General features: G+C 43.1%; 1 pseudogene; it reads right to left on the bottom strand.

Moving 5' to 3' along the window:
• Nucleotides 1-29,050: 29,050 nt before the first annotated feature.
• Nucleotides 29,051-109,572, bottom strand: LOC108702320 (annotated as a pseudogene).
• Between the last annotated feature and the right edge of the window lie 34,607 nt (nt 109,573-144,179).

Below are 144,179 nucleotides of genomic sequence, written 5' to 3'. Positions count from 1 at the left end.
TAATTACCGTGTTAATTTTACAAAATTTGGCAGGTTATGAAAGATTTTTTTATTTGTTTTTATGTGTTATTACAGTTTTGCTAATGAAGGTGAATTGCCCTTTAAGCAGCAAGTCCCAGTTTCCCCAAGAGACCCGCTTATTTTAAATTGTTACAATAGTTTCGTTGCTTATCTTAAATTGTTACTGCAGCTGCCACGTATTCTGGGCTCTCTGCCAAAAGCCAATTAAAAGTTTTAGAAACTTTGTATCTTTTTTCTGGCTGTTCAGCGCAGGAGATCAAAGAGAAAGTCGGGACATTTCATTAACAATCGGGGACTGCGGGCTGAGCTGTCAAAATCGGGACTGTCCCGTGAAAAATGGGAGGTATGGTATTGGTGTATAAATTCACGAACTGTCGGGAATTCTCCTATATAAGGGCCCATTGGGACATTCCCAGGCGGGTCCAATCTGATTGGCAGGAGGTCCTGGGGTGCAAATAATGGGACCAATATGGTGCCCCTTTAAACCCAGAAACGGGTGCACCCATTAGCTGTAACCGACCTCAGCAAACACTGAACATGAGGGCTTCATCATATCCATCTCTTACTTTCCCTCCCCAGAGTTCTCCAGCCATCTGGCCCCAAGAAAAGGAGGGAAAGTTTTCCCAGCAGCAGGTGAAAAGAGCATTCGGGACCCCTTGTGTGACACACGCACATGTCCCTGCCTGTTACTGGCCTGATTTCATGCTGCTAAATGGGGATGACAGCAAATTCCATGCAATAACTCTGCACATGCTGGAAACACTCTGGATCCTGAGTGTTATGATCACAGATCCCGTGTTAGACCCCGGCTCCCATTGTACTGGGTGGGCAACTTAAAAATCCTTCCTTAAAGGGGATCTATGGCAAAAATGAAAATGTAATATAAGCTTCAGAATACTGAGACAAGAAACTTTCTAAATACAATCAATTAAAAATCCTGTGCTGTTTCTGACATAATCAAGTTTATCTTCACTATTCCTCTCTCAGCACCTGTTTCTCTTCATTCTGTCTTCTTGCAGGTGTTGGGTGTCAGATATTCATTGACGGTTACATCCAATATTTCTTACATACCTCCCAACATTTTGGAGATAAAAAGAGGGACAAAAAAGTTAAATGTTTTGACCACTCCCATTTTTGTGGCTCCACCCCCTAATTACCGTGTTCATTTTACAAAATTTGGCAGGTTATGAAAGTTTGAACATATTTCTGTGTTTTTTTTCCAGTTGTTCCAGTTTTGCTAATGAAGGTGAATTGCCCTTTAAGCTGTGAGTCTAACTTCTCCCAAGGGACCTGTTATCTTATATTGTTACAATTACTTATTTGCTTATCTCGAAATTGTATTGTAAGAAAAGTATCTAATCTGCGGCTGTGGCTGTTCTGGGCTCTCTGCCAAAAGCCAATTAAGTTAGAAACTTTCTTTTTCTGGCTGTTCAGTGCAGAGAAAAACGGGACTTTCCAGTACAAACGAGGGACTGCGGGTTGAGCTGTCAAAAGAGGGACTGTCCCTCTAAAAATGGGACAATTGGGAGTTGTGATCTTATAGGGGGGCTCCTTTTGCCTAGAAGATGTATTAGAGCTCACTCTATTAAAATCATCAGACATCATGTCTCTCTACATGCAGAATTTGTGCAAAAGGCAGTTATTTTGTTAGATTTTGTTTGTACTGGAATCAGTTATTTGAGTGAGCTCTAATACATCTGCTAGGAAAGGAGCCCCCCTATAAGATATATTGGATGTAACTTTCAATGAATATCTGACACCCAACTGCTGCATGAAGACAGAATGAAGAGAAACAGATGCTGAGAGAGGAATTGTGAACATAAACTTATTAGAAACAGATACAGAATATTTAATTGATTGTATTTACAAAGTTTCATATTTTAGTATGATGAAGCTTATATTACATTTTCATTTTCGAGATAGTTCCCCTTTAAACTTTTATTGTGCAGCATTGAAATCTATGATTGATGAATTTCATCTCCCAAGCACAATGGCATATAGATATTCGGGTCATCCGTGTTGGATGGAGCCTCCCAGGGCTCACTCTGTTAGACTATTAGAGTACAAATGTTTTTTATACAACTCTACGGTAGAAATAAGCTCCTGGCAGATACATACAGTGGGGCCCACCGGGACATTCCCTGCTCTCCCAGTAGCCCAGTCTGACCTTACTGTCATAGATTGCTCTGACAAATTGTCGCTATATGTAAAGCAAACTGCTGCACAGATCCGCATCATGAACCCTGACCTGGACCCAAAACCCTCACCATACTGACCCCAACAAAACCTCGAAGGAACAGTAACACCAAAAAATATAAAAGTGTTTTAGAGTAATTAAAATATATTGTACTGTTGTCTTGCTCTGGTAAAAGTTCTATGTTTGCTTCAGAAATTCTACTTTAGTTTATATAAACAATCTACTGTGTATCCTGTGCTTGAATGGCTGCCCCCATGGCTACACAACAGCTTGTTTATATAAACTATAGTAGTACTTATCTGTTATCTACTGTGTATCCTGTGCTTGAATGGCTGCCCCCATGACTACACAGCAGCTTGTTTATATAAACTATAGTAGTACTTATCTGTTATCTACTGTGTATCCTGTGCTTGAATGGCTGCCCCCATGGGTACACAGCAGCTTGTTTATATAAACTATAGTAGTACTTATCTGTTATCTACTGTGTATCCTGTGCTTGAATGGCTGCCCTCATGGCTACACAGCAGCTTGTTTATATAAACTATAGTAGTACTTATCTGTTATCTACTGTGTATCCTGTGCTTGAATGGCTGCCCCCATTGCTACACAGCAGCTTGTTTATATAAACTATAGTAGTACTTATCTGTTATCTACTGTGTATCCTGTGCTTGAATGGCTGTCCCCATGGCTACACAGCAGCTTGTTTATATAAACTATAGTAGTACATATCTGTTATCTACTGTGTATCCTGTGCTTGAATGGCTGCCCCCATGGCTACACAGCAGCTTGTTTATATAAACTATAGTAGTACTTATCTGTTATCTACTGTGTATCCTGTGCTTGAATGGCTGCCCCCATGGCTACACAGCAGCTTGTTTATATAAACTATAGTAGTACTTATCTGTTATCTACTGTGTATCCTGTGCTTGAATGGCTGCCCCCATGGCTACACAGCAGCTTGTTTATATCAACTATAGTAGTACTTATCTGTTATCTACTGTGTATCCTGTGCTTGAATGGCTGCCCCCATGGCTACACAGCAGCTTGTTTATATAAACGATATAGTTTCTGAAGCAAACACCCCAGTTTTACCAGTGCAGGGCAACACTATATTATTTATTCATTACTTGAAAACACTTTAATTTTTTGTTATTTTAACTTAAGTGTTGGCATCAAAAACCGGAAGGTTGGGATGTAAAAGCAAAATAGAAAACATGATTAAAGTAAAATTAGCTCCTCTTGAAAGCCTGCTACTAGGGTTGCCACTGACCTAGCCAGTAAAATAAATTACACATTTATCGCCATTGTATTTGCTGATAGATTTGTAATTATCTGTTGTTCCACCCACTTCAGACTTGGCTTCTTCTGCCCTACTCACGAAATTTCTCTTTTTAATAATGTCAATTTTGGCCCATAAATCTCTCCCTTACTCCTCCCCCACCCCACTCTCTGGGTTTGGACAGTGACAGCAAATACTAAAAAAAAAAAAAAAGAAAACCAGAGAACAGACTGTTTGGGCCAAAATGATTCCAGTGCATGAAGTTGCATGGCGAGGAGCAAGTAGCAGCATCAAAAGCCTGAGCCTGAGGGTCTCTCTGGGGGGATAGAGGACCAATAATAAGGTTTCCAGTAAATGACACTCTTGGCAGACAATGGGAGATGCTGTAACTTTGTTTTCCTGTGACTCTTAGAGTTGTCATGAAAACGTGGCCCAGAGAAAGAGAGAAGTCAAAGGCCAATAAGGGAGCCGTGTTCTATTTTCATTATTCCAGGCCCGTCTGTTATGACAAAAGCTCACACTGTCAAGCACAGCCTCGTTGGCACCCACAGTCCTTATAAATATACGTCTCCCTAAATGCAAAGCAGAGGGAATACTTCAACTTCTCTCTTGAAGTTTCCCAGGATTCCCTCTGGAGATGGCCACCCATATGCAGGGCCGCTATTAGGGGGGGACAGGGGGGACAAGCGTACCGGGCCCGGCAGCGCTGCATTTTTTGAAGATCCGGGCCCCCCTTACGAGCGCCCGAGCCGTACGTCTTGCCTCTTGCGTTGCCGAATGCGGAAGTGCCGAAGCCGATGCGCCGAAAAGACCCGAAGTCACGGAAAAAGCCGAAGCGCCGAAAAGACCCGAAGTCGCGAAAACAGCCGAAATTGAATTCCTGAAGCGGAGAAAAGACCCGAAGTCACGAAAGGAGGCGAAGTTGAAGTACTGAAGCCATGAGTTCAATTCTACTGAACACCAGTTTGTGTGTTTTTTTTTTTTTTAATCCCCTGGCCACCAATGTATTATTTTAATATTCTATAGGCCCCTGCCACCAATCTTTTTTTTAAAACATTTTTTTTTGGCGGCCCCAATTTTTTTTTAACTTGTAAGGGGGCCCCTGCCACCAGTTTTTTTTTTTTTCCAAAATTTTTTTTTTTTACAATTTTTTTGGGGTCCCAATTGTTTTTAACTTATAAGGGGGCCCCTGCCACCAGGTTTTTTTTTTCAAAAAAAAAAATTATTTTTTTTTCAAATTTTTTTTGGGGCCCCAATTTGTTTTTAACTTATAAGGGGGCCCCTGCTGCCAATGTTTTTTTTTTTCAAAAAAAAAAAATTTTTTTCAAATTTTTTTTTGGGGCCCCAATTTGTTTTTAACTTATAAGGGGGCCCCTGCCACCAATGTTTGTGTGTTTTTTTAGGTTTTTTTTACATTGTTTTTTGTTGGGGCCCCAAGTTTTTTTAACTTATAAGGGGGCCCCTGCCACCAATGTTTTTTTAAAGAAAAAAAAAAATTTAATTTTTTTTTTTTGGGGCCCCAATTTTTTATAAGGGGGCCCTGACCATCAATAACTTTTTACAACTTGTGTGGGGGGGGGGTTACTTTTTTAGCGCTGATGTCTGTGTGGTCTTTTAACTGCGATGTGGAGTGGGCGGGATATGGATTGGAGCTTGGTCGTCAGTGTGGGCGGAGCCCAGGGGGCCCCAAAAATTTTGTTGTACGGGGCCCCGTGATTTCTAATGGCGGCCCTGCCCATATGGACCTCCGCCTCACTCATCTGCTGTCAGTAAGGTTGCCACCCATCTGATATTTTACCGGCCTAGCTGTCAAAATACCTGCCAATGTTGGGGTTTAAAGGGATGGTTCAACCTTAAGTTAAATATTAGTATGTTATAGAATGTCCTCCTGTTTCTTGCAACTTTGCAATTGGTCATCATTATTTATTCTTTATAGTTTTCTTCATTCTTTGCCTTACACTGCCATCTCTTTATAGCTTTCATGGAGGCCACTGCTGTCCCCCAGCAGACAAATTCTATTGAATTGTGAAGATAGAGTTTTATTGTTATTGTCACTTTTTATTAGGGATGCACCGAATCCAGGATTGGGTTCGGGATTTGGCCTTTTCAGACAGGATTCGGATTCGGCTGAACCCTTCTGCCCGGATGAACCGAATCTGAATTCTAATTTGCATATGCAAAAGAGGGGCGGGAGGGAAATCATGTGACTTTTTGCGCTTTTTGCAATTGCGATCTCCGCATTAGTGTTCCTGCCTCCCCTCCCAACAGGTAAGTCGGCAAGGGGGGGGCGGCATTGCAGGAGCCGCCTCAGGCGGCCCTTAGGTAAGGATCGGCACTGCTTACTCAAACCACTGCCTGGTTGCTAGGGAAAATAAGACCCTAGCAACCACATAGCTTCTGAAATAAGAAACTAGAGAGCTACCAAACAAAAAGCTAAATAACTGAAGATCCAGAAAAATGACAAAAATGGTTAATAGTCTTAGAATATCACTGTCTATATCATACTACATGTTAATCTATAGATGGAGCTGCCCCTTTAAGTTGAGCCTCTGACCCGCACACTAGGGATGAGCGAACTATTTTGGCACATTTCGGCATGAAAAAACGGCCATCGACTCTAATGTATAGTAAGAAAAATGTTGCGCGGTTTGAAAAATGGCCTGTGAAAAAATGGCCATTAATTTTAATGCGTTTGGTGAATTTTCTGCCATTTCACAAAGAAACAAAATTCAGGGGGTTGTGGAAGCCTAAAGGCTAAATTAAAGTATATTTAAGTATAATGGAAGAAGAAACTCATCATTTCTGTCCACTTAAGCCCCTGATCTGCCCAATATTTTCCTTTCTCTTTACTGATCTCTCTATAAGCCACACCTGTGACCTGTCTGCTGCGCCATCTAGAGTTGCCACCTGTCTGGTTTTGAACCGGACATCCCATTTCTTTTGAATGACTGCCCAAATTAGGATTAGTATTCCCTATGATTGACGTGGCATTGCCACATCATTGCCCTGCCCCTGATGTCACAACCCGCCCTGCAGCTTTACAGCCCACCCCCATTGCGTCATGGCCCTGCCCAGATTCAATTGGGCCAAAAGTGGCAACCCTAGCGCCATCACTCTGTCTTTTGTGCCATTGCCCCTCCCCTTGCATCCCTCCCCACCCCCTTTACATATCAGCCCGCCCCCTTTTAGGCTAGGGAGGGGCAAGCCAATGACAGGCTTTATTAACAGTAATGACCCATTGCCTAGGGCTTTGTACAATAGGAGCTATTTATTTGAGTTTCTATTGCCCCATACACAGACCAATTAGCTGCTGACTTGGTCTGGAAGAGCAAATGTCCAGCCTGTGTATGACCAGCTTTACAATGCTCAATATCCCCTATTTCTATGGGCTGAATGTTGCACATTTTTGCTGAGAGGCAATGCTGTTTCAGAGATTATTCTGTGGCCCGCAGTCATTTCTTCATATAAAGTATTTGTGCCACTCTGCTCGTCCCTGGGGTGGGGAGAGAATGAGACCAATTCCTTATTTGCAGGCGGCTGCCCTGAAAGCTGATTGAATAAAGTTATTTCCAACAGTTGTTCATGAGTTCATCCCATGGAAAGGTTCCCCTCCAGCTGTCGCTGGTCCCATTCTGTAGGCCGGTTAACCCCGGGGCTGCTGGCCAGGCTGTAAGAAGGGAGCCATAGAGCGCAGCCAACTGCTTATTCTGCTTCTATCGAATGCTGCAGACAAAGGCCGGTTGCCTGGGTATCAGGTGGTTGGCTCTCAATGAGCATCTCTTTGTATGAAGTCACTTGCTCCCACTGACCACGCTGCCAGATTACTATTAGATGCGTCTGGTGACCTTCAACAAAACTGTCTGTGTCCCAAATTTCTTGCTGCCCTTGCAGTTTCAGTCTTCCCAGGTGCCTCTTCTTTGTGCTCAGTTTTCTATAAGTGGATTTATAGCAATACGGTCTGGGCACCAGTCATGGTCGGAGATGGTCACCCCATCTAAGCTAGGAAAAAATTTCCATTTTGTGTCCCTGGCACAGGCCCACGGGTGCCTATATAGAAACACATCCCTGCCTCCGTTTTTATTTGTCTAATGAAAAATATTAAGAACTGACTGGAGAATGACTATGTTTTCCTTGTTTTTGGCTCGGCGTTCAGTTTCAGCCTTGCCTGTGCAGCCGTTGTCTTTAAGGTTGGCCACAAGCATATAAAAACCCTGAGATACCAGCAGCCCAATTCCTGACCCCCACCCCTGGTTCAACAGCTGCTGAAGCTTGCCCGGTGCAATATTCTGAGTGAGCTGCTTGGTTCCTATTAAAACAGGTTGTTGAGTTCAATGTTAGCGGCTGCCAAGATTAAGCACCAGTGTATTGTATTGGAGAGCAACTGGGCAGTGCCACTGGGATATATCTAAGTATCTAAGCATTAGTAATGTGTGGGTCGAATTTCACAGTACCGGGACCCTAACCCGCCCACTTCCAACCTGCACCTGACCCCGGCCAGCACCTCCATTTATAGACCTGTACCCACCCATCTCTGACATCACAAAAAGAGAGCGGGTCATACATGTGCCTAATGGAGACTGCCGCCTGCTGGAGTCGACAGCCGGCAGAGTAAGGTCACTGGTGGGGAGTGAGAAAGAAAAGCCCAACCCAAACCCAGTGCGCAAAATGTGTGTGTACGTCGGCTCGAACCCCAAGATAACCCCACGGGTAATGCTGGTGTTGGCCAGATCACTATTAAGCACTGGCACCTCTTAATAGACAAATGTAATCTAATAAATGCAGAAGGGTGTGGAGATCACTGTTGCCATTTCAAAGAAAAAAGACTGTCGAGATTCAGGAATTTATAAAAGATTGAAGCTTGACTGGAATTCTGATTTCCATACGATTCAATAGCTTCTCCTGTCTGATGACTTTATGAAATTATCCATATTGTCCAAAATGTCGGTGCACCGCTGTGTTCTTTATGGTTTTCCTCAAATTTCCAGTTTGCAGCTGAACCAGAATGAGCTTTCTTGATGTCGTTGTTTCATTCATGGTGGGTTTCCATTGCTTTGGCCTTTACTGACAAAAATTCCACCTGATGTCCCTTTTCTACTGACTTTCAAAACAAAAAATTGTGCTTTGATATACAGTTAATCTTATCTTTAGTTGGAAGAACATTGTGTCGAGTGTGGAAAATGGCTCTGTGATGAGTAAGTACCTGTTGTGATACTTTCTGCCAAAGCCAATATGGTGTTACTGTCTGCCACCGACAACGAGAAGGTTCTACTATTTTGCTCGTTGTTGAAGAAAACGAATTACATGGGCAAAGGGATAGGTAGAAGAGACACGTGGAAGTGGGGGGACACTAATCATATATAGTGCTGACCAAATTTGTCCTGTTTCGTTTCATCGAAAATTTTCAAAACTCCAAAAAATTTGTGAAACACATTGAAGTCAATGGGCATCAAAATTATTTTGACGCACAACAATTTTGACGCGAGCGACAATTTTTAAACACGGGACACTTTTTGTCCAAATTAATTAAAGTCCATGGGCGTCTAAATAATTTTCACAAGCGTCGATTTTGACCTGTAACGATTTTATTTGACGCAGCAAATTTTTCCACAGCGAGTTTCAGTGGCGTAGCTACCAGGGGATCAGGGGGTCTGATTGGGCCAGGGCCGGCACCCCCTCAGGGCCCCCCGGCAGCTCATGCGCCTCTGATTCCCAGCGGATTCCGGGCATACGGAGGGGAGTGGGGGCCGGGCCAGGGCCCGCCCCTCTCTAGTTACGTTGCTGGCTGAAGTGTACGGAAATTCTCCGTGAATCTAGGCCTGCCGATTAAAATCACTAGTCATATACCTCATATGCCTGCCTACTGCTCGTTCAGTTTTCTGCAACAACTCTGGCTGACTGATGCGGCTGGAGAGGGTCTCAAAACATTCAGAAGTATCTTGTGTGGCATTGCACTATGTTGGGTCCCAAATCTTTTTCTACCTGTCATCATTCAGATGTAAAAAGAGATGGGGAGCAACACAAGTATGGCAAATGTTTGGGTGGTGCAAAATAAGTGCTGTGATTGGCAATTGGTAGTCCCTGTGTGGGCTGGCAGACTACAGGAGGCTCTGCTTGGCAGTACATCTGGTTTTAATGCAACCAAAACTTTCTTCCAAGACTGGACTTTAAAAATAATCACCTGCTTTGAGACCACCGGGAGCAACATCCAAGAGGTTGGAGAGCAACTTGTTACACCAGAGCCACTGGTTTGAGGATCACTGATCTAGATACACATGACGTCCAGCTACTGCAGATGATCCATTTTTTGTAGCTTGTGCGCAAGCAAGTTGGAGAGTATGAATGCTCCTCATGGATACTTTCCTGGGAAGAGCCATTCTATAGACATTATTTTTGTGGACAATATCAGCTGTCAATTTGGAAGCCAAAACAATTTATTTTAATGTGTAAAGACTTAGTAAAACCTGTAACCAATTGATCATTGCTCAGAAAATGTATCACAGCCACGGCACCTTCTGGTATTATCTAACTGTCATTGTTTCGGTGGAAGCAGAGAAAGGGCTGCACTGAATAATGAATTGTTAGGCTGATAAGCCACAGTGACTTCTTTGTGGGTCGAATCAGTGCTCTGATAGCCTCTTGTCTTATCAACTCTCACTGACTCCTTCACTGGGGCCCCTGCTTATTAAAGAGCCACAATCTCTGACAGATTCTGCAGCAGGGCTTTGACAGCTTCAAGAGCACCCCATGACCCGCTGCTGGTGCTTTTAAGGATCTAGTTGAGGATGGGACAGCCACTTGCACTCATCTACTTGGCACAGCGCTTTGCATGAAGTATGTATTGGGCAATGGTTCTGACCACAGAAGCTCACTACAGTGCTATACATCCCCTGAGCTGCAAAATATATCCTTATTATAAAGTCATTAATTATAACTGGGGCTTAGTGGTATCAGTTTTATCCCAAATAGGGGCAGTTTATTTCCTTTATCTATTATGGTGTGATGTATCCCCAACTAAAATGTGTAAGGATTCCACTTTACGCATAGGAGGTTTTTCTATAGATCAGCAACAACTAGAATGAAACACATTTATCAGATGTCTTCATCACTCCCAAAGTGGCAAATATAGGCCACACAATATTATCAAAAGGGAGCCTCAAGGTACTCTAGGAAATCCACAGTGCCACAGATATAGAGAAAAACAATGTTTATTCAGATTTGATTAAAAACTAATCATCTTCATTGGCCTGACCCATTTTGTGCTTTATATGCACTTAGCCCCTGACTACAGGTGGCCATACACGGGCCTATAAAAGCTGCCGACAGACCGAGTCAGCAGCTTATTGGCCCGTGTATGGGGGCCCCCCGACGGGCTTCCTCGATCAAGATCTATCTCGATCGGATGGGACTAAAGATCCCGTCAGATCACGGTCGCATCTATTCGTTGATGCGGTCCCGCAATCCGACCGCCCGTAAAGCCACCGTTAGGATCCGATCATTGGGCCCTAGGGCCCACGATCGGATCAGCCCGATATTGCCCACCTCAAGGTGGGCATATCGGGGGAGAGATCCGCTCATTTGGCGACATCACCAAATGAGCGGATCTCTCCATGTATGGCCACCTTTAGTGTGAAAGCATAGGGCCAGTGGAAATATTTACTTTTTAACTAAATTAAAAAGTTTTTTTACACTATATCTGTGGCCTGTGGATTTCCCAGAGAACAAGGAGGCCCCCTTTTGATATTATTTCTGACAGTTTTCCGCTACCTGAGGGTCTGGGGCTGGTGCACCTGGGCCACTGATTCAACGTGGTGAGTTATGTACATTAGTTACTTGTGGCACCTTCTCTTTTGCCATTGAAATTTAAACCATCCCTCAATTTGACTATGAAGATTTTCATTCATCCAGGTCATAGTATATCTAGTATAGGTCAATCTAAAAACAACTGGACTTGCTGAGTAATCAATGAAGACGTTTCACTACTCATCCGAGCAGCTTCTTCAGTTCAACTGACTGGTGTGGGAAGTCCTCGGCATATAAACTCTTCCACTAATCCATTTACAATGGCACATTGTAACTCTTCAAAGAGGCGACAAAACAGCAGCAACCAAGCCCAACAGGAACACCAATAGAAATAACCGCCCGGAGACACATAGTAGGCGAAACATAGTCATCCCATATGTAGCTGGAGTGTCAGAGAAACTCAGGAGGATTTTCAACAAACACCATGTATGTCCCTGTGTTTTTCAAACCTAGCAACACACTGAGACAAAAACTGGTACACCCAAAGGATCAAACACCAAAAGAAAAACAAAGCAATGTGGTATACGGAGTCCAGTGTAGCGAGGAGTGCACAGATCTATACATTGGGGAGACAAAACAACTGCTCTCCAAGTGAATGGCTCAGCACAGGAGGGAGAACTCTACAGGGCAAAACTCAGCTGTCTTTCTACACTTAAAAGACAAGGGACACTCCTTTGTAGACAGCAAGGTCCAAATCTTGGATAAAGAAGACCGCTGGTTTGAACGAGGCGTGAAAGAGGTGATTCATGTCAAGGTGGAGAGACCATCTCTGAACAGAGGTGGGGGCCTTCGACACCACCTGTCTGCTACATACAATGCTGTTCTGACATCTGTACCCCGGCGGATTCAGAACACTTCACACATCCATTCATGCAACTCTCACAAGTAACACCTGTATCTAGGAGTTGCATGACACATCGGATAATCCTATCACAGTAACTACACAGAATCAACACCTCTGTGAGTTTCTTCAGATGTCACCTCTTTGAAGAGTTACAAGGTGCCATTGTAAATGGATTAGTGGAAGAGTTTATATGCCGAGAACTTCCCACACCAGTCAGTTGAACTGAAGAAACTGCTCGGATGAGTAGTGAAACGTCTTCATTGATTACTCAGCAAGTCCAGTTGTTTTTAGATTGACCTATACTAGACATCCCTCAATTTGCCTGAAACCCCACCTACCGTACTTTTCCATAAATCAATGTTTTTGGGTTCAGGATTTGGGACGGTACAGTGGAAAGTGGGAGCATGGAGGCACATATAAATTCCCACCCATTTGCTTTTTGAAGGCTTTTGGTTTATTTACTTGTAACCTAGAGCAGGACAATCCAGCTGGAGGACCATGGGACAGAGTATTATTATATGGCCCCTTGCCTTCCCATAGACTTTTTTGTAGGACACAATGATTTAAACATAATCCAGCCAGGAGAATGTTATCAATCCGCTCCCTATATCTGGAAGAATTTAGACAGAAGAACTGCTTGATCCTAATCTGATATGAATCCTGATCAAGAGCTTATTCTATACCAGAGCACTAAGATCAGTCCATTCGAATTATCTAAACTCAAAGGATCTTCTTGTCCATCTGCTCATACGTCCCTTGTGCAGAGATGTCAACCCAATCCCAAGATTTAAATCCAGTCGTTTTTGTTCATGCCCACATCACACTGTGCCCAAGCCCTTTAATCAGCTCCTACTGGGGGTATAAATAGGGGAGCAGGAGGATTGACAGGTCTGTCTGTATCATGCATTAGGGCATTAAGTAGCAGATGCTGCTGCCAGAGCCGACATTGTGGCACAGTGTGTTAGAATAAACAGACGGCTAGATTTCCCATATTCTGGCACACGCAGGACTTGAACACTTGTCAATACGGGGGCCTACAGTAAGGTGTGAGCTTACTCATTGGCACAGTGGCACGTAAAACTTTAAATGCTCACAGCCTTACTATGTTACATACTTGGAAGTAGCGTTAATGTTTTCATAATTAGCGATCTTTCCCAAAGGCATTGGACTCCAGCATGTAGACCTTCCCTAATGCTGCCCCTCTGCACCCCATAGTGCTCTACAGAAGCCACTGAAATGCCTCATTGCATAATTCACCAATGAGCATTCTACTGACCATACATTATAGATGCAAGAATATCCACCAATGAGCATTCTACTGACCAGACCCTTCATTATAGATGCAAGAAAATCTACCAATGAGATTCCTTGCTGATATCTTACATCTTACGTCGAAGATGGGTTCTCTTTGGAGGGCTATTGGCGTTCCTGACCCCTCATAGTCCTTTTGACTTGAGGGAGAAGGAGAAAGGGACCCCCCAAGCCTTGTGGCAAAGAGGATCTGAAAATCATTGCCTACTGCAGGCCTTTTGGCTGGGGAGGCTGAGGATTAAAGGAGAACTAAACCCTAAAAATGAATGTGGCTCAAAATGGCATATTTTATTTACTGAACTTATTGCACGAGGCTAAAGTTTCAGCTTGTCAATAGCAGCAATGATCCAGGACTTCAAACTTGTCACGGGGGTCACCATCTTGGAAAGTATCAGGTAATATTGCAATGCAATGATATATAAAAAAAAAACTGTTTAAGGTCATCAGCGATGATCTTATGAAAACAAGAAAGGAAAGGTCGTTAAATAGGGTCATTGGCCCTTTAAGTTGGAGTTTAGCTGTCCCCGTGCATCAGATGGCTGAGTTAGATATGAAACCAGTTGGGTCCAGCACTTTGGGAGCGAAGGTTGGACGGCTCAGTAAAGTAATACAATGTAATACCCCAGAGCTGGAATGACTTTTGGGAAGTGGAAGCCAAATCGAGGCTTATTTGGAAAGGGAAAGGGACAGCTGGAACCCAAAGCACAAATGTGATAAGTTTTGTTTTTCCCAGCGCTGGCTGCTCTGGAATCACAGGGACGGTGGCTGGCGCAGCTGCTCGTGTCTGAGTAGAAACAGGTGACGGGGACAGCTGCCATTGTGATCTCACGTGCCACATATCGGCCATACGCGGGGGGGGGGGCTTATTCAAGCGCATGCATTCGGCATAGCTATATATGTAGATCAATGGGTAAAGGTGCCCTGTCTAAATGTACTTATCAGCCATTGAGTACAAAGGACATATATATGGGCAGCATGGTGCGGGTGAGGGCACTATCTCCTAAAACATACAGTTTAATTAGTTCTTGAGGAATATGGGTGCAAGGCACACTGGATACTCACAAAACAGCCCATCCAAACAGTGGAAAAAGGTAAAGAAATGTATTCATAAAGCCTTATGCGTTTCATGCCACATGGCACATAATCATAGGTGTGATATGTCTTAGCTTTGTTTATTTAAGTTAGCCCTAATGGCTCTTTACCTGGTTGCATTAGCATAAACATATATTCAGTGTTGGACTGGGGAGCCCAGGGCCCACCGGGCCTGAAGCCTCAGCCCCCCCCACACCATCCTCTGGGCCTCCCAGCCACAAGCTTCTCTATGCCGCCGATTTGCTTCCCCCCTCTGCACGCATGCGTGTGCACGTTTTTCTGGAGCTGAGGGAGCGCAGGAGTGGGTCTGAGCCGACAGCGCCCAAAAAAGCCGGGGCCCACCGGGTTTTTTCCCGGTGTACCGCCGGCCCAGTCCGACCCTGCATATATTTATATACTGAATATATATATATATAGAGAGAGAGAGAGAGAGAGAGAGAGAGAGAGAGAGAGAGAGAGAGTTGATGAATATTTCTGTACATGGGAGTTACCCCTTTAACCAACATAGAGGGTTTGGTGCTGAGACAGGGATATCAGACATCGCCATAAGGTCCTTTTTATTTTGTAACAAATACACAGACATCTGCCTCTATAAATATGAATCAGGGGCCCATTCATCAGCCAGAGGGGAGCCCTGCAGCTGCAGGGGGGTAGCCAATGCAAAGGCACAGTGTCCCACTCAATAGTGATAGTAGGGGTGCAGGTGCAGGGCTCTATGGGGGGGGTTGAAGGACAGTGATCTTGTCATTAAAGCAGTGGCTTTTTACATTTAGCCCCCCCCCCGATATAAAAACGCTTAATGGAATTTAGCAGCACAGATAATTGACAGCCTCTCTGTGTCTATAATATATAGTGAATAAAGCAGTAGCAGAGTGATTTTATACAGGTCATGGAACTCCGAGGTGACTTTTAATATCCTCATATTTTCCAACAAGGGCTACTTTATTTATTATAATACACAAGTTTAAGTGAGTCATGTGACGCACTAAGCTCCGTTTATAACTGATGACATCACTTAGAGCCCTTTATAAGGATATCGTTTACAGGATATATTTTGTCTATTAAACATACCTCCCAACTGTCCCTTTTTCGGAGGGACAGTCTCTCTTTTGACAGCTCAACCCGCAATCCCTCATTTGTACTGGAAAGTCACGATTTTCTCTGCACTGAACAGCCAGTAAAAGAAACAAAGTTTCTAACTTAATTGGCTTTTAGCAGAGAGCCCAGAACAGCTAACAGGTGCAAATAAGATACTTTGTAACAATTTTGAGACACAAAAAAAACAGTTTAGATAAGGAGAAATATTTTCAAACTTTCATAACCTGCCAAATTTTGTAAAATGAACATGGTAATTAGGGGGTGTGACCACATAAAGGGGTGTGGTCAAAAATGTTGCTGCGCTACGTGCGAAAATTTTTTTTTACTTGTTACTTCCAAAATGTTGGGAGGTATGTATTATATACAGTATAGATATAATGTATAGCATTCTCCCCCTTATTTTGTCTGATTCTGACTACAAGTGCCATGTGAGTTCTCTTCAAGCCAAGACACCAATCCCCACAATGCCTTGCAGGTTCTGCGACTTATAAAGAAGAAGAATCACAAAGGAAGTGGCTGCGGGAGAGCTGAATAATGCAGTGGAATGTTGTGCAGTCAGGACCAGCAGTGAAGGGAATTGAAAGGGACAGACAGATACTGTACCTTTGGGAGTTGCAGTCCAGCAACATTTGTGTAAATCTGTAGCTGGGCAACGCTGTTGTGGAAGGTTTATTTCTTTTTTAATGTATTTTCCCTTGTGCTGAAAGGGATTTATTTGCAGAGAAGCCTCCAATCAGAACATTTGGAAGAGCTATAAAGGGAAACTGCAGAATAAAATGCCCATCCTGGCTTTAGTGGGTCTCCTCTGAATCCAAGTTCTCCACCCGGAAACCTTACTCCCCAGTTAACCCTTTCCCTCCTGTCCTTATTTGGATAAGCAATGGGGCTTGTCCATCACTCCGCTGGCAACGTGGCCCCGGGTCCATTTATTACAGTCTTTAACCTTAATAAAAGTGTCGGGATATTTAAGGGGTGATGACAGGCGTATTTACTGTGCAGTCTGGCCCAGTGTTATTGCATTACCCATGTATTTGATTTGTGCCACGGACAGAACCGACAGGCTGACAAATGCAATCGATGTGATGGTGACATTCTCGTACCCAGCGCCAGGTGAGGTGACTCGTGAGCTGAATCTCAGGAGTCCAGTTAGAAGGATTTATTAAAGGAGGTTGGGGGGTGGGGGGTGGAAAGCTGCCCTTATAATAATCAACCTTAGAACCACCACTCTTGCACAGTGGACTTGCAGTTAGCTATCAAACTACAACTCCCAGCATCCCCAGGCAACAGTTCCTAAAGCTATGCTTGAGGAGATTGAAAGGCCCCCTCACCACCATATCAAATTAATAAAGTCTGTGGTCTGATTTTCTCTGAAAATATATGGTATCTTATGGCCTTATTTCTTTTAAGAAAAGAGGCAGACCACTGAATAGTGTACTTAAGAGACCTGGACAGCTAACTGACCAGTGGACCTGCTACTTGCCGGCCCCTATAAAACTGGGAGTCACCTAATCATAAACCTGGAAGTATTGTGATCAGAGGGCAGGGGAAGGTGGCAAGTAATGTGGGTAGCCAACTTCAGTGTCGTTGTGGGTTGGCAGGCACTGAGAGAAAACTGGGTGGCCCCTGCTAGCCCAGATAATGCTATTTAACCGGCAAACACAAGCAGCATTGTGGCCTGGTTTAGAGGTACGAGGTAGGGAGGCAGGTGAAGAAAGGAAGTACATGTTGTGGGGGGGGGGTCAGCTAGGACATTCCCAACAATGTTGGGGCCTCCAAAGCTAGGGTAGTAGGCACTGCACAAGCAAGTCCAACACTGGCCAACTGTGAAACCACGACTTGATCCACAACCTGCAGACCCACATGATACCCACATTTTCACTGCTTTGGGATCTGCATATGATCTCCCTGATATTACCTGAATTAACATTATAGGTACAAACAAAGGAGATCCTTTTTTTGGACTTCTGCTTCAGACGTTGACCACTCTTTTGATGGATATGGTGCAGACAAGAGATTGAGGACACTAGCCAAGATACACCTTGGTTTCCGCTTTCTGTGCCCTTAAAGATGGAGAACTCTCCAAAATGCTTGCACCCCACCTTGTATGCTAAAGGACGGAATGTATCTAACACGAGATAAAAGAGAAACCAACTGATATGGCTCTGATTACACAGATTTATTTGCTATTGTGTTCATCGCACACTGTGTTTGGCTCCTGCTCTGGGAAAGATGATAAACAAGTCCACCGGCGGTTAAAGGCGAGAACATCAGTTCACACATTAATAACAGACCCACCCAGAAAGCGCTGGATATGATGAAAAATTATACTAGTTATGACTTGCATTTTACAAGCGCAGATGTCTGCACAACCCACGATCTGATTGCTTCGCGCTTGGTAAGATCTTCCATGGGATTTGGCCTTGTGACACCCTCATTACTCTATGATATCAAGTCCAGATGCAGGTCGTGCCTTGAACTGGGTGGTCAAGTGAGACGGTTTTCCCATTTGTCCAGTTGGTAGCACTTTGTTTTTCTCTGACGAGTCTGTTATTGCAGTGGTGCTTCTCCAAAAACCACCTCTTCTGGCTGGTTTTCCAAAAGGACTGGACTTAGAACACAGATGAGGACATGACCAAATCCAGTCAAAGGGTTCGCCATTACACAGAAAATTCTCTTCTGAGCAAATACTAGGTATATTTGTGCCATGGCGAGAAAAGCATCTCATCTGGCACACTTATATGTGAGAAACCAGAGACAGTATTAGTGTATAGTCCTAGGGGGAGCCTTGGTCTTAACATCTGCTCATTAACATCTACTTTATTCTGTTCATACTTTGCACCTTGCATGCTATATATAAAAATGGACAGGCAAATTGGCACTGGGTGCAAGTTGGAAGCAATTTGCATTCATGGTCACAATTGAGATCATAAATTTCTAGGAGGAGTCGCACCTGATGCAGTTGTGGCAGACACAGGACTGTAGGCTCAATTTTGCTATAGGAATCTCTGACATGATGAGTGTTGGCCTTCATTATTATCCTCTAGAATTGTGTTGTGGACAATAATCTTCATGTTCCATAGGCATTATCTTTCATTGTATCTCAGGCAAACAATTCAGTATCCCATTTGAGGCAGAGCAAACCAGCTGGATCAGAATGAGTTTTCCTGACAGCCCCTAGTGTCAGCACAAGAGAAGATCTGAGATCAGCACAATAGCATCGGCTGGCTTTCCCCTCTGTAACCTCACAGTGAGCTCCCAAGAGGACGAGTTCAGGGGAATCTGCAAGACGGCTCAGGAGGTCACCGGGTCTTCCTCTGAAATCACTAGAGGGTTTTTTTTGCTCCAGATGCTGAAACCCTGGTGGGAGGGGGTTAAACCGCAGGATCCAGCCAGATGGAGAAGTGTAGGCAGGGGTGAGACCCAAGAAAGATATTAGAAGAGGGGATAGGGGTGTGTGGGAAGGGTGCATCATTCATCAGTAAAGCTTCTTAACCCATGTGCTGCTCAACTACTTCTGTTTTTCCCATCAAATTTTGAAAGCTCCACATTAGTTAAAGGGACACTATCATTAGAAAATAATGTTTGTATGTTTGACCATACAGTGCAAAGCCTTTTGAAAACAGAAGGTATTTACATGCCTCATGCTACACACATAGCACTGCCTAAATACCAAAAATGAGATTTTAGATCTCACATAACGCATTATAGGCAGAGCCATGAAAATCAGTCACTCCTTTATTTCCATTTGGCCAACTATACATCTAGAACTGCTGGTTTTATAGCACATACACAGCCTAATGGTTCAGAGACATATATCCAAAACTTGCAGACAGCCTGTTTCGATCTTGTTAGATCTCACCAGAGCAAGATAGTGAAACATGGCTTCTGAGTGGATAGGATTAAGAGATCAGCAGTGAAACCGACCTGGTTAGGGTGAGATGGGCTAAAAGGAACAAAAAAGCCCTTCACAATGCAAGACATGTAGTGTAAAGTCTTCTGAAAACAGAAGTTATTTTTGTGACCAAAAACAATCTTGAAAAGGTTCAGATAGTGCTTGATCAGTAAAGGGGAATCCGGAGGAAGGAAGAGAGCTAAAGCTCAACAAAGACTTAAGGTGGCCATACACGGGCCGATAAAAGCTGCCGACAGACCGTGTCGGCAGCTTATTGGCCCGTGTATGGGGGCCCCCGACGGGCTTCCCCGATCGAGATCTGGCCGAAAGTCGGCCAGATCTCGATCGGATGGGATTAAAAATCCCGTCGGATCGCGGCCGCATCTGTTAGTTGATGCGGTCCCGCGATCCGACCGCCCGTTTGGCGAACGCTAGGATCCGATCGTTGGGCCCTAGGGCCCACGATCGGATCAGCCCGATATTGCCCACCTCAAGGTGGGCATATCGGAGGGAGATCCGCTCGTTTGGCGACATCGCCAAACGAGCGGATCTATCTGTGTATGGCCACCTTAAGGCAAGAAGCACTATACCTTATGTGACTGACTTCTATTCCAGCCACAAAGCCACCAGAGTCCTTTAGCAGGGAAGATCTGTGCCTCAGAAGGAGCCCCCAGTAGCTCCCCATCTTCTTTTCTACTGATTCCAAGAAAATACGCTGTGCTGCTGTCACCAACCCCTCAGTACACTGAGCATGTGCAGTGCTGCTGACACACAAAAGATGGCCTAACAAGGTCCAAGATGGGGAGCTGCTGAGGACAACGTTGAAGGACTGAATTATTATTGCTATGGACTATAGAGCAACGAAACATCTGGGCTGGTTCAGTATAAAAAAACACAGCAATTATATTCATATTCTTTTTTTAGCCGTTAGTTCTTATTTACGTTTCCTTCCTTTCTCCGATACAGCAGCAGTTATTTCATGCTTTACATCGACACAATTTGTAGGTATGCACCGAATCCAGGATTCGGTTCAGTATTCGGCCAGGATTTAGCCTTTTTCCAGCTAGATTTTTCAGCAGGATTCAAATCCTCGTGCCTGGCTGAACCAAATTCGAATCCTTCTGACTTCTTGTCACAAAACAAGGAAGTAAATTTTTTTTAGCCATGCGGCTGTGCGTGCGGCTCTTTTTTCCCTCCCCGCCCTCATTTGCATATTCAAATCAAGGTTCGGATTCAGTTTAGTATCATTTGGAATCTTTCACTAAGGATTTGGGGGTTTGGCTGAATCCAAAATAGTGGATTCGATGCATCCTTATTCCTTAACAATTTGTCTTTCTATTGTATAACCTTATGAGGGATGGAAATAAAGTATAAGAGGCTAAAGGAACAACATCACTACAATCTCCTGATTCAATTGATTCAACTCCAACTGTTTTCTTTATGTCTGCAGACAATAATAGACATCATCTGAGTCTGTGATTTGTTAAAGACACTGCATGAAATAAAATGTATTAAAGCATTTATAACCAGTGGCGGAACTACCAGGGGTTGAATGGGTGCAGCTGTACCAGGGATCGTACCCCTGCATCCCCGATGGGGCCCACGTCCCTGAAAAAGAGTTACTTGGATTGCGCTGTTTCATGTGGCGCACTGCGCATGATGTAACCAATGGCAGTTCAGCCTGTGGCTGATTGCGTCCAATCGGGCCCGCACCAAGTAGCCAGCAGGATCTGTTCCTCTTAATTGTTCCTCCCCCACCCAGAGCCGGCCTTAGGCCGATTGGGACCCTCGCCAATGGGGGCCCCGCAGGCTGTGCTGCGCAGTGCGCACATATTGGCCGACTCATGATGACGGTGACGGACCATCGGACCGCAACGGCACAAGCACAATGCGACATTGCCGACGTGGGTGAGCTGTCTGTCTGGGACCTTCTGACCATTACCATTTACCAGTACCCACCAGCCTTCTCCCGCCTGCTGCGCCACAGGCAGGGCCGCCATTAGAAATCACGGGGCCCCGTACAACAAAATTTTTGGGGCCCCCTGGGCCCCGCCCACACTGACGACCAAGCTCCGCCCCATATCCCGCCCACATCGCAGTTAAAAGACCACACAGACATCAGCGCTAAAAAAGTAACCCCCCCCCACACAAGTTGTAAAAAGCTATTGATGGTCAGGGCCCCCTTATAAAAAAAATTGGGGCCCCAAAAAAAAAAAAATTAAAATTTTTTTTTTAAAAAACATTGGTGGCAGGGGCCCCCTTATAAGTTAAAAACAAATTGGGGCCCCAAAAAAAAAATTTTTTTGAAAAAAAAATTTTTTTGAAAAAAAAAAAAATGGTGGCAGGGGCCCCCTTACAAGTTAAAAACAAATTGGGGCCCCAAAAAAAATTTAAAAAAAAAATAATTTTTTTTGAAAAAAAAAAAAAAAACTGGTGGCAGGGGCCCCCTTACAAGTTAAAAAAATTTGGGGCCACCAAAAAGAAAATTAATTTTTAAAAAAAAAAACCCAAAAAAAAACAATGGTGGCAAGGGGCCCCTTACGAGTTAAAAAAAAAATTGGGGCCCCAAAAACAAAAGTTTTAAAAAAAAGATTGGTGGCAGGGGCCTATAGAATATTAAAATAATACATTGGTGGCCAGGGGATTAAAAAAAAAAAAACACAAACTGGTGTTCAGTAGAATTGAACTCATGGCTTCAGTACTTCAACTTCGCCTCCTTTCGTGACTTCGGGTCTTTTCACCGCTTCAGGACTTCGGCTGTTTTCGTGACTTCGGGTCTTTGCGCTGCTTCAGGACTTCGGCTTCGGCTGTTTTCGTGACTTCGGGTCTTTTCGGCGCTTCGTGACTTCGTGACTTCGGGACTTCGGCTTTTTCCGTGACTTCGGGTCTTTTCGTCGCATCGGCTTCGGCTTTTCGGCACTTCCGCATTCGGCACTGAAGAGGCAAGACGTACGGCTCGGGCGCTCGTAAGGGGGGCCCGGATCTTCAAAAAAATGCAGCGCTGCCGGGCCCCCCTTCATGCCCGGGCCCGGTACGCTTGTCCCCCCTGTCCCCCCCTGATGGCGGCCCTGGCCACAGGCCCACAAAGGGTTGCCATCTTTATGTCTGGCTGAGACCTTGGCGTGGGGAGGTTCCGTGACATCAGTGGGCGTGTCTGTGACGTCAGTGGGCGGACCCATGCCGTCAGTGGATGGGATATGACGTCAGTGGGTGGACCCATGACATCAGTGGGCGGGGATATGACACCGCGTTCAGCGATTGGCCGATCACCGTGTCAATCAAGGGAATCCTGCCTGGTTTTCCTTATTTGGAAAACCGGGCAGGAAGTATAGACCTGGGCAGCCCCTAAAAATACCGGTTTGTCCGGGTCAAAACCGAAAAGGTGGCAACCCTAGGCCCACATGCACCGCAGCACCAGCATCACGGTCGACTCTGCGCGCAGACTGCTGCAGCCTGCCTGCAGCCAGCAGAAGTTTGCAGACTTGCAGAACAGCTCAAGGCTCCTGAGTCTCAATCTCCGACACCAAGTCTCTGTCTGAACTGCGTCAGACTCAGCTCCTGGAACTGATTTTGAGCTCCCTCCAGCTCCAGGCCTCCAATCTCCACAATTTAAGGAACATCATGATGGCAGAGAGGAGAAAGAAGGACTCTTAATACCTCTCATACCAGACTATAGTACGTAGAGCTTTCATTCAATCTTGAGCTAGTAGAGGCTTATTTTGGCTGGACTGACTGCATAATGCTACAGGCAGTATAACTCATATTTGTAACATTTACTTAAAAAAATTCTATAGAAGTCCTATAGAAGTGTATCTTCGGCATTCAAGCAAGTTAAAGGGAAACTCCGGCTTCCAAAACCAAAAGAGGCCCACATAACACAGAAACTCCTAATATACTCATCACAGTTACCTATTTCTTCAAAAAGTATGAATAAATGCCATTTTCTATGCTGAAATCCAGCTGTTGAACAGTTCTTCTCTTTCTGCATCATTTGAAATCCTGGCAGGGAAGGAGGGACTAAACACTGATGTTACAAATTGTAACAACTTCTCCACAGCTTACAGACAGCATGCAGGAACTACATACCCCACAATGCATTGCACTGTGATGTTCCTTTCCTTGAAATCACGTGTGCAGGGAATTGTGGGGTTTGGAGGATGCAGGCTAAGGACAATTGGCTGCTGATACAAATTTACAGTAGTCAGTCAGCTCGGCAAAGTAGTCAGACAGATCAGCAGGAGCCTAGGCTTTGGGAACTGTCAGAAACCAATAAAAATCATGAAAAGTCTGCATATTTTTAAATTGATGTATATTGAACAGTTGCTTGAAATTATGTTTACTTTTCAAAAAACTTAAATTAAGTTTGTGTTGAGTTTCCCTTTAATGTCCGAAACCCATATACTGAAAATTACATTTGCTGGGATTATTTTCTTAAATAGGCTAGCAATAGAGGAAGCATTTATTTGTGATCTTTTCCCGTAATCTTGAAATTACCCCCCACCCCTGTTATACAAAACAAATGTACTTAATTTCTTTGGTCATTAAATGGAATTATATAATTGATATAACTGAACACAATCCAAACACTTCCCCCCCCTCCCCCAAAAAACTGTGCTGCTCGACGTCTACAAATCTGATCGATTGCTGAATGTTAAATTACATGTAATGAGGAAATTCTACTGTGAAAGCAGCAGTTTGTTATATTAACAGGAACAATTAGGCATAAAAATTTCCCCAGCAGCATCTGTTTAATTACATTTCTCCTCACATTTCACAGTAGAAATGTAAAAAATATTGTGTTATTTTTCAGGAAAAGTTTGTTACAGAAATTAGTGCACAGTAAGTAATGCCCTGCTGACAAAGACTTAGGTGTAGACGGAAAAAAAAATACAGCTATCTGTATCCGGAAACCCGTTATCCAGAAAGCTCTGAATAACAGAAAGGCTGTCTCCCATAAACTCCATTTTATCCAAATAACCCTAATTTTAAAAAACTATTTCCTTTTTCTCTGTAATAATAAAACAGTAGCTTGTACTTGATCCCAACTAAGATATAATTAATCCTTATTGGAAGCAAAACCAGCCTATTGGGTTTATTTCACGTTTACATGATTTTCTAGTAGACTTAAGGTAGACTGTAGACTTAAGGCTATTCAATAAGGGATCCCATTCTCAGCCTCAAAACTATAGACCAGTTAGTCTGACATCAGTGGTAGGAAAGCTTTTCAAAGGGTTAATAAAGAATAAGATACTGGACTTCATAGCAAATCATAATACTATGCGTAATAGATCTTGTGAGACTAACTTAATTTCTTTTTATGAGAAGGTAAGTAGAGACCTCGATTCTGGGATGGCAGTGGATGTGATTTACTTAGACTTTGCTAAAGCATTTGATACAGTGCCACACAAAAGGTTACTGGTTAAATTAAGGAATGTTGGCCTGGAACATAGTATTTGTACCTGGATAGAGAACTGGCTTAAAGGAGAAGGAAAGGTTAAAACTAAGTAAGCCTTATCAGAAAGGTCCATCTAAATATACCAGTAAACCCCCAAAGTAATGTTGCTCTGAGTCCCCTGTCAAAAGAAACACAGCATTTCTTTCCTTCTATTGTGTACACATGGGCTTCTGTATCAGACTTCCTGCCTTCAGCTTAAACCTCATTGCCCTGGGCAAGAGCATGCTCAGTTTGCTCCTCTCCTCTCCCCCCACCCCTCCCTTCTCTACTGTAATCTGAGCCCAGAGCAGGGAGAGACTCAGACAGGAAGTGATGTCACATCATGTTAATACTGCAGCTCCTATTCTAAACAAACAGAGCGTTTCTAGAGCTTTTTACTCAGGTATGGTAAAACATTCTACAGAATAAATATAGCATTCTAGCTTGCCCTATTGCAGCTAATCTATTGGCAATAAAATGCCTCTGTAGCTTTCCTTCTCCTTTAAAGATAGACTACAAAGAGTAGGAAGGTAGGAAGTTTAATTTCGCCACAAATTTGGTGCTGGCAAAATGACAACGACGTCCATTAAAGTCTAATTAACGGGCGTCAAAAAATTTTTTGCCGCTCGGCAAAATTATTTTGACGCGCGTCTTTTTAATTTTTTTGACGCACGACACCATACAAGTCTATGGGCATAATTTCTGCGAAAAACAAGGCGAAAAAATTCACCCATCCCTAGTAGGAAGATCCAAGTTACAGAAAGATGCACTATCTGGAAAATCCCAGGTCCCGAGCATTCTGGATAACAGGTGCCATACCTGTATTTATTTAAATGTACAAAAAAGTATGGACTGTTTGGGGTAATATCTATATTTATAGAGAGAGGCTATAGTTTTCCTTAAGAAGTGTGCTTGTACCCCCGACCAAGTCCTCCATTCTCACAGCAACCACTCCATAGTGCTTTCCTCCCTCACTCTCACCTCCCTTGTTTTTTTTTTCTTTTATAATTAAGAATTGATTTGTGACCTTTACGTTAATGAGGTGACAGAAGTCTGAAGTTTTTTTGGAGTAATTCCAGCGTTCTCTGGCACCATGACCCCCTGCTTTAAACAGCCCCAAATGCTCATTTGTTCTCTACAGCACCCTGGAGAACATTGTGCCCCTTCCATCTCCCCTCCCTTACCCAAAAAAAATAGAGGAGAAAATATGGAGACTGATATCGCTTAATAACTGGTTGTTTACTTAATATTAGTGCAAAACCCATTATTAAATATTCAATGCCAAAACCACCCCCCAATTGCTGCATACAGAATTCATTGTATTCAATAATCAATGACATTCTATAGATTATATAATGCCATCATTTGGAGTTGGAAAAAGATTCTGCTAAAATGCCCCAAAACCACTGCCCTACAACAACAAGTTGGGTATATTGATGATATATTCTCCCTTCAATAGCCAGTGTGCAGGTTGTCTGCCTATTGCTGTTGATGGATGCTGGGATGGTTGCTGCTCCAGAAGTTAGAGAGTCGTCTCTGCCATGCGCAGCAAATAACTGCCCCCTGCTTAGTTTAAGAATGGAATTCCTGTTTTTTTTAAAATAGTTGTTCGTCTTTAAATAAACTTTTAGTATTACGTAGACCAGTGATCCCCAACCAGTGACTCATGAACAACATGTTACTCACCAACCCCTTGGATGTTGCTCCCAGTGGCCTCAAAGCAGGAGCTTATTTTTGATGGGCGGTATTGATGGGCGAATTTATTCGGCAGGTGCGAATTGTCTGCGAATCTCCTCGCTTCGCCGCTGGCGAATAAATTTGCAAAATTGCCGGCGACTATTAATAGGTGCCCATTGACTTTAATGCACATCAGAATAGTCGCCTGCATCGGAATTGTCACCGGCATCAAAATAATTTTGATGCAGGCGTCAAAATTCACATTTGCAAATTTTTCGCTGTTTCCCAAATTTGACGAATTTTCAGGCGAAGCGAAACGGGAGAAATTCGCCCATCACTGCTCACAGGTGAAAAAGGTTGGGGATCCCTGATGTATAGAGTGAAATTTATAACTGGTCTTTTTTTTTTTTACTATGTATGGTTTTTGAATTACTGTATGTAGCTCTTTGTTCAGCTGTACTTCTGCTTGGAGCCTTAACAGCTATCTGGCGGCTAGGGTCCAAATTAGCCCATCAAATTAGCCCATCAACCAGGTAGTGGTTTGAATGCAAGACTGGGATATGAATAGTTGATGGAATGAATACACAGATAAGTAACAAACAATATCAATAACAGTAAAACTGTCGGCTTACAGAGAAACAGTTTATGGGCTTTCTGGGTTAGTGACCCCCATTTAAAATCGAGAGTCAGAAGTACAAGGCAAATAATTAAATTACGAAAAAATAAAGACCAACTGAAAAGTTGCTAAGAACTGGCCATTAAGGTTGAAGTGAACCATTCCTTTAAAGGAGAACTTAACCATAAAAATGAATAAGGCTAAAAATGCCATATTATATATATAATTTATTGCACGAGGCTAAAGTTTGAGCTTGTCAATAGCAGCAATGATCCAGGACTTCAAACTTGTCACAGGGGGTCACCATCTTGGAAAGTGTCTGTGACACTCACATGCTCAGTGGGCTCTGATTGGCTGTTGAGAAGCTAAGCTTAGGGCTCGTCACTAATTATCCAGCAGAAAATGAGCTTCCCTGGCTGTAATATAAGCTGATGCTACAGGTTTGCTGATTATTCAATTCTGATGCTAATTGCACTGGTTTCTGTGCTGCCATGTAGTAATTATCTGTATTAATTACTAATCAGCCTTATATTGTGACATTTCTATTCTATGTGTACTGTATATTGTGAGTGGGTCCCTAAGCTCAGTAAGTGACAGCAGCACAGAGCATGTGCAGTGAATCAGCAGAAAAGAAGATGGGGAGCTACTGGGGCATCTTTGGAGACACAGATCTTTACTTCTAAAGGGCCGTGGTTGCCTTGGGCTGGTAAATGCCTGAGAAAAGCAAAGTCGATCCATATATGGCTCATCATTTCAGGGCTAAAGCGCCGCATACCAGGGAGAGAGAAGGTTTAACTTTTTATGATTTGCACAGAAACAGAACAGCTGGGATATGTTTTGCAAGGAATTCCTGCACATCGACCCGCCGCGCATTCATTACACACACAACTGCTCGCTATTGTAACCAGTAAGTTGAAAAGAATTACAAATCCCAGAATGCACAAGCCTCCAGGAATGGCTCCAATCCAACAATGTACCACGGCAATAGCGCAGATACAGGGGCCCGAGACGGGGTAATGGTAGAAAACAGTGGGAGACGGTGTGTAGACTGAAACAAAATGGCTTCTCACATGTCAAAGAACAAAATGTACATTCTTTACTGATGGAGTCCTTTAAAGTGACAGATATGGCGTGGGTTTTACCATTGCAAAGACCTCGGAGGACTAGAAATGCATTGGCTCAGATTATGCATGTAAACGTCTGTGCTTTTCTATAAGTTCTTTTTCTATATTTGATTTTTTTTTATACAAAGGGCAATAAGAACTATATTTCTTTTGCACATATTTACTAAAGCCTTAAACACTGGGCAGAGGCAAACTTATTTGTGGTAAATCTCTAAACCTGGAGGCCTGGGCTGGTGAGCCTCTTCCATATAAATCACATTGATTCAGGGTATTTTTTTCTATAGTGTCCCCAGTCACTATTTATTGGGCCTGTGGGGACTATTTAGGCATCTGTGTACTTGAAATGCCAAAGCCGATTTTGAATTCCAGTCCACACCTGCTCTCCACGTCTCTGATGACCTGGTATGAAGAAAGTGGAAGAACTGTCTGCCATCTTTTGGTTGATTTAGAATGCACAGAAGATGTCTAATGGCTTTACTCCTGAACATACAAAAGGCACCCCGGTATTTCCCACTAAGGGTGCCCTACGTGTGCAATTATCACCCCAACCCATGAAGACTAGTTGACATTCAAAACATCCCTAAAGAAAGTCACATACTACAATCCAATAAATTGTGCTGTAACAGTGGTTTTGGCTGAAGGAACAAGGGCTTATGGGAAAAACATTATTGACGTTGGTCCCTTTTGGAGACTGGCCATGACCTCGACTGGAAGAATTTCTTGAGCCCAGAGAGTTTGAGGGGTCGAAAGTACGGCCCAATTTGTTTCTGGATTCACCACTTTGGACGCGTGTTTTCCCCAAGGCCGGCTGAATTTGTGCTCTTCCCTTATCCACCTGGAGAGGGCAGGAGAGAACAGTCAAGGCTTATATCATTGCACCTTACAGATCTATAGATCCAATATAACAATACTGTAATACAATAAGATCATGAATGATGTCAGATAGTTATATCATTTTAGGGGGATGCTGGGAGTTGTTGTTTGGCAACAGCTGGAGGCTTCAGGCTGGATTGTCTTGATAGTGATACCCTCTATACACAATGTCCTACAATTACACACATCATCTTGCCCTAATACTAGTGGTACAATTGGAAGTTACTGGGCCTCACATTAAAATCATTTTAGGGCCCTCTAGAATTTGAGGAACAGGGACTTAACTACCAGGGAGCAGACAAACAAGTGCGGGGAGAGCTGGTAGAGGATATGGAAGCAGGTTGTGTCCAGGATCGCAGCAATGAAATGTAGGGGCCCCAGTTTGTTCCTTTGCCTGGGTGCTGGGGTCCATGAAGCTGCGCTCCTGGTTGGCCTGTCCCAGGATGTTATTCTACCTCCTAGGCTGGTGAAATACTGGCCAGGTGGCAATCCTGAAAATCAGTCAGCACCCCACTGGGCCACCTATACCTCCTGGTCCTGCTTTTTCTATTGCAGCAATCCCCAACCAGTGGCTCCATGTTGCTCACCAAACCCCTTGGATGTTGCTCCCAGTGGCATCAGAGCAGGTGCTTATTTTTAAATTCCTGGTTTGGAAGTAGGGTTGCCACCTGGCTGGTATTTTTTCCCGGCCTTTTCCAGAAAAGGTGGCAACCCTATTTGGAGGCAATTTTTGGTTCCATAAAGAACAGATGTACTGCCAAACAGAGTCTCCTGTAGGCTGCCACTCCACATAGGGGCCTTTTTGGCACCCCCCATTGAACTATTTTCATGCATTTGCTGCTCTCCGACTCTTTTTATGGCTCATGGGAAAAAAAGGTTGGGAACCCCTGCTCTATAATAACGCTCCTGCTCAGGGCTGGGCCAAGCCGGACAAGACTTTATTTGCATAGACGGCAGGACAGGGGACAGAGGGGAGACGACAAAGGTGGAATGCAATAGAGGTGGGAGAGCGACGAAGGGAAGGGGATGAAGGAGAAAACCAAAGAGGGGAATAGAGGTAGGCAGAAGACAATTTAAGCGGTACCTGCTTAGCGATCCATGATCATTGCGCCCTAGGTGCCTCTTCTGCCTACCCCTAGATCCTGCTCCTCAGGTCCAGACTGAGAACTAAAATAGGCCCTGGCATTTCAGATACACAGAGGCCCGATCAGTCCACTAAATACTGACTTTCTATGGCACCTTATAGCTGCCCCTATGGCATTTGCCAGAACCCACAGATTGCCAGTCCGCTGGCTCCAGCTTGCCTTACTATACACACAACCCCTAATTTACAGGTATGCATCTCTGAGGGCAATGGAGATCCCTCTACAACTTCCCTTCAGGGCTCAGGACAGTTGCTCCTGCTTTAGCCCACCCCTCCCAAGACAGTTCTGTTGCCCGGTAGCAGCTGTGAGAGGAGAAGACCTTGCCGGGTCCATTACATACCAGCCGGGTGTTATGACATCTTCCAACTGTATGCGTTAAAAATCAGAAGTAATATCTGCGTTGTACAGGGGGGGGCTAAATCTCTCAAGACAGCTGTAATTAGTTCCAGAGGGTCACAGCTGTCCCCCCGCTAACAGCTGAGAGATTTTTTGGAGGGAAAAACAGGAACTGTATTTTCTGTCAGAATTAACGACCTGACAAGGGCCGGCGAGGGTGGGGAATATGGCGAAACATGAGTTTTATGATTCCATACGCGCTTTTCATATACATGATTGGCTCTTTCCCTCTTAATTGTAAATCAAAGCATACATTCATTAAAAGCCATAAAAGTCTCTCTCGCCAGTCTCTTCTGTATCAGGGGCCCCATTGGTCGGCACGTTAGCCGCTGGCTATAAAGCCATCCCAACGCACAAAACTCTCTGGCAATTAATGGATGGAAAGTACTATTTCAGCGAGGAGCGAGGTTACTCTGAGGATTAGGCGAGAGGTTTCTGAAATATTAATGCAAGGCCGTATTTCAGGGGTGCTAATAACGGGGTGTTAGGCTGAAGTGACTGATTAATTGATGAATAAATATAGAAGAAAGCGTGGGATCCGTTAGAAGTTGCACATTCTGGGAAAGGAAAAAAAAAATATATAAAGGACAATATTCCATGGAACTGCTTAAAGGGAACTAATAAAAATAATGATAATAAAACGTATAAGAAGATGATGAGTATATTTATAGGAAAAGTAAACCCAACCTGCACCAGACACCCCCCCCTAAATGTCGCTGCTCCCACATACTTGGACTGAAAAGGAGAAGTTGGCAGCCGCCATGTTTGGCCAAATCACTTCCTGCCTTTGAACATTGAACAGGAAGCTGATTTGTTCCTTGCTTTAAATGCACATTCTTCTGGTCTGTGGTCAGTGTCAGGGAGCCAAACGAAAGAGATGAGTTGTCTGTGATGGGAGGGGATCCTGTGCAGGGGCCCTTTGAGACACGTAACTATAAGTAGGTACAAACAAATTGGCGCAAGCTAAAATACCGTACAGAATATGTTTGATTCCAGCCATTCTTGAGCGAAGTGTTGACAGATGCAGAGCTGCCAACAAACAGGGGCATAGGGAATAGTGTCAGGAGGGCAGCGGCAAAGGGGGGCCCCAGCATAGACCCAAAGTTTGGGTTCAACTGTTATAAAGAGGATGGGGCTTGTGGGGAAAAGGCCAAGGTTTGTATGGATTGTGGGCATTATTTGGATCAGGTGGATCGGAGCAAGTGGCCACGCATCCAATTTAGGATGACATTTTGTTTTATTGGGGCACCATTGTACTTAACTGACATTCTCCATATGGCCCAGGCTGTAGACTAACAAATTAGGCTCCTTGGAGCAACTTCTACTAGAAAATATAGGGCCTATATTTTTTTAATGGTGGGCCTACACTAATGCACAATACAGTGGATTAGAAACAGGGGCAAAGTACAGCGATAAGGGAACCCGTACTTTCTAAGTGACCAGGTGTAACAACATGCCCCTGTTTGCTTATTATGCCCCCCGCCATCACACCCAACTGAAGAAGAGTAATAAAATGGCAGCAAAGAAAACACCCCGGGCCCATGCTGCTGTTTACTAGACTCACTTTTTACCTGTACATTCACAATGGTCATTTACCAACACCCCTAATGAATAACCAGGGGCTGTAAGATTTATTGTGTCCTGTGTGGCTGCTCATGCCCCGGTGCCAGGGATGTGAGAGCGGTGGTACCCCAGCTGCTGTGAAACACAACTCCCCGCGGCTGGCTACAGAAGATGGGGACTGTAGCTGCAACAGCTGGAGGGAGCACGAGTTTGTCATGTGTGACCTATGCTTTGGCCGGCTGCGCTTTTCTGTCAGTGCCTGGTGAGAAGGTGACAGTTGCACAAAGGGCCCCTTGCTGAACGGACCATCATGTCCTCACTGTGTTTAATAAGGGGAGAGCGGTGTAACCTAATACCCGCTAAGACTTGGCGCGGCCCCAGCCTGTGATTATCTGACTTGTTGAGCAGGCCGGACTATTAGGTAATAAAGCTAAATGAACAATAAACTGGAAAGCGCTTTCATATTTGCGAGCCCTTTGGTAATTAGTTTTTATGTTGCAGTAGCTCAAATGGTATGGCCTGGAAGTGTAACCCATTCACTACCTGTACGGTGCCCAAATGGTACAGCCTAGAAGCTTAACCCATTCACTGCTCAAATGGTACAGCCTGGAAGCATAACCCATCCACTGCCTGTATGGTTCCCAAATTGTACGGCCTGGAAGCGTAACCAATTAAATGCCTGTATGGTGCCCAAATGGCCAAATGGTACTGTCTTGAAGCGTAACCCATTGGTAACTGTGGGCTCATATGTAAAATGGGGTCAGTAACATTTCATGTCAAGTCTGTGCAACCTGAAGCCTCCAATAATCTTGTACACTGTATTACAAATGTTTATTCTGGCTATTTCACTGCTAAAGCCTATCTAACAAACTGTAGAGACTCCCTTTCTCTCTGTTGGTGACATCATTGCCATCCACAGACTTTGCTCTCCTTGATTCCTTTATCAGGAAAACAATCCCTAAAAGAAACCCCCAAAACTGTGCTACCCTCCAAGACTCAACAGAGTTAAACTGACAGTCGTGATAGAAATGTTTGTCCCATGTGATCTCCTTCTCGTTGAACGGATTCATGGCTAAAAGTGAGGACACTGCTCTGTCATTGGCTAAAAGCTTCCCAGCCAGATGTATCATTCATCACACGTTCTGCTCATAGGTCTATGGAGGGGGGAAAAAGGGAGAAGATATTAATGAATCCCCCTGTAACACCATACTCAAGACACTTCACTGTAACTATAGGTAAAATATAAAATTAAAGGCTAAATACCCCAAGGCATAAGAATAATAAACCCCCTGATACAATGGTAACGGGTGAGACATCCCGCAGAGTGCTCTGTGTATAACACAAGACTGAGCACAAAGGCTGCCTGTGTTTCCAGGCAAAAAAAATATTATTGCTTTAAACCCAGGATTCCCTGTACCTGACTACCGCACACTATTAGCAGCACGCCCCATATGCTGCTCCGCGTTGGCCACTTGCTCCCCCCCCTGTCCATAAAATCATTTATAGACAGTCTGACAGAGAACTGGGAAAGCAGAGCATGGTGGTGGCTCTGGAAAGAACATAAGAAGCCCATCATGGTGGTGAAACTACATTAAAAGCAGACCCTGCAGAGGGGCCCAGGAGGTGTAGGGGGCCCCATGAGCAGTGGTGCTTCAGGGGCTGCTGCCGCCTGAGACACTTTCTGCACTTTAAATTTTTAGCATCGGAGCAGGTGCAGGAGGGGTCGCATCACTAGTGTAGTGAGCGTTATATGTCCTAGCAGAGCTGAATTTCCGTGTTAGAAAATGGAAATTCGGCTCTTAAAGTTACCCGGTAACTGGCCACTCTTTGCTGCCTGAGGTTCTTATCTTGCCTCATGGCAGGGGCGGCCCATGAGGCCCTAATGAGCAACTTCAATACATATTGGTAAAACAGGGCAACCTTTGGATATGTTCGGGCCATAAAATTAATTTGCTGTGGGGCCTAGTTACACATTGGTGTCAGTGCTCTCTCCTGCGCCAGTTTTGCTGCATGCTGCTGGCCAATGGCGAATCTGTTAGGTGCATCAGTGTTGGAAAAATCCTGGTGGGACCAGATAAGTCCTTGCATGGAAGCCGCTTTCTCCCCAAGCCAGATTGAGGCTCGGAAAGGGGGGGTGGATTGGGGAGGGGGGCAAGAGGACACCTCACGTCTGAAGTGGGGGCCCCAAGGCAGCAGCCCCGGTGGGCCCACCAGTCCGATGCTGGTGCCTAAGGATTTAAACAGAGCATCATTGTTCTGAAGGTTTGCTGGGTCGGCATATACTTAATAATAAATATCATGCATAAATAACTAGGTGCCACTAAAGGTGATTGTGATCTACATCTCCCAGAGTTCCCTGGAAAGAGTTAAGCAAGAAGCACCTACAGAGAGGCACAATGCATCTATATTTACACTTCCTAACACAGACACACTTTGCATACTCACAAAGGGATAATACACTCATGAGTGGAAAAGCAAATACTTTATATAAGCAGAGGTCCGTCTGATCCTTTGCTGTGCTGGGCCTGCTTCAATATCAGAACTAGAGATGCAGCACCTTTACACGGAGAATAACAGGTTTTCAGTAGAGTCCTCATGATCCTGCAGTAGGCTCCCATGTAGATCTGTGCTTTTTGTGTACTTTACTGCAAATCTGCCATGAACAGCAGTGAGACGACTGTGAATCAGCAGGATTTAAAGGGCCGGTGCCAAGTGTGCCCACTCAGGATGGATGAGTCACAGCAGGCAATGCTCAGCCCACTCCCCAGTGGGAAGCAAGAAGTGAGAGCCAGGATGGTAGATGGGGAGGGCGACACAGACTTGTTTATGGCGCGTGCAGATTCCTATTCTGATTGAGGGAGACAAAGCAGAAAAATGTGCCCATTGGTGTGGGATACGTGTTAGGGTGATGCCCTGTAGCCACATTAACAGCAAGGTTGCTGCCATGTTACTTCACTGAGCTACTATCCAAGCAGAGATGTTGTTATTGTCCCCTCAGCCCAAACAGTTTAGATGGACTGAGAAGAAAGTGAGGAACACAGAAGCACCGATTGCCACCGCCAAGCTTGGGAGAAGCTGCTGGTACAGGAACTGGGAACATGGACGACACAATGGTACAGACTTATGCACAGTGGCACCCTGGTGCAGAATTGGGGCTCTATAATGATATATAATACACAAAAGCCATGAATATATATAAGGTGACAAGTGATGTCATCAGTTATAAACGGGGAGTAGTGATGTCATTTTTGTCACATGACTCACTAAAACGTGTGCATTATAATAAATAAAGTACCCCCTGTTGCAAAATATGAGTTCCATGACCTGTATAAAAGGTCATGGAACTCCTCGTTGACTTATAATATCCTTATATTTTACAATAGGGGGGTACTTTATTCACTATATAATTATACCAGTGCTATCCCACCCACGATCTGCTCACACAAGGCTCAAACTCTCCATTTTTATTGCTCAGTCCCACATTTTACTTTTTCACGGTTCAGAAAACAAAGATTTCAATTTTAGTAATTTTTTTGAAAATGTAAAGATCCTCGGTTCTCCCCTGGGCTCCTATAAACAGCCCATTTGGCCCTTCAATCCCCAGTCATTAGACCGGCACTAATATGTCAAAATGTATAACCAGGGGCCACTAATCACCTGATTTACTGCAATATCTCAAATCCTAAACCTTGGGGTAGAAGCCCTGTTTATTGCATTCTTCAGGAATACAAGCAAGTGAGCAGCCAAAGTCCTACCATGAGGTCGACACCCAGCAGTACCCTCATTGTGACGTCAGCAGAAAGTTGCTACAGTAGATACCCTATAATGTAATCATACATATAATCATAACATGTCATCATACATGCAGGTCTAGCATGAGGCGAGCATGTTGCATTGTCTCAACCTCACAGTCAAACACTCAAGGAAGAAAGGGGCAATTAGTATTGTTTCGAGCACAAGAAAAAGATGCAGGAAAAAAGTTTGAAAATCACCATATGCCTAGCCAAGCTTTTAGGGTAAGCAGGGGCCGTATTGGCATAAGGCAAGTCAGCAAAAAGCTGCTCCTGGTAACTTAAAGAGCCAAACTTTTTAAAATCAGAATTTGACCCACTCCGGCACTCAGAAAGGTAAGTACCAAGTGTGAGGGGGGGGGCGGTATCTGATAGGAAGTCTCAGGCAGCGAAAAGCACAGAAACGCCCCCTGAGAATATGGAATCAGGTATATGCTACTGACAGCTAGTGGATTATGCAAACTGTAACAGTCAGGAGAACACAGACTGGGAAACTTAGTCTCACAGAACTATTCACTTACTTCTAATATCCCTTATAATACATGAGTGATACTCAGAGTTCCCTGTATAACTCAGCCTGCAGCCTTGTGCCTTTATATGGTCACAGAACAACCCCTCAGTGACTTCTAATATCCTTATCATTTACAGTAGGGGGTACATTATCCCTTATAATACATGAGTGATACTCAGAGTTCCCTGTATAACTCAGCCTGTAGCCTTGTGTCTTTATATGGTCACAGAACAACCCCTCAGTGGCTTCTAATATCCTTATCATTTACAGTAGGGGGTACATTATCCCTTATAATACATGAGTGATACTCAGAGTTCCCTGTATAACTCAGCCTGCAGCCTTGTGTCTTTATATGGTCACAGAACCCCTCAGTGACTTCTAATATCCTTATCATTTACAGTAGGGGTACATTATCCCTTATAATACATGAGTGATACTCAGAGTTCCCTGTATAACTCAGCCTGCAGTCATGTGCCTTTATATGGTCACAGAACAACCCCTCAGTGACTTCTAATATCCTTATCATTTACAGTAGGGGGTACATTATCCCTTATAATACATGAGTGATACTCAGAGTTCCCTGTATAACGTATTACATACAGATATAACCATAATGTTATTAATCTCCCTCCATATTCTTTGCGTGTGTGTTAGTATAAGTGTGTACAAGCAGACCCCCCCCACGCTGCTCTCCCCGAGGTGCTGGTTTGTGTCAGGGTCCTGATTAGCTGTGGATGTGAGTTGTGATTCAGGCTGGCAGTGGAACAGTGGGGTCATTGTACTGAGCCACGTGTCTGTAGATGCCAAACAGGATCATGTGCCCTGTGTCTGGCTGCAGGGGAATGACTTGCTTAAAGCTACTTACAGTATCACACACAGGGTTAGGCTACGTTATTTTTTGGGGGGCTAGCAACGTGTGACACAATCCTCACCCGGGGCTGATGTAATTCTACTTGGTTAACAGTGGGATGTCAGTCACAGGAGGAATGACTATGATGCCCCCAACAGAGGAGGGACGTCTGACCCCCAGCCCTCCAACTGTCAGTAAATTACCCAGGTTCTCCCCAGAAAACCTTCAGCTGTTCACCACCCACCATCCCAGCTTCTGGTAGAATTGGGGTGCTGTAGCTGGTATCTAGGTTTTCCACCTGGCCGGTATTTTACCGCCCTGGGCGGTAAAAATTATGGTTGATCCCAATGTTATTAATAGGAAAAAAAGATAAATATATACTGTAGGAAGGCCGGTATTTTTTACCAGAAAAGGTGACAACCCTACCACTATCCCCCATATGGATAAAAAGGGTCACAACACTCGATTGTAACTTAACATGCTGCAAATATGCTGAAGCTGCCATAACTCTTGACATCCAGGCAGTTTCTTCTATTATTGCAACTGCATTGGGCAGATCAAAGTTCATTTCTGATTGGCTGGTTAGAATGGTACAGGACAACGTGCGCCGTCCCAATAATGGCAAAAACCACTGAAAACGATCAGCGAGAAAGGAGACCCAACAGTGAAGTGAAAGGTAGAAACGCTGATCTGTGATGGGAAAGAACAAATATTTGGCTAGAACACACCCTCCCTACACAAAAAAATATAATATCACAGGCCTGAGCTGGGTCACAGTTTCCTTATGGATGAAGCTTATCTCCCTGGCCAGGGTTCTTGCTACCCCGCTGTCCTGCAGTCTGTGACCTCAAGTTGCAGTGTTATTGCTGGAGAAGAAGAGCCTGTCCCGTTCCCCAACTCCACCACCCCCCAGAGGCTCCTCATCTATTTTGTTAGAGCAAGGCCTGAAATGTTAATGAGTTTAACCCTATCACTCCGTAGCAGCATTGTAAAACTGTGATCAGAACTGTGTGCTGCCTATACCTGATATACTGCTTAGCCCTGCCGTTGTCTGAATGTTTTAACTCCATGCACTGCTGGCTCTGACTCTTAAAACAATGATGTAGAAGAACTGATTCTGCTACATTGTTTCAGGAGTCAGAACTGGTGAACAGAATGGAATAAAGTGTTTTTGAAAATTCTCATTCATCCAGGTCATGGTATATCTGTAGAAATAAGTCAACTCAACTGGACTTGCTGTGTTTTTTTTCCTTGAAGAAGTTTCACCAGTCGTCCAACTGGCTTTCTCAATTCAGAATAACTGGAAGGTTTGAAAACACCTCAAAGCTCCAATGTTGCTAATACCATCAACACCTAACTTCATGATATCCTTGCGGATTATGATAAACAGATTATACTGATTGGAGCAACATTCCAGAGGATAAATTCTAGAAGAAAGATGCTATTTACAAGTTATTCTGAATTGAGAAAGCCAGTTGGATGAATGGTGAAAAGTCTTCAAGGAAAAAAAACACAGCAAGTCCAGTTGAGTTGACTTGTTTCTACAGATATAGAATGGAATAAACAACGGTACTCTGATTGATGCTAAAATTCTATAGGGTAAATTTATCAAAGAGTGAAGTTAATAGTGAAGTTCCGCCACTAGAGTGAAATTCCACAGCTCTCAATTCATTTCTACGGGATTTTGAAAGGCGTATTTATCAATGGGTGAAAGTTCACCCTTTAATAAATACGCCTATAAAAATCCCATAGAAATGAATGGAGAGTGGCGGAATTTCACTCTAGTGGCGGAACTTCACTATTAACTTCACTCTTTGATAAATATACCCCTATATAGTGAAGAAGAGCGGATAGTTCAACTCAAGATATGGGATATAGGGACAGGGGACACCATTAGTGATGAGTGGAGCGAAATCCTCCTCTACTTTGTGACCTGCTTGAATGTTGACCAGCTACCCACCCACGGCACCTGGGGCCTTCTTCTTGGTGGACCCTCGCCATATGCAGGCCTCGCCACAAATCCGGGCCTGCCCATGTTGGAAACGGACAGCCTGCCTGACCAATATCCAGCTAGATACATATCAGTCAGGTCTAAATATCCCATTGGATTTGGACTGCATTGGCCTACTGATGAGGTCCAATTCCCAAAGAGCCTCCATTGGCCTTTATTATGATCCAATTGGAGCCAAACTACTGAATTGGCTCAGTGATCACCAGAAGAAAGGGCAGATTTAATCCTTGGCTCATACCAATAAAAAATGATGGGATGTTTGCTAGATACATATCAGTCAGGTCTGAATATCCCATTGGATTTGGACTGCATTGGCCTACTGATGAGGTCCACATCCCAAGAAGCCAGCATTGGCCTTTATTTTGATCCAATTTTGTCCTGAGAGTCAAACCATTGAATCGGCTCAATCTGACTAACAGCTCACTGGTGATTTTGGATCTACTTGTGGATGGCCAGCTTTAGAATGAAGCAAAGCTCTTAAGGTTGGGTTCCCATGATGAGTTCTATGAAAAAAAGGAGAATATTTAGTTCCAAAACCATATTTTAAGTCACCCTGATTCAATCTAGGTGCTCCTGAGGTCAATCAACTTATATCGACCATTTAAAAAAAAACAAATTGCGCACTGCTGGCAGGAATGAAGAATAATTTGGCAGTGATCACCAGAAGAGAGGGCAGATTTAATCCTTGGCTCATACCAACACCAAATGATGGGATGTTTGCTGTATAACATTACTCTACATAGTCGAAATGAGTCTCCGAGACTGACATTGCCAACGTGGTTCATTTAGGGGAACAGCATAGAATATCCTGTGATTATTTACAGAAGGCACAAAATACACACGGGCAGTGCGACCATGGAAGAATATTCTCTTTATCCCTGTTTAGCCCCATAAACTCCGGCCTTAAATGACTACCTGTATTAAAGGGGTAAATATGCTCAGCGCAGTGTAAATGTTGATCCGTTTCTTTAAACACATCCTTGAAAGATCCGTTTGTGCGACTGTGCTCTCGGGGGCCACCGATACGAGCGTCGTTAAGCGCCAAGACGCCACATTACAAGCAGAGGGATGGTAGGAGTGTCAGTGCAAAAACATTAATCTAATCCAGGGATTTACCGATCGTTCCTTCTCGGGAGCCAAGAAGGAATATTTCCATTTGGCCACGTTTACTGGCTCGGATACAGTTCCTTTATTTATTTATTTGTGTCTCTTTTTCCCCTCTTCGTTGCATGATGAGGCTGACTGCCTAGTAAAAATCTGATTAGTTTTGTTTAGATCATGGTTGTACAATGAAATATGTAGTTTGTTTCTTTTTGTAGAATGAGGGTCGCTGGAGGGGCTTGTCAAATGGAAATTAGACTGTACACTCGGATTTAAAGGGACACTTGCAATCTCAGATTTTCCTGCACAACCAAGATTACTCCTGAGGAAAGACTATACAGCTGTAGATATATGTTAACCCACTGTCCGTGCTAGAAGAAAAACTAGAGTGTCATCCCTGTTGTTAAGAATGCCATTTATGTCTAAGTTGTGACATCACTGAGAGGAGTGGTCAACCCTTCAAGCCTCTTTCATAAGAAGGCTTATTGGCAGGCAGCTCAAGAGACAACCAATGGCATATTAGGCAAGGCTAATATAACTCGGATTTCAATGATTTAAAGGGACACTTGCAATCTCAGATTTTTCTGCAGAACCAAGCCTACTCCTGAGGAAGGACTATACTGCTGTAGATATATGCTATCCCACTGTCCATGCTAGAAGAAAATCTAAAGTGTCATCCCTGCTGCTAAGAATGCCATTCTTGTCTAAGTCTGAGTGACATCACTGAGGGGAGTGGTCAACCCTTTAAGCCTCTTGCATAAGCAAGCTTATTGGCAGGCACCTCAAGAGACAACCAATGGCATATTAGGCAAGGCTAATATTGCATGTTGAGCCAGTTATACCTTTGTAAAACAAAAGGCAAATAAATCAATAGTTCCATTAATGCCATTCATTTGGAAATGTAAAAATAAATATATAGTGCCCTTTAATCATTGTCTATAACCAGCATAAAAGGACGGAGTGTCCATATTTACCAGGAAGGAAGCGAACTACATAAGCCAATCCAGGTGATAGTGATAAAACATGGTCGCCTTATAAGGTTCACTTAAACTCGTATTCTTACCATACAGTGCCGGGATCAATGGGGTCCAAGCTGGATGTTCCCTGAAGAACAACCTCAGTCCTCTATCTGGTTATGCTGCAAACACACACACATAAAACATCCGCTATGATCAAAGAGGGAAATTCCACAATAAAAACATAATTACTTTATTATAGATCCTCACTCTTCCAGTGCTGCTACCCACACCCTAATTTTGCCACTGGTAGCCTTGAGGTTTTGTGTAGCAATGTCCTCTCTGGTATATTTGCTTGTTTGATGTAATAACAGATAATACTGAATTTAGCTAAGATAAAGGGTTTGCGGAATGATACAGTACAACAACTTGAAGGCCTCAGGCTGGACATCTCTACTTCATATAAATAGAGGAGTGGTCCAACTATTCTATGTCCAATACAAATACAACTAATACCAAGGGGCAGATTTTTCAAGGGTCGAATAGTCAATTTGAATACGATTTTTCGATTTTAAAAATTCACGCATTCGAATGTAAATCCCAATGTGAGATTTATCACATCTCGAACTAATTTGAATATTCACCACCTAAAACCTGCCGAGCTCATGTACAAGTCAAGGGCAGAGGTCTGTTGAGCAATTTGGAGATGTTAATAGCCTTCCTGACAATCACATTTTTTTTCAGGAGAAAAATTTGATTTGTACGAATGAAATGCAAATCGAATACGATTCAATTTTTGGGTTGGAACATTCGATCAAATATAAGCTGAAAATTTTTCTTAAATAACCTCCCATCGAATTTTGAGTATATTGGAATTTTGAAAAACTCTCATGAATTCAAAATTTGACCTTTGATATGGGCCTCCCCATGTGTTCTTTTTGGAGGGCCCAGTAGCATCTTTATTTTAGGGCCTGTCTAAATTTAGGAATAAGCCAATTTGCATTAAGATACTGAATATCAAAACTGCTGATCAGCCACCAGTGCCCCCAATTGTCTGTTTCCTCTATAGTTACACTAATGAACTAAACACAGTGGGATTTCCCAACCCCCCAGTGTTCCATGAAAGATCCATCCAGCCACTGTATCACACCCAGTTAGTACCGAACCAACCAATCAGTCAGTTTGCTGAGACTCCAGTAGTGATGTCACAAGCATACTCCCTTACTATATGAAGATGGTCTTCCCATCATGCCTGAAGGCACTCTTGGAACAAGACTGTCAAAGTGTCCCATTGAACAAATATTTTTTGGTTAAGCAGATATGGGCCACTATGACAATTGCTTGCTCTAAACTTCATTTATTATAAAGGGGAAGTAAAGTCTAAAATAGAATAAGGCTAGAAATGCTGTATTTTGTATACTAAACATAAACATATACTTACTGCACCACAAGCCGAATCAAACAAATGATTTATGATATCAAAGTTGGCCACAGGGGTTCACCATCTTGTAACTTTGTTAAAAATCTTTGCAAGACCAAGACTGTGCACATGCGCAGTGTGGTCTGGGCTGCTTAGGGATCATCATAAATCATCAAAACATCACAAGTCAAATAATATCTGCCAGAAGCCGATACAGCAAGACTGATTAATAATCAGAATATACAGACTGCACTGGGTCCTGTGTTGTCATGTAATCTAATGTGAATCTGATAGTTTTTCTATTGTTTAATACAAACTTTCTCCAACTCTGCAGAACCAGTGGCTGCAGCAAAATAATCCTCCAAATAGAATCCCAGTTTATCTGTTTAAATCTGGCTCCATGATCTTTGTCCCTGCAGCTGGAGTTGGAAACAGTAAAGGGATGTAGAGGCAAAAATAAAATCCAATACAAATCTCTACACAGTCGCCGACTGCTCTACAGGGAAACAAACAAAGCTGCTTGAGTTCTGCATGGCTGGGAAGTAGTGCTGTGCAGTCGGATTTTTCCTGACCCTAAACCTCCCTTAGCCCGTGCCCGCAAGCACCCGATTTGCGGGTTTCTTTTGTAGACCTGCACTGCCCCATCAATGACATCACAAAAGGGTGGGGCAAGCAGGTGCGAGGCTATAAAGCCAGAAGTCGGAAGTCAGAAGCCGGCATTTGAAGGTGGCATGTGGGGAGAGCAGAAGAAGAGCTCAACCCGCACCTGCCCGGCACCCTGAAGAGGAGTGGGAGGATGGCCCGAACCCACCCGCTTTTTTACTCAAATGATCCTAATGTTATCACTTAAAGGACATGTAATCCCCATAATAAAATTGTGCCTAATGCAAGAAAATTTAATTCTAAGCAACTTTTCAATATACACTGATTTCAAATGTTTTTTTTAAAAGATTTTCTTTATTGATTTTCAATTAACATAAGATAGAAGAAGAAGGAAAGAAAAGGAATAAAGGCAAGCAAGATGAGCTTCTCCATTTACATAGTTACATCCCTGTCAAGCCACCCAAAAACTTACATGTGCTCAACCACCGACTAGTTATCGTAACCATTTAAGGGATAGCCAGCCATTTGTCCCAGAGTTTCCCAAATTTCTCAGGGCAACCTCTGGCAGCATACGTCAGTTTTTGCCTAGGGAGGGTATCATCAACCAATCTTTTCCAGAAGCCAAGAGTAGGAGGTTCAGGAGCTTTCCAAGTCAAGAGAAGGGCTTTCCTGGCATAGTGGAGCAACTGCTGCAGGCATAGTCTATCACTAGAGGGTAGAGGCAGACCTTCAAATAGTCCAAGGAGACAAAATTCCGGAGACCTAATGTTAGGTAGTCCCAAAAATGTAGATATAAATCGAAGTATTGCGGCCCAGTACTCCTGAATCTTAGGACAGCCCCAGAAAACATGCAAGTAGGTGCCAGATTCGGCATTGCACTTAAGACATACATCCGGATGCCCCTGATACATACGTGCCAGCCTGTGTGGGGTTAAATACACCCTATTTAAGAATTTGATGTGAATAAAGCGATCTCTGGTACATATATTCGTTTCTGGAATCTGTTCAAGTATATCTGCCCATGTTTCTTCATCTAGTGATGGGAAATCAGAGGCCCATTTCCTACACACCTGACGTATGGGATTAAAGTTCTCTTGGAGCACAATTGCATAGAACCAGCTAAGGGGCTTTGTTAATTCGGGTTTACGGAGGTAGCGTTCAAGGGTAGACTCAGTTACCCGTGGGGACCCCTCTGGAAATTGTGCCCGAAAAGCGTGTCTTAACTGTAAGAATCTAAAAAACATCTGGTTATGGATGCCATATTCCTCCTTGAGCTGAACAAACTGTTTCAGCCCACCAGCACCAATTATATCCCCTAAGTATTTCACCTTAGCATTAGCCCAGAAACTAACTTCAGGCAAGGTTCTGAATTCTCCTAGTGTACTGTTACCCCAGAGAGGGGTCCATCTGGACCAGGTGATTTCAAATGTTTAATAGTTTAAAAGTTAATTACAAATCTTATTGTTACTGAAAGCTGTATCTGTCCTTCCATTTTTGTGTTCCTGATCGCTGCTATTGAAACAGTGTAACATAAGCCAGCTGCTTCTACGTGTTGTTATTTATTGTTTTCAAAAGAACCAGAAAAGCAGAAATGGCGGGATAGGCAGGGCTTTCAATAGCGATTCAATTCATTAATAACTTTTAAACTGCTGTACATTTTTAACGAATGCGTATTGGAAAGTTGCTTTGAATTGCACGATCGTTCACTAGGCCAAAAATAATGTCAATTGTATGTCCCCTTTAACAATATTACGACTCCCCCTACTTCTTTTTAACCCCAGAAGGGCAGAGCTAACCATTGGTGGTCCCTTTGACTGACACAGACGATTAAGGCCAATGACACATTCAGGGGCGATCCTGCCCAATTTGCCGCCCGAGGCGGCTTTTGTTTTTGCCGCCCCCGCCTCCCCCACGGCACTCACCTTCAGCGACAAACGGGGGGGGGGGTGGTCCACGACACTAGTGCAGAGATCGCAATTGCGCTCTCTGCACTAGAAGAGCTGAATTTCCCGGTTGAAAACCGGAAATTCGACTCTTAGTTACCAGAAGCAGCATTTTTGCCGCCCCTGGCAACCAGGGGGGGCGCTGCCGCCTGAGGCGAGTGCCTCAACTCGCCTCATTGGCGGAGGCCCCTGGACACATTAACAAATAAAGAAGCCAAAATCATCTCTGGGGTGAAGAGATGGAGTGCTGTGATCCCACCTGCCACTATAGATGTGCACTTCTCCTTCCCATAGGTGGGTGGAACTGGCCCCCAAAAGAGTTAAACCACACACCCACCTACAGGAAACCCTCCAGGACTAGTCTAGGGCTAGATTAAGCAATGGAACACCGTCCCGCCAGATCTTATAATTGTAACCTATGTTTAATAGATTTCTTTTTTCCCCCCCTGGCTAGCCGAGATGCATGTTTCATATATATCCAGAATGAGTTATGGCTATGGCTGGCGGCCCGGCGGTAAGAAACACTTTGTAAATCAGGGACACCAAATTAGTAATAAAAGTTTGTTCCTACTGTGCAATTTCAGATATGTCAGGTTGCACATACTCGCAGATTCATTAGGGCTCCAATTTTCTTCCTTTTTTTTTTTATCCCGTTTTTTATTGGTATATACAGTTTGAAGTTACACACAGACCTAGGGAGATGCCTCGTATTTGGCTTTTTAATAGGAGAAACCAGAACCAGGGTAGAATAGCAACTGCTAACAGTCTGGTTAGGTTTAACCCCTTTGGTTTACTGGCACCCTAGCACCCAGACCATGATCAGGGTGACTGTTGCCTGAGGATCATGGGAGCTCTAGGAGGAGCTTACAATCTAAGGTCTCTATGATTTACACACAGACTAGATACTATGAAGCATATACAAAGGGAACAAGATCGGCCTGAGGAACATGCCCACCCATTCCTACCATGTACTTTGCCTTTAATCACAGCACCTTAATGGGCCCTCCTATATCCTTTGAAATGATTTCATAGCTGACATTATGGGAACGCTCTTGGTGATTGGCTACAAAACCAAATATCAGAGAGGAGTCACATGTGATGAAGATACAGTGTTTGCCAAAATCACTTGCCCATTGCATTAGTCTGACTGGTGGAACACAATGGAGAAACAGTGCAGGGCAATTGAACAAACTTGGTGCTTAAAGCTCCCCATAGACGCGACGATTCTTCTTGCCGAACGACCGATTTTAGGGAAGTCCGACCAATCCTTCGAAATTATCGTGCGGTTAGTGGGATTCGAACGATCGTACATCTTACGATTTTCGGCCGACATCTGTCAGGTAATTGATCGGCCAGGTCAAAAAATCTTTGTCGGTCCCAGTGCAATGTATCTATGTTTGCAGGGCCAAGCAGGCAGCTCCCCTTTGTTTTCCTGCCAAATTGGTCTTTTTAGTTGATGGTCATTTCGTACGATCATTCTGAGAAGATCGTGGTCTCACGATGAGGATCGGATCTTTTAAAAATCTCAACATCTATGGCCAGCTTAAGGGCTGCATGGGACAAACTGAGTTGATCAGATCATCTAGTAGGGGCTAGAACAGGGGTCCCCAACCTTTTTTTACCCGTGAGCCACATTCAAATGTAAAAAGATTAGGGGAGCAACACAAGAAAGTTAAAAAGTCCCTTGGGGTGCCAAATAAGGGCTGTGATTGGCTACTTGGTAGCCCCTATGTGAACTGGCAGCCTACAAGAGGCTCTACTTGGCACTATACTTAGTTGTTATGCAATTAAAACTTGCTTCCAAGCTTGGAATTCAAAAATTAGCACCTGCTTTGAGGACACGGAGAGCAACATCCAAGGGGTTGGAGAGCAACATGTTGCTCACGAGCTACTGGTTGGGGATCACTGGGCTAGAATATCTAGGGCAGTTGCCCTAGGTGTTCCTTCTCTTCTAGACCTGAGAAACATTGGACCAAACCATTTGTTGATCAAGTTAGCAGCAATTATTGGCCCCGTGAATGGCCAAGTGTAGGCTACAAGAAGACCTGATCTACAGGCAACAACCACAAATGCCAGAGAACATTCCTTGACACCTTCCACGTGTAATTGTAGAAGCTGAAGAAGTTAAATGGCTCATCAGGTAATAGGCATTAATGAGAAGTGGCAGTCACTGAGTAAATAAATCTCAGAGAGGTACAGGAGGTCCCAGCTGATATCCCCTTTGAACTGGTCAGCTGCTGGTTTCTAAGACCCCCCCCCCCCCTCCTGTATTTAATCTCCAAAGTTTTCCAGAAATCCATGAAATAACCTCAGGAATATGTCTCTTATCAGCCGCGGGTCTCGGTTGTGCCTGTGACTCATCAGAGGGTGAGCTAATTCTCAGATAAAGCACGCAGATTGCAGCACATTCCTTCTCTGGAGCGGGCATCTGGACCAGTTTCATTCTGCTCCTTAAAGGGGAGATACAGTCTCACATTACATTCTACTGAGCAGTTTGACCTTTAAGATGCAGCTGTTTGTCAGTTGTAGCACAGACCAGAAAAGATCTATAGGGGGCTCCAGTAAAGGTGTCAATTTGATTGTTTTTAGTCCTAAATCACCATATGTATTTGTTACTTTTGGATATGTGCTTACTGTGACAAATCAGGCACGTGCTGGAATATGTTTCACATACTATTTCTAAATTAAATCTATATAAACAAAATCTTCATCCTAAACACTATAATGGAAGAATGGTTTCATTTTTACATGGAGGGGAGCTTTAAACACGACTTCCTATCTGTCCTTACCCTACGGCCTACACTGATGCAGAAAATAACTTTTAACCCAATGGCTAAATTATTGAAACTGGAAGGATTCCAAATCCTAGGCCCAACTGACGAGCTACAGATTGGGTAACATTAATATCAAGCCCTTCCTGAGACCATCTTGTCCTATTGGCCCCATCTTGTCTGCTAAAACTTCAGGTTGGCCTGCCATAGCACCAGAGATTCTCATGGTGGGCCCCAGAGAAGAAATATCCATAGGCCCTTCTTTATTCCCACCATACCCCTATATAATAATTTATATAATTTAGAACTTACTACATTGAATCCTAGGATGTCTAGTCTGATGCTGTCTATTTGCAGTTTGACCAACTGCATTGCTGCTGGCCCCCCAACATTTGTTGAATCCCTGTTTTTTGGCTCGGGTCTAAAACAGGTCCATGGCAATATTTGTACTGGTTGGACATTACAGTTGACTGGAGACTGAACAAGTCAGTGGGGAATTAACAAATAAAGGGCTGCTGAACCCCCAATAATGGATGTAATCTCAGGGGTAGTAGACAGGTGACCAAAATTTGTAGGGTGTAATTAATGAGCAATTTCAATCTGTATAGGTAAAATAAGTTAAATTCTTGAAGCTTTTGGGAGGGCGACTGTGGGCTTAGTAACATCTAGTTATGCCATTGCCCCCCAACCACCACCAGTGAGGAACCATAGTAAGAACTACTCAAGGTCTAGTTAGCCTTAGTGCTCACCTGGAACATGTGCTAGAGCATTTACTGCCTTCTCTAGTCTAGTATAAAGCAGAGATGATTTTTTATGGTGATGGATTTTGCCAAAAGCTGTTTCTTTTGGTCTAGGGTTTGATTTGGATTAAATTGCTCTCTTGGGCCTCATACAGAATCAGCTTCGACTGTCCAAAAAAATCCCTTAACATGTGTTTACCTTTAGCTGCGGCCAAGAACAAGGAATCAAGAAAAAAAAAAAACAGAAAGAGTGAAAAAATAAAATGGAAAATTTATATATAGGAATATGTCTGCATTTTTCATCACCCAGAATGTCTGTGAGCACCACATTTTCGTGCCGAGCTGTTTGGGGGCGACTTAAAATCCAGCGATATATGATTGGTGGAGCTTTAAAAGAAATAATGCCCATTTCATGATTTCTGGATTATTTTATTATTATTTATTAACGGGTCTTATGTGAGGGGTTGAACGTCACCATGTAGATGGGGGGAGCCTATAGCTTATGTTCTAAAACACCCGGCTGCAACAGGGTAAATGTTTTCGAGCATCTGAAGCTCGGAGTCTTCAAATTTTCTTAATGCGGCGAAAATAAAAAGACTGCTGGGACTTTTAAATTTCCCCACTTAATTCCTAATGCCTGGACCAGCTGGGCTTATTTGGTGTATGTGAGATCAGGAAACAGCCCGGAGCGGCCGTAGGAAAAAGATTGTTCCAGCAGAACATTCTGCAGAATTGTTCCATCTCCCACTTTTTTTAAAAAAAAATTCTGGAGCATTTCTCCTTTCCTGGTCTGAAATACCCTGAATTCCATAGGCAATGCCAATCATCTTCCATGGTCAGCCGGAGACGCTAGATCCTACCCCAAAATGGACGAATTTCATTCTCAACAAAAATGGTGTTTTTAGAGTAAAACAAAAAGATTAAAGATGGATAAAACCCAGTCAATTTGCAACAGAGTACTGTGAAAGGTTTTAAATTCACCCACAATATTAAAGTTGGCTTTGGATCCCCTTACATGAGCTCATATAAATTGTGCTTTAAAGGCAGTGTTGGACTGGCCCACCTGGATACCAGGAAAACTCGCGGTGGGCCCAGGTGTCATTCGGCCTCTTGCTTCAACCATTTGGCCAATTTCATGGTCATTCCCTATTTCTTTATGGCAACCGAGAAGCTTAATAATAGAAGAATAGAGTATAGATGAGATAGAGAAAAGAGACTAGGAGAAAAAAGAGGTTGAGTGAGGAGAGGAGGTATAATAGATTGGAAAATGGGCCCTCAGCCTAAGGTTTTCTGGTGGGCCTTCTAGTTTGACACTATTTAAAGGAGAACTAAAGCTTAACAAATAAGTAGGCTACAAGTGTTACACATCCTCTTAGGCTTTTGTACCAGTCCAAGACCTGCTCAGCTCATTAGAAGGGAAGATCTGTGTCTCTGAAAATGCCCAGTTTGCTCAAAGCAGTTACCACCAAAAATCTTGACACACTGTATTACTGTGGGTTTTATATGGTCTTTCAGACAGAACTTCTGTTTTGGGTGGGAAGGTAGTTCTGCTTCTTAAATAACTCAAAGACAAGAGACCTCCGCTGAGGCTAGAGAACATGAGAAGTACCTGCCAAACGCTCCGTATGTGTTCACAATCTTGAGTGGGTTGAAGGAGGTAGTCATAACTTGCTTGAAGCTCAGTAGGTTCAACACAACAGGGACACTGAGGAAGATGATCAGGACACCCAGGGAGAGATGAGCTAACTGTAGCACATAACAGCCTTAAAAATATAAGAAGGGAATTTTCAGTACTTCTTGCTCAATAGAAATGAAATAGTGGCCATATATATGGGGGGTAGCTGGGCTTATTAACCCTTTATAGGTGCCACTTGACCTCAAGTCATGGCAGCAATGGCTCTAAATTAAGTCCTGCAGTGGGTTAGGTATCTAAAAGAAATGTGAGTGGTGAGCAGGTATAAATATGTGATACGAGTAGGGGTGCAAATCTTGGGTTTGCAAAATCGGCTCCTCCAGCTCCTGCACTCATATGATGTCACATCTGGTTTAATCTTGACCAGTCATGTTGAGGAGATAGCATGGATCTCAGCCATAAAGCATGGTAGAACTGAGGGATGAAAACATATTCTTACATGTATTCTTGAATTTAATGCCCTGTTTGTTATGTGGGGTGGAAGAGGGGAAACAGTCACTCTGGGTTTAAAAATTCCAATGCGCTGCAATAATGCCTTATTGATCAATTTGATAACAGATATAAAGAAACATTGGGGTAACAGTCATTCTGCTACAGTTCTAGGGGTACCCAGGACAGCAAATAAGCACTCACCCCAAATCTCACTATAACTGGCCTTCAGACTGGGCCCCCTTAGCTCATAACAAGGTTACAGATACAGATATATAGAAACATTGGGGTAACAGTCACCCTGCTATAGTTCCAGGGGTACCCAGGACACAAATAAGCACTCACCCCAAATCTCACCCTTACTTGCCTTCAGGCTGGTCCCCCTTAGCTCATAACAAAGTTACAGATATAGAGAAACATTGGGGTAATAGTCACCCTGCTATAGTTCTAGGGGTACCCAGGGTACAAATAAGCACTCACCCCAAATCTCACTGTAACTTGCCTTCAGGATGGGCCCCCTTAGCTCATAACAAGGTTACAGATACATAGAAACATTGGGGTAACAGTCACCCTGCTATAGTTCCAGGGGTACCCAGGGTACAAATAAGCACTCACCCCAAATCTCACTGTAACTTGCCTTCAGGATGGGCCCCCTTAGCGCATAACAAGGTTACAGATATATAGAAACATTGGGGTAACAGTCACCCTGCTATAGTTCCAGGGGTACCCAGGGTACAAATAAGCACTCACCCCAAATCTCACCCTAATTGGCCTTCAGGCTGGGCCCCCTTAGATCATAGCAAGGTTACAGATATATAGAAACCAGAGGTATCCAGGGCAGCAGAAAAGCACTTAAACCATATCTAGCACTCAGCCCTGGACACCCAATCCATTTAGTTGAGCCCTTGTGCACCCAACTATGAATCACTGACATCTTTACCTTGTCATAGATGATATTATTAGAGATACAAAGCTACCAGAGGTACATGGAGAGTTCAAATACAGTATGGTGGAGACTTTTTTATTTACTCTACAATAGAGAGCAGAGACTCCTTTGGAATAACCAAATGTTGGTGTTTCTTAATGATCGACTCAGCAAGTCACTACACCTAACTCCCTCTACCCCTGATGTTCGGCCTGTTCACTGGCCAAATGAAAGTTATATTGTTTCATGCAGAGCAATTCCGCATAGAACACACCGTTCTTTTTGGCCTTCACACACTGTACGAAAGACGACCTGTTCTGTGCAAATGTAGCTGGCCTCCTACATACATGATAAATCCCGATAAGTAAATTAAAGGGCAATAGATCATGTACTATGTGGGGACATGACCATTGGGATTAATAAAGAAGTAATATTATGCACAAATACATGATCATGTTTATACATATAGGCAGGGCTGGTCCTATCAAATGTGGGGCCCAATTGGGACCATGTTGGCGGGGCCCCTAGACAAAGTGTTGCTGGCTACTGACACAGCAAGTATTTAGGAAAATAAGGGCATACAGGCACAAAATAGAAAGGAAAGGGGCAGTGCGGGGCCCCCCAGAGGTGCGGGGCCCAATTGGGCCCAATTGGTCCAATTGGCCTAAGGCCGGCCCTGCATATAGGTCATGCTGGATCTGTGGTGCGCCCAGGATGTTGGAAGGAAAGCTACATCTCTCAAAACCTTGACAGATCTCATAAGGTTCTAAAGTTTGGGGTGTGATTTCCACTACGCCAGTGGTTGTCTGACATGTTTGGTTTGAGTCTTCTTGGAGGAGTAATCTTTGATCAGGGTCCCACTTTGCTCATAACAACATTACAGATATCAGGAAGACATTGCTCTATCGGAAATTTATCAGTTCGTGGATGCTAAGAACATCCACCGAAACTAGGTATTAAAGGCAAATCTCATCCCAACTAACCTTTTAGCTGAGCTATCAGGGGTATCTAGAAGAGCAAACAGGCATCATTTTCAAATATCACCTTTAACAGCTTGAGGCTAATCCCACCCTGGCACAGCTCCTGGACCCACCAGAGATGAACCACTGATGTATACAAATGAATCCCATCCTGTGGCTTCCAGCCTCTTTCATTTTTTCACCCAACCCTTGAAGAGTCCTACTGCTAAACAAAACAGTAGATATTATGCTCTAAAACTAATGGTCTTCAACCTTTTCAAGTCTTCCTGAGCCACTAATCCAAGCAGCCTACCAACAGCCAATAGGAGCTAGAGCTCAGTAACAAAAGGAGAGCTACAGGTTTTGAAATCCATTAACTCATTAATTTTTTTTGTAAATTATATAGCTAAACATGTGACTTGCAGGAAAACCTGTATATGTGTAGACTGGAAAAATAATATTTACCATAAGTCTTTGAAGACCAGCAGATTTTCAGTCTGAGCGTTGAAAACCAGGTGTTTTACCGACCCCTCTTTGGAGCTGAACAAGAAGCCCAAGCTGGCATCATCAAAGCAAGCAATTTAGCAGTTTAAGAAGCTCAAGTGTCCGCTAAGTATCAGAAGAACCTATGACCAAAAGGAAACTGGGTTGTCATAGCTTACCTCTTGGGCAAAGCTAATTATTTGCACAAGAACGCTCCTTCTATGCATACTAGTATTTACACCAATGACTGGGAGCATCCTAAAGGTGACGATACATGGGCTCACCCATATGGTATAAGAAGGAGCACCTGTGGGCAAAAAGGACAGATGGCATATGAGTTGCCCTGGTGACAAAAAACCTGGAATAGTTCGCCACTGATTTGAATTGTAATTTGTTCGACCTTTGGGTGCTCTTGATGGTCAGGGAATTCTTGAGACACAATTGAACCACAAGTGCACTGGCAAAGTTAAGTGATTGCCACTAAAATCAAAGGGACTGATTATGAGTGTTTGTCCTCAGCCCACAGAGCTATTAATTCCCTGGATGATGAAATTCCCAGAATTGCGCCATGTGCCATTGCCTTTAGATAAATAAAAGATAAAGTGAGAGGCATCACCATTGTTTGTTTGATCCAGTAAATCTCAAATTAAATTGCCTTTTTTGTATAAATGACATTGCGTTCCCAACAGCTTGTTTTTCTCCCTGCCAATATACTGCTAAACAGACCCACTCTTGGCATTCCAAATTCTGCAGAGAATCTACTCCAGCATTGATTTCCCTGCAACTCTTTGTTGGCCAAGGACTGGAACATCACATTCCATGCGATCAGATGGGAAACAAATGAGCTGCTGCAAAGAAGTTGTTCGTGTTGACTAGTTATAGTGGTTAATAAACCAAAGACGGAGAGAGACGTCTTGGCCATGTCAAATTTCTTAAGATTAATATAATTCCATTATTTGGGGCCAAAGCAGAAAAAAAATATCTTCAGAAAATGCCAGGGGACCTTGTGGGGCTTTGTTTTTATAGAGGTGTTTCCTGGCTGGAATATGTCACAGTCACAGCCATTAATTTGACATGATGGGAGGAGAGGGCTGGGCAGTTTGTTTGGAATGCCAGCCATCTTTGGCCTAATGTAGCCTTCACAGCAGCCAACAGAGTGGGGCTCACAGAGTACAAAAGAAAAAATTATTCCTCTCTAATGTTCCCACCCTACAACAGGGAGGGGAACACCATTGGCCCCTTGGCAGAGGTTTTGATTCATTAACTATTTCCCAGTTACCCTGTGGTCCATATGGTTAATGCCCTGTTGATTGTCCAATGAAACTTCCTTTCTGGCTGGAAGATGAACAACCTTCTACTCTCTTGGCCTTCATGGTCTTCTTATATTTATCGTAGCTGACTAACCATTGCAAAACAATACTTAATTTTGGTCAATTTTAAGCTCTGTTTACAGGGGTTTTGTTTTACATTAAGAGGAACATATATGGAGAGCAGAGCCTTGGCAAACGGATCTGACCACAAAATGGATCTGAGAGCTGGACACTCCCATGGTTACATTTAATAGGAATTCAGCTGAGAGTAGAAATTGGACCAACTTGTCCTTAAAAATTTGGCTTATGCTCTTCCAAGTGGAAACAAAAGGAAAAGGGCAGAAAGTTGACATTGAAGAGGCAAGCCACAAATTTGTTCATTTTCCAAACGGTGCACTGCTGTTGTGCTTTATTCCTCACCCATAAGCAAGGATACTGCTGTTCTCAAGAGTTGCCAAAGAATGTCTACACTGGTAATATATTTTCCTCTAAAATAAACTGCAGGCTATGCATTAGGAGATGCCTGAATATACTGTGAGATAAAAAGCCTCATTCACCTGCTTGACCAACAACCATCTACATAAAAGAACCAAATACATTATTATTAAGTAGTATGGGAATTACAAATAAATCAAATAAATCCTCAATTTGGCCAACCACATTAAAGGCCATATCAGGCTAATACGATAATTGGCCCATTTGATCAACGACTGGGTAATAAACGAGACTTTGGTTGACCCATGCCAATTTTTGGCAAGTCGTTAGGCCTTTGGAATGGGTTCAATCAGCTTACCTATATTGGACTGTGTACACCCAACTTTAGTCTGATGAGGATGACATCAATTATAGCATGTACTCTCCTCTTTGTGTTAACATTAACATTCTCCTTATGTTCCTACTAGAATTGATTGCCAGCCCTAAGGGCTAGTCCACACGAGGAGATTCGGGGAGATTTTATCGCCTGGCGACTAATCGCCTTGTCTTTTGCGCAGCTATCTCCCCGAACTGCCTCAGCGTTTTTCCCCATAGGCTAGAATGAAAAGTCACCTGCGCTAATGCACACGAGGTGATGCATTTTCAATAGTCGCCCAAAGTTGCCTCAATGAGGCAACTTCGAGCGATTATAGAAAACGCCAGTTTTAAAGTAAGCTCATCTGCTTTTCAGGTACATAATTAAAATTTTCCTGCCAAAACAGGGATCCCAGTGAAATTCTCTTAAGCATGGCAGTGACCTTATTTAAATGTGACCCAGTTTCTCCTTCTCCTAGTGCCCAGTCCCCTTAAACCTACACATACATTCACAAATGAGACATTGCATTTATCTTTCTTTGTTCTTCGTGACCACAGAAAAGAAACCCAGGCCAAGATTTCTAAGACTCAAGGCCGATTAGAGAAGTAACAACCCTTCTGTGCCAAAGAAGTGGGAAACATCCCATATACTGTATGTAACCAGGCACCAGACTGATGCTGCCAAGTCTAATAGTCCCAAAACAAACTCTTAGAGGAATCATCCCTCCACTCACTGATGTTGTTGCCTGTTCTGTGATGCAACGTGTGTTCTGAACAAAACCACAAAATACATTATTTTAGAATGAGAAAAAGATGTCTCTCCCAGAAACAGAACAGGAAAAATAAAACATGACTCTTACTGCTTGGGATGTCCACAATTAGACAGAAATGCTTCATGGGGGGCACAGCTGACTTACTTTAGGTTCAACCCCAGGCGTTATGAGCCATGTGACAAAGCTGTAATTCTAAAATTACTCCAGTTTCAGTCAGATACAATCTGGTCAAAATAGGGATCAAATGAAAGTCAGCAGGTAAGGACGAAATGTTGTGTGGCTGTGAGATAGCAGGTATAGTAGGGAGAGATGCGCCCACTATATGGTAACTTTCTATGGAACCATACAGCAGCCCCTCTGGCATTTGCCAGAACCTACAGATTGCCAGTCCGGGCCTGGAGAGATGGTGTCTATAGTAACAGTGGGGTAATAGTCTCTGGGAAGGGAGTGTGACTGTGGGATAGCAGGTATAGTAGGGAGAGATGGTGTCTATAGTAACAGTGGGATAATAGTCTCTGGGAAGGGAGTGTGACTGTGGGATAGCAGGTATAGTAGGGAGAGATGGTGTCTATAGTAACAGTGGATAATAGTCTCTGGGAAGGGAGTGTGACTGTGGGATAGCAGGTATAGTAGGGAGAGATGGTGCCTATAGTAACAGTGGATAATAGTCTCTGGGAAGGGAGTGTGACTGTGAGATAGCAGGTATAGTATGGAGAGATGGTGTCTATAGTAACAGTGGATAATAGTCTCTGGGAAGGGAGTGTGACTGTGGGATAGCAGGTATAGTAGGGAGAGATGGTGCCTATAGTAACAGTGGGATAATAGTCTCTGGGAAGGGACTGTGACTGTGGGATAGCAGGTATAGTAGGGAGAGATGGTGTCTATAGTAACAGTGGATAATAGTCTCTGGGAAGGGAGTGTGACTGTGGGATAGCAGGTATAGTAGGGAGAGATGGTGTCTATAGTAACAGTGGATAATAGTCTCTGGGAAGGGAGTGTGACTGTGGGATAGCAGGTATAGTAGGGAGAGATGGTGTCTATAGTAACAGTGGATAATAGTCTCTGGGAAGGGAGTGTGACTGTGGGATAGCAGGTATAGTAGGGAGAGATGGTGCCTATAGTAACAGTGGATAATAGTCTCTGGGAAGGGAGTGTGACTGTGGGATAGCAGGTATAGTAGGGAGAGATGGTGCCTGTAGTAGCAGTGGGACAATATACTCTGGGACTGGATTGCAGATGTAGGTCTGCTGTTGTTACAAAATATAAAACAGTGCTGCCTAATCTTTGGCCTTTAAGTTGTTGTCCAAGTATGAGTTGTAATTTAAGAAGTGAACACTCATTGGTTGAGGTGTACTACTTTATGTTTGCTCTGGGCCATGTTTCCACTACAGACAGCTCTCCTGGTATAGAAAAACAAAGTACATATTACACTTGTTGTTTTTTTTCCCAGCATTTTGGGCAAAGCAAGTGACTATTTCCATTTCGCAACTTGTGCGTAAAATAGATTTTGTCCCATGCAAAGAGGGAGGCAACGCAGCAGAGTACAGGCTCCCAGCCAGGAAAGGAGCACAATATAAACAACTATTTAAAGCCAGGTTTTCATTACACCTAGGATGTGTTCATGGAATAAGGTGGCCCCTATATGGGCAATTTAAAGGCATAAGCTAGGAAGTTATACAGATCATGAATCTCTAAAGTGACTTCCAATATCCCTGTTTTTTACAACAGGGAGTAAATGAATGCTGCCTTTAATGATGTAGCATCTTATACTGAGGCTATAGTCTAATAATAAGATTTATTATTCTACACTGCTATAAAAAGGTTAGTAGTGATGTAGTAAATGTCTTTTTGATCAGTGCTGTGGGTTTGTTTAAATAACAAGTCATGGCATAGCTCGGAGAGGCCACCACCAACACAGAACAGGGTAAAGCGAAAACTGACTTAAATGCCCACTAGTAAACCCATGACGGATGCAGCTTCGATTCTGCACCTATCCCTCTACCTCCCCCCACACCACAATTCTCCTACCCCAAATAATACATACACACCACTGGTTTGGAAAGAGATGGCCGCAGTTGTTTATTTAAACACAATAATAACGTATTATTCATGTATAACATTTTTAACCTTTTAACAACCGTTTGTATAACAAACTTTTTAACCTTTAACATATTATTCCCTCACCCGGGGAGGAGGGAATGGGGGTGGGGTGTCTGTACCCAAACTGCCAAGATAGGTTCCTGTTCCATTCTCCTAACCCTAAGCCGGGCTGCATACCATTCTATGAGGACCCAGGCCTACCAGGCTACTTCCACTGACTATGAAAAACCCCCTTTTAACTTTCCCTGGGGGTCCTTGCAAAGATACCCTCTGCAACTGCAACTAACACACATATTACAGGGAGGGAGGGTGGGATGCTGCCTCCTTCTTCCTCCACGTCCTGGCGCCGAATGGTAAGTATTACCGCTGTTCCTTCCTCTGCTCCTTCGCCCGGGACTCACCAGCCAATCAGCGCACCTGTAACAGAAGAAGGGGGAGGGGCAGGGATAGCTGCACTCCTAATGCCCCGTCAAGACCCTGTTGCCCCTATTCAGGCCATGGGGTCCCCAGAGCACCATTAGGTAGTGTTCAATAGTGCCAGCGGCTTTTATGCAGTCAAACACATTCACTGTCTATGGGATGATAATGTTCAACGCCACTCAGCACAGCACTGAGCACTAACACCAGTGATCTACAACTTGTTGCTCACCAACCCCTTGGATGTTGCTCTCAGTGGCCTCCAATCAGGTTTCAATTCCAGGTCTAAAGGCAAGTTTTGGTTTTGTATTATAACCAGATGTACTGTTGAACAGAGCCTCCTGTAGGCTGCCAGTCCACATAGGGGCTACCAAATAGCCAATCAAAGCCCTTATTTATCATCCCTAATTATTTATATAAACAAGCTGCTGTGTAGCCATGGGGGCAGCCATTCAAGCACAGGATACACAGTAGATAACAGATAAGTACTACTATAGTTGATATAAACAAGCTGCTATGTAGCCATGGGGTCAGCCATTCAAGCACAGGATACACAGTAGTTAACAGATAAGTACTACTATAGTTTATATAAACAAGCTGCTGTGTAGCCATGGGGCAGCCATTCAAGCACAGGATACACAGTAGATAACAGATAAGTACTACTATAGTTTATATAAACACGCTGCTGTGTAGCCATGGGGGCAGCCATTCAAGCACAGGATACACAGTAGATAACAGATAAGTACTACTATAGTTTAGATAAACAAGCTGCTGTGTAGCCATGGGGACAGCTATTCAAGCACAGGATACACAGTAGATAACAGATAAGTACTACTATAGTTCAGCTAAACAAGCTGCTGTGTAGCCATGGGGGCAGCCATTCAAGCACAGGATACACAGTAGATAACAGATAAGCTCTGAAGAATCTCACTGTATACTACAGAACTTATCTGCTGTGTATCCTGTGCCTTTTCTCCTTTTCAGTTTCGAATGGCTGCCATCATGGCTACACAAAATACTATAGTAGTACTTATCTGTTATCTACTGTGTATCCTGTGCTTGAATGGCTGCCCCCATGGCTACACAGCAGCTTGTTTATATAAACTATAGTAGTACTTATCTGTTATCTACTGTGTATCCTGTACTTGAATGGCTGCCCCCATGGCTACACATCAGCTTGTTTATATAAACTATAGTAGTACTTATCTGTTATCTACTGTGTATCCTGTGCTTGAATGGCTGCCCCCATGGCTACACAGCAGCTTATTTATATAAACTATAGTAGTATTAATCTGTTATCTACTATGTATCCTGTGCTTGAATGGCTGCCCCCATGGCTAAACAGCAGCTTGTTTATATAAACTTTAGTAGTACTTATCTGTTATCTACTGTGTATCCTGTGCTTGAATGGCTACCCGATGGATACACAGAAGCTTGTTTATATAAACTATAGTAGTACTTATCTGGTATCTACTGTGGATCCTGTGTGTTGGAATGGCTGCCCCCATGGCTACACATCAGCTTGTTTATGTGAACTATTGTAGAGTTTCTGAAGCAAATACACAATTTCTATCAGTGCAGGGAAACACTACATTATATTGTTATTCTTTTACAACCCTTTAATTTTTTGGTGTTACTGTTCCGTTTAGATGATTAATTGCAATGGGCGTAAGAGAAAGCCTCATTTTCTAATGACAGAAGTTGCCTTTGTATCGGCTAGGGCAGTGGCTCCCAAACTGTAGGGTTGGACTAGTAGCATGGGGGCTCAGCTTGAAGGTGAATTAGAGTGAAATAAGGGGAGAACATCTTTTTGCTTCCCTATATTCACCTGGAGGCCCAGCTTGAAGGTCACTTGGGGGAAGATTTGGGATTGAACATTCAGTTGCCTCCCTAGATCTTACTACACCTGAATGACTGATACATAAATGTTTTTGTATATCTGTGACCATTAGCTAAGGGGGCCCTGACCAAAGTTTGGCTTTATCTGAAAAAGTCCGACAACCATCGCTCTAGATCAGGGGTCCCCAACCTTTTTTACCCGTGAGCCACATTCAAAAATAAAAAGAGTTGGGGAGCAACACAGGCATGCAAAAAGCTTCTGGGGTGCCAAATAAGGGCTGTGATTGGCTATTTGGCTCTATATAGCAGTACACCTGGTTTTTATACAACCAAAACTTGCCTCCAAGCCTGGAATTCCAAACTAGGCACCTGCTTTGAGGCCACTGGGAGCAACATCCAAGGTGTTGGAGAGCAACATGTTGCTCGCGAGCTACTGGTTGGGGATCACTGCTCTAGATGAGTAAATCTTGACTTTATTGCCAAGCATCATTCATTTTGCATTCATCTCCATTGTCAGGCTGTGCTACCTACAATAAGGAGGTGTCGGTACCTATACCCGGCACGGTGTTAATGGAAAGTAATTGGCTAGGTAACCCCAGGCCATAAAAGCCAGTGCATGCCTAATGAGGGAGTGGCCACAATGAGGGGAGCTGGGGTTTTTTAATCTAATAATGTCAGTTTTATGGATTATGACTGGACTTTTATGGAGTGTCAAATGAAATGCTCGGGATTCATGACTCTCTGTGGATTAATTTAGAATAGTAGTTTTTCCTGGTTCAAGGCCCAAAAACAATTATTTCTTGTGTACGTCCTTCTCCTGCCACTGGAAAGCACAGAATTGTACCGGGAGACTTCAAACATAATCGTGTTAATGTGTGTATCCCCCCCCGTCCCCCGTCTGGAAGCCCCCAAACAGGAATCTGCATAGGACAAATACAAGATATTCTGCTCTGACATCCTGCATGCAATCTATGGATATGGTCCTAAAACTCCTAGGACTCGCCGCAGAAGCTGACATCAAGCTCTCACAACAATCAGATCTAGACAGTGCTAAATTAAATAGGTGTGACATAGACCTACGGTAGTACAGGTATGGGATCCATTATCCGGAAACCACTTATCTAGAAAGCTCCGAATTACAGGAAAGGCCGTCTCCCATAGGCTTCATTTTATCCAAATAATTTTAAAAATGATTTCCTTTTTCTCTGTAATAATAAAACAGTAGCTTGTACTTTATCCCAACTAAGATATGATTAATCCTTATTGGAAGCAAAACCAGCCTTTTGGTTTTATTTAATGTTTACATTAAATCCAAATTACGAAGATCCAAATTAAGATCTGTTATCCGGAAAACCCCAGGTCCCGAGCATTCTGGATAACAGGTCCCACACCTGTAATAGGAAAAGGCTAACTGAAACTGACCTTGGCAGGGGCAACTGGGTGCTGAAACTGTGGAGGTGCATTGTTAAACCAATAGTGATGACCGTTTGGGTTCGCCCAATTTCCCTCAAAATGGCGAAAAATTCACGAAAAATCGTGAAAGTGTGAAATTCAAAGGCTTTCACAAAAAATTCGTGAAATTCAAACGTTTTCACTAAAAAATCGAGCAATTCGAACGATTTCGCCAAAAAATCGAACAATTCAAACCTTTTCACGGAAAAATCGAGCATTTGGAAGGGTTTCACGAAAAAATTTTCGCGGGAGGTTCACAAATTTTTTCTCCGGCCGCAAATTTGTGCCACGCAAATTTATTCACCCATCACTATTAACCAATCAAAAGGCTGGAAATGTTTTATATACCAACCTTACTGTACAAGTCCAGAGGTTCAGCAACCCTATGACAGTAATGATTCCGGCCTTTAAAGTTGTCCCCAGCAGCTCCCCCATCTTGTTAGGCATCTTTTGTGTGTCAGTGGCACTGCACATGCTCAGTTTGCTCAGGGCTGCTGAGAAGCTGAGCTTAGGGATCTTCGTAGGAAATCATCAAGCAGAAAGTTTATTTAAAGTTGGTTAAAGCTGAGGTTTTATCTGTCCTAGAAGGCGATACTACAGGGCTAGGGTTGCCACCTGTCTGGTTTTGACTTGGACAACCTGTTTTTTTGAAGGGCTGTTCGGGTCCTAATTAGAAAAACTGTCATTTCCTATGATTGACGTGGTAATCGGCCATTTGCTGAGTCATAGCTCCGCCCCTGCCACCATGGCCCGCCCCACCACATCATGAATCCGCCCCATTATGTTGAGGAACCCCGCCCCCTGCCAGGAGTTCCACGGGACTGAAAGTTGCAACCATATACAGGGCTGGTTATTGAATTCTGATGCAGAATGCACTGGTTTCTATTCAGTGTCACTGAATTTATTACTAATCCGCATTGTATTATGTATTTTGTATTGTATATATATATATATATATATATATATATATATATATATATATATATATATATATATATACATATTTTAGGAGTCAGTTCTAAGTCCAGCAGAAGCAGCCCAGAGCATGTACTGGGGATCAGCAGAAAAAAAGTCCAGAATCCTGATTCGGCAGAATCCACTACCACGCAAAGGGTTAAAAAATGTTGACATCATCCTTTCAGACTCAAACATTGCATCTTTTTATTTATCAATTTTTTCTGCTTCCCCTTTAAATTCCTCCTGCCCCACCCGTCCCCGCAGATAGCAGAGGCACATTTTTTATCTGAGTGTTTTAATTTTGTGGCGGAGGCAGACTCCCATGGACAGAGACCCACAGCCACTGCTCCATCTGGTCTTAGTTTAACTACAAGAAAACAAAAATCAGTTCTATCCGTAGTTTCTCCCTCCCAAAAAGATGTTATTGCAGAAAAGAAGTGAAATCTTGTAAAATGACAGTAAGCAAGAACATTTAATTAGCTGTCGTTATTCCTTTAATCTTGGCTTCAGAATTTTTGACTCCGTTTCCTCCATGAGGAATTAATTTTTCAGATGAGTGGCCAATAGGGAGTGTGTGGGACACGGCGGTGGTAACCCTTTCATTGCTAAACCACTCATATCTCATGTTCGGGGAGGGATAGGGTAAATGGGGCACTTCCTATTGGCTCCCAGAATGGCAAAAAAATTAATGAAAGTAGATCAGACACATCCTATGGTATAACCATGTTTAAACTGCATCTGGTATAGTTCAGGAAGAATTAGAGGGCTACAGGCTGGATATAAGGCCCTCACATCCACCCCAATCTCAACTCCCATCATGTCCATCTTCTAGTTTCTGCCCTTGACCCACCCAATCTTATCCAGGATAAACCCACGTGGCATCACTGTCCTTCCTAACAAGTAAAACAATTCAGCAAAGGAGTCAACCCTTTCCAAAATGCATCAATGATATCATAAACTTTGGGGGTACTGGTGCATAACTTCTTACAGTCCCTGTAGCCCCTTATTGCCATCGACCTGTCCGCTCGCTTTTGGTGGGTGGCCAAATTAACTCAGCATTGTAATCCAATTGTTTGGCCCCAGGGCCGAACGTTCGAATTCACCAAATATCGCCCAGCCGTTAGTGGGCATAGTGGTTTAATATCTAAAGGTGGCCATACACTATAAGATCCGTTCATTTGGTTGCCAACGAGCGGATATTATAGTGTTGGACACCTTTAGATATCAGTTGGCTCATCGATTGGGCTGGATGGAAAATTTTGATCGGGCACCTTTGAAGGCACCCAAACATCGGCCATTGTTAGTGCTGAATCATTAGATACAGGTAGAATTCTATTGTTTCTATATGTATATCTGATGATTCAGCTCTACAAGAAGATATTAATGGTTACTATCTATGGCCACCTATAGGCCCAAGGTTGCCACCTGACCAGTATTTTACCGGCCTGGCTGGTTAAAATGATGGTTGATCCCAATGTTATTAATAGGGAAAAAAGATAAATATATAGGAAGGCCGGTATTTTTTTCCAGAAAAGGTGGCAACCATAGGCCCAAGGGATCAGCCCAAGCCCAATATCACCCACCTCAAGGTGCGCATGACAGTAAAAGATCTGCTCAATTGGAATGTATGGGCAGCTTTATAGTTGTAGAACAAAGAAAAAGCATCATTCAAAAATCCAATTGCAATTGATTAGGGAAAGAAAAATTCCAACAGAATGGCCCCTGATCTGAACTTAGTTCCAGGGAAAATATGGAACTCGGCAGGGCAGCTAACAATCTGATAATTCTCTACAAAAGTGACTAACACTTTCTCTGTATCTGAGCAAATATTGTTTTAATATTAAGAGGAATGACGCATTTCAGGCACAAATAAAATGTATTGTACAGGTGAAAGTGTCCCTTGAACAGGGCTAGTTACCATTAAAGGGATACTGTCATGGGAAAAAAAAATTTTTTCAAAATGAATCAGTTAATAGTGCTGCTCCAGCAGAATTCTGCACTGAAATCCATTTCTCAAAAGAGCAAACAGATTTTTTTATATTCAATTTTGAAATCTGACATGGGGCTAGACATTTTGTCAATTTCCCAGCTGCCCCCAGTCATGTGACTTGTGCCTGTACTTTAGGAGAGAAATGCTTTCTGGCAGGCTGCTGTTTTTCCTTCTCAATGTAACTGAATGTGTCTCAGTGGGACCTGGATTTTACTATTGAGTGCTGTTCTTAGATCAACCAGGCAGCTGTTATCTTGTGTTAGGGAGCTGCTATCTGGTTACCTTCCAATTGTTCTTTTGTTTGGCTGCTGGGGGGGGGGGGTGATATCACTCCAACTTGCAGTACAGCAGTAAAGAGTGATTGAAGTTTATCAGAGCACAAGTCACATGACTTGGGGCAGCTGGGAAATTGACAATATGTCTAGCCCCATATCAGATTTCAAAATTGAATATAAAAAAAAATCTGTTTGCTCTTTTGAGAAATGGATTTCAGTGCAGAATTCTGCTGGAGCAGCACTATAAACTGATTCATTTTGAAAAAAAATGTTTTCCCCATGACAGTATCCCTTTAAGCACCCCTGCATATCCCATGAATTCATTAGTCTCTTGCAAATTTAAAATTCTAAATGATATAATGATATTTGAGTGAAAGCCCTTAGTCGCATATGTGGCAGAATAATAAAAACTTGCAGCAGATTTATTGGTTCTTAAGCGCTCGAGTCAGAACTTTCAAAATGTATTTTTATTTGGCTCCAAGAAAATGTCAGGCACGTAACCTAATTATGATTCATATTGGCTTGAGTTGCAGCAGGAGACGGAGGATCCGATTGCTCGATGCAGGTCCCAATCTGACACTGTCTTTCCCCCTGTACTGGCCGGCGAGTAAGATTCACTGGGACACATTTCAAAGGAGGATCGAAAGCTGCATGTGATGAGAAAAGGAAGTCAAAGCAAAGTCATGATTCAGAGAAGCTTTGTTGGGATCCTTATGTTATCTTTGCTGGGGGTGAGAGCTCCCCAATGTGCAAATTCATGCCTGTCCCACCCCATGTGATAAAAAACTGCTTTTTCTTTCCACTGCTCATAAACCAATAAAGGTCAGTCATTGGCTTCCAGCACTGGAGAAGGATCATTAATGCTAAGGGACTATTCAACTTCCTGTTTGTTTCATAGATCTATAGATGTTAAAAAAAGGCGATATACAGTACAGAAAAGGTGGCAAATTTGTTCATGATACCTAAATGACTTCATACACACTGCTATTATACACCATCTCTCTCTACTATACCTGCTATCCCACAGTCACACTCCCTTCCCAGAGACTATTATCCACTGTTACTATAGACACCATCTCTCTCTACTATACCTGCTATCCCACAGTCACACTCCCTTCCCAGAGACTATTATCCACTGTTACTATAGGCACCATCTCTCCCTACTATACCTGCTATCCCACAGTCACACTCCCTTCCCAGAGACTATTATCCACTGTTACTATTGGCACCATCTCTCCCTACTATACCTGCTATCCTACAGTCACACTCCCTTCCCAGAGACTATTATCCACTGTTACTATAGACACCATCTCTACCTACTATACCTACTATCCCACAGTCACACTCCCTTCCCAGAGACTATTATCCACTGTTACTATAGGCACCATCTCTCCCTACTATACCTGCTATCCCACAGTCACACTCCCCTCCCAGAGACTATTATCCCACTGTTACTATAGGCACCATCTCTCCCTACTATACCTGCTATCCCACAGTCACACTCCCTTCCCAGAGACTATTATCCACTGTTACTATAGGCACCATCTCTCCCTACTATACCTGCTATCCCACAGTCACACTCCCTTCCCAGAGACTATTATCCACTGTTACTATAGGCACCATCTCTCCCTACTATACCTGCTATCCCACAGTCACACTCCCTTCCCAGAGACTATTATCCACTGTTACTATAGACACCATCTCTCCCTACTATACCTGCTATCCCACAGTCACACTCCCTTCCCAGAGACTATTATCCCACTGTTACTATAGGCACCATCTCTCTCTACTATACCTGCTATCCCACAGTCACACTCCCTTCCCAGAGACTATTATCCCACTGTTACTATAGACACCATCTCTCCCTACTATACCTGCTATCCCACAGTCACACTCCCTTCCCAGAGACTATTATCCACTGTTACTATAGACACCATCTCTCCCTACTATACCTGCTATCCCACAGTCACACTCCCTTCCCAGAGACTATTATCCACTGTTACTATAGACACCATCTCTCCCTACTATACCTGCTATCCCACAGTCACACTCCCTTCCCAGAGACTATTATCCACTGTTACTAAAGACACCATCTCTCCCTACTATACCTGCTATCCCACAGTCACACTCCCTTCACAGAGACTATTATCCACTGTTACTATAGGCACCATCTCTCTCTACTATACCTGCTATCCCACAGTCACACTCCCTTCCCAGAGACTATTATCCACTGTTACTATAGACACCATCTCTCCCTACTATACCTGCTATCCCACAGTCACACTCCCTTCCCAGAGACTATTATCCCACTGTTACTATAGGCACCATCTCTCTCTACTATACCTGCTATCCCACAGTCACACTCCCTTCCCAGAGACTATTATCCCACTGTTACTATAGACACCATCTCTCCCTACTATACCTGCTATCCCACAGTCACACTCCCTTCCCAGAGACTATTATCCACTGTTACTATAGGCACCATCTCTCTCTACTATACCTGCTATCCACAGTCACACTCCCTTCCCAGAGACTATTATCCCACTGTTACTATAGGCACCATCTCTCCCTACTATACCTGCTATCCCACAGTCACACTCCCTTCCCAGAGACTATTATCCACTGTTACTATAGACACCATCTCTCCCTACTATACCTGCTATCCCACAGTCACACTCCCTTCCCAGAGACTATTATCCACTGTTACTATAGGCACCATCTCTCCCTACTATACCTGCTATCCGACAGTCACACTCCCTTCCCAGAGACTATTATCCCACTGTTACTATAGACAACATCTCTCCCTACTATACCTGCTATCCCACAGTCACACTCCCTTCCCAGAGACTATTATCCATACAGAAAGGAGTCAGGACTTGTCTAAGGGTCAATCCCTTCCTCCCCACCAAGTCTAATTTTTAATTAACAAGATTTGTTTATGAAAATTATCAGAAGTGAAAGAGAGAAAAACAAAAGGACTTTTCAGAATCTAATTTGCCTTTGATCCAACCCTAACTAATGTAGTATATTTTTGTTTCATATTTCTTCCAGTTTTTTCCCCCGTCTGTTTTTCATTATTTTTCTTTTGACTCATTTGCATTTGATTTCTACTGTTGTCATCCATTTTACCAAATCCTTACAGTGCTGGGGACACTGACAAGCCACACATATGAAAGTCCTTAGGGCTCATTTACTAATGCAGTTGTGGTTGGGGAAAAATGGACAAAGCTGTTGAACATGTTGACGCCATTCATTAAAGGAACCAAAGATGCTCCTTGCACTTCCCCATAGTTGTGTTTGGTGCCAGTGTGTCCTGCCCACCTTCTGCCCCAAATCATGTGCATGTGTGCTAATTAATATGGGGGAACCCTGGAGCTACCACTACATTTAACTGGTTGTTATTTCTGAGTTCCAACTGTGGGATGTATCAATTCATGCAGTAGACCAGACTAAAGAACGGGTCCAGATATGATTTTAACGCAGAGTACCGGAAATGACACTATTATGTTGCATGTACTTCTCTGTGGCATGTGATTCTCCATCACAATTGAATCAGATGCCAAACTGTTTTAATAAACTAACATGTTTTTGGTTTCCCATCATGCTTTGGGCCAAGAACAATATATATTTAGCACATTATACCAATTGTTTATGAGGTCAGGTAGGAATTTTCTTCTAAAGTGCAGGTTGGCGAAGCACTGAAGTTTTACTTTTTTCTCCTTATCTAGATACTTCACATATGTTTAGGTCCTCAAGACCAGCATAGACTCCAGGGTGCTACTATGACTCCATTCAGGGTGTTCTGTTATTTGCAGACCCATTGTGGAAGTTTTGTATAAAAGGAAGCAAAGATATCTCAGGCACTATGGGTGATCTAGAGCCATTACTGCCCAAGAAGGGGCAGAAAAAGTGATAGGCAATACTTACCACATCTGTGAGTCAAAATTGAATTAGGTCACCTAATTGGCCACAGGCTGGGCCCCTTTAGCTCATAACAAGGTTACAGATATATAGAAACATTGGGGTAACAGTCACCCTGCTATAGTTCCACGGGTACCCAGGGCACAAATAAGCACTCACCCCAAATCTCACCCTAACTGGCCTTCAGGCTGAGTCCTCTTAGCTCATAACAAGGTTACAGATATATAGAAACATTGGGGTAACAGTCACCCTGCTATAGTTCCAGGGCATAAATAAGCACTCACCCCAAATCTCACCCTAACTGGCCTTCAGGCTGGGCCCCTTAGCTCATAACAAGGTTACAGATATATAGAAACATTGGGTTAACAGTCACCCTGCTTTAGTTCCAGGGGTACCCAGGGCACAAATAAGCACACACCCCAAATCTCACCCTAACTGACCTTCAGACTGGGCCCCTTAGCTCATATATAGAACCATTACAGAAACCTGCTATTGTTCCAATGATGACTACATCAGCAATAAAAATTGTCCCTAAATGTCAGGCTCAGAGAAAGCTTGAGGATGGTCCTCTTTATACCACATGATGTTTTCCTAAAGAGGCCAGTGCCAAATGGGGTAATCTGCCCCTCGTGTCCCTAGGAGATGGGCAGTGATCAATGTTGGTTATTATAGCAGTGTATAGAAGACCGAAAGACCAGAGAAGACTCGTTTTGACAGCACTTATGATAAGGGTTAAGGCCTGTATGAGTGCAAGCAGGGGGGTTGGGTTAATGTGGATGTGGTTAGTGGCCCTAGGAGACTTTCAAGACCAGATGTTGAAGGGCTGATGTTACATGATCCCAAGAAGGAAGAGGATGTGTGTCTTCCAATCCTCCTCCCCCGATGTGCTATAATTGAGTGCAGCCGCTCTCCAGACCCATGTGGAGACAGCAGGTGCTGCTCCGCCGTGATATTTGAAATATCAGCATCCTGGGCCTGTCCCACTCGGATGAAGTTTCCTTACCTTCCTCCTGACAAACTGATTAGCTTCTAATTACTAGAGTAACAATGTCTCCAATTGCCACATGACACCGGAGAGCTTGTGAGGCTACCAGGCCACTCCAGATCCAAATTCCTCCTTCCATGAGAGGGGTTAGTGGAAGGTATTAGAGCTTCTGTGTCAAGGCGTGTTCCTCATGGAATGCTAAGTGCATACAGAAAGTGGATTTTATGGATTATATGAAAACATACCCTAATTTTACGGGTGGTGTGTCAACATTTGGCCATGAGAGGGAAAGTCTATTTCACGGTTTTTTTTCTACATCCTTCATCTTTACAAATCTGTATGTGATTTTCATGTTGGTTTTTCTTCATGACACCATGACACTTTGAAGATGGAGACAGACATCTTGTTCCTGATGAGTACATGTTCTGACACCATTAATGTATTGTTTCATTCACCAAGCAACTTTTATTGGAGCCAATGTTATGTGCTTTTGAACACTCCCAACCCAATGGTCCTTAGAGGCCAGGAATCAAGCTGCCCTAAAAGAAGCAGGTTGTTAGGAACTCCAGGCACTACTCCTCCTGCTTGAGCCACAGGAGGTGGTGTGGTGGCAGACTGGCTCAGAGGAGATGCCTGTTGCTTTGCTGCCTTCAGGTCAGCCTTCCCAAGTACACGCCCTCTATCCAGCTGCGGGCCGTTGCTCGTTTAAGGGCTATTTAAGCCTGCTTCCCCAACACCCCTTGCTGGATTATTGGCTCTACTGCTAACTCCAAGCCTTGTGGAAAATCCTGAATATGATACTGTTTTTTTTCTTGTTTCTGTTTTGATCCTGTTTGGTTCCTGTTTTGATCCTGTTCAGTTCCTGTTTCTGTTTTGATCCTGTTTGGTTCCTGCTTCTGTCCCTGTATCCGGTAATCTTGTCCTGTTTCCTGCTCTGTTCTAATCTGTTCCCTGTCCCTTCTGATTTTGGATCTCCCGGTATTGACCTTGTCTTGTTTTTGACCTTACATGTACTCTACCTATCCCGACCTTTGGCCTGTCCCTGTTTGTTTGTCGCCTGCCCTTGACTTTGGCCTGAATCTGGACTTGTTTTTGCTGCCTTGTACTTTTCTGAAGAGGCCTGTCCCTTTTTGTTTACTGAAAACTTTAAGTTATACAGCACATTGGCTCCTGTCTGTGAATCCTTACAGAAAAGCAAGAGGCATCTCCTCAGAGCCAGGCTGCCACCACACCGCCTCCTGTGGCTCAAGCAGGAGGAGTAGTGTCTGGAATGCAACAGGTCCCTGGCTTGAAACCAGGGAGTTCCTAACACAGGCCGACCTTGTATGACCACTTATATGGTATCCATCCATTTGGCCTGTGGGCCGATCAGTTGTATACCAATGCCTACTGGTCAGTCTCAGCTTCTGCTACTGAGACCAATGGATCCCTTGATTTCATTATGGGGAAGCTAATCCTCCCATAAGTCTTCATTATTCTCAGTCTGTGATCCTCTTGTTGGTTGCAGAAGTCATTGTGTCATTTATAATCATTTTAACCCATGGTGGTGGCAACCAATCAGATGTTTCAAATCTGAAAAGGAACTTCCACTTTAAGGCAGACTGTCCTGTAGTTTTTTTTCCAGGGCATCTGGAGTGCTCCCCCACTTAATCCTATTTTGCTCATTCACTAACATAGGTGGACATTTGCCCCAGTGCAGTAACCTGTACTAACCTGACATTTTTAATTATGTTCTTGGGAATTGGTTAATAATAATATGTTTCCAGTTGTGGTTGCAGCTTAACATCTGAAAGTCTATATGTTAAACAGTCCTGACTGATGTGTTTTCACCCTGTGATCTGGGCCCCAGCCGTAAGCCTGTATTTGCAGGACCCCCTCCATCGAGTCTACTGGTGGACAATGGCAACATCTAGTTAAAATCAGCCTCACGGGATCCCAAAACAAAGAAAACAAGTTATGAGCAAAGAAACCACCCGTATAATGTGCTCCATATGGAGATACTCTGCTAAATTATATAGAAAGGATAATCATTTATATTTTAAAAGAAAATGTCTCCGGGGCCTTAATTAGTTCTTGTTTTTTTTTTTTTGTTTCAAAATGTTTTGGCCCTCAAGCATTAGAAATACATTCTGCCCTATGAGAAAGATGGATTTGAAGGAAAAGAAGAAACAATATGTAACAAGAGGTTTCTAGTGGCCTTTGTGGGAGATACACCATAGATTTAAAAGGCCGCTATAAGCTAAATATTCGTCTGAGAGGATGCCTGCCCAAAGCTATGCCTGGACAATTCCATTACTGGATGGTTTTAGTTGGCCACATCTACAGTTACACTATACCACATGCCCCAAGGCCACTAGTCAATATTTATAACACTGCTGTCAACAATGGAACCCTTCCATTCTAAGCCATGCTCCTGATCAACCCCCACCATCTACTTTTAGCAAATGCCCCCCACTTACAACCCCAATCTACTTCACATTCTTCTTATTGTTAAGGAAGAGTCGCCTTCCTACAGTTACTACCCCAATCTACTCCACACTCTTCTTTCTTTTAAGTAAAGTCCATCCACTTATAGTTACTACCCCAATCTACTCCACACTCTTTTCGCCCACTTACAGTTACTACCCAAATCTACTCCACACTCTTATTTCTTTTAAGCAAGCCGCCCCCCACAGTTACTACCTTGATACTCAATAGCCATCTAGTTCACATTCTTCTTATTCCGAAGGAAGAGTGACCTCTTACAGTTACTACCCCAATCTACTCCATACTCTTCTTTCTTTAAAGCAAGGCCCCCCACTTACAGTTACTACCTTGATACTCAATAGCTATCTACTTCACAATCTTCTAACTCTTAAGGAAGATTCATCCACTTACAGTTACTACCCCAATCTACTCCACACTCTTCTTTCTTTAAAGTAAGGCCCCCCACTTACAGTTACTATCTTGATACTCAATTGCCATCTACTTCACATTCTTCTTACTCTTAAGAAAGAGTGACCCTCTTACAGTTACTATCCCAATCTACTCCAGACTATTGCTTCTTTTAAGCAAGGTCCCCATTTACAGTTCCTACTCCAAGCTACTTAATACACCTCTTCTTCACGTTCTTCCTACTATTAAGTCCACCCACTTTGAGGAGACTGTCAGTGATGCTTGGGTACATATTTGGTGGAGGGATAGGTTCAAAGAGGAGATTTGCCCTTTAAATACCAGGCATCACAAGAGATATTAGAGGAAAATAACTTTCAGTCTAAAATGTGACCATACTCTTCCATGTCTCGGCATTCTTAGTGCTCACCAAGTTGGCTGTCTTGATTGCTGAGAAGAACAGACCTTATTTATCATAGAAAAAATGCTTTTCTGTGCCTAAAAAAGCCACCTTAACCTACAAATCCCATTAGGGTGCTTAATGCCCCCTCACTTAACTTTTTAATAAGCCCATTACAGATTAGATGATTTACAATTAATATCAATGGCCACTGAATACAATTTCTCACCGCGTGGTCATTACATTCTATAACCGTCCTCATAAATTCTAGCCATTAGCATTATTAATAGTCATATCGATTTATCCCGCGCCAGACACAAAAACACACCACCTCACCTTTCCCCATTTCACAGAAGCCAGGGGCTTGAACATGCTGATTGTTTACATAGGAGCTGTTCTAATTAACTGGGGTATATTACACACGTATATTTAGTGGGTGTTGCTAAATAAAGTGTCTGCCTGGCTCCAAGCAGTAAAACGCATTGTGAGTGCGACCTCCATTCCCTTAAGGGTTTCCCTCCAAGGCCTCTCTCCCTGCCTTTACTCAAACCCAGAGGTGCTCTGGATGGGACAGCCGCTAATGAAAAACAAATTGTTATATTACTTGGGAAAATAATTTGCAGGAAACCCAAATTAGCTGCGATGGTGGAAAAAAATTAAAGGTAAAAAAAAACAACATACAGTTCAGACCTGGAAAGGTGTGTTTGGTTTTTGGCCCAAGGAAACTCGTAATCGCCAAAACAGAAGCCGGGTTGTTAGCAGGCTGCGGAGCGTATCTAATTGGGGCCTCTAAAAGGGAAAGTAAACCTTTATTTTAGAATTCAGTCATAATTTCTTAGGTGTACAGAAGATTTCTAATGGATGCCAACTGGGAATGGCATCCTTGGTGCCAGATATTTCAGAGGCACAGCTCTGTTACTTGCTCCATATTTACCCCAAAGAAAGCGGATATAGCTTGTCACCTAAAAGCTGAGCCACAGCCTGCAGAACAAACCTCAGGGGTTGTACAATCATTGCTTTGACATCCTCACGCTAAAGGCCCTCTACTGTGGTCACATCTGCTGAGGGCTGATGAAAGAAGGAGTGGGGATGGGGGGGAAATAAATAATTCTTTACAAAATTCCATGATCAGTGCTCGATCCCTTGGTCCGGGGGTCTGCTTACCCTACACTGTGCCTCCTTAGCTTATAACAAGGTTACAGATATATAGAAACATTGGGGTTACAGTCACCCTTCTATAGTTCCAGGGGTACCCACAAATAAGCACTCACCCCAAATTTCATCCCAGGGTAGCAAACACTCACCCCAACCCTAATTATAGCAGCTGACCTGATAACATGGCCACTTACTGACTATACATATTATAATATCAGGTTATACACACTTCACTTAGGGGCCAATTCACCAAGCTCGAGTGAAGGATTCGTAGTAAAAAAACTTCGAATTTCTTCGACTACGACTTAGAATCAAAGGATTCGAACTAAAAATTGTTTGACTATTCGACCATTTGATAGTCGAAGTACTGTCTCTTTAAGAAAAAACTTCGACCCCCTAGTTCGCCATCTAAAACCTACCGAACCCAATGTTAGCCTATGGGGAAGGTCCCCATAGGCTTGCCTAAATTTTTTTGGTCGAAGGATAATCCTTCGATCGTTGGATTAAAATCCTTCGAATCGTTCGATCAAACTATTTGCGCTAAAATCCTTCGACTTCGATATTCAAAGTCGAAGGATTTTAATTCCCAGTCGAATAACGAGGGTTAATTAACCCTCGATATTCGACCCTTGGTGAATTTGCCCCTTAGTCTTTCTGTTTATTCTATACATTGATATTTGCACATATAGTCACAGCACACAGCAGCTTACTGATGCACATATGAAAAAAAAAAGCCTTGCTGGATTGGCATAATTTATGTGCCAAGCTCTAAACTCTGTTTCCCCCCAGAGCGGGCACCTGGTCCCTTGGCAAGAAGGACGGGCAGCTGCTGATACTGACTCTGTTACAGGGATAAAGGGCTAATGGAAGCCGGCTGGGATGGTTTAACCCATTAGCTGGATCTGCCAGTCAAGGTGACCCCTGCCGAGGCCGTTTTATTGGCTACACATAAAATAGCATTCCATTCGTGGCTTTGTATTGCATTAAACGCACTCCGTGTTAACCCTTTGCTCAGCTACATAATAAGCTGTATATACCAGCTTCCAATATCCCCCTCCTTATTAATTATCACTGCAGGGTTGTAAAATTGTAAAATTGCAAAAATTGTTATGTACTGTATATTGTTGGTACAGGTATGTGACCTGTTATCCAGAATGCTCAGGACCTAGGGTTTTCTGGATAACAGATCTTTCCATAATTTGGATCTTCATACCTTAAAAGGGCCCTGTCATCGGAAAACATGTTTTTTTCAAAACGCAGTTAATAGTGCTACTCCAGCAGAATTCTGCACTGAAATCCATTTCTCAAAAGAGCAAATTATATTCAATTTTGAAATCTGACATGGGGCTAGACATTGTGTCAATTTCCCAGCTGCCCCAGGTCATGTGACTTGTGCCTGAAATGCTTTCTGGCAGGCTGCTGTTTTTCCTTCTCAATGTAACTGAATGTGTCTCAGTGGGACATGGGTTTTACTATTGAGTGTTGTTCTTAGATGTACCAGGCAGCTGTTATCTTGTGTTAGGGAGCTGTTATCTGGTTACCTTCCCATTGTTCTTTTGTTTGGCTGCTGGGGGGGAAAGGGAGGGGGTGATATCACTCCAACTTGCAGTACAGTAGTAAAGAGTGATTGAAGTTTATCAGAGCACAAGTCACATGACTGGGGGCAGCTGGGAAATTGACAATATATCTAGCCCCATGTCAGATTTCAAAATTGAATATAAAAAAATCTGTTTGCTCTTTTGAGAAATGGATTTCAGTGCAGAATTCTGCTGGAGCAGCACTATTAACTGATTCATTTTGAAATTTTTTTTTTTCCCATGACAGTATCCCTTTAAGTCTACTAGAAAATCATGTAAACATGAAATAAACCCAATAGGCTGGTTTTGCTTCCAATAAGGATTAATTATAACTTAGTTGGGATCAAGTACAAGCTACTGTTTTATTATTACAGAGAAAAAGGAAAAGGAGAAAAAGGAAATTATTTTTAAAAATTTGGATTATTTAGATAAAATGGAGTCTATGGGAGATGGCCTTTCCGTAATATCCGGGGGTTGTCCCGGAACTGGCTCTGACCACACCGAGCATCTTACAGCTTAGTTAAAGTTACTTAATTTCCCATAACAACCAACAGCCGTCTTCTTGTAAGCAAGAGCCTATTATTGGTTGCTGTGGGTTATTAGACTGCGTATCTTGTCGGGGCTATATAAATAAATGCTGATGATGATTAGACCAGGAGCAACTTTAAACTCTTTTATAACACTACCCGAAACTCCGCACCAGATGTTCTGCACCCGGTTGGATCCACATGGGGGCCTCCTGCCAGCAGCTGTCCTGTCTCAGTTGTGATGCATCACCTGCAATATGATATAATATACTAATGGGAGGTTCTGTGTATTATTTAATATACTAATGGGAGGTTCTGTGTATGATATAATATACTAATGGGAGGTTCTGTGTATAATATACTAATGGGAGGTTCTGTGTATTATTTAATATACTAATGGGAGGTTCTGTGTATGATATAATATACTAATGGGAGGTTCTGTGTATTATTTAATATACTAATGGGAGGTTCTGTGTATGATATAATATACTAATGGGAGGTTCTGTGTATTATTTAATATACTAATGGGAGGTTCTGTGTATGATATAATATACTAATGGGAGGTTCTGTGTATTATTTAATATACTAATGGGAGGTTCTGTGTATGATATAATTTACTAATGGGAGGTTCTGTGTATTATTTAATATACTAATGGGAGGTTCTGTGTATGATATCATATACTGATGGGAGGTTCTGTGTATGATATAATATACTAATGGGAGGTTCTGTGTATAATATAATATACTAATGGGAGGTTCTTTGTATGATATAATATACTAATGAGAGGTTCTGTGTATGATATAATATACTAATGGGAGGTTCTGTGAATTTGCAGCGAATTTCTGTGTTTCGCCGCCAGCGAATAAATTCGTGAAATTGCTGCAAAAATTTGTTGCCGTTAAAATATATTTGACGCCAAAGACAATTCTGATGCCGGCGACAATTCCGACGCCGGCGACAATTCTAGATGCCCATTGGCTTTAATGGGCGTCAGAATTGTCGGCATCGTTGGAATTGTTGTGGCACAGTCGCGATGAACTCGGCGCGTTGCAGTAGGGGGGTGGGGGGCCCTGGACCAGCAGTCCCGGTGGGCCCTGGGCCCCCCAGTCCGACCCTGGTTCTGTGTATGATATAATATACTAATGGGAGATTCTGTGTATAATATACTAATGGGAGGTTCTGTGTATTATATAATATACTAATGGGAGGTTCTGTGTATTATATCCTATATACTAACCGAAGGCCTATCTATGTCCCGAGTGGAGGGGAGGCAGATGCGCACGCAACTTCGGTTAGGATCTATGAGATGCGCGCGCAACTTCAGCCGAAAGACATAGATGCGGCCTTCGATTAGCAGATGTGCTGGAAGGTTAGGATCAGAACAGGTTAGGATCGGGGAGGCAGATGCGCTGGAAGGTTAGGATCTAGGGAGGCAGATGCGCTCACCGTCTCCTTCTGCCCTCCCGCCGCCTCTTCTTTCCTGCTCACTCAGGCGGCGACCGCTGGAAGGTTAGGATCTAGGGAGGCAGATGCGCTCACCGTCACACTAGGGGAACCGGTTGCGTACCTGCACGAAAGTCTGTATAAGCGTCGGCCATCTTGCTACTCCTCTGCGACTTTGTCATCCGCCCACTGCCAAATCCGCCCACTAAAGTCTGTATAAGCGTCGGCCATCTTGCTACTCCTCTGTGAGTTTGTCATCCGCCCACTAAAGTCTGTATAAGCATCGGCCATCTTGCTACTCCTTTGCAAGTTTGTCTAATGGCGGCGCTAGCGTCACTCTAGGAGGGGAACCGGTTGCGTACCTGCACGAAAGTCTGTATAAGCGTCGGCCATCTTGCTACTCCTCTGCGACTTTGTCATCCGCCCACTGCCAAATCCGCCCACTAAAGTCTGTATAAGCGTCGGCCATCTTGCTACTCCTCTGCGAGTTTGTCATCCGCCCACTAAAGTCTGTATAAGCGTCGGCCATCTTGCTACTCCTTTGCAAGTTTGTCTAATGGCGGCGCTAGCGTCACTCTAGGAGGGGAAACCGGTTGCGTACCTGCGTGGGTGGCCATTTTTAGCAAAACGGGCTATATTATCTCCAAAAAATATTGATGTTGACATGATAAACAACCAAGTGATTGCATTACTTCCTGGACAAAGCTGTGTCTTTCTGAGTACTGACTGTATTGATTCTGAAGACGAAAGTGAGAAACTTAACTTCCCATTAGAATATTTAAACACTATCAACAATGCTGGATTACCACAACACAATCTTATACTCAAAGTAGGAACAATAGTCATGCTGTTAAGAAACCTTAAGGGTAGGGGCACACGGCGCGATTTCGCCGCGATTATGCGCTAAGCGATTTGTCGCTGCGTTTTTTAAGCCGAAATAGCTTTGCTAACTTTGGCGCTGGCGTCAATGCAAATCGCGGCGAAATCGCTGCGCTAATTCACACGCGGCGATTCGTTTTCTATTGTCGTCCGAAGTTGCCTCGCTGAGCGTTTCCGGGCGACAGTAGAAAAAGAATCGCCGCGTGTGAATTAGCGCAGCGATTTCGCCGCGATTTGCATTGACGCCAGCGCCAAAGTTAGCAAAGCTATTTCGGCTTAAAAAACGCAGCGACAACTCGCCCAGCGCAGAATCGCGGCGAAATCGCGCCGTGTGCCCCTACCCTAACACTAAGCAAGGTTTATGTAACGGTACACGGTTGGTTGTGAAGAGCATGAGACAAAATGTTATCAAGGCAGAAGTGCTTACAGGATCCCATAGCGGTGATACTGTTTTTGATTCCCAGAATTGACCTTACCAGTTCTGACCAGGAATTACCTTTTAAACTTAAACGACGACAATTCCCCATTAAGGCTGCATTTGCCATGACAATCAACAAATCACAAGGACAAACATTGGATAAAGTCGGCATTTACCTATCTGAGCCTGTGTTTGGTCATGGTCAACTTTATGTTGCATTTTCAAGAGTGCAGCGTTCATCTGATGTTAAAGTCAAGATTTTAAGTACAGCTCACCAGGGAGAACTCATTCAAGGACAGGAGAACATTTTCACAAAAAATGTTGTTTATAAAGAAATTTTTCAGTAACACTTTACTACCAATAAACTCAAAATTTAAGAATTCTAATAGCAGATAGGTAATAACAAGCAATAGGCACAGATTCACTCTACATCCCACAAATTAGCGTCGCCAGTTGCTGCCTGGGATGCCGAGTGAATCAGCACCCATCGCATTTTGCTGCCTCACTGTTGTTACCATTCTTTCATTAACGATTCTTTAGAGAATCGGGGGTTTACTGGTAATATACTAATGGGAGGTTCTGTGTATTATATAATATACTAATGGGAGATTCTGTGTATAATATACTAATGGGAGGTTCTGTGTATTATATAATATACTAATGGGAGGTTCTGTGTATTATATAATATACTAATGGGAGGTTCTGTGTATTATATAATATACTAATGGGAGGTTCTGTGTATTATATAATATACTAATGGGAGGTTCTGTGTATTATATATATATACTAATGGGAGGTTCTGTGTAATTTATAATATACTAATGGGAGGTTCTGTGTATTATATAATATACTAATGGGAGATTCTGTGTATAATATACTAATGGGAGGTTCTGTGTATTATATAATATACTAATGGGAGGTTCTGTGTATTATATAATATACTAATGGGAGGTTCTGTGTATTATATAATATACTAATGGGAGATTCTGTGTATAATATACTAATGGGAGGTTCTGTGTATTATATAATATACTAATGGGAGGTTCTGTGTATTATATAATATACTAATGGGAGGTTCTGTGTATTATATAATATACTAATGGGAGATTCTGTGTATAATATACTAATGGGAGGTTCTGTGTATTATATAATATACTAATGGGAGGTTCTGTGTATTATATAATATACTAATGGGAGGTTCTGTGTATTATATAATATACTAATGGGAGGTTCTGTGTATTATATAATATACTAATGGGAGGTTCTGTGTATTATATAATATACTAATGGGAGGTTCTGTGTATATATAATATACTAATGGGAATTCTGTGTATAATATACTAATGGGAGGTTCTGTGTATTATATAATATACTAATGGGAGGTTCTGTGTATTATATAATATACTAATGGGAGGTTCTGTGTATTATATAATATACTAATGGGAGATTCTGTGTATAATATACTAATGGGAGGTTCTGTGTATTATATAATATACTAATGGGAGGTTCTGTGTATTATATAATATACTAATGGGAGGTTCTGTGTATTATATAATATACTAATGGGAGATTCTGTGTATAATATACTAATGGGAGGTTCTGTGTATTATATAATATACTAATGGGAGGTTCTTTGTATTATATAATATACTAATGGGAGGTTCTGTGTATTATATAATATACTAATGGGAGGTTCTGTGTATAATTTACTAATGGGAGGTTCTGTGTATAATATACTAATGGGAGGTTCTGTATTATATAATATTGTAATGGGGGGTTCTGTGTATAATATTCTAATGGGGGTTCCGTGTATAATATACTAATGGGAGGTATGATATAATATTCTAATGGGGGTTCTGTGTATAACATACTAATGGGAGGTATGATATAATATACTAAGGGAGGGTTCTGTGTATTATATACTAATGGGAGGTATGATATAATATACTAAGGGAGGGTTCTGTGTATAATATACTAATGGGAGGTATGATATAATATACTAAGGGGGGGTGGGTTCTGTGTATTCCTGGATCAATGGACTCTTTGTAGCTCTTGTGCTTTTTTCCTTGACCAAAAAAAAAACCAGGGGGTTAATGTGGGAAAGAAATAATTAAACCCCACATTCAGACCCGCCACCCTGACTCCAATAACAATTATTTAAAAAAAAAAAAAATACCCTAAAACGTGTATGAAATGTAGGAGATCTTCAAGCGTGCGCATTAAATGGCCTATCAGCATTAAAGTTTACAGCTTCCTCTGCAGAACAGGAGTCTGTCCATAAAGCCCCGGCTGAATGCGGAGACTGTGTGTGCAAGAGAAGTGGGGTTTTGTTCCAGATCCCCCCCCTTTGCACTGCCCTGTGTGCTCCTCCTGCAGAGCCCCTCTCCCCCTGCCAGAGGAATAAATAAGTCCGTAATTGTGAACCGTCAATAAAATAGCAATTAACTCGTGGTTGGACTCGCTTAATTACAAGGTTTTTATGGGAGTTTTCTAAAGCCTTCTGGCTCCTGGCACTCTGACATATTCCAGGTGAGGTGTAATGTGCTGCACTGGCCAGCAGGGAGCGATGTTTCATCTCACAGGAGTGTATGGTACAGCTCACCTTATTAGAAACCCAGCACAAGGATCAGTCGCAGCTCTACGCTTTGCCTTTGGCAGGGAGCAACAGCATTGCACTTACTTGTGTTACTAAAATTCACTGGGACTCTTAGCCAAATATTTATATACCCCCCCCCTCCCCATCCTGAAATCTTGGGAAAGATGTTGGGACCCCCCGCTGGGCTCTTTGTACTTCTGAATGTATTGAATGTATTTCTAAGACAGAAAAGAACATGCACCACCTTTTTTTTTCTTTTACACCTGGCGCACGCATTTCGCTTTTAATAGAGGTGCAGACCCTGGGAAAATGTAGGGGGCCCTGCCCTCTCCAGTTTTTCTGCCCAACCAGCAGGTATTGGGCCTACTTGTGCACTAAATAAGCCTGATTTCGCTACCCACATGCAACCTGACATAACCGACCCAGCCCTTAAAGGAGAACTAAAGCCTAACTAAAGAAGTAGCTATACATGTTGTACATGATGTTTTGTGCTTCTGTACCAGCCCAAGGCAACCACAGCCCTTTAGCAGTAAAGATCAGTGTCTCCAAAGATGCCCCAGTAGCTCCCCATCTTCTTTTCTGCTGATTCACTGCACATGCTCTGTGCTGCTGTCACTTACTGAGCTTAGGGACCCACTCACAATATACAGTACACATAGAATAGAAATGTCACAATATAAGGCTGATTATTAATTAATACAGATAATTACTACATGGCAGCACAGAAACCAGTGCAATTGGCATCAGAATTTAATAATCAGCAAACCTGTAGCATCAGCTTATATTACAGCCAGGGAAGCTCAAATCCGTGCCTGACCCGACTCACTCTGCCCATTCCACAGAATTGCTACTTGACCCTACTGGCAAACAGTTAACTTTTTCCCAACCCGTAAAGCTAAAAGTCACATCCCCGTGGACAGGCAATGATGTCACTTTGGAGGCAGATCCACCACGCGCTGCCCTGTTGTATTATAAGAAAATGAACTGACCATTGGACTGGTTTCAGACCTGGCTAGCATCACATGACCGGAAGAAATCACATGGGCCCATGGCACTCAGGAATTGGGCAAAATTAAATAGCCATATTCATCTCTGAGATTTCATTCTCCTTTAAAACATAAAAGCATTGGAGATATTCCGAAACATGCGTGCCGGGTGACGAATCATGTCAGATTATCAATAAATGCCTGGATTTGAGGGGGGGGGTGGCTCTAGAACACAAAGGCTACAGGATTATTTGTTTTGAGCGCAGTTTGATACGCAACAGTTGTTTCTCATTACCGTTCTGTTTTATTGACCCCAGAACACCCACATCATTTTGGTCTCTGAACCAGCGTTGCCTCCATGCGTTGCCTCCATGCGTTGCCTCCATGCTAGCTCCAGCAGAAACATATGTAACGTCTCCAGAGATCCCTGGATGTGGGCAGGATAAGAGAATGTATCTGCAGAGCTTTGGGGGTATGCCACTTTCCCTAAAGGTGCTGTTTCCTCTACATTCACCCTATGCAGTTATATGCATTGTGACGTCACTGACGGATGCATCCCTCTCTGTTAAAGAGCCCTTGCACCTGCTAAATCAGGATTGTCTATAAGAGAAGCAGCTGGGGGCGCTCTGCGGGGAACCAGCCAATAAGAATTTCCAATATATATTAATGACAGATGTCCTATTAGTGGGACCCTAAAATACATTTTCTGTGGTGCCCAGTAGTTTCCAGTCATACTATTGCTTCTTTCCACATGGCTAAAGGTCTTGCTGAACTATCCAGCACTGGACAACCTTGGGCCAGTTTGGGGTGCCCAACCTCCTGTGTCCAAGAGCAACATCAAAGGAGGGCACAAGGTGGAGGTAGTCCAGCAAAATGTTTTCCTCCTCTCAGGCAGGCACAGGTAATATTTCTGCTGGTGACCATGTGTAGGCTGGGGATTATAATCATTTAGTTGCACTGGCCCCTCTGATAGGAATGCCCTGAATCCACTAATTGGGTATTTGGCCAAATCCCCAAATCCTTTGTGAAAGATTCCGCCGCATACAGAACCGGATTCCTAATTTGCATATGCAAATATTAGGGTTGGGAAAGGAAAAAGTGGAAAGAATGTTTTTACTTCTGTGCTTTGTGACAAAATGTCACGTGATTTCCCTTCCTGCATCTAATTTACATATGCAAATTAGGATTCAGATTTGGTTTGGCCAGGCACAAGGATTAGGCCGAATCCGAATCCTGCTGAAAAAGGCAGAATCCCGAACCGAATCCTGGATTCGGTGCATCCCTAATTTCTGGTGGCAGTCCCAACTCTACCTGTGATAGACTACAAGGTGAGGATGATGGTCATGCCGTCGGGGGGTATAGGCACAGTGGGATTTGCTGGTAACAAAATGGGGTGATGGTTTTAGGGGTGCAGGCAGGATTTCAGAGGATTATGGGTGAGGTTTGGACATGGAACGCAGCCATGCATACAAAGAGCATTTTTTTGCTCCAGTGGGACTCCATTTTGCTTACTGGCAGACCCCACCACCCAAAAGGCCCAGGTGATCAGCAGCAGAGGGCCCTGCTAACTTAGTAGTAGGGGCCTCCAGAGTTACTTATGTGGGATCTGATGGTGTTGCATGGGTTTGGATCTGGCACAAGCAGGTGGCTTTTGCAAAACTCTCACCTGGAAGAGCATCTGCAGGATTCCAGTGAATAAGACGCATAAATCTTCAGAGGAAGACGAAGAAAAGCACAATCAGCTGTATAAAATGGTTGAAGAGGGTCTCAAACAGGTGGAACCACCACAGGTTTCGGTGCATGTAGTTAGCCCAAGGGTTGGGCATAGACTGTGTCTGTAAAGGAAATATAAAGTGCTTAAAGGAAAACTATACCCCTCAAACAATGTAGGTCTCTATAGAAATATATTGCATAAAACAGCTCATATGTAAAACCCTGCTTCATGTAAATAAACCATTTTCATAATAATATACTTTTTTAGTAGTATGTGCCATTGGGTAATCATAAATAGAAAATTACCATTTTAAAAAATAAGCGCCGCCCCCTGGGATCGTAGGATTCACGGTGCACACAAACATACCATACATGTTAGGTCACATGAGCCATCCGATAGTTGTGTTGCATCGGATCAACGCTCATGGTGTCCTACCCTTAGAACTGCACACAGACAGGATAACTGGCTCTGATGTAAATCACCCTCGTGTGGGTGAGTGTGATAGGGGCCTTAGAGTGTAAGCTGTACTGGCGCAGGGACTGATGGCATTGTCGTTGTGTCTATACACAGCATCAGGGCCGCCATCAGGGGGGCACAGGGGGTACTGTTGTACCAGGCCCAGGCCTAAAGGGGGCCCAGCTGTGCTGCACATTTCAAAATAGCCGAGCCCCTTCTTGACAGCGCCGAAGCTATGCTGCACCTGCCGAATTCCCAAATCATCAAAGTCCCGAACCGCCGAAGTCCCGAAGCCACGAAAGGAGCCAAAGTTGAAGTCCCGAACCGTCGAAGTCCCAAAGCCACAAAGGAGCTGAAGTTGAAGTCACGAAACCGAGAAAAGACCCAAAGCCACTAAAGGAGCCGAATTTGAAGTCCCAAAGCTGTGAAAAGATCCAAAGCCACAAAGGAGCCGAAGTTGAAGTTCTGAAGCCGCGAAAAGACCCAAAGCCACGAAAAGAGCTGATGTTGAAGTCCCAAAGCAGCGAAAAGACCAGAAGCCACGAAAGGAACCAAAGTTGAAGTCCCGAAGCTGTGAAAAGACCCAAAGCCACGAAAAGAGCCAAAGCCATGAAAAAAGCCGAAGTTGAAGTCCTGAAGCCACGAAAAGACCCAAAGCCACGAAAAGAGTCGAAGTTGAAATCCTAAAGCCACAAAAAGACCCAAAGCCATGAAAAGAGCCAAATTTGAAGTCCTGAAGCCACGAGTTCAGTTCTACTGAACACCAATGTGTTTCTTTTTTAATTTTAATAAACCCCTGGCCACCAATGGATTATTGTAATACTTTATAGGCCCCTGCCATCAATGTTTTTTTAAAAAAAAATATTCTCTAGGTCCCCAATGTTAACTTGTAAGGGGGGCCCTGGCGCCAGTGTTTTTTTGTTTAACTTAGAAGGGGGGCCCTGGTCACCAATTATATTTTTTAACTTTTTGGGGGGCCTTGAACACCAATTTTTTTTTAAAAAAAAATTATAATTATGGGGGGCCCTGGCACCACAGTTTTTTTAACTTATAAGGGGACCCTGACCATCAATGGCTTTTTATAAATGGGGGGAGATTTACCATTTTTAGTGCTGATGTCTGTGGTGTGGGTGGGATTTGGGGTGGGGCTTGTTGCTCAGGGGGCCCAGAAAATGTTGTTGTATGGGGCCCCATGAATTCTAATGATGGCCCTTCACAGCATTATCACCATTGGGAAAGCAGAGCTAAATGCAGGCCCTGTGGCATCATCAGGAAGTTCTGAGAAACAATAAGGATTTTAGTGGGGCCACAGGGGCCCTGTGAGCAACTTTACAAGGAGTTCAATTCAGACCCAACGTCCCATTTATTGGGGAGATGATTCTCCTTCTCGTGGCAGCCTCTCTCCATCTCTCCCAATCTGCGCCGGTGCCAGATTCCTCCTCTACTGTTATTATTTTATGAGAGGGGCTGGAATGTATCAGCTTGTTCCCCGGATACTGTTTGGGGTTCCATCCATACTCCCACCCCCTGTGGATTGGACTCTGCATGGGGAAGGAGGGGTCGCCGGACTGGTGCCGGGTGGGTGCGGGAGGACACAGGGAGAGGCTGTGGTTTTTTGATTTTGTTTTCCGGTTCAGCACAGTGCCCTCTCAGGGGGAGAAATGTTCCGAATATTTTAACCTCTACATTGCCAGGGAAATTTAAGAACATTGATTTGTTTAAAGGGGATATAAACCTAAACATAAAATGTTGCTTAATGAGTGAAATTCACTCCAAGCAACTTTCCCATATTCACTTATTATACATTTGCAAAACAGCAAAAAAATTGACTCCCGTGTCAATTTTGACGCCCGCATCAATTCTGACGCTCGCGTCAGTTTTGACGCCATCGTAAAAGTCAGTGGGAGTCTGAATAATGTTGATGCGCGACAGTTTTGAACGACTTTTCCGGTGCGCGTCCAAAAATTTTTGACGCAGACGAATTTGTAGCGGCAGTTTTGTGAATTGATTCGCCGGCGGCGAGACGCGGGAATTCGCCGCAAATTCGCCCATCACTAAAGTGTAATTGCTACTGAAAGCAGTGTCTGTCTTCCTCTGTATATTCACTGCATTCTTGGTTCTGAAGCCAAAAACAATGTAGCAGAAGCAAATATCCGAAGCTGCCTTCGGGTTACTTTGTTTCAAGAGGAAAAAGCCAGAGCTGAGCCAAGTAGTTCAACCACCCAATGCAATACCCACCCCCACTGCCTGCTTAAAGGGACACTAACATCAAAAAATGAAAGGGTTTTAAAGTGATACATTTATAATGCAGTGTTGCCTTGCACTGATAAAGCTGATGTGTTTGCTTCAGATACACTACTATTGTTTATATAAATAAGCTGCTGTGTAGCAATGGGGGCAGGGGTTCAGGTTACACAGCAGATAACAGATAAGCTCTGTAGAACATAATGGTGTTATCCGTTATCAACTATTTAACCTGTGCCATATAGTCTTTTTTTTTTTAATTTCCACCATTGCTGCACAGCAGCTTGTTTATATGAACTATAGTAGTGTTTCTAAAACAAACACAGATTTACCAGTGCGGGTAACAGAATATGATATTTTCATTACATTAAAACACTTTCATTTTTGCTGTTACTGTTCCTTTAACCCAAAACTGCCACATGCTCCACCACCTGCCACTCAGTCTTCACGCTTCTCTACCAGCCCATTCAGTCTAATGCAAGTGGTTTGCTGCATATTTCATATTCTGACCCTGGCAGAAAGGGAGACACTCTGCTTTCTATTGCAATTAGATTTACCATTTAAAACATTTAATTAAAGTTTTTTTTTTTTTTTTGGTTTTTTTTATCCCCTTTAATAACCCTCCAAAAAGTAAAAAAAAAAAAAATCTTGCTGTCAAAAACAGCAAGATACAGTCCAAAGTGGGAGGCAGCCTGTGCTGCTTTCCTTGGGCAGTGGAGCTGAGTCGGGGTGAGAGTGATAGGGTGAGAGCAGTATGGCAGTTCTTTGGCTACAGAAAGCAGTGAGGGAAGGAACACAACTGCCTCAGAGCTTTGCTTATTATATATTCGCAGCATACATCATTTGAAGTATTTCTACGCAGGACCCTTTCATTGCAAGTTTATTTGGACAAAAAAAAAACAAACATGAAGGCAGCCATGTTCCCTAGACAGTCCCGCCCCCTTCGTCTGATTGACTACACATGGACTTTAGTTCTTAACATGACACATCCCTTGTTTCCATGGATAGAAATCAGACATCCATGTTCCCTATATCCAGTGGGAGTAGCCGGCCTTGAGCTGCTCTTGGCACATGCCATGGTGACATGACACTTTCCCTTCCCAACTGCCGCTTCTTAGTCCATTTATTTATACGTAGGGCAGTGATGCCATATTGCTTACATATACTTAATAGAAAGTAATGGTCATATTTTTGCTAATTCTATAAGCGATACGGCAGCTCCACTGTATAAGGACTGGGGTTTATGGGGCTTTTTGGCCAATGCTTCACACAAGGACTTCAAGTGCCCCACAGTCGGTGATTATTGATCAAATTTGTGCCTTTTAGGCAATTATCGCAGGACCTGGCACTTTCCATTTTGATGGGTTACAGCTCTGCTCTAATGCAAAGTCATTTGCCCTTTCTGCCTTATCCTGAACCTGATTGCAAGCTTTTGGGGGCAGGCGATGTTACGGTTTCTGTAAGAACGAATGCTGGAAGCAGAGAAGTTGCAGCAGCTGGAGACCCTTTAAGATCTTTAGGTTGGGCCTTTAAGTGCGGCAAAGGGGTTAAGCGCCTTCTCCAGAGGTTAAGAGTGGAAGCCGCGCTACAGAACAACATGTGCATGAAAAGAATCCGAATGAAGGAAGCCCCATGGAACAAAGTGGAGAGAGAGAGCTCAGGGCGCTGTGTGTGTGTTCTAGGAACAATGGCTTCCATATGTGCGTGTAGTGCTCAGGCGGGGGCTCACTTACAATTCCCACATGGGAACCCACTTCATATCTCCCCCCAGAGCAATAGGATTACACCCCGACCCCCTCCGGTTTATAAATCCCACCTGCCTAATCCAGATGGAAGAACAGAGGGCCCGGAACCTGAAATTATGAGCGTATTACCACTTTGCTGCACTTACTGGGCACATGCGGCTAAACTGCAACTGCCGCAACAGACAGTTCTATTTTGAGAGATCAAACAGAGGCTTCTTTAAAAAAAAAATAAAAAAAAATATGTATATATAATATATATATTTGATGGAAATAAGAAATAGTCAACAAGAAATAGAAATGGGCAGGGTTTACTGTAGATGGGGGTATGAAACTGGGTAGAAACTGTCAGATAAGGTACGGCCACAAACAAGTGGGTAATGCTGGCAGGTATATGAGTAACACCCCATCCATAGGCCTCAAAGGGGCAGATTTACTAAAGGGAGTAGTGGCTGTCTGTAGTAGTGATGGGTGAATTTATTCATCAACCGCAAATTTGCTGCGAATTCCCGCGATTCGCCGTCGGCTAATAATTCACAAAACTGCAGCGTTTTGTGAATTTCACAGGAAATGTGAATTTTTCGGCGAAGCGAAACACCCCAAATTCGCCCATCACTAGTCCAAAAATCTCATCCGCAGGGACATCACCAATTTACTAACAGGCGTAGACGACTATTAGTGAAAAAGCCCATCACTAGCGCAGTTTCGTGCCCTATTGGCAGGCGAATTTTCGCTCAGTCGTTCGTTACTCCGCATATTCACTAAAGTGCAAATTTTACAGAACGTTACCACTTACATAGTTACATAGTTACATAGTTAAATTGGGTTGAAAAAAGACAAAGTCCATCAAGTTCAACCCCTCCAAATGAAAACCCATCATCCATACACACACCCCTCCCTACTTTTAATTAAAATTCTATATACCCATACCTATACTAACTATAGAGTTTAGTATCACAATAGCCTTGGATATTATGTCTGTCCAAAAAATCATCCAAGCCATTCTTAAAGGCATTAACTGAATCAGCATCACAACATCACCCGGCAGTGCAATCCACAACCTCACTGTCCTGACTGTGAAGAACCCTCTACGTTGCTTCAAATGAAAGTTCTTTTCTTCTAGTCTAAAGGGGTGGCCTCTGGTACGGTGATCCACTTTATGGGTAAAAAGGTCCCCTGCCATTTGTCTATAATGTCCTCTAATGTACTTGTAAAGTGTAATCATGTCCCCTCGCAAGCGCCTTTTTTCCAGAGAAAACAACCCCAACCTTGACAGTCTACCCTCATAATTTAAGTCTTCCGTCCCTCTAACCAATTTAGTTGCACTTAGTCTCTGCACTCTCTCCAGCTCATTTATATCCCTCTTAAGGACTGGAGTCCAAAACTGCCCCCATACTCCAGATGGGGCCTCACCAGGGACCTATAAAGAGGCAGAATTATGTTTTCATCCCTTGAGTTAATGCCCTTTTTTATGCAAGACAGAACTTTATTTGCTTTAGTAGTCACAGAATGACACTGCCCAGAATTAGACAACGTGTTATCTACAAAGACCCCTAGATCCTTTTCATTTAAGGAAACTCCCAACACACTGCCATTTAGTGTATAACTTGCATTTATATTATTTTTGCCAAAGTGCATAACCTTGCATTTATCAACGTTGAACCTCATTTTCCAGTTTGCTGCCCAGTTTTCCAGTTTAGACAGATCACTTTGCAAAGTGGCAGCATCCTGCATGGAACCTATAGTTCTGCACAATTTAGTATCATCTGCAAAAATAGAAACAGTACTTTCAATGCCCACCTCCAGGTCATTAATAAACAAGTTGAAAAGCAAGGGACCTAGTACAGAGCCCTGCGGTACTCCACTAACAACACTGGTCCAATTAGAAAATGTTCCATTTACCACCACTCTTTGTAGTCTATCTTTTAGCCAGTTCTCTATCCAGGTACAAATACTATGTTCCAGGCCAACATTCCTTAATTTAACCAGTAACCTTTTGTGTGGCACTGTATCAAATGCTTTAGCAAAGTCTAAGTAAATCACATCCACTGCCATCCCAGAATCGAGGTCTCTACTTACATTCTCGTAAAAAGAAATTAAGTTAGTCTGGCAAGATCTATTACGCATAAAACCATGCTGGCACAAACTCATAGTATTATGATTTGCTATGAAGTCCAGTATCTTATCCTTTATTAACCCTTCGAAAAGCTTTCCTAATACTGACGTCAGACTAACTGGCCTATAGTTTTGAGGCTGAGAACGGGATCCTTTTTTGAATAGAGGCACCACATTAGCAATTCGCCAGTCTCTCGGCACAATGCCAGATCTCAATGAATCCTGAAAAATTAAGTAAAGAGGTTTGGCAATCACAGAGCTAAGCTCGCTAATTACCCTGGGATGAATACCATCTGGCCCTGGACCTTTGTTAATCTTAACATGTTCAAGTCTCTTTTGAATTTCTTCATGTGTGAACCATGCATCATTAGTTGTATTACTAGAATTGGGAGTGTTAAGAAGGAAACCTTCACTTACTGGTTCTTCATTTGTGTACACAGATGAAAAATACGAGTTCAGAATCTGCGCTTTTATTTTGTTTTCATCAACCAGCTGACCCCCTCTGATAGTAAGGGTCCCACCCCTTCCTGCTTCATTTTTTTACTATTGACATATTTAAAAAATAATTTTGGATTTTTTTTACTGCTTGCTGCAATATCCTTTTCTATAGCAATTTTAGCTTGCCTTATAGCTTCTTTGCATGATTTATTGGCCTCCTTGTACCTTATAAATGTTTCGGCTGTACCAGCTAACTTGAAAGCCTTAAAAGCACGTCTTTTCTTACCCACCTCAACACCAACGCTTCTATTGAACCAAAAAGGTTTTGCTTTGCAACGACGTTCCTTGCTTACAAGTGGAATATACTGACAAGTATATTTATTAAGCAGCATTTTAAAGACTTCCCATTTTTGTTCTGTGTTTAACCCTGTGAAAAGCATTTCCCACTTAATATGTTGCAGAGATGCCCTTATACTGTCAAAGTTTGCACGTCTGAAATTTAGTGTTTTAGTTACTCCCTTATAGAATTGCTTCTGCAACAGAATCTCAAAGGAGACCATGTTACGCCAGAGTTACCTTCGCCACCTAATACCCGGCGAACTGATAAGATGAAGCTACGTCCTCCTCAATCTTATGTCAGTGACATATGCCGAAAAAGTCATTAAAAATTTTAAAAAAAAAACGCTGGCGTTTTTTCATATTTTAAAGAGGGATTGTCTTTAAAATTGTAGCTATTAAAAATGTTTATTTTAAAAATGTTTTTGCTTACCATTTGAGGGGCGTGCCACATTTGTTTTAGGGTGGGCTCATGTCTGGGGCATTAGAGGATCTCTTTTGTCTTTATTTTGCTTCCTTGGATATTTGTAATAATAAGTGGGCACTTCAAGCATTTGCACCAACATATAAATGATCTATATGTACCCGCCCTATTCAAATTGACCTAAGCGTAAGAATACCAACGAAGTTTCGTTTGGGAGAAATAAACGTTAGTGAAAGTTCGCTATGAAATGCTCGTTCTGACTTTCGAAACTTCGCCAGCATTCGGCTGCAGAGACGCAACTTCACAATTTTAGTGAATTAGCGTCGTGGTAGCGAATTTGCTGCTGGCGAAGTGGTGCGGAGTGTGGCGAAGCCTTCGCAGGCGAAAATATACCCTTTAGTGAATTTGCCCCAAAGTCAATGACACCCAAGAGGGGCAGGAGAGCAATATTTGGAACAAGGTGGTGCTTACCAAGAGTTTAATTTAAGACTCAGTCCCCCTTTAGTAACTCAAGAGGTGGCGGCATTCTCCTTTCCTTAGAACGGGTGTTTTAAAGCTTTTATATTCATGCCCAGACTACCCTACTACTTCCTTAGCTCATAAGAAGTTATGAAGATACATAATACTGTCACAGGTCTAATGTTTTGTGAGTATTTTAAGGTCAGTTATTGAAGTCCTGGCTAATGAATGAAGGAAACGAATGATGAAATAACAATATGTACCAATATTTCTTCAACTGCTTCTTGTATTGCCAGGTATTGGTGGTCGGATCTTGGCTGCGATTGCTGTTGGACCTTGAGTGGGGTCCAGAATTAGAACTTTAACCATAGAAGATAATACACTTATGGCTGACACATGATCCCACAGGCTGAGGGGTATATAGGGGCTAACAGGGTTGACATTGTAGGACATGCACCTGATTCACCTTGGCTACAACCAGTTGCCCAAACCTCACAAACCTCATATCAGGATTCTCCCCTCTCAACAGGTAAAATTGTGAAGTTGGTGGTTGAATTCTAAAACATGGAGGTGCATCAAGGAAAATGAGGCCAATGTCCAAGATTTATGACACTGCTTCTATCTCAACCTCAGTAGTGGTGGGACCTACGATAATGAGATGTATATCCTGTGCTCTGTGCTACCCACTACTTTTGTGCTTGACAAAACCAATAAAAGAAGCTCTTGGGTCAACTACAACGAAGTAGTTGGACACCTCTACCGATCATGAATGCTGCTCCTGATGCACAGCCGTGTTCTGTGATGGATGATGTATAACAAGTGGAGAGAAAAAGAAGACAAGATGGAATTCTCCCAGCTCTCACATGTGTTTGATATGGCGCCAACCAAACCATAAACTGCTGGCAATCTACAAGCGACCCTACGTCCTACTTGCAGTCCCAAAAGGTTTAAATAAACCTCAGATGTCGAGCATCATAGATTGCCTTTGATTTCAGCAAAGGATGTATACAGAGAATGAAATTAGCCTTGTTAACTCATTAAGCACAAGATCATTCTCAGCAATCGCATCTCATCACGGCATCAATACTCTTCACGGGACTCATGATCGTTAATGGGTTCCTCCTGGATTTTCATGGCATAGGCCTACAGTGGTATTTTGGAAAATCATGCAAATATGAAGATGAGTGGGAAATTATAGAGACCATCTCTCCCTACTATACCTGCTATCCCACAGTCACACTCCCTTCCCAGAAACTATTATCCACTGTTACTATAGGTACCATCTCTCCCTACTATACCTGCTATCCCACAGTCACACTCCCTTCCCAGAGACTATTATCCACTGTTACTATAGGTACCATCTCTCCCTACTATACCTGCTATCCCACAGTCACACTCCCTTCCCAGAGACTATTATCCACTGTTACTATAGGCACCATCTCTCCCTACTATACCTGCTATCCCACAGTCACACTCCCTTCCCAGAGACTATTATCCACTGTTACTATAGACACCATCTCTCCCTACTATACCTGCTATCCCACAGTCACACTCCCTTCCCAGAGACTATTATCCACTGTTACTATAGGCACCATCTCTCCCTACTATACCTGCTATCCCACAGTCACACTCCCTTCCCAGAGACTATTATCCCACTGTTACTATAGACACCATCTCTCCCTACTAAACCTGTTATCCCACAGTCACACTCCCTTCCCAGAGACTATTATCCACTGTTACTATAGGCACCATCTCTCCCTACTATACCTGTTATCCCACAGTCACACTCCCTTCCCAGAGACTATTATCCACTGTTACTATAGGCACCACCTCTCCCTACTATACCTGCTATCCCACAGTCACACTCCCTTCCCAGAGACTATTATCCACTGTTACTATAGGCACCATCTCTCCCTACTATACCTGCTATCCCACAGTCACACTCACTTCCCAGAGACTATTACCCACTGTTACTATAGACACCATCTCTCCCTACTATACCTGCTATCCCACAGTCACACTCCCTTCCCAGAGGCTATTTCAGAAGGCCTGGTATACTACAGCCCTTTAAGACATATTACATAGGTAACATGAACCCATACAGGCTTTTTCCAATCACTGCTCATCAGCAGCAACTAAGCATAAAAACACCATTACCCTGAAGCTCCCCAGGAATGAAATGGTTAAAAAGAGGCGGAGCGCCTGGTTGAACAGAGGGACTTTAAAGTGAGGTATCCCATGTGACATGTGGGGTTCTGGCTCCCCTGGTGATGAATCTCATGCCGTACTACTGGCACCAGTCTGAACCACAAGTGGCCATTAAAATAAACATCCCCAGGCTTCACTGACAGCCAGTCTCCAGGAGAGGCCCGGCCCGCAAATGAGGAGGTGGGTGAGGGAAGCCTAACGGCTGTGTATTAACCTGACTGCTTTAAACAAACACTCCACCCTCACCTCCCTGTCCCAGCAGCACCCAGGCTCAATGAGAGCAGTGTCTGGGGCTAAGGCGTTGGCATCGCCTATGGGACCAGGGGCTGTTTACCCCTCTCTATACAAACAGCAGCGTTCTGAGAAGCCCACCTCTCCAGGACCCCATCTGATTATGGGGAGAGCTGTAAACAGGCCTAGATGGAGGTCTAATGGGTGACACCTGAAGGACAGGCCCAATTCTGTTTGGTCGGTTGCTGAGTCCTAAGCCAAGGTCCACCCAAAAACTCTTTCTTTCATAATAAAAGAAATGATAATTTTCCAATACACATTCATTACACTTAACTGCCGTATTACTTTACCCCTAAATGCACTGCTGGTTCTGAATCTTGAAATAACATAGCAGAAGTCACTTCTCCTCCGGGTATGTTAATCACCTGGCTTCAGCTTCATTTTCTGGAATCAGAAACATTAGTGGAGAAAGCATAAACAGTCAGACACTAGTGATGGGTGAATCTGTCCCATTTTGCTTCCGTAAAATTCGCGAAACGCATTAAAGTCAATGGGAGTCAAAATAATTTTGACGCTCGACATTTTTGATGTGATCGACAATTTTTATGCGCGCGACTATTTTGTCCAAATGCATTAAAAGCAATGGGCGAAACGCAAATCCATGCTTGGGGTCAGAGACACGCTCAGATTCGGGTGATTAGTCGCCCAGCGACAAATTTCCTCTTCTTCGGGGGACTAATCTCCCCAAACTGCCTCCTGCCGGCTAGAATGTAAATCTCCGGGGGAGGGTGGCAATCGGTGTGCTTGTTTTCCGGGGGAAACTTGGGCGACTTTGGAAAACGAAGGGCTCAGAGTGCCATGTCACCGGCGATTTCCATTCTAGCCGGCAGGCAGGGGGGATTAGTCACCCCAAAGAAGAGCCGTTTTATCGCCGGGCGACTAAATCTCCCCGAATCTGAGCTTGTGTCTCTGCCCTTATGGCAGCTCTGCTCCTGGGAGAATAATGGAGAAACGAGGGAGAGTTATGGAGGGAGACAGGCTGGACAATGTACTCGTGCCCTAACATAAAGACAGCCAGTGCCCTAGATATACAGTAGAGCCTTACTGTCCTTGGCAGGAAGTTAATGCAACAGGAAGCCAGACGATACAAGTGTGCAGCAGTCATTATGCTCCCCCATGCATATTTTTTTTTTTTCAAAATATCAATTTTTAAAGTGTAACTAAACATGACACAAATTAAAGATTTTAATTTGAAGATGACGTCCCCTTTCGAACAAGCAGTGGCCACAATGACATATATATATATATATACGCTGTGCTGGAAAATGTTCTACAGGATCCTCTTGCATGGCACAGAAGCGGCAGACTTATAGTACTTATAGTGCTCATAGAAGGCCGTGTCTGTGTAGTGAGATCTGGATGGGAGCCAAGTGGAGAGGAGGCTACGAGGGGAGGTGGAGAACAAGGGGGGGCGCTCGGCAAACAGTATATTTCCTTTAGAAATTCCATGTCAAAAATGTAACCTAACAAGTCGCAGGCTCCAGTTTCAATAAATCAGCCGAGCTGGGTAACAGTAGCACACGCCTCGTTCCCCTCCTGCCCCAGGTAAAGTGCTTTCTGCACATCTTTGGGTCACAAAAAAAGCTGTTGCTGTTTAACCCTTGCTGGGCCACAGTCAGAGTTCATCAATGACTTCATTCATAAATAAATGGGATGTTTGTGGTCTACTGGTGGCCATCACCCAAGGGCCCACTACCCCAGCTGTGGAGTTCCTCTTTAAACCCTCCCCCCCGACTGCTGTACCCCCTGAACCACCCTAAGGGCAAGGCCAGACGTGGTGTTTTTACGTTGCGTTTTTACGTTGCGTTTTTACGTTGCGTTTTTACGTTGCGTTTTTAAAAAAGAACAGCCAGGCGTAAATACGCATAAACTGCACTACCACTGAAACTAAATGGAAAATGCAGTATGGCAATTCACACAGGTCGCTTGCAAGCTGAAATCCGCCACAGGACGCCAGTATTGGCGTTTTTTTAGCAGAAACGCCAATACGTCAAGAAACTACCAAATCAATAGACTGTATGGGATCTGCCCATTTGAAACCACACTTTGCATAAATATGCAGCGTATTTTAAATATGGGGTCCAAATTCTCAATGAGAACAATGAGAAGTGCATGTTGGGAAAAGAATCCTACGTGCTGAAAAACACATGAAAAACGCATGTTGACGGTCGCATGTGGTTTCAGTGGCGAATTTACGCCTGGCTGTTCTTTTTTAAAAACGCAACATACAAACGCCACAAAAACGCTACGTCTGGCTTTGCCCTTATGGCGGCCATGATTATTCCTCATCAGAGCAAACAATAGCATCTCATCCACACGCTCCAATGAAACATGTTTGGAGCAGGGGGTTCTGTAGTGGGCCATAAGTTCAATAAATGTGTCCATGGTTTCCCTTTCCGCCCCTAATTTGTATATGTAAATTAGGGTTCGGATTTGGTTCAGTATTCGGGCGAATCTTTCTCAAAGGATTCGGGTATTCGGCCAAATCCCAAACAGTGGATTTCACCGGATATAAAGTTATTTGCAAATGTAATTGCTATTGAAAGCAGAGTCTGTCTGTCCCTATATGTACTGCTGGTTCTTCTGCAGCCAAGACAGGTCTGATCCGGAGCTTGCTTTCTTCTACATTGTTTCAAAAGTCTGTTTATCAGTAGCAACTATTTCTACAGTTTACCTGCGGAGGGCAGTGTTGAGCTCTGTGGTTTGGCAGAGACGGGTGTGAACAGCAGGAAGAATACAGAGCTGACTATATCGCTGGTACCAGCGCCGTTTTCTGCAGCTGTTTTGGGTTGCTGTTCTGTTCTGGTGCCGCATAAGAAAGAATCAACACTCCGGATTTGGATTTGATGTTCCTTCATTAGAGTGAATGGGTGCTGATCTTAGTGATCTGATTGGATGTGGGGATGGGCAAATTTTTTCGCCTTGTTTTGCCGCAGAAATTACGCCCATAGACTTGTATGGCGTTGTGCGACCAAAAAAAAAGAAGCGCGTCAAAAACAAATTTTGCCGCGCAACAAAATGTTTTTGATGCCCATAGACTTTAATGGGCATCGGCAACGTTTTGCCGGTGGCGAATTTTTGCCGACACGAAACGGGTCAAATTTGCCCATCCCTAGATGGGAGATGTTAAGTTAACACTTGAGATGCTGACACAGATTGACAATAAACGCAGTCTAACACAACTAGGGATGCACCGAATACAGGGTTTGGGATTCAGCCAGGATTTGTCCTTTTTCTGCAAGATTCTGAATTTTCATATGCAAATTAGGGGTGGGGAGGGAAATCGCATGACTTTTTGTTACAAAACAAGGAAGTAGTTTTTTTCCCCTTCCCATCCTTAATTTGCATATGCAAATTAGGATTTGGATTCGGTTCGGTATTCAGCCGAATCCAAAATAGTGGATTTGGTGCATCCCTAAACACAACATCTTCTAAATGAGAGGCTGACAATCTATGGGGCTGCCTGGAGCCAGGATATGGGGACAGCGGAAATAAGTTACTGGTCCCCAAAACTAAAATATACAGAATCTCTTATCAGTCAGTGCCCAAATGGACCCCCTATACATCCAGCCCCCCCCCCAGCAACCACAGGGTCTGCTTCTTTTCTAGTTTTGCCCAGTCTTATCACCAACTAGGATAGACCAGTAAACTCATGTATCCCAATATACCTAAAGGTGGCCATAGATGTCGAGATCTGCTCGTTTGTCGATGTTGCCAAAAGAGCGGATCTCTCCCCGATGTGCCACTTTGAAGTGAGTGATATCGGGCTGATCCAATTGTGGGCCATAGAGCCCAACAATGGGATCATAATGGATCTGATACGGGCGGTCAGATCGAGGGACCGTATACACGCAAAGATGCGGCAGTGATCTGACAGGGATTTTTTAACCTGCCTGATCGAGATTGGGTCAACTTTCAGAGAGATATTGATTGTTGAAGCCCGTCGGATGGCCCCACACACGGGGCAATAAGCTTCCAGCTCTGGTAGGACTTGGCACCCCAGTCCGACACAGTCTTAAGGTGGCCATAGACGATCTTTCCTGGAAAAGATATTTCCAGTAAAGATCGTTAGTTTCAATACACACGTGTAGAGCTGAATTGTCAGATATACACATAGAAACAATAGAATTTTACTCTTCAGTAGTAACAACGGCTGATGTTCGGGTACCTTCAAAGGCCCAATCAAAATTCACCAAACACGCACCTAATGTGGAATGAAATGTGTTTTAGGGCTGGGACACACTGGGCGATTTGGGGAGATTTAGTCGCCTGGCGACTAATCGCCGCGACTTTCCACGACCAATCTTCCCCGAATGCTTCCCCTCGCTCTGCGCCTAGCTAAAATGAAAATACGCCTGCGCTAATCACACGCGGCGATTCATTTTCCGAAGTCGCCCGAAGTTTCCTCGTGAGGCAACTTCGGGCGACTTCAGAAAACGAATCGCCGTGTGTGATTAGCGCAGGCGATTTTTCATTTTATCCAGGCGCAGAGCGAGGGGAGGCATTCGGGGAGAATAGTCGCTGCGATTAGTCGCCAGGCGACTAAATCTCCCCAAATCGCCCAGTGTGTCCCTACCCTTATTATTGAATATACTTTTGTTTATAACAGAGGTCTTCAGAGTGTTTGGGTTCAGGCTCCACTTTGTTCGGACCCCTAGGGTTGCCACCTATATTGTGTTGGGAAAATAGGCAGGGGGTGGGACGGGTGACATCAGAGGGGCAGCGTGATGATGTCTAGATGATGTCTAGATTTTCTAATTTGCAAATCCGGACTTTTCACCAGGCAGCTCTTCCAAAACCCGGCTGTCAGGGTGAAATCCGGACAGGTGACAACCCTACGGACCTCCCTAAAAAGGCTCCTGAAAATTGGTTCTCCCACCAGAGGTGTGGGCTAACAGAGATAGTACTCTGCTGGGGTAACAATAATATTTGGGTGATAGGTGACATTTAGTAGCAGCGCCGATTCGGACCTAAGCGCCGCCTGAGGCGGCTCCTGCAATGCCGCCCCCCCTCGCCGACTTACTTGTCGGGAGGGGAGGCAGGAACACTAATGCGGAGAGCGCAATTGCGCTCTCTCGCATTAGTAAAGCCGAATTTCCGGTTTAAAAAACGGAAATTCGGCTCTTAAAGGTGCAGGAGCGGCTTTTTGCCGCCCCTGGAAACCGCTTCGGCGTTGCCGCCTGAGGCGAGCGTCTCAGCTCGCCTCATTGGCGGCGCGCCCCTGTTTAGTAGTATAAGATATATAGGAACCCACTGCCCCCCATTTAAAGAGATGGCTGGTTCACGGGGAGGGTCAGAGCCTGTTACTAGGGCTGCTCCTCCCTCAAGCGGCAGTTAGTGACCAATTACCAAGGGTGGCAAAAAGCCTCAGGCAGCAGCAGCCCCAGAAACACCCTCTGCCTAGGGTTGCCACCTTTGCTGATGGCTAAATCCAAACGCTATTTTAGAAAAAAAACAAAAAACATTCTTACTTTTGATTGATTTGCTTTTTCTGTAACAATAATAAATGAACTGCACTTGATAGTAACTAAGCCATGTTGGGGTGAGTATTTTAGTATTTAAATGTTTTTTGTGTATTGGCCAGATTATTGTTCGTGTTTCATACGGCTGAAAACCGAACAGAAAGTTGACAACCGAACAGGCCTTCCAAAAAAAGAACTAGGGATGCATATAATCCACTATTTTGGATTCGGCCGAACCCTTGAATCCTTAGCGAAAGATTTGGCTGAATACCGAACCGAATCCTAATTTGTAGGGATGCACCGAAACCAGGATTCGGTTCGGGATTCGGCATTTTTCAGCAGGATTCGGCCAAATCCTTCTGCCCGGCCGAACCGAATTAGAATCCTAATTTGCATATGCAAATTAGAGGTGGGATGAAAATTGTGTGTATTTTTGTCACAAAACAAGGAAGTAAAAAATGTTTTCCCCTTCCCACCCCTAATTTGCATATGCAAATTAGCATATGCAAATTAGGGTTTGGATTCGGTTCAGTATTATTTTTGCATCCCTACTAATTTGCATATGCAATTAGGGGTGGAAAGAGGAACAATTTCCCTCCACCCCTAATTTGCATATGCAAATTCGGTGCGGCCAGGCAGAAGGATTCAGCCAAATCCAATCCTGCTTAAAAAGGCCGAATCCTGGCCAAATACTGGATTCGGTGCATCCCTAGTGGCAACTCTACCTCTGCCTGTTACTCCTTGTCGCTTGAACTTCATGTTACTATAAAAGTTACAATTGTAGGGGGGCTTGAACCAATATTTGGCCAAAAAGGAAAGGGTTTTAAACCCAAAAAGTCAGAAGTGTATACAATATAAACTAATACAACAAAAATCTTCCATTCACAAGCCGCTGAGACTGCGTTTGGGAATGGTAGGAATATTTCAGCACTATAATGAGCTATAGCTTATCCCTTATTCCCTTAAATTCCCAGTCCTGTTAGCATTGCACCCCAATGAATAATAACATTGAAATATATTTATAAACATAAGGGGGCGGCCTCAGAAAAAGTAAGGAGGTCAAGGGCCAGGGAAAATTACCTGAAACCTCCTTCCTATAACTCAACACAAATCCATTAGCGGCTCAGCTGTTGCAGAAATCTGCTAATTAACGTGTTTCCTCCGTAATCCTAACGATTACATCCCATGAATACGTCCCCAGTCAGTGCTGAGCAGGGACGGAGAGGGAAAAAAGGAGGAATTTATACATTTTTCCTATTTCACCTTACCCTTGTTGGGTGTAAAGCAAAGCACCATGGCAGCACCCACTCATGTGCAAAAGTGTCCCCAACAGCAATGGGTAAATCCAGTTCTGTGTTCAGAGTGTTTTTCCCGTAATAAAATGTGTAGGAGGGAAATGGTTCCTTATTGATGGGAATTCAGTGAAAGCAGGTCATTGATCTGATTCTTGGTGACATCGATGGGAGCAACAATGGCACCCAGTTTAGGACGTTCTACGAAGTGGCCCAAATCTCTCGGGATAATAACGACTACTATATACTGATATGCTTAAAATGGCTGATTGAATTGCACTACAACTCCCAGCATCCTCTGCTTGTCACTCTATGATGACATTTGTCAACAGCTCGGAAAATTCTGTCTGTTTCCCCGGATAGAAAAATTATTTGTTGGACCTGGTTAAGGAAAGGAATAGGCGAGAACATTTGTTAAAGAAGAAATAAACCATAAAAATGAATATGGTTCACAATTCCATATTTTACATAATGAATTTATTGCACCAGCCCAAATTTTCAGCTTGTCAATAACAGCAACGATCCAAACTTGTCACAGGGGGTCATCATCTTGGAAAGTGTCTGTGACACTCACATGCTCAGTGGGCTCTGATTGGCTGTTGAGAAGCTAAGCTTAGGGCTCGTCACTAATTATCCAGCAGAAAATGAGCTTCCCCTGTAATATAAGCTGATGCTACAGGTTTGCTGATTATTAAATTCTGATGCTAATTGCACTGGTTTCTGTGTGGCCATGTAGTAATTATCTGTATTAATTACTAATCAGCCTTATATTGTGACATTTCTATTCTATGTGTACTGTATATTGTGAGTGGGTCCCTAAGCTCAGTAAGTGACAGCAGCACAGAGCATGTGCAGTGAATCAGCAGAAAAGAAGATGGGGAGCTACTGGGGCATCTTTGGAGACACAGATCTTTACTGCTAAAGGGCCGTGGTTGCCTTGGGCTGGTACAGAAGCATAAAACATAATGTACAACATTTCTAGTTACTCCTTTAGTTAAGCTTTAGTTCTCCTTTAAATGTCAAATTACACAGACCAGAAAGCCACTGGGTCTCTCTGTACCTGATGGAATCTGCAGACTGTGCCCTCGGGTGCACCCGCTGGGTTAAAGGACCTGTAACGCTTGTAAGAAGTGGGGCGCAGACTAGCCGGAGTCAGAGGGGAGGTGCTGGAGAAAGAGGGGCTAACAAACACGTGAACACACACCAAAAAATGTCCCAGCACATTTATTAAACAATTAGATTTTATTGGATTTAAGGGAAAATCCCCAATCTCTCCTAAATCCCCACTGCTACTGCTCTGCCAGTTTATATCCACATAAAAACATATCCTCGGCCTGGGGCTCTGATCACGCAATGTCTGATTGGCTTCTGCAGGGATTGCGGAACGAGCGACACCACTTTTGGGTTTGTGTTTTTCGTGGGACTAGATGTGGCTCACTGGTTAAAGGGGAAGTAGCACCTTCACTTAGCAATGACTGTTTTAATTAGTGTGTAGGGTTGCCATCTGTCCAAAAGTTCCAGTACGGATTTCCAAATTAGGAATGAAGTGAATGACATGGCGATCCGCCACCTGCCCCGCTCCTGACATAACCCGATCTGCGCCCAATATCACCGCCCAGCCCGTGCCCATTTTCATAAAAAAAAAGAAAAGATGGTAACCCTACTAGTGTACCACCTCCCACAGCAATCAGGACAAAGATGGCGCGCCTCTTCTCTTTAAAGGAGTTGTTCACTTTTAAATGAACTTTTAGTATGATGTAGAGAATGATATTCTGAAACTCTTTGCAATTGGTTTTCATTTTTTATTATTCGTGGTTTTTGAGTTATTTAGCTTTTCATTCAGCAGCTCTCCGGTTTGCAATTTCAGCAATCTGGTTGCTAGGGTTCAAGTTGCCCCTAGTAACCAAGCATTGATTTGAATAAGAGACTGAAATATGAATAGGAGAGGGATGGAATAGAAAGATAAAAAGTAGCAATAACAATAAATGTGTGGCCTTACATTGTTTTTTTAGATGGGGTCAGTGACCCCCATTGGAAAGAGTCAGAAGAAGAAGGCAAATTATTCAAAAACAATAAAAATGAAGGCCAATTGAAAAGCTGCTTAGAATTAACCATTCTATAACATACTAAACGTTAGCTTAAAGGTGAACCACCCCTTTAAGCTCCTTCAGCTTTCATGCAAGCTATGGATTCCTTTGGCCTTACTGTATATAGGGTATAACACATACTCACTGGGCCATCTTAGGGGTTGCACAATGTCTGATATATAACCACACTGCTCCCCGGGTGTGCACTGTGTATAAGCTACACCACATTAGGAGGAGATAGTAAGGCCACATTATGATTCAATAGTTGGACCTGAGGGCCAACTCAAGCCTGGCCTGGTAAAGCCATACTCACAGGGATTGCCCCCTCTTAGATGTAAGGCAGACTGGTACCCCCAGTGAATTTCTTTCCTTGTCCTTCAATGGCACAATTAAAGGAGCTCTAAACCCTAAAAATGAATGTGGCTAAAAATGGCATATTTTATATAGTGAACTTATTGCACGAGGCTAAAGTTTCAGCTTGTCAATAGCAGCAATGATCCAGGACTTCAAACTTGTCACAGGGGGTCACCATCTTGGAAAGTGTCTGTGACACTCACATGCTCAGTGGGCTCTTATTGGCTGTTGAGAAGCTAAGCTTAGGGCTCGTCACTAATTATCCAGCAGAAAATGAGCTTCCCTGGCTGTAATATAAGCTGATGCTACAGGTTTGCTGATTATTAAATTCTGATGCTAATTGCACTGGTTTCTGTGCTGCCATGTAGTAATTATCTGTATTAATTACTAATCAGCCTTATATTGTGACATTTCTATTCTATGTGTACTGTACATTGTGAGTGGCTCCCTAAGCTCAGTAAGTGACAGCAGCACAGAGCATGTGCAGTGAATCAGCAGAAAAGAAGATGGGGAGCTACTGGGGCATCTTTGGAGACACAGATCTTTACCGCTACATGACTGTGGTTGCCTTGGGCTGGTACAGAAGCACAAAACATAATGTACAACATTTCTAGCTACTTCTTTTGTTAGGCTTTAGTTCTCCTTTAAGAGATATTAATCATTCACATCAGTCCCAGGGAGAGTAAAGTGTAAGCTCCACTGGAGTAGTGAATGATGTATAATGGCTGTAAAGTGATGGGGCATACAGTATGTTGTGACCCTTTTAGTCACAGGAGCCTACATGAAACCTTGGACATGTCTAGTATTCTATATCCCCCCCAAATATCTCAAAAGAAGGGGTGTTTCCCTTCCCTGCAGAGTGCTGAGCTGGCATTCCATAGCCCAGTGTCGGGCACACCCGGAGCCAGTGGGAGAATCCTGCGTCACTCGGCTACTGCTTCTCTCCGCTCGGACATAATTGTGAAAACACGAGCAGGAGGCTAATTAGGTGGAGCAGACTCCACTCTCCATTCCTCCAGTCAAAAGCAATTAACGGAGAGGTAGGTAACTACACGCTGTGGGACTTACACATGGTTTTAATCATTCAGTTCTACTTATTGATAATAATTAAAAACATTTCTCCTTCGGTTGCAATTGAATATATATATTTATTCAGTGACCGGCCTGTGGCTATTTTCTATGCTCGGGTGCATGTCTCCATCATTACCGACACCCTACTGCAGACTTTAATAGGAGCTGGGGGGGGGGGCTGTGCGTATACGAGGGTCTCAATGGGAAGTATATCTCACTAGTACTAAAGTGAATAGAGAAAGAGAGAGGGACAGCAACACAGACAGATAAACAGACAGCAGTATACACATAGATAGTAGAACCAAAGGTAAATAGGACAATATGGACCGATGTAAGACAGCAGAACACTTATGTTGTTGATATAAGCTGCTTAACCAACATACAAAACACACGTCTGCTGCTTATTGGCCTGTGTATGGTGCCATCCTGACCAACCAATAACCGCCCATAAATCAGTCAGATCTCTATCAGGCAGGTTAGTAAAGTCCATGGGATAAGGATGACACTGGCCTCTATATTCGTTCCTTTTTTTTGCTTGCAATTGATGGGCATGTAAATTGTTTAAAGGAGAAGGAAAGCTACTGAAGCAGTTTATTGCCAATAGATTAGCCACAATAGTACAAGCTATAACACTATATTTATTCTGTAGAATGCTTTACCATACCTGAGTAAACAGCTCTAGAAGATCTCTCTGTTTGTTTAGGATAGCAGCTGCCATATTAGCTTGGTGTGACATAACTTCCTGCCTAAGTCTCTCCCTGCTCACTCTTAGCTCTGGGCTCAGATTAAAGCAGGGAGGGGAGGGGGAAGGGGAGAGAGGAGCAAACTGAGCATGCTCAAGCCCTGGAGGTTTAAGCTGAAAACAGGAAGTCTGATATGGAAGCCCATGAGTACACAATAGAAGGAAAGAAAAGCTGTGTTTATTTTGACAGAGGACTCAGAGGGTTTTATAGGTGTATTTAAATAGACCTTTCTGATAAAGCTTACTTAATTTTAGCCTTTCCTTCTCCTTTATTGACTCCCCCATGTGAAGCCAGCCCACATCTGAAGGGATCCTGGTGTATCTTGCCCCCAACAAATCTGTTTCACCCCAGCCATGATCCCCTGCATGGAGAGATATTGGAAGGGATGCCCCTGGGTGACGATTTTTTGCATTTCAATGGAGCTAGTTTTCGGGTGCAAATAACTGACATGGTACCAGGGCAAAAGGTAGTAGCACCTAAATGCAAGCCCCCTACTTGGGTCCAAGCAACCCACTATGCAATTAGGATGACACCCAAAAAATATGGTGAGTTGAAATATCTGCTTGCGTGCTGTTTAATAACTGGGGCAAAATTCTGTGCCCTGGATTATTAGGCAATGGGTGTAATAAAATAAATTGTGCAAATAAATTGTATGGAAAAATACAAATAAATTGTGCCTTTTTTGCACTTTGTACACTCCATAAACGAGGTCCTGTCTCTCGTGCTTTCTATTGAGTGTCATTTGCTTTGATAGTTTCCCTGGAATCCATCTCAGAATTTGGTCTAGTTCCAAAATCTTATTTACTCATCCAAGTATTTACTCCAAATAACCCCCCCCATGTCACAAGGCGCCCCCCTGGTAATTGAAAGCATTAAACGAATTAGTTCTGGCGAATGCTCAGCATAGCTCTCCATGAGCAGGAAGAGGGGCTGCATTGTCTCTCGTAGCCTCGGGGTGAAAAGCACATGAAGGACCTTGGGCCAGTTCTTTGCTTTAATGCCATTTTTGGTGACCAGAAAACTTTTTTCTCCTATAATAAAGTTAAAAAAAACCCCCAACTTTAAGCAGCACAACTAACTCAGTAAATGGTGTAAAACAGGGCCACCAGGTCTACAAAAGTCATCAACTGAATCATTTCATGTAACTTATAAGGTTGAGGAAACATGCTACATGTATAAAGCTATTTGTTGACATCCAAAACATCCACCCAAAATATTGGCAATTTAATTATTGTTATCTTGTTCATAGAAGATCCATAGAGACTACTCTGAATGTGCCACCCACTCCGGGCCTCCATCAGTATCCTGCTCCTGTGTTGGCAGTTTCAAGCTATAAGAAGACCACCTCAAATATAATGAAAAATAATGAAGGTACAGCTTCCGCATCAAAATCTGAATGGAGAAGACTCCTCTTGGGTAATAAGTTTATTAAGTTTGCTCTTGGTGTTTTCTACAACCCAACGAACAATGAGATTTCAAAAAAATTTCAAAAAGTACTTGGCCAATTAAGCTGCTCGCTGTCCCATTTTGCTTGTTCCAAGTCATAGTTGATGTCCAAGTGATAGTTGAAATCCAAGTGACAGTTGAGGTCCAAGTGATAGTTGAGGTCCAAGTGACAGTTGAAGTCCAAGTGACAGTTGAGGTCCAAGTGATAGTTGATGTCCAAGTGATAGTTGAGGTCCAAGTGATAGTTGATGTCCAAGTGACAGTTGAGGTCCAAGTGACAGTTGAGGTCCAAGTGACAGTTGAAGTCCAAGTTATAGTTGAGGTCCAAGTGATAGTTGATGTCCAAGTGACAGTTGAGGTCCAAGTGATAGTTGAGGTCTAAATGATACACTTGAGAAAGGGCCTTGGTGCCTGAAACATGTTGTGTGGATACATAATAAATCTTAAATGCAGTTATTCTGCCTACAGCATGTGATTCTCATACTTTGACAGAATCGTGATTTATAAGAGGAGGCCAGGGACGGAGCTTCCAGGGAAACACATAGTCTTGCTATATGAAAAGTGCGGCTAATGAGTGTAAACTTATCATAGAGGTCTAAATGATAGTTGAGGTCCAAGTGATAGTTGATGTCCAAGTGATAGTTGAGGTCCAAGTGATTGTTAAGGTCCAAGTAATAGTAATATAGAAAAATAATGAAGGTACAGCTTCCGCATCAAAATCTGAATGGAGAAGACTCCTCTTGGGTAATAAGTTTATTAAGTTTGCTCTTGGTGTTTTCTACAACCCAACGAACAATGAGATTTCAAAAAAATTTCAAAAAGTACTTGGCCAATTAAGCTGCTCGCTGTCCCATTTTGCTTGTTCCAAGTCATAGTTGATGTCCAAGTGATAGTTGAAATCCAAGTGACAGTTGAGGTCCAAGTGATAGTTGAGGTCCAAGTGACAGTTGAAGTCCAAGTGACAGTTGAGGTCCAAGTGATAGTTGATGTCCAAGTGACAGTTGAGGTCCAAGTGATAGTTGATGTCCAAGTGACAGTTGAGGTCCAAGTGACAGTTGAGGTCCAAGTGACAGTTGAAGTCCAAGTTATAGTTGAGGTCCAAGTGATAGTTGATGTCCAAGTGACAGTTGAGGTCCAAGTGATAGTTGAGGTCTAAATGATACACTTGAGAAAGGGCCTTGGTGCCTGAAACATGTTGTGTGGATACATAATAAATCTTAAATGCAGTTATTCTGCCTACAGCATGTGATTCCCATACTTTGACAGAATCGTGATTTATAAGAGGAGGCCAGGGACGGAGCTTCCAGGGAAACACATAGTCTTGCTATACGAAAAGTGCGGCTAATGAGTGTAAACTTATCATAGAGGTCTAAATGATAGTTGAGGTCCAAGTGATAGTTGATGTCCAAGTGATAGTTGAGGTCCAAGTGATTGTTAAGGTCCAAGTAATAGTCGAGGTCCAAGTGATAGTTGAGGTTCATGGCACAATGAGGTCCTCAGATCAATGCAGATGCCATTAGAGGAGCCCATTGTTTAAGTGCCACCCATAGGCAAAAAGACTGGGCCGTCTGGCAAGGCCAAGTTGGAACTCAATGTCAAAGTAGCATTTTGACTGCTGGTTGTTACAAAGCTTCTCGTCCCGTATCTGCTCCCTAATGTATGAGGAAACAAAGTTCCTGAAACACTCCCAGTGGTGACCCGTGGGCCTCCATTCAGAAAGACAGTGAGACCAACTATTGTGAGCACTTTATTTCCCATATATTAATATAACGTGAGGCGGTATCTGACCCCCACAAAATGGAAGCTTAGGTGAAAATGTTACATCTTCCATTAGCTTTATGGTAGGAACTAGTCAGGGGCAATTCTCTTTCTTTTACAACTGGCTTCTTGTGAGGGAAGGTTAGGATGGATGAATTGTAGATCTGTGCATCACTAAGAAGAACCACCACTACTAAACGGACAACAAAGAGGACAGCTCACGGCTTCACCACTAAGGTGTCATTTTCTAAAGAAAATAATAGTCAAACTCTAAAGTTTTTAGTTGAGAAATACCGCTGGGAATATATGGGAATGAATTCTGACCTGCAGCTTAAGGCTATGTCATGTAACTACATATGTCTGCCATTAATCGTGGTGTTAGCCTGCAGGACCTGCTGTGACCTCAGGGGGAAATCACCCATGTGACATATGACAGAACAGTAAAACACTGCTGTGCCATTGTCCCTAACGATGGGGGGTCACAGTCACTTAGATTCCCTCCTCTGCTGCTCTGCCCCGGGAGACAAATTACAGTAACCTTACGTTGCTTGAGATGACCTCTTAGAGTAATTATTAAATCTGTTAACAGAAAATTGCTGGCTAATATTCCCTCCTGAGAAACATGTATCAGCCTACCTTACCCTTCATTTGGCATTTGGGCAAAATCAAAAGGGTAACTCAACCCAAAAACCCATAGAAAGAGACTACTTAAGTTTAGCTAAGCGCAAGAAGCTTGTCTTGTTTGAGAATGTATTAAAGACAGTATAGAAGCCCTTTTTTGTTCATTAAGAATGTTTTCAAGCCCCAAAAATGTCTAGAGTTTACTTGAAATTGTATATGAATACAATATATAGAGCCTCATGGGGCCCCTGTGCCTTCCGGGCCCCCCTGCAGCCGCAGGGTCTGCTTCCTCTGTAGTTACTCCCCTGATCTCAGTGTCACAATGGAGCAGCGATTTTCTTTAGCCAGCAGGGGGAGCAACTGCTTTATTTGCAATCAGGCTAACCAGACAATGATTGCAGACTAAAGTTGGCCATGCATGGACCAATTTCAGCGACTTATGGTGGCCATAGATGTGCAGATTTTATTTTCAAGTACGACGATTAGTGATGGGAAAACGTATTCCCCAGGCACAAATTTGCCGACGAATTTGCGTCAATTAAACGGACGCCCATTGACTTTAATGCGCTTCGGAATTGTCGCTGGCGGCAATCTTGATGCCCTTGAATTGATACCAGCGTCAAAATTCGCGTTTCGTGAATTTTTCGTCTGTTTCACGATTTTCGGGGCAAAATGGGATAAATTCGTCCATCACTAACGATGACCATCCTTTGCAACCTCCCTGGCGTTTCAAGTACACAGAGGCCCAAACACCCCCCCCCCCCAATAGTGCCTGTCTTTGTGAGTGTATAGCAGCCTTTGCCAGAATTGACAGATAGCCAGTCTGGTCCTAGCTGGTTCCCATAAAAATGAGTGGGCTATCATGTGCTTAATATTTGGTCCAGAAAGATCAATCACACAGCAATGCATGACAATTGGCTGGAACTAGTGTTGCTACCTGTCTCCAGCTTAGCCTTTCATATACCAGCCAAGGGGACCAGCAACTGTCCCGTTTTCAGCGGAACAGTCCCGATTTTGACAGCTCAACCCACAGTCCTGTGTTTGTACTGAAAAGTCCTTTCTCTGCACTGAACAGCCAGAAAAAGAAACAAAGTTTCTAACTTAATTGGCTTTTGGCAGAGAGCCCATATCAGCCACCAGGTCCAACTAAAGGTGGCCATGCACGAGCAGATTAAAGCTGCCGACATCAGTTCTTTAGAGCGATTCGGCAGCTTATCTGCCTGTGTGTGGGGGCACCTGAGGCCAAAAATTGTCCAGATATCGGTCAAGTTTGATTTTTTTCTACGTTCCAGGGCCACATTGCAATCATAGCATTGCAATCCAATCGTTCAGCCCCAGGGCCGAATGTTCGGATTCACCCAATATCACCCAGCCGTTACTGGGCATATCAGGTTAAGATCCGCCAAACGAGCGGATCTTATAGTGTATGGCCACCTTTAGATACTTTGTAACAATTTGAGATAAGCAAATAAGTAATTGTAACAATATAAGATAACAGGTCCCTTGGGAAAAGTTAGACTCACAGCTTAAAGGGCAATTCACCTTCATTAGCAAAACTGTAATAACTGAAAAAAAATCACAGAAATATGTTCAATCTTTTATAACCCGTGAAATTTTGTAAAATGAACATGGTAATAAGGGGATATTTTTGGCTATGCGTGCCAAATGTTTTTGTCCCTCTTTTTATTTTCAAAATGTTGGGAAGTATGGGACCAGAATTGCGGCAAATGTACTTTTTAATAACCTGACATTTTGCCCCTTGCCTGCCCCAATCCCTACTTTCAGTCTGGCCTCTATTCTTTACAACCCTTTATCACCCAGACTAACACATAATATTTTATCCTGATTTAGTCCTTTTAAAACATCAGCCAGACTTATGTATATTATTGCTCCGCCCCCTCATGGCCATGCCCCCTCCCCTTTCTATATGGTCGGAATTTTTTTTCATGAAAGTGGCAACCAGAGTTCAGAAAGTGTCCTAAGCATCGAGTTCCATGTATGACCAGCGTGTATGGCCAGCCCGTTTGGCCTCCATTCTGATCTGATCGTTGGGCCCTAGGGCCCACAATCGGATCAGCCCGATATCGCCCTCCTCAATGTGGGTATATCGGGAAGAGATCTGCTAAATTACATCACCAAACGAGCGGATCTCTGCATCTATGGCCACCTTTAGACTTGTGTAATGTTCATGGGTTTGTGTCTGTGTTTATATACAGTATATATTAGTATATATATATATTTAATACACAAAAGCCATGAATAGCTTGTAAATTATATCTTTATAAACGGTGAGTTCTGATGTCATCAGTTATAAACGGTGAGTTCTGATGTCATTTCTGTCACATGACTCACTGAAATTTGTGTATTATAATAAATAAAGTTATTTATTATTTAGTGAATAAAGTACCTCCAATTGTAAAATATGAGGATATTAGAAGTTACCTTTGAATTCCATGACCTAGGTATGCACCAAATCTACTATTTGGGATTCGGCCTGAATCCTTTGTGAAAGATTCGGGCTGAATACCAAACCAAATTCCTAATCTGCATATGCAAATTAGGGTTGGGAAAGTAAAAAGTGGAAAAACATTTCCCCCCCTTTGTTTTGTGATGAAAACTCATGTGATTTCCCTTACCGCACCTAATTTAAATATGCAAATTAGGATTCGAATTCGGTTAGGCCAGGCGCAAGGATTCAGACGAATATGAATCACATGCTGAAAAAGGCAAAACCCTGGCTGAATCAAGTACCGAATCCTGGATTCAATACATCTCTATTATATATATAAGCTCCCAGTTTATAGAAAGCTCCGCTTATTTGGCGACCTCACAAGATGAGTGGATATTATTGTGTTTGGCCACCGTAACACTCTCTAAAACAGGCCCCTCCTCCACAAAGGATTCTTTCTAATAGTGCACTGGCCAGCATTTAAAAAGCTTCAATGTCATTTTTAATTGAAGGGGAACAGTCTTGGATATACACATGCACCAAAATGGTAAAGGATACAAATAACTTTTTTTTTACTTTATTTCCCAAATAATTATTTATTTTTTATACAAATGTGTTAATAATTCACTTCTTCAGCCATTTCCCCCTTACGGCAATCAATCCCACCATGCTGCATGTCAACAGCGCAGTGCTGACTCATGTTTGAATCAACCAATTACAGCAGGTAACATCTGTCCATGACACACAGCATGAGTGTAAAAAATGTTAGGTTGAGCAGTCAATAAAGTTTGTTTGTGAAACTGGTTTCTTAAATATCCTCTAAGGTGCACTGGATTTTTTGTAATAGCTTTGCTGTCTCTTTTAAGTTTGGACATTTGATATATGTACAGTGTATGATTTAGGCCTCACTCCCAAGAGGAAGTCTGGCTGAGATTAAGCATTTGGCTTAGACGTCTCAGCATCCCCTCTTTTAATTCACCTTTAATTTAACTTTTAATATGATTTTAGAGTTATTTAGCTTTTTATTCAACTGTTCTCCTGTTAATTTCTGCAATTGGGTTACTAGGGGCCAAATTACCCTAGCAACCATGCATGGATACGAATAAGAGAATAGGATATAAATAGCAAAGGGTCTCAATAGAAAGATGATTAATAAAGATTAGCAATAGCAATAAACGTGTAGCCTTACAGAGCATTTGTTTTTAGATGACCCCATTTGAAATTAAATTGAAATTAAAAATTGAAAATAGTCACATTAACAGTGAACTACCCCTTTAAGAGACCCCTATATGATCGGTCATTCCTATATTATTGTGCTTAGTACAAGGGAATACCTATACAGAGATTTATTGGTATGTCCCGGCATGTCCCTGTACAGGCTATGAGCCAGCTTACTAAGCCCTGTCTGATAGGCTACCCCTGCTGGTTTCTTGGTGGGGGATAACAATAATATAGGAGGGCTATGGTAGGTGATTAGGAGCTTGTGGTTTGAAAACAATGGATGAAATTGCAAGCTGAGCTAAAACACATGGCAAATTAAAAATTATTATATTTCACCCTTAATAACTCCATTAGTCGAAGTGAATGTTAAAGGAGGGCCCTACAAGAGGCATATATATGTATATATTTCTATATATCTATGTGTATATATATATAGTAATTGTAATCTCTGGCAATGAAGGCGTTAATGTCTTGTCTTCTTGAGTAGGTTCCGAGATCCTGTGCCAGTTTTGGAGGGGAGCGTATAATGTGTCAGCTTTTGTTTGCTACTGCTTGGAAAGTCCAGGCTATAAATTAAATTAGCAGGAGACAAAGGAGCCCATTGTGCCTGTGCAGAGCTGTAGGATTTTACTTATAATGGGCCTGGGAGGTGATTTATGGGCCCACAAGAGAGGTCAGCTCCAAGCACACGACACCGGCAAGAACCATGGGTGCAACTTTGCAAATTAACCCTTTGCTGTAAGGTGCTTTAGGCCACTCACCCATTGAGAATAACAAAAGTATATGCTTGGACTGACCAGTGGGTTAAAGGGGACGTTTGGGGGTTGGGGTACTGAAAAAAAATGTCAAAAAGTACCCGGGCAGATGAAAAATAGTCCTGTTATAGATGCCCCCCTTCTTTGGTCTAATTACTGGTATTGATACATGTATCCTGCACCCTATGGATCAAGTGTAATGACTTTTGCTGAATTAAAATGCTTATGTGCAGGGCTATATAGGCAGCCATGGCCAGGGTCGAACTGGGGGGGGGGTCAGGGACCACCAGGACTGCCACATCAGGGCCCCCCACCCCCTCCAAGGGCCTCCCTCCCCAGTCCTCCCTCCCCAGCAAACCACCCTCTCCCGTCCCCCTCAGAGTATACCTACTTCATGGAGCGAGTGAGCAGGTGGGAAAAGAGGGCAGAGTGGGCGGGGCAAGTAGGTGGATCTAGCGGGACGAGTGTGCAGGGCAAGCGGGCGGAGCTGGCCGAAGGTCAGGAGAGGAGGGGTTCTGGCCGGCTGGGCCCAACGGGTTTTTCCCCGGCATCCCGCCGGGCCAGTCCAACGCTAGCCATATACATAACAAGGGTGGTATTTTAAGGGGCTGTGGCTCTTGGGTGCCTATATGTAAATAAAAAAAATAGTCTTTTTAAACCCAAAAACAGCATTGGACTTTACACCTGATGGGCCCCAGACTATGGCAGAGGGATCCATTTGTGGTGCCGGTGGCAGGTTGGATGAGGGGGGGTTCTTCTGCGGATGGGAGGGTGGGGACTTGATATGGCAGTCCCCAATGGCCCAAGACACCCCATTTCAACAAAGCCCTCAAACATTGAGTAAAAGAGGTGTAAAAGCACGTGGATTAGTGATACACAAACAGGCTTGATAAAGGGCTGGTGAAGTCCGAAACGTTGCCTAGCCTGAGGCACAAATAAATCACATTTATTCACTATATCGGAGTGCTGCTGAAGTATATTTCTTGGAAGATAGTGCGTAGGCACCAGGGAATATTAATCTGCTGATGATGATATGACATGATTTAGCAGTTTAACACTATTTACACCATGAATGTGAAACAAGAGTGTCCCCAACTGTTCCATCCATAATTTATCAAGAAGCATCTCCAAAACACTTCCCTGCTCAGTCTAGTCACTCCACCTGCCGGTCGGACAGCAGGAGGGGCCGCTCATGTTACATTCTTGAAATCAGCAGTGTTAAATTGATCATACTATGAAAAGCACAACCCCCTCCCAAAAAAAAACATATATCTATATTAGGGATATACCGAATGCGCTATTTTGGATTTGCCGAATCCCGAATCCTTCGTGAAAGATTTGTCATATGCAAATTAGAGATGGGAAAGGAAAAAATGGGAAAAAACTTTTTTACTTCCTTGTTTTGTGACAAAAAGTCAAGTGATTTTCCCTTCCATATGCAAATTAGGATTTGGTTAAGCCAGGCACAAGAATTCGGCCAAATCGAAATCCTGTTGAAAAAGGCTGAATCCTGTAACGAATCCTGGATTTGGTGCATCCCTAATATATATATATATATTTTTTTTTTTTCCCTGACAAAATGGAAATTACAAAAGTTTTATAGTAATCTAGACAAGTATGACAAACCATTCGCATATGATAATGCCCATTTATAATATTTTCCAGGACAATTTGTTTTAGATTCCATGCAGATACAATGACCCGTGAACAGAACAGGCAGCAGCTTGGAGAGATAAAAGACAATTATGGGCCGGAGTGAAGAGCTGATTAAGTGACTGTGAAGTGGGACTAGAAGGATTATGTGATTAGCGCTGACAAATCCCAAGTACCATTCGCTGCAGACAGGTGACGAGTGCAGAAACGCAGCGAGCGACTGAATGCCATTGGTTGCTCAGCTTCTTGGAATGCAAATTCAAATACAGATAGGAATGCATTTTTTCTATTAAAGGGTAACTAAAGCTTGCACTGGACATGTTCCAGCTTCAGAGGACTGCTGTATACATCCACAGGTATGGGACCTGTTATCCAGAATGCTCGGGATCTGGGGCTTTCTAGATTACTTTCCATAATTTGGATCTTCATACCTTAAGTCTACTAGAAAATCATGTAAACATTAAATAAACCCAATAGGCTGGTTTTGTTTCCAATAAGGATTCATTATATCTTAGTTGGGATCAAGTACAAGCTACTGTTATATTATTACACAGAAAAAGGAAATCATTTAAAAAAAAAATTATTATTTGGATAAAATGGAGTCTATGGGAGACAGTCTTTCCATAATTCAGAGCTTTCTGGATAACGGGTTTCTGGATAATGGATCCCATACCTGTACAACAGCTGTGCTGTCAGCATTGGGCTTACTAAGTAAATGGACACAGTCCAGTCCTTATTGGAAGGGTAGTTATAATTAGCAAGAACTATTCAAGTTGAGGCGATTGCATCCCTATAGATGACCATAACACTTACCAAGTTACCAGTATAAAATGTTCCATGCCCACTGAGTTTTTAATTCCGTAGTCAGAACGATTTTTACATCTTAAAAAAAAAAAATTCTGATATTTCTACATTCCATGGAATTGATCTTTCGGCACTCTTACACGAGCCTAAGGATCTGGGAACAACCACACGTGCGGGGGGAACACTCCGGTGATGTTTCTCTTTCACTCCCGCTTGCTCCGCCATACATCATCCCATTCACGGCGCAACAAATAAACAATTAAAGTTACCTGTAAAAGGAAAAATGTTGAAAAGGTTTTCCTTCTCCCCCAGTTACATACACATACCCCCATCCCCTGCTCTTTCAGCACCAGTTAAAGGTCTTTTTGTTTAACTGAACTTTGTTTAAAGGGACGTTTTCCTCCACCAAAGCATGTTGAGTATTATCCCAATCCCACTAGCCCCATTTGTGTTGAAGACTTATATAGTGAATAAAGAACCCCCTATTGTAAAATATATAGTGAATAAAGTACCCCCTCTTGTAAATTATAAGGATATTATAAGTTACCGAGGAGTTTCATGACCATATAAAAACACGAGGCCGAAGGCCGAGTGTTTTTATACAGGTCATGGAACTCCGAGGTAACTTCTAATATCCTCATATTTTGCAACTGGGGTAACTTTATTTTTTATAATACACAAATTTCAGTGAGTCATGTGACAGAAATGACATCAGAACTCACCGTTTATAACTGATGACATCAGAACTCACCGTTTATAAGGATATAATTTACAGGATATTCATGGCTTTTGTGTATTATAAGGATATTATTTCACGAAGGAGTTCCATGACCATATAAAGCCACGAGGCTGAAGGCCATTGAACTCCGAGGTTACTTCTCAGTCTGCAAACACCCCGCCTACATTTGACATCACTGGAAGGGGGCAAATTACAACCTTCCACCCCTTTTCACCTCCTCCTAGAGGTCAATAGCTCACACCTGCTGCTCTATGCTGGATGGCACAAACGTGTAAGGCTATGTATGCCCTAAAATCAAGTTTTTTTACAAGCCTGTTTGTGGGATCTGTGAATGCCATGTTCTCTGTAGGAGTGGCTCAAGGTCTACGGTTGGCACTTATCTGGTTTTGAACTGGACAGCCTGGTTTTTCCTAGGGTTTTCTGGTTCAACCTGTCCAGTATCAGACTGGTGCAATGGGATACAGGGAAAACTCCTGGTGGGGACAGGTGTCAATGGGCCCTCTTGCTTCTAACCAATTGGCCTATTTCATACCCAAACCCCATACCGATGTGCCAAATCTGCCCTCAACATCATCTCTCTGTCCCTTTTAGAAAACCAGAAAAAGTGGCAACCCTATTAAGGTTAGCTCCAGCCAATGAATTTTTAAATCTCCTACTAAATCAAAGCCCACAACCTGCCTCCTCCAGTGATGTAAGAACATCTATGACATCAACAGACAGAACAGACTAGACATGGCTCATTCCTGACCCGAGCATCACTGACGCATATCATTACAACATATAACACATATTTTCAGTTATTGTTTCCCATTAATTGACTTATTTATTGCACAAGCATTCCTGTCTGAATGAATACATACCTACACGCCTGGATCCATTGCACACAATATATACTCCTGTGAGTGCTAGAGCAAGCCGTGCATTCATTCCGCATGTTTACAAAAAACAAATGATATCAGCTTAAGTAAATAATTATACAGGGAACATGAGCGGATATTAATCTTTCCTCTGCCTTTGTTTGGAAATAAACCATTGTATTGCGTTTCCACCTCTTGACATGAAGGTAATTAACAATTAAATGGTCACTCCTCAAAGGGGAACATAAACAGAGGGGGGAATAATTTAAAGTATTATAAACAAAAATTAATGTAATCCATCCAAAACATGGGAAAGCAGCAGCCATGTAAGCACCCAATGTCAGATTTCATTTAAATATCCTCACATTAGCCTGCAGAATTGTGCTTAGTACAGAGGAATACCTATGCTGCCATAGTTTTATGGGCTCTCTCTGTACAGACTATGAGCAGATCTATGGGCTGTTCCTGCAGAATTGTGCTTAGTACAGGGGAATATCTATGCTGCCATAGTTTTATGGTATCTCACTGTACAGACTATGAGCAGATCTATGGGCTGTTCCTGCAGAATTGTGCTTAGTACAGAGGAATACCTATGCTGTCATAGTTTTATGGGATCTCTCTGTACAGACTATGAGCAAACTTAGGGGACTGTTCCTGCAGAATTGTGCTTAGTACAGGGGAATACCTATGCTGCCATAGTTTTATGGTATCTCTCTGTACAGACTATGAGCAAACTTAGGAGACTGTTCCTGCTGAATTGTGCTTAGTACAGAGGAATACCTATGCTGTCATAGTTTTATGGGATCTCTCTGTACAGACTACGAGCAGACCTATGGGCTGTTCCTGCAGAATTGTGCTTAGTACAGGGGAATACCTATGCTGCCATAGTTTTATGGTATCTCACTGTACAGACTATGAGTAAATTTAGGGGACTGTTTCTGCTGAATTGTGCTTAGTACAGAGGAATACCTATGCTGCCATAGTTTTATGGGATCTCTCTGTACAGACTATGAGCAAACTTAGGGGACTGTTCCTGCAGAATTGTGCTTAGTACAGGGAATACCTATGCTGCCATAGTTTTATGGGATCTCTCTGTACAGACTATGAGCAAACTTAGGGGACTGTTCCTGCAGAATTGTGCTTAGTACAGGGGAATACATATGCTGCCATAGTTTTATGGGATCTCTCTGTACAGACTATGAGCAAACTTAGGGGACTGTTCCTGCTGAATTGTGCTTAGTACAGGGGAATACCTATGCTGCCATAGTTTTATGGTATCTCACTGTACAGACTATGAGCAGACATATGGGCTGTTCCTGCAGAATTGTGCTTAGTACAGGGAAATACCTATGCTGCCATAGTTTTATGGGATCTCTCTGTTCAGACTTTGAGTAAATTTAAGATGGTCATACCTGGGTAGCTTTAAGATGCTAATTCAGGCCCTTCAAACCACGTTGGCACTTGAGAAAGGGTATGTAGTGACCCGAAACATGTCGTGTAGTAGCCTTAAATAAACACAACCACTGCGTTTTTTTGCTACTGTAAAGCGCTCTCCTCATTTGTAAATTAAATATTGGATATTGGGATAGTGGTAAACCCAGAAGAGGATTTGATGCATTCCTGACAAGCTAAAAAGGCAGTGCGGAGAACGTCTTTTGCTTATTTCACGTTGGCAATTTACCTGTCCATGTGTGGGTCCCACCGATGGGTCTGTCGAGATTTCTGCATAAAAATTGACCAGATATTAATCAGACGGGTTTGCTATTCCTGTCAGACAAGGAGCATTAATACAGTCCTCCTCCAAACATGTCTCCATATGCCCCAACAGATGATCCAGCCAGTGGCCCTAGGGTCAACAATCGGATCATCCTGATTTGGCTCAGAATGTGGGTGGCCAAATTGGGTACAAATCCACTAAGTTGGCGACCTAGACAGGAACACTGCCTATGGATTTAGGGTGTCTCTCTGTACAGGTTATGGACACTTCAGTAGAACAGCCCCCTAAAAATAAAATCAAGTGTGTCCCCCAATAACTGATGAAGCCGTGAGCATGAATAATAGGTTCTATACATGAAAGCACGGCACAGGGTGTCTTATGTAATGGAACTGGGAGGCAATGGAAAGGCTAAGGGGGAGCAGAACAAATTAGAATTAATAACGGGATCCAACGGTTCTGGAATTTGCAATGACATCAATACAATTTAGCCCCCAGGCCTCCCTTTCCTCAATTAACTGCTCAACAAGACACTGTCTCCAGATATCTGTTTGTTTGCTAATTTCTCTTCCACCATGACTGGTATGGCCCCGGGCAATGTCTTCTCTGCATTTTCCAAAAGACTTAGAAAGTATCACAACTTGCTGCTTGGATGTTCATTAAGCAGATCGGGCTCTATTTCTACAAGTGGATTAGAAGAACTGGAGACATGGTGTTAAAGGGAAAGTAAAGACCATAACAGTGGTGTAACTAGATATTACTGGGCCCCACAGCAAATAGTTTTTCAGGCCCTCAAAATGTCTAGATGTTGAGCTGTTTTACCAATATTTATTGACATTTTATTTGAATTAGGGTCTTGTGGGGCCCCTGTACTTCATGGGCCCCCCTGCAGCCACAGGGTCTGCTTCCTTGTTATTGCTACTTTTTATGACTTAACTTTCTATTCAGGCCTCCCCTATTCATATTCCAGTCTCTTATTCAAATCAATGCATGGTTGCTAGGGTCATTTGGACCCTAGCGACTGGATTGCTGAAATTGCAAACTGGAGAGATGCTGAATAAAAAGCTAAATAACTCAAAAACCACAAATAATAAAAAATGAAAACCAAATGCAAATTGCAAATTGTCTCAGAATGTCACTCTCTACATCATACTAACAGTCAAATTGAAGGTGAACAATATTGTTTATATTCTTTTTTATGGAGATCCAAATTACAGAAAGACCCCTAATCTTGAGCATTCTAGATAGCAGGTCCCATATCCGTACATCTTATTAGAAACTGGCGTCACATGGGGCCAATACTGCTTGCCAATGGGCATGCCCTGTATGGGGTCAATGGGGCCCTGTGCTTACTTAGTGGTTACTGTATATAGTGAATAAAGTAAAATATAAGGATATTATAAGTCACTGAGGAGTTCCATGACCATACAAAGGCCATGGAACCCTGAGGTTACTTCTAATATCCTCATATTTTCCAACAAGGGGTACTTTATTTATTATAATACACAAGTTTTAGTGAGTCACGTGACAAAAATGACATCACTACTCACCGTTTATAACTGATGACATCACTAGTCACCGTTTATAAGGATATCATTTACAAGATATTCATGGCTTTTGAGTATTGTATGGAATTACACACAGTTCAGTCAGCAATATTCTAATATATCAACAACTAATTTTAGGTGGTCATGAACTCACATCCAGGGGTCATGTTCTGGCTAGCTGTTCCTTGAATGGGAAGCCAGCAGATGATTACTCAATGGATGACAGGGAGGAAGCAGTTACTTGTATACTAGCCTCATTGTAGCAACGGACTATTTTGTGGCTTCTCTTTGCAATCGGCTGCACCTGGGATCTATTAAGCATCCGCCGGCCATTAGACCGTCCTGTAAAGCCGTGCATGCTAAATCCAGACACTGGCTAATGATATTTATCTGCTAGTGATACTGTATTTGCACCCAGCCACAGCGGAAGGATGCCCGAGGTTACGGCAGCCTGATTATCCTGTCTTGGGATCTTTCATAGGAGAAACAGAAAGATCATGGGGTTTGTCAGGAGCACAAATCAGGCACAACTGGAATTCAATAAGCGTTAATGTGCTCAATTTGTTTGCCACTTGCACTCGGGGGAAGGTTATTATTCACAAGTGCTGACCACATGAATGACTCTCACATGGAGAGAGATGCATTTCCCCCAGTTATTTCCTTGAAATTCCTTCTCATAAACAGACACAAGCCAACAACAAGTAGCCAAGGAAGCCCTTACTGGGCTAAGAGCCTCCTACTGTAGATTCGGGTAGCTCGTATCTGATTCTATAGAGGCAGTGAATCCCTTCCTTTTTGGACCAAACAATGAAATCTGAAATAGTTAACTTAGGCCCGAATTTGCATATTCAAATTTGAGATACATTTTACCCAATATAGGGACTGGAAGATGAGAAGCAATTGGTGAGGTTTATGAGCCGGCAGCTTCCTTGATTTATGGACTGGAGTATAGTGGTGTGCGAGCTGGTCCCAACTATGGCAGATTTGACCCAACATCCTAGCTATTGGGCCCAAATTATCCACAAGGCCATTAACGTAACTAACCGGGGCAGGGCCCCCAACACCCCCTCCAGAAGAGATATTCATGGTGGATATGGGAGTGCGTGAACTGACAGTGGGCATCTGCTCGACCACCTTAAAACTATCCAGAGCCAAAGACTAGAAAGCTCATCCCTCTATAGCATCATCTCTAATACCATCAATGGGACTGGGTTGGGATTGGTTCTGAAGCTCCTTGGGTTGAGCTTGAGTTGGGAAGGGGCAGGAAATTCTCAAACTGCACATCATAGTGACTGTAGCGGGGAGAGCAAATGATTACAAGACTTACAATAGTCAATATGTGATTAAGTGAATATTGGTGGCAACTTGTTAGGGTGAGTAGCATCAAGTATATTCATATATTTATATCCTGCAGGTCATGGCACATGAGTGGAACAAAGGAGGTGGAAAGTGAAGGAATCCAACTCCCCAATCTCCTCTTCTGCTCTGTGAGTGTGGCTGAGGTGTAGCCCCCTCTAGGACAGGGCAGGAGGTTAGGCAGTGATATAGAAGATGGGCAGGTTGGAATTCCAGAGGGCATGGGAGAGTAGGGATGTAGCGAACGTCGGAAAAAAAGTTCGCGAACATATTCGCGAACTTGCGCAAAAACGCGAGCGGTTCGCGAACGGTTCGCGAACCCCATAGACTTCAATGGGAAGGCGAACTTTAACATCTAGAAAAGACATTTCTGGCCAGAAAAATGATTTTAAAGTTGTTTAAAGGGTGCAACGACCTGGACAGTGGCATGCCAGAGGGGGATCAAGGGCAAAAATGTATCTGAAAAATCTGCCTGTGTGTGCTTGGAAGAGATAGTGTAGGGGAGAGCTGTTAGTGATTTCAGGGACAGATGATAGTAAGTTTGCTGGCTAGTAATCTGCTTGATACTGCTCTGTATTGGAGGGACAGAAGTCTGCAGGGATTTGAGGGACATTTTAGCTTAGGTAGCTTTGCTGGCTAGTAATCTGCTGTTCTCTTTAAACAACTGCCATACGTTGACCTTGTAGGCATTGTTTGCCCAGTTTTTTTGGACGCAGCCACTGAAGCACAGTTGCCAGAAAAAATATGCCATATAAATGCTGAAAATAGTCATTTTTCGCCATACGTTGACCTTGTAGACATTGTTTGCCCAGTTTTTTTGGACGCAGCCACTGAAGCACAGTTGCCAGAAAAATTATGCCATATAAATGCTGAAAATATAAATTTTTTTGGTTGCAGCCACTGAAGCACAGAGGCCAGAAAAATTATGCCATATAAATGCAGAAAATATGCATTTTTTTGGTCGCAGCCACTGAAGCACAGTTGACAGAAAAATTATGCCATATAAATGCTGAAAATATAAACTTTTTTGGTTGCAGCCACTGAAGCACAGAGGCCAGAAAAATTATGCCATATAAATGCAGAAAACATGCATTTTTTTGGTCGCAGCCACTGAAGCACAGTTGACAGAAAAATTATGCCATATAAATGCTGAAAATATAAATTTTTTTGGTTGCAGCCACTGAAGCACAGAGGCCAGAAAAATTATGCCATATAAATGCAGAAAATATGCATTTTTTGGTCGCAGCCACTGAAGCACAGTTGCCAGAAAAAATATGCCATATAAATGCTGAAAATAGTCATTTTTTGCCATATACGTTGAGTCAACGTATGGCAAAAAATGACTATTTTCAGCATTTATATGGCATATTTTTTCTGGCCTCTGTGCTTTCAGTGGCTGCGGCCAAAAAAACTGGGCAAACAATGCCTACAGGTCAACGTCGTTGACCTTGTAGGCAATTGTTGCCAGTTTTTTTGGCCGCAGCCACTGAAGCACAGAGGCCAGAAAAAATATGCCATATAAATGCTGAAAATAGTCATTTTTTTGGTCGCAGCCACTGAAGCACAGTTGCCAGAAAAATTATGCCATATAAATGCTGAAAATATAAATTTTTTTGGTTGCAGCCACTGAAGCACAGAGGCCAGAAAAATTATGCCATATAAATGCAGAAAATATGCATTTTTTTGGTTGCAGCCACTGAAGCACAGAGGCCAGAAAAATTATGCCATATAAATGCAGAAAATATGCATTTTTTTGGATGCAGCCACTGAAGCACAGTTGCCAGAAAAAATATGCCATATAAATGCTGAAAATAGTCATTTTTTGCCATACGTTGACCTTGTAGACATTGTTTGCCCAGTTTTTTTGGTTGCAGCCACTGAAGCACAGAGGCCAGAAAAAATTAAACCAGTAGGGTTTGCACCCTAGTTTGTAACGGTGGCGGAGGGAGGAGGAGGACGCTAAAGGACAGCTGTGTGTGGAGTCATGAGGCTTGAAGAGAAGGACAGCTGCATAGAAGTCAGAACAAGTCTTCCGGCGTGCAGTAACCCTCCGAGATCCACCCCTCATTCATTTTAATAAAGGTCAGGTAATCGACACTTTTGTGACCTAGGCGAGTTCTCTTCTCAGTTACAATCCCTCCTGCTGCACTGAAGGTCCTTTCTGAGAGCACACTTGAGGCTGGGCAAGACAAGAGGTTCATGGCAAATTGTGACAGCTCTGGCCACAGATCAAGCCTGCGCACCCAGTAGTCCAGGGGTTCATCGCTCCTCAGAGTGTCGATATCTGCAGTTAATGCCAGGTAGTCCGCTACCTGCCGGTCGAGGCGTTCTTTGAGGGTGGATCCAGAAGGGTTGTGGCGCTGCCTTGGACAGAAAAACATTTGCATGTCTGACGTTACAGACTGGCCAAAGGGCTTTGTCCTTGCAGGTGTGCTCGTGGCAGGATTACTGGCACCTCTGCCCCTGGAATGTTGATGAGTTCCTGAAGTGACATCACCCTTAAAAGCATTGTACAACATGTTTTGCAGGCTGGTTTGTAAATGCCGCATCTTTTCGGACTTGTGGTATGTTGGTAACATTTCTGACACTTTATGCTTGTACCGAGGGTCTAGTAGCGTTGCGACCCAGTACAGGTCCTTCTCCTTAAGCCTCTTGATACGGGGGTCCTTCAACAGGCATGACAGCATGAAAGACCCCATTCTCACAAGGTTGGATGCAGAGCTATCCATCTCCGCTTCCTCATTATCAAGGACTGCATCATCCACGGTCTCCTCCCCCCAGCCACGTACAAGACCAGGGGTCCCCAAAAGGTCACCACTAGCCCCCTGGGAAGCCTGCTCCTGTTGGTCCTCCTCCTCCTCCTCCACAAAGCCACCTTCCTCCTCTGACTCCACTTCTGGCACCTCTCCCTGCGTTGCAGCAGGTGCCTGGGTTCGTTCTGGTGATTCCGACCAGAAATCGTGCGCTTCCAGCTCCTCGTCACGCTGGTCTACAGCCTCATCTGTCACTCGTCGCACGGCACGCTCCAGGAAGAAAGCGAAGGGTATTAGGTCGCTGATGGTGCCTTCGGTGCGACTGACCATATTTGTCACCTCTTCAAAAGGTCGCATGAGCCTGCAGGCATCGCGCATAAGCACCCAGTAACGGGGAAAAAAATCCCCAGCTGTGCAGATCCAGTCCTACCACCCAGTTCAAAAAGGTACTCGTTGACGGCCCTTTGTTGTTGCAGCAGACGTTCCAACATAAGGAGCGTTGAATTCCAGCGAGTCTGGCTGTCAGAAATCAAACGCCTGACTGGCATGTTGTAGCGCTGCTGAATGTCAGCAAGGCGTGCCATGGCTGTGTAGGAACGTCTGAAATGGGCCGACACCTTTCTGGACTGGGTGAGAACGTCCTGGAATCCTGGGTACTTGGAGACAAAACGTTGGACTATTAAATTTAACACATGTGCCATGCAGGGCACATGTGTTAAATTGCCTAGTCTCAACGCTGCCAACAGATTGCTTCCATTGTCACACACCACTTTTCCGATCTGCAGTTGGTGTGGGGTCAGCCACCGATCGGCCTGTGACTGCAGAGATGACAGGAGTACAGATCCGGTATGGTTTTTGCTTTCCAGGCACGTCATCCCCAAGACAGCGTGACAACGGCGTACCTGGCACGTCGAATAGCCTAGGGGGAGCTGGGGTGCACAGGTGTGGAGGAGGAGAAGGAGGACCCAGCAGCAGAGTAAGAAGAAGAAGAAGACGAGGTAGAGAGCGATGGAGGAGTAGAGGTGGTGGCAGAACCGCGTGCAATCCGTGGCGGTGACACCAACTCCACTGTTGTTGTTGAGCTACCCATTCCCTGCTTCCCAGCCATTACCAAGTTCACCCAGTGGGCAGTGTAGGTGACATACCTGCCCTGACCATGCTTGGAGGACCATGCGTCAGTAGTCATATGGACCTTTGGCCCAACACTAAGTGACAGAGATGCGGTAACTTGGCTCTGCACATGTTGGTACAGGTGTGGTATTCCCTTTTTAGAAAAAAAATTGCGGCTGGGTACCTTCCACTGCGGTGTCCCAATTGCTACAAATTTGCGGAAGGCCTCAGAGTCCACCAGCTGGTATGGTAAAAGCTGGCGGGCTAAGAGTGCAGACAAGCCAGCTGTCAGACGCCGGGCAAGGGGGTGACAGTCAGACATTGGCTTCTTACGCTCAAACATGGCCTTCACAGAAACTTGGCTGGTGGCAGATGACTGGGAATGGGAACAGGTGGTCAAGGTGGAAGGCGGAGTGGAGGGTGGTTCAGACGGGTCAAGGAGAGCAGAGGTAGAGCAGTAAGATGCTGGACCAGAAGGAGTGTGGCTTTTAGTTTGCCTGTTGCCTTTGAGGTGTTGCTCCCAAAGTGCTTTGTGCTTGCCGCTCATGTGCCTTCGCATAGAAGTTGTACCTATGTGGCTGTTGGGCTTACCAAGGCTCAGTTTCTGACTGCACTCATTGCAAATTACAATGCTTTTGTCAGAGGCACACACATTAAAAAAATCCCACACTGCTGACTTTTTGGAAGTGTGCGATCTGGCGGTAACAGTAGAAGTTGGCGGAGTTGGCGGTATTGGCGGCAATGGCGGGTGCGTTGGCCGGCTGAACACAGGTGCCGATACATGTTGTTGCCCTGCTGATCCCTGCGGGCTGTCCTCCCTGCTTCTTCTAAGTCTTATTCTCCTACTGCCTCTCTGACTCTCCGTCTCTCCATCTGAACTACCCTCCTCTTGCTCTCTTCTACTAGGCACCCACAAAACATCAATCTCCTCATCATCATTCTCCTCAGATGCATCAATTTCTTCTGACACATCACAGAAGGAAGCAGCAGCGGGGACCTCCTCTCATCACTCATTATGTCCATCTCTATCGTGTTCTCTGCCAGAATTAAATCTGGTGTAAGGTCCTCATCTCCTTCATCTTCTTCTGGCAATAATGGTTGCGCATTACTCAGTTCAAGAAACTCATTGGAAAATAACTCCTCTGACCCAGTGAAGAAGGGGCACCGGTGGTGGAGGAAGTGTTACGTGGGGTGGCCATAGCAGTGGAGGATGAGGAGGATGTTGTGGTAAAGTTAGAAACGGTAGAGGATGGGGTGTGCTGTGTAAGCCAGTCAACTACCTCTTCAGCATTTTGGGAGTTCAGGGTCATTGGCTTTTTAAAACTGGGCAATTTGCTAGGGCCACAGGATTGCATAGCAGCACGGCCCTAGCACGGCCTCTGCGTGGCGGCCTGCTTTGCCTGGCATTATTTTTAAAAAAACAACAACAACAACAAAAACTCAGTTGGTTTTTCTGGAAACGATAATACACACAGCTAGATGGCGGGTTGAAGAAAACACTGTGCAAATAATGCCTACAAAGTCAACGTATACACTACTACAGCGGTGGATACGGATTACGTAAAATATATGAATGCTGCTTGAAAAAAAGTAACTCAAGTGGTTTTTCTAGAGACGATAATATTATCAATATTTAGACAAAATGTGAACAAGGTCACACAGCTCGATGGCGGGTTGAAGAAAACAGTGTGCAAATAATGCCTACAAGGTCAACGTATACACTACTACAGCGGTGGATACGGATTACGTAAAATATATGAATGCTGCTTGAAAAAAAGTAACTCAAGTGGTTTTTCTAGAGACGATAATATTATCAATATTTAGACAAAATGTGAACAAGCTCACACAGCTCGATGGCGGGTTGAAGAAAACAGTGTGCAAATAATGCCTACAAGGCCAACGTATACACTACTACAGCGGTGGATACGGATTACGTAAAATATATGAATGCTGCTTGAAAAAAGTGACTCCGGTGTTTTTTCTGGAGACGGTAATATTATGGATATTTAGACAGAATGGAACAAGTCACACAGCTCGATGGCGGGTTGAAGAAAACAGTGTGCAAATAATGCCTACAAGGCCAACGTATACACTACTACAGCGGTGGATACGGATTACGTAAAATATATGAATGCTGCTTGAAAAAAGTGACTCCGGTGTTTTTTCTGGAGACGGTAATATTATGGATATTTAGACAGAATGGGAACAAGGTCACACAGCTCGATGGCGGGTTGAAGAAAACAGTGTGCAAATAATGCCTACAAGGCCAACGTATACACTACTACAGCGGTGGATACGGATTACGTAAAATATATGAATGCTGCTTGAAAAAAGTGACTCCGGTGTTTTTTCTGGAGACGGTAAATATTATGGATATTTAGACAGAATGGGAACAAGGTCACACAGCTCGATGGCGGGTTGAAGAAAACAGTGTGCAAATAATGCCTACAAGGCCAACGTATACACTACTACAGCGGTGGATACGGATTACGTAAAATATATTATGGCTGCTTGAAAAAAGTGACTCCGGTGTTTTTCTGGAGACGGTAATATTATGGATATTTAGACAGAATGTGAACAAGGTCACACAGCTCGATGGCGGGTTGAAGAAAACACTGTGCAAATAATGCCTACAGGCAATAATGCCTAAAAGGTACAACGTTATACACTACTACAGCGGTAGTAAAATAAAAAAAGTAAAATAAAAAAAATGATTAAAAAAAAAAATTAAAGTTGTGCTGCTTGAAACTACTAGGAGCAGCAGATTAGCACACCACACTCCCAACACTGCTAGACTAATAGCACTGGGCTCTTATAGTAGTAGTAGTAGTAGTAGTAGTAAAACAACAAAAAATAAATAAAAGCAGTCCTTACAAGGACTACTGTTATTGCAGCAGTCAGCAGATGAGATCAGAAGCAGGACAGCTGCCCACTGCAGCTACATACAGAGCACTGCAGTAGAAGGTAGATTACTAGCCAGCAAAGCTACCTAAGCTTAAATGTCCCTCAAACCCCTGCAGACTTCTGTCCCTCCAATAACAGAGCAGTATCAAAACGATTACTAGCCAGCAAACTTTCAACTGTCCCTGAAATCACTAACAGGCAGCAGCTCTCTCCCTACACTATCTCTTCAGCACACACAGGCAGAGTGAAAAAACGCTGCAGGGCTTCGGTTTTTATAGGGAAGGGGAGTGGTCCAGGGGAGAGCTTCCTGATTGGCTGCCATGTACCTGCTGGTCTGGGGTGAGAGGGCAAAAAAAAGCGCCAACAATGGCGAACCCAAAATGGCGAACGTCGCGCGACGTTCGCGAACTTCCGGCGAGCGCGAACACCCGATGTTCGCGCGAACAAGTTCGCCGGCGAACAGTTCGCGACATCTCTATGGGAGAGTAGAGGAATGGCTTTGAGAAAGAGCAGGGTAGGAGCAAGTACAGCGAGTATATCTGGGGCCATAAGATAATTGGGAGAGGAGGTAATAAGTAGTAGAAGACAACTAGATAAGTGTGGGACTGATAGGTGCTCAATTTTTTAGAGGGAAAGAAGCTGTTGAGCACTTGTAGAACCTCCCTGGTGGAGATATGAGTGTGATGGAAGCATGTACATAAGCTACACTGTATGTTGAATAAACCAGGAGGAGATCCTATTCTGTATTCTGGCCACTTGAAAGAGATCTCAGGGAAATAAAAAAAAAACAAGTAGAAGGGGGACTATAAAATAATATAGTAAAAGTACAATATATTATATCATCACTAAAACACTGGCCAGCCAGGAAACACCGTGAATAAATTATGAATAAATAATTCTAAAATTAGTAATAAATACAATCCAGGTGGTCAGTCACTTTTCCTATGGAGAAAATTCAAATGACTGTTCCTTGGTGTTGGTATATGCTTGTAATTTAAAATAGAGGATAGTTGTGAGTTGTAGTTCATCAGATAGTGGCCAAACTCGCACACCCAGGCCTTAAAAGCTCCGCCAGGTGCTCAATTGCTTGGAAGGATAAAGGGGACCACCCCGAAACGTTGCATCGTGTGCAAATAAACATACGCAAGGTTTATCCTGCTTGAATATGCTGTGAGTGCCATTTGCTTTCTTCTTTTGTAGTTCATCAAGACAGAAAGGTTATTTCCCAGGAGTTAGAGCTGGAATTTTAAAGCAGTGAAGTTTGCAGAGTATTTAGTAAGATACATCAAACAGGCTGGCCGATAGATGGCTGAATCCAGGGCCGGATTTGTGGCGAGGCCACATAGGCCCGGGCCTAGGGCGGCAAAAAATAGGGGCGGCATGCCGCCGAGCCACATTATGGGGACATGTGCGTCCCCATTCAATGACACCAGCTGCGCCGGCGCTTCTTCGCCAGCGCGCTGGGAAGGGGTAGTGTAGGCGGGCGCCAGGACCGCGCGGCCGCCTGGTCGGACCGCGCGGCCTAGGGGCGGCCAGGAAACAAATCCGGCCCTGGCTGAATCGAGAGAGCAGGTTATCAAAACTGGTATATTGGGGCTTCCCCCACTCCCTCCTCCTTGCCAGCTGCAAGGGCCCCCCAAAAAGAAGTTGGAATAATCTCACCAGATACACAGTTCTGGAATTTCTCAAGGGCACAGCCGGGTTTAAACTCTCAGCAGCCATAAGCTCCCCATAGACGCTAAGATTCTTCTTGCCGAACGACCAGTTTTAGGGAAGTCCAACCAATCCTTCGAAATTATCGTGCGGTTAGTGGGATTCAAATGATCGGCCAGGTCAAAAAATCTTTGTCGGCCCCAGTGCAATGTATCTATGTTTGCAGGGCCAAGCAGGCAGCTCCCCTTTGTTTTCCTGGAAAATTGGTCTTTTTAGTTGATGGACAATTAGTACGATCGTTCCGAGAAAATCGTGGTCTCACGATGAGGATCGGATCTTTTAAAAATCTCAACATCTATGGCCAGCTTTAAGCCTGTTTCACGAATTTGCTTCTCTGCAGATGTCCTTTTCACGATGATCCAAGATGGCGCACCGTCTGTTTCAGTGCGCGTGCTCCACAGCGGAACACAACCTCTGATTTCTTTTCACGATCTCCCGCTGCTTCTCCGATTCCACGATTCACGAACTAGCGGATCACGAAGAACCGACAACTTGTAACTTTTCGCGATTTTGATTAAAAGCATAAAAAAGGAATGTCCACACCAAGGAATGATCCCACCTGGATACTGCAACGCGTTTCGCCACACTAGGGCTTTCTCAAGCAGTTAAAGATCACAGGGAAACACAGAAGATGAAAACGTAATACCAGTGTTCATTCTCGTAGGATACGGCAAGGATTGATTTACATAGGAAGAACATGCTAAATTTAAATGAAGGAATATTAATGGGAGCTTGAAGGGCTGGTTCACCTTTAAGTTAACTTTTAATATGTTATAGCATGGGCAATTTTTTTTTTTTTATTTTTTATAGTTTTTGACTCTTTCCAACCAAAAAAATGCTCTGTAAGGGGCACTAATTTGTTATTGTTACTTTTTTATTACTCATCGTTTGTTCGGCCCTCTCCTATTCATTTCCGAGTCTCTCATTCAGATCACTGCAGTTGCTGAAATTGCCAACTGGAGAGTTTACGAATAAAAAGAAAATACCGCAAATGATAAAAAATGAAAACCACCTGCAAATGGTCTCAGATGATCACTCTCTACATCATACTAAAAGTTAACTCAAAAGGTGAACGACTAGTGATGGGTGATTTTATTCGCCAGGTGCGAATTTGCGGCGAATTTGCCCGAAATTCGCCGGCGTCAAAAAGAAATTGATGCCCTGGGGCCTGGGCAGATATTGGTTTTTGCATAGATATCTTAGGTTTTTTGTAATAATAATAATAATATTGATCCCCTTATCCCCCAAAGAGTGTAGGGACAGGGTGGGCTGTACAGAAAGGTTACTAGTTAAAATCCCATGAGGAAATTTTAAAGTGGTCGTTGATAGTGATGGGCAAATTTGCGCCGTTTCACCGGAAAATTTGCGAAATTCACAAAAAAAAATTAGCGAAACGGCGATGGCATCTCGTTTTTGACGGCCGGCGTCCGTTTTTTTGTGGAAACTGTGCCGGCATCCAAAAAACGGACCCTGGTGTCAAAAATGATACGCCAGCGCCGTTTTGCAAATTTTTCGCCGTTTTGCGAATTTTGCAATTTTTTGGCACAATTCCGCCCATAATTATAAAAAACCTAAGATATCTATGCAAAAGCCAATATCTGCCCAGGGAATGATTTAATTCCAGGATACAAAGAGTTACAACATTTAGTTTCACAAGATTTTTATTCTGCACTGTGATTGGCTGCTGGGACCATTAACAAGAAGTGATCAGTAATTATGGCTTCAGAGGGCTGGGGCCTTGTTAACTGCAGAGCATCATATCACAGCAGGCCGCCTCCTTTCTTCCAGCAATTACAAGAGGTCGGCTAATTAAGAACGATCATTTATATGCTCCCATTAACCCCCTGGTTGCCGGAACTAATATCCCATCACTTTGAAGATGCACAATAGCCAAAGGGATCTGTCATTTTAATGAAGTTGCCCAGATGCAGTTTATTTTAAATAAAAAAGGCTTTTCATGTCGATGCAAATTTCCAAAAAGCTTTACTCGCATTTAGTGAAATCTAATGCTGAATCTAATGAATCTGCACTGAAAGAAAAGACAAACTCTCTGTCGGCTAATGGCTTATTCTCTTTACACAAACCTATGCTTTGGCATCTCCAGGAGGCAAGACTTGGAATCAGGCTGTGGTTGCACAGACATTTATGTAAATAAAAAGGCAATATTTCTACCCTCTCACACACTCTGGCAGATCTGACAAGTATTAAGCCAGGAGATCTGATCTGGCCCTACAAGTGGATGGTACGTTCCAAAAGACCGCACCCCTAATGGCGGCATACAGGCTGATGGAGGAGCACATCTCATACTTAAAGGGATAATGTCTTCCGACTAATGAGTACCCGTGTAATGTTGTTTTGTAGTGCAGCTCTACAATAAAGAGATAATAACTATACAACAACTGGAATACTAAGCCTACTTTCAGGGCTAATATCTATTTATCTATCTATTTATCTATCTATCTATCTATCTATCTATCTATCTATCTATCTATCTACCTACCTACCTATCTATCTATCTATCTATCTATCTATCTATCTATCTATCTATCTATCTATCTATCTATCTATCTATCTCTCTCTCTCTCTCTCTCTCTCTCTCTCTCTGCAGTATCTCAATCAATCAATCAATTAATCTATTATTTCTCTCTTGATCTATTCAGCTATTATCTATCTATCTATCTATCTATCTATCTATCTATCTGTCTGTCTGTCTGTCTGTCTGTCTGTCTGTCTGTCTGTCTGTCTGTCTGTCTGTCTGTCTGTCTATCTATCTGTCTATTGCTAAATACTATAGTATCTATTTCCATCTTTCTTTCTCTCTCTCTCTCTCTCTCTACAGTATCTCTATAAATCAGTACATCTATCATCTCTCTAAACTGATGATCTATCCATCTATCTAAACTATATTATCAATCTCTCTCTCTATCTATACTATAGTATCTATTTCCATCTATCTCTATCTACATTATATCTATCTATCTATCTATCTATCATCTATCTATCTATCTATCTATCTATCTATCTATCTATCTATCTATCTATCTATCTATCTATCTATCTATCATCTATCTATCTATCTATCTATTATCTATCTATCTATCTATCTATCTATCTATCTATCTATCATCTATCAGCTCTATCTATTGGTCTATCATCTATCTTACTAACCCCCAAATTTCACCCTCGCCCGCAACACTAGTTTAGATTAGAAATTTAAGAACACATTAATGTACAGTTTCATCTTTTCCATCTTTTACTAACTGTCATCCACTTATAGGGAACACCAGGGTATTACAAGCACTGGGCTGCCAATTGCTCCAGTCTGCCAGTAAGTGAGGGTGCAGTAAACAAGTGCAGTGGAGCTGATCCCCTTTTCCACAACTGCTGCATAGGAGATTAACTGCACATACTTCCATAGCCACGCGGGGGGGGGGGGGGGCTAGAGTTAGTGGTTTGATGCTTTGGGACCAAAATACATCACTAGCGCCCCCCATGAGTACTGATACGTGTGTAGAAGGATATGTAGATGCCAATCCATTTGGTGAATAGCATCAATTTGTGCTCAGTTTTGGGTCCACACTAGGGTTTTGAGCCCCCAACATACAGGATCCCAGACCACTGCCATCTGCTTGGCTATACTGAATCATGGAAGTCACGCCCTACTTATATACTGTCAATATTTCCCCTCTATTAAAGAGGTAATAAAGAGGCCGTGCGATTGCTTGTGCCATCTGCTAGTCACACAACAGCAAGTGCCAAGTGGCTCCATAAATATCCAGAAGAGGAGCGTACTAATGACACTTTGCAGGGGTGGTTTGCATTTCAGCATGGAAATAGAGAGCAGAGTGTCCGTGCCAAGGAACTCAGTATTTGCACACATATTTGGGGATCAACACTGTATTTGCATGGAGGAGATTTGCATCGCAGGGTGTTCAGCTCCTATTTACAGTGGCTCTTATTTGAATATATTACTGTACTGGGAAAGCAGCTTGTCACTTTATGCAGTTATCTCTAACAACACCGTAACCTAGAAAATAGCTGCATATCCATTTAAGACATTTTTTTTCATTTTCACATAAATGAATGCTAAAGAATAAAAAAAAATTCAACCAAACTAGAATCCACAGTTAAATTGTGCTTTTTTTAAATTTATTTATATTAGATAAAGGTGAACAACCCCTTTAAATAACCAGGAAAATTCATATTTTGTTAAATAAGGCCCCAAATGACAGCGTCCGGGAATGCTGGCACAACTAAATGCTATATCATCTGAAAATATTTATCCATCTTTCAGTATGCCATGTTTCCAAGAATATATAGGGTAGCGAACACATTTCAACCCCAAACTTCACCTTTACTGACTTTCAAGATGGGCATGCAGGGATATCCAGAAGGAACAATAGACATTCACCCCAAATCATATCCTACCTGGTATTCAGGCTGTGCCCATGTCCCAGCTTCAATTGCCCCCCTAGTATAAAGCAAGCCCCACAATCTGAGAATTACTGCCCTAAATAGGGATAGGGGAAGGTGACTGGATAGAGGGGTAGCTACAGACAGTGTAGAAGAGAGGGGGGCAGGTTATTGTATAACTCACCCAGGGGTTCTGTGACCATATAAAGGCACAAGGCTGCAGGTTGGGAACTCTGAGTATCACTCATGTATTATAAGGGATAATTTACCCCCTACTGTAAATGATAAGGATATTAGAAGTCACTGAGTGGTTCTGTGACCATATAAAGGCACAAGGCTGCAGGCTGAGTTATACAGGGAACTCTGAGTATCACTCATGTATTATAAGGGATAATGTACCCCCTACTGTAAATGATAAGGATATTAGAAGTCACTGAGGGGTTGTTCTGTGACCATATAAAGGCACAAGGCTACAGGCTGAGTTATACAGGGAACTCTGAGTATCACTCATGTATTATAAGGGATAATGTACCCCCTACTGTAAATGATAAGGATATTAGAAGTCACTGAGGGGTTGTTCTGTGATCATATAAAGGCACAAGTCTGCAGGCATACAGGGAACTCTGAGTATCACTCATGTATTATAAGGGATAATGTACCCCCTACTGTAAATGATAAGGATATTAGAAGTCACTGAGGGGTTGTTCTGTGACCATATAAAGGCACAAGGCTGCAGGCTCAGTTATACAGGGAACTCTGAGTATCACTCATGTATTATAAGGGATAATGTACCCCCTACTGTAAATGATAAGGATATTAGAAGTCACTGAGGGGTTGTTCTGTGACCATATAAAGGCACAAGGCTGCAGGCTGAGTTATACAGGGAACTCTGAGTATCACTCATGTATTATAAGGGATAATGTACCCTTACTCTAAATTATTATATTAAATATTAGAAGCCACTGATGGGTTTGGTGCTGTTATTATATCAAGCTAAGTATGAACAAAAGTAGAACTGGGCAGCTATGAACACAGCAACAAATGAAATATTTTGATTTTTCACCCCAACATTGTAATTTATTTTATTTTTTATATAGTAATTTATTGTATTTTTAAAACGTGTATGGCTTTAGTAGTGCTTATTTCATAATGATAGTCCATACAGGTGAGATCCCTTATCTGACCCTGCAAACAGCAAAGCAAATAAAACTATTAGCATTTTATTGTGTATTATTATATCAGGTAAGAAAAACTCAACCCACACCCCACCCTCACTCTTAGACCATCCACAAATGGTCCGATAATCGTACGAATTGGCTTATCTTTGCGTCTATGGCCAGCTTATCCTCCAATACAGCGGCAATCAGCCTTTCACCTGTTGTGCAAGCGACAAAATGTTCAGAAATACCTTTGTGTTGCCAGAAATAGATTTGAGTGACTAAGCAAAAATGTTTCTTTGCATATTTTGACACCAACGCAGAGTCACATTCACTCTTAAATACAGTTGTTGCTCTAGGCCTCACCCTTAATTTGGCCCTCCTTAAATACAGCTCTGCCTGTATCAATGCTGATCTGTAAACTGGACTTTGGAGAGAAATAGTCCAAGAGTGACCATCAAAGACACCTGGTTGAGCTGCAGCAGCAGCAGGGATATCTGCGAGCCATGCTTATTGCCCGAGGCTTGTGTCTCCTCTCCGTTTTGATCCACTTCTCAAAAGCCCTGTGATTAGATTCACAATCTCTCTGATGAAGGAAAAGCTTTGCGGTCAAAACGCAGACTCAGAATTGGCCGCATGCGGACAAGCTACAGTGTTTGTCTTCACCTACTCAACAGCTCTTGTCAGCAGGTACAGAGGCGCAATAATGTTCTGAATTATAGTCTGGGTATCAGGAGTGACATAAAAGGAATCTGCGGCCAACTCATTTATTTGTAGGGTTGCCACCTATTCTGGAAAAAAATACCGGCCTTCCTACATATTTATCTTTTTTCCCTATTAATAACATTGGGATCAACCATCAATTTTACTGCCAATGGCCGCTTCCTCTATAGCTGATAAAACCATCCTCCCCACTCTCTTACCAGCGAGGAAGGGAGGCGGGACATGGGCGGAGTCGGAGCAGGATGTGGGTGGGGTAGGGGATCGGAGGGCCCCTCTGAAGATTTTTGTTGCAGGGGGCCCAGCGCATTCTAGTTACACCACTGGACTTTGGATTCCACCTGTGCAGTATTTGCTGATAACCAAAGAGGAAAGTTCTATGTATTGATATAGCCATAATGAGCACCTTAGTGCCTTGCTCCTGCTCACCTTCAGGGTCGGAATTGGGTGCCACAACCCTTGTTTACCCTGCCACACCATGGCCACCCTGCCGTGCATGCGCGTACTGTTGAGGTTGGCAACAGGAACATTTTTGCAGGGATCGGGTCTGGGCTGGCAGGGCCCACCGAGTTTTTTCCCAGTGTCCTTCCAGCCCAGTCCGTCCAGCTCACCTTATTTACCAGTCAGCCACATTTAAACGTAAAAAGAGTTGGGGAGCAACACAAGCATGAAAAAACACGGGGGGTGCCAGATAAGTGTTGTAATTGGCTATTTGGTAGCCCCTATGTGGACTGGCAGGCAGACAACAGGAGGGTCTACTTGTACTTAGTTTTTATGCCAAAACCAAAACAACCAAAACTTGCCTCCAAGTCAGTAATTTAAAAATATGCATCAGCTTTGAGGCCACTGGGAGCAACATCCAAGGGATTGGTGAATAACATGTTGCTCACGAGCCACTGGTTGGGGATCACTGATATACACAAAACAAACAACCTGAAACTCAAAGGGGTTTCTTAATAAAGATAGATGTTTATGTCATGCAAACATCGCTGGTTCATTATAATTATATTGATACCAAACTTATTGTCATTCCAAATCCTCATTTACATATTTAAAGTTAAGCAAAATTTTAAAAAGGCACTACTTTTCCATTTTTTTGCCTGACTTTTCTGTCTTCGGTCTATTAAGTCTCAAGCTACACTGACCAGCTGCTCCAAAGAGGATAGAGGTGGGGCATAATATGACTCATGATATCACGCAGATAAGCTCTATAGGATACAATGGGATTCTTCAGATCTTATCTGTTATCTACTGTGTATCCTGTGCTTGAATGGCTGCCCCCATGGCTACACAGCAGCTTGTTTATATAAACTATAGTAGTACTTATCTGTTATCTACTGTGTATCCTGTGCTTGAATGGCTGCCCCCATGGCTACACAGCAGCTTGTTTATATAAACTATAGTAGTACATATCTGTTATCTACTGTGTATCCTGTGCTTGAATGGCTGCCCCCATGGTTACACAGCAGCTTGTTTATATAAAGTATAGTAGTACTTATCTGTTATCTACTGTGTATCCTGTGCTTGAATGGCTGCCCCCATGGTTACACAGCAGCTTGTTTATATAAAGTATAGTAGTACTTATCTGTTATCTACTTTGTATCCTGTGCTTGAATGGCTGCCCCCATGGATACACAGCAGCTTGTTTATATAAACTATAGTAGTACTTATCTGTTATCTACTGTGTATCCTGTGCTTGAATGGCTGCCCCCATGGCTACACAGCAGCTTGTTTATATAAACTATAGTAGTACTTATCTGTTATCTACTGTGTATCCTGTGCTTGAATGGCTGCCGCCGTGGCTACACAGCAGCTTGTTTATATAAACTATAGTAGTACTTATCTGTTATCTACTGTGTGTCCTGTGTTTGAATGGCTGCCCCCATGGCTACACAGCAGCTTGTTTATATTAACTATAGTAGTACTTATCTGTTATCTACTGTGTATCCTGTGCTTGAATGGCTGCCGCCGTGGCTACACAGCAGCTTGTTTATATAAACTATAGTAGTACTTATCTGTTATCTACTGTGTGTCCTGTGTTTGAATGGCTGCCCCCATGGCTACACAGCAGCTTGTTTATATAAACTATAGTAGTACTTATCTGTTATCTACTGTGTATCCTGTGCTTGAATGGCTGCCCCATGGCTACACAGCAGCTTGTTTATATAAACTATAGTAGTACTTATCTGTTATCTACTGTGTATCCTGTGCTTGAATGGCTGCCCCCATGGCTACACAGCAGCTTGTTTATATAAACTATAGTAGTACTTATCTGTTATCTACTGTGTATTCTGTGCTTGAATGGCTGCCCCATGGCTACACAGCAGCTTGTTTATATAAACTATCGTAGTACTTATCTGTTATCTACTGTGTATCCTGTGCTTGAATGGCTGCCCCCATGGCTACACAGCAGCTTGTTTATATTAACTATAGTAGTACTTATCTGTTATCTACTGTGTATCCTGTGCTTGAATGGCTGCCGCCGTGGCTACACAGCAGCTTGTTTATATAAACTATAGTAGTACTTATCTGTTATCTACTGTGTGTCCTGTGTTTGAATGGCTGCCCCCATGGCTACACAGCAGCTTGTTTATATAAACTATAGTAGTACTTATCTGTTATCTACTGTGTATCCTGTGCTTGAATGGCTGCCCCCATGGCTACACAGCAGCTTGTTTATATAAACTATAGTAGTACTTATCTGTTATCTACTGTGTATCCTGTGCTTGAATGGCTGCCCCCATGGCTACACAGCAGCTTGTTTATATAAACTATAGTAGTACTTATCTGTTATCTACTGTGTATTCTGTGCTTGAATGGCTGCCCCATGGCTACACAGCAGCTTAGTACTTTGCAATCGTACAATGATCTTATTGACTTGACGGTCTCATACAGATTTCCATGATAGGTGGCACAAGGCTGAATTTTATGCTGTGCCGTGAGTCCAAAATGCAGAATCATAAGAAAAGAAGGAAGAAGTTGTGTGCGGTTTGTAGGTATAAGCCTGGCTAACAATTGCTTGTGATAATAATATTGGATTAGCAGGGGGTGTTTATATAACTTTCCTTTTCATGTGGCCTTTGCCTAATGATAACGACCCACTCAGTGTAATGGAGGAAACTAGTAAAACTAAACAATACTAATGAGAGAATAATAAGACAGAACGTGTCGGAGTAATGACACATGGAAACGTTTCCATAACAAGAGCTGAATACACAGGTACAGGGACAAGGGTTTTTTATTTTATTATTACAACAGCAAATAAACAAATGAGTCTGAAATAAAGGATAGTTTATTTAAACATGACACAGAGAGAAATGGCATTGGCATATTTTGGATCTTTATGGATAACAGGTTTCAATATAATACACACCAGCACTTGTCTTTTTCTGGCAGTACCAGAATGTAAATTACAAATCCCAGATCCCATTAACAGGAAATGGCAAAATAAAGCATATTTTAATGCGTTTATTTTGTTAGGTTATTTCCCTTTATATTTTGACTCTCTCTGAGATATGGAACTGAAATTTCTTTCTGGCCGTGAAAATTCAACGGTATTTTTTTTTTACGACAGAGATAATTCTGACGCCGGTGCTGGAAATTCATGAATTTTCCGGCAAAGCGAAATGGGAGAAATTCACCCATCACTGGTTGCTAGGGTCAGTGATCCTGCTAACCATTAAACAAAAGACTAAAGGCAATAGCCTTATACCTTTTTGCTTAATCTTCCATTAAGCGTTTAAGGGGTGCAAATAAGGCAGAGAACTGTAGGACAGTGTAAAGAGCTGTATTTTGAAATTTGATGGGGACTGTAGAGCAAGATTTGACAGTAGAGTTACAGTAGCGCGAAATGGCTACAGTAGGACAAGATGGTGACTGTAGAACAAGATGGCTACAGTAGGACAAGATGGTGACTGTAGAACAAGATGGCTACAGTAGGACAAGATGGTGACTGTAGAACAAGATGGCTACAGTAGAGGACGATGACAACAGTTGGGCAAGGTGGGTACAGTAGAGCAAGGCAATGACAGTAGGACAAGATGGTGACAAGCAAATATGAAGGGTAGTGAGGAGCGAACTTATTTGCCAGCCGCGGATTGGCGGCAAAATTCCGAATTTTGACATGTGCGAATTTATTCACGAAAATTCAACCATTAAAAAACACCCATTGACTTTAATGCATTTAGAGAAAAACTCACCATAAGAAAAAACGCCCATTGACTGCATTAGGACAAAAAAGTCGCCATAAGAAAAAAGGCCCATTGACTTTAATGCATTAGGACAAAAAAGTCGCCATAAGAAAAAACACCCATTGACTTTTTTGCATTAGGAGAAAAAAAAGTCGCCATAAGAAAAAAAAGGCCATTGACTTTAATGCATTAGGTAGGACAAAAAAAGTTGCCATAAGAAAAAACGCCCATTGACTTTAATGCATTAGGACAAAAAAGTCGCCATAAGAAAAAAGGCCCATTGACTTTAATGCATTAGGACAAAAAAGTCGCCATAAGAAAAAAAAGGCCATTGACTTGTTGCGTGTAAAAACGCCCATTGAATTCCATGCATTTTGCAAAATATTGCAAATATCCATTGACTTTTTTGCATTAGGAGAAAAAAAAGTCGCCATAAGAAAAGAAAGGCCATTGACTTTAATGCATTAGGTAGGACAAAAAAAATCCCAATAAGAAAAAACGCCCATTGACTTTAATGCATTAGGAGAAAAAATTCGCCAAAAGAAAAAAACGCCCATTGACTTTTTTGCATTAGGAGAAAAAAAAGTCGCCATAAGAAAAAAAAGGCCATTGACTTGTTGCGTGTAAAAACGCCCATTGAATTCCATGCATTTTGCAAAATACTGCCATTTCGCTAATTCTTTCGAAGTTTCGTAAATTTTTCAGTGAAGGGAATAGGGATAGATTCACTCATCACTAATGAAGTGGTATATACTGCGCTGTGCCTATAAATATCAAGCCTATTGAGAAGACCAAGAAACCCTTGTCTATGCCTCCCTGAACAAATGACTATTTATATAAGTTCGTACATCAGGAAATGGCGTTATGTTTAATCACAGGCGCCGGTGACAGACGCTTGGGCGCATCCATTCTGCGGAACGTGTTGTGGCAGGGAAATGAAGCCCTCGGATCGTATTATCATTGGCGGGGCCGACCCTCCAGTCTGCACAAACGCTGCCTCAAACGCTGCCAATTATTTCGACCCCGGCATTTTCTTTTTTCCCCCATCCTGTTATAATTTGTTGCAAATGTGGAGAGCGCATGAAATAATTAAGAGTACAAGTGAGAGGTTTAGGGTATAATCCACATTTTAGGACTTCCACAATCTGCGCTGCATTCAACCGCTTAACGGGAGGCACGGAATTACCTTGTTTACCGTCTCAGCCTTTTACAATCCCAGTTGTGCTTTAGAAAATAAGCATCTTTTTTTTCATGACCCAATACAATTACTGGTGATTGGCAGACAAGGCAGGAATGAACAGCAATGTCGATTAAATCCATTGCGTCCTCTAAAACTATACAGGACTAAAACTACAGCTTTCTATAATACTTTTCATATTATGTACATTTTAAAGGGGAAAATAGCGTCTAATAAGTTGTAGTAGCAGTTTCCTATCTTTCTCTTTTTTTCATGGTTTCTTATCTAACCAATTTGTGTGTGTGCTTATCTATAATTTGAAATTCTAATTATGTGTTGACGGGGTCAGTGACCCTGATGACAACAAAGTACAATGATCACGAGGCTGGATGTGGGATATTTTTATTTTTTGTTTTGTGCACTTAAAGGGATACTGTCACAGGAAAACTTTTTTTTTCAAAATGAATCAGTTAATAG

The sequence above is a fragment of the Xenopus laevis genome, chromosome 9_10S, assembly GCF_017654675.1.
Source record: "Xenopus laevis strain J_2021 chromosome 9_10S, Xenopus_laevis_v10.1, whole genome shotgun sequence".
Classification (NCBI taxonomy): domain Eukaryota; kingdom Metazoa; phylum Chordata; class Amphibia; order Anura; family Pipidae; genus Xenopus; species Xenopus laevis.
The sequence above is the reverse complement of the archived record's forward strand: the minus strand, read 5'-3'. Positions and strand labels throughout refer to the sequence as shown.